The following is a 141,677-nucleotide window of genomic DNA, read 5'->3' as shown; positions in this document are numbered from 1 at the left end:
CCTCCCTGCACCCTGAGCTACCCTCTGCCCACCACAGCCCCTAGCTACCCCCTCCTGCACCCTGAGCTACCCTCTGCCCACACAGCCCCTAGCTACCCCTCCCTGCACCCTGAGCTACCCTCTGCCCACACAGCCCCTAGCTACCCCTCCCTGCACCCTGAGCTACCCTCTGCCCAGACCCAGCCCCTAGCTACCCCTCCCTGCACCCTGAGCTACCCTGCCCACACACAGCCCCTAGCTACCCCCCTCCTGCACCCTGAGCTACCCTCTGCCCACACACGCCCTAGCTACCCCCTCCCTGCACCCTGAGCTACCCTCTGCCCACACACAGCCCCTAGCTACCCCCTCCCTGCACCCTGAGCTACCCTCTGCCCACACACAGCCCCTAGCTACCCCCTCCCTGCACCCTGAGCTACCCTCTGCCCACACACAGCCCCTAGCTACCCCTCTCACCTGAGCTACCCTCTGCCCACACACAGCCCCTAGCTACCCCCTCTCCCCCCTGAGCTACCCTCCCCACACACCCCCTACCCCCTCCCTGCACCCTGAGCTACCCTCTGCCCACACACAGCCCCTAGCTACCCCCTCCCTGCACCCTGAGCTACCCTCTGCCCAGACACAGCCCCTAGCTACCCCCCTCCCTGCACCCTGAGCTACCCTCTGCCCACACAGCCCCTAGCTACCCCCCTCCCTGCACCCTGAGCTACCCTCTGCCCAGACACAGCCCCTAGCTACCCCCTCCCTGCACCCTGAGCTACCCTCTGCCCACACACAGCCCCTAGCTACCCCCTCCCTGCACCTGAGCTACCCTCTCTGCCCAGACACAGCCCCTAGCTACCCCCCTCCCTGCACCCTGAGCTACCCTCTGCCCACACACAGCCCCTAGCTACCCCCCTCCCTGCACCTGAGCTACCCTCTGCCCCACACAGCCCCTAGCTACCCCCTCCCTGCACCCTGAGCTACCCTCTGCCCACACACAGCCCCTAGCTACCCCCCTCCCTGCACCCTGAGCTACCCTCTGCCCACACACAGCCCTAGCTAGCTACCCCCTCCCTGCACCCTGAGCTACCCTCTGCCCACACACAGCCCCTAGCTACCCCCCTCCCTGCACCCTGAGCTACCCTCTGCCCACACAGCCCTAGCTACCCCCCTCCCTGCACCCTGAGCTACCCTCTGCCCACACACAGCCCCTAGCTACCCCCCTTGCACCCTGAGCTACCCTCTGCCCACACACAGCCCCTAGCTACCCCCCTCCCTGCACCCTGAGCTACCCTCTGCCCACACACAGCCCCTAGCTACCCCCTCCCAGCCCTGAGCTACCCTCTGCCCACACACAGCCCCTAGCTACCCCCCTCCCTGCACCCTGAGCTACCCTCTGCCCACACACAGCCCCTAGCTACCCCCCACCCTGCCCCTGAGCTACCCTCTGCCCACACACCCCTAGCTACCCCCTCCCTGCACCCTGAGCTACCCTCTGCCCACACAGCCCCTAGCTACCCCCCTCCCTGCACCCTGAGCTACCCTCTGCCCGACACAGCCCCTAGCTACCCCCTCCCTGCACCCTGAGCTACCCTCTGCCCAGACACAGCCCCTAGCTACCCCTCCCTGCACCCTGAGCTACCCTCTGCCCAGACACAGCCCCTAGCTACCCCCCTCCCTGCACCCTGAGCTACCCTCTGCCCACACACAGCCCCTAGCTACCTCCTCCCTGCACCCTGAGCTACCCTCTGCCCACACAGCCCCTAGCTACCCCCTCCCTGCACCCTGAGCTACCCTCTGCCCACACAGCCCCTAGCTACCCCCTCCCTGCACCCTGAGCTACCCTCTGCCCACACACAGCCCCTAGCTACCCCCTCCCTGCACCCTGAGCTACCCTCTGCCCAGACACAGCCCCTAGCTACCCCTCCCTGCACCCTGAGCTACCCTCTGCCCAGACACAGCCCCTAGCTACCCCCCTCCCTGCACCCTGAGCTACCCTCTGCCCAGACACAGCCCCTAGCTACCCCCTCCCTGCACCCTGAGCTACCCTCTGCCCAGACACAGCCCCTAGCTACCCCCCTCCCTGCACCCTGAGCTACCCTCTGCCCAGACACAGCCCTAGCTACCTCCCTGCACCCTGAGCTACCCTCTGCCCACACACAGCCCCTAGCTACCTCCTCCCTGCACCCTGAGCTACCCCCCTGCCACACCCCCATGCACAGCCCCTAGGAGTCTCCCTGCACCCTGAGCTACCCTCTAGCCCACGCACCAGCCCCTAGCTGTCCCTCTCCCTGCACCTCAAACTTTTTGAGCTGAGCCCCCCCACCTTGAGTTATAATTTTTGGTGGTAGGGCCCCCAAGTCCAGACAGGCGCGTGGCCTGCTGAGGTGAGTCAGGGGGTGGATGTAGCATACCCTCCCCAGACCCCGACGTCGGAGCTGGCTTGAGCCTCACTGGCCCTGCCCACCCAAAAGAGAAGTCAAACTATACCTATGCCCTTGTTTTCCCCCCTTTCCCCGGCCCAGAGCCTCCCCCTCCCGCACTGGGCCCTGGAGATTTTAATGGCATGTTGTGGGTGGCCTCAGAAAGAAAAGGTTGAGAACCCCTGTTCTAGACCTTTAATCATTTTTGTTACTCTCCTCTGGACCTTCTCCAATTTGTCCACGTCCTTCCCGAAATGTGGCGCCCCGACTTAGACACAATACTTTAGCTGAGGCCATATCAGCATGGAGTAAAGCAGAAGAATTACGTCTTGTATCTGCTTACAACACTCCTGCTAATCCTGCCCAGAATGATGTTCGCTTTTTTTGCAAGTGTTACACTGTTGACTCATATTTAGCTTGTGGTCCACTATGACCCCCAGATCCCCTTCCGCAGTGCTCCTCCCTAGGCTGTCATGTCCTGCTCTGTATGTGTGCAGCTGATTGTTCTGTCCTAAGGGGAGTACTTTACATTTGTCCTTCTTGAATTTCAGCCTGTTAACTTCAGACCATTTCTCCAGTTTGTCCAGATCATTTTGAATTTTAATCCTATCCTCCAGAGCACTTGCAACCCCTCCCATCTTGGTATCATCAGCAAACTTTATCAGTAAAAAGAAAGGAGTACTTGTGGCACCTTAGAGACTAACCAATTTATTTGAGCAGAGCTTTCGTGAGCTACAGCTCACTTCATCGGATGCATACTGTGGAAAGTACACAAGATCTTTTTATACACACAAAGCATGAAAACATGGGTGTTTACCACTACAAAAGGTTTTCTCTCCCCCCACCCCACTCTCCTGCTGGTAATAGCTTATCTAAAGTGATCACTCTCCTTACAATGTGTATGATAATCAAGGTGGACCATTTCCAGCACAAATCCAGGGTTTAACAAGAACGTCTGAGGGGGGGGTAGGAAAAAACAAGGGGAAATAGCTTACCTTGCATAATGACTTAGCCACTCCCAGTCTCTATTCAAGCCTAAGTTAATTGTATCCAATTTGCAAATGAATTCCAATTCAACAGTCTCTCGCTGGAGTCTGGTTTTGAAGTTTTTTTGTTGTAATATCGCAACTTTCATGTCTGTAATCGCGTGACCAGAGAGATTGAAGGTGTTCTCCGACTGGTTTATGAATGTTATAATTCTTGACATCTGATTTGTGTCCATTTATTCTTTTACGTAGAGGACTGTCCAGTTTGACCAATGTACATGGCAGAGGGGCATTGCTGGCACATGATGGCATATATCACATTGGTGGATGTGCAGGTGAACGAGCCTCTGATAGTGTGGCTGATGTGATTAGGCCCTGTGATGGTGTCCCCTGAATAGATATGTGGGCACAGTTGGCAAACGGCTTTGTTGCAAGGATAGGTTCCTGGGTTAGTGTTCTGTTGTGTGTATGTGGTTGCTGGTGAGTATTCGCTTCAGGTTGGGGGGCTGTCTGTAGGCAAGGACTGGCCTGTCTCCCAAGATTTGTGAGAGTGTTGGGTCATCCTTCAGGATAGGTTGTAGATCCTTAATATGCGTTGGAGGGGTTTTAGTTGGGGGCTGAAGGTGACGGCTAGTGGCGTTCTGTTATTTTCTTTGTTAGGCCTATCCGTAGTAGGTGACTTCTGGGAACTCTTCTGGCTCTATCATCTGTTTCTTCACTTCCGCAGGTGGGTATTGTAGTTGTAAGAATGCTTGATAGAGATCTTGTAGGTGTTTGTCTCTGTCTGAGGGGTTGGAGCAAATGCGGTTGTATCGCAGAGCTTGGCTGTAGACGATGGATCGTGTGGTGTGGTCAGGGTGAAAGCTGGAGGCATGTAGGTAGGAATAGCGGTCAGTAGGTTTCCGGTATAGGGTGGTGTTTATGTGACCATCGTTTATTAGCACTGTAGTGTCCAGGAAGTGGATCTTAATCGCTTCTCTGCTAAGGCTGCATCTACACTCCCCTTGTGTCGGTAGAACGTATGTGGCTCGGGGTGTGAATAAGCCACCCCCCGAGTGACACAAGTTACACTGACCTAAGCACCGGTGTGGACAGTGCTATGTTGCTGGGAGAGCTTCTCCTGCCAACATGGCTACGGCTGCTTGTTGAGGGTGGAGAGCTCCCTCCCGTCGGCTTCCAGCGGCTCCACTAGAGACTACCACGGTAAACTCCCCAGTGCAGCCACAGCCTTAGGGCAGGGACGATGCCCCGGGACTCCGGGGACACAGTCCGGGGCTGTCACCTCCAGGGCACTGGGGTTCTCTTCTGCCCAGGGCAGGAGTGAGCAAACGTCTGTAGGACGTGATGACCATTCAGAAACCGGTGAGGAATGAGCTGGTTTGAGGGGAGCTGATCTCGGTCCCGTTGCAGGTCAGTGAACCTCTCCCTGTCTCCATGTCCCTATCTTTAAACAATTACAGGCCCCACAGGAGGGGGTTGGTTTGATGTTTAACCACATGGCTAAGCAACGAGAACCCCAAATCCCCCTGTGCTTTGGGAGCCAGGTTTCCTGTTTGAATTCTGTGTTTCTGATGACTTCAGGCCTGGGCACTGTGATTATTTACCAGTTTCTCGGGCCTTAGGGGGTCACGTCACTCACAGCTGTGATGGCCGAGCGGTTAAGGCGTTGGACTCGAAATCCAATCGGGTTTCCCTGCGCAGGTTCAAATCCTGCTCACAGCGAGGCCTGTGTTTTAGCCACACTTGCTCACCAGGGCAATACATCTCCACCGACCCTGGGACGCTCTCCATATGCTCCCCACCCCAAGGAAACCCTGTTCTGCTCCTTTCATGGGGATGCCTGGGATGGTGCCTCACGCTGTGTCCCTGCGGTCTCAGCTCCCGAGGCCTCTGCCCCTCACCCAGCGCCCCCGGCTCAGCCCCACCCCTGGGTGCTGCTCCTCTCCAGCGCGTGGAAGGAGCTGAGCACGGGCAGCCCGTAGAAGAGGCCAGGGGAGGCTGAGCCTCCCCCAAAAGGCCGTCCATGCGGGGGGGAAACGCTGGGGATGTGGGGCGGGTCTCCCCTCCGGAGGCCTATGGGCCCGTGGTCATCTTTCGAGCGCTGGAAGCGAAGCTCCAGAGAAGTGGGGGCCCCGCCTGCACCCCGCTCCCCTCTGCCTCTTAGCCCGATGCCCTGCTCTTGCTCTGCCTCTTCCCATCCCCCGCCCGCCTCTTCCCCCAAAACCTGCGCCCCACCCCCCATCGGCCGCTTCCCCCGCGGCCCCGTCTTCTCTGCCTCTTCCTGTCCTGCTCCACCTCCTTCCCCAAGGACCCCACTGCACCCCGCTCACCAGAGACAGAGAAAAGGGACGGGTGCCTGGCCCCATGGCCCCCCGGTAGCCCCGCTTAGGGGAAAGGGGCAGAGAGGAGCAAGCAGGGGGTGAGTGGAGTCTTGGGGGAAGAGGCGGAGAGGAGCGAGGGGCAGGTGGGGGGACCTCGGGGGCCAGAGGAGTGAATAGTGGGTGGGGGGGCCTCGGGGGAAGAGGATGACCGGGGGCGGGGCCTCTGTGGCGGGGCCATGCTCTAGGCGCCGGTGGCCCCCCAACTTCTCGGGGTCATCGGAAACCCAGGATGAAGGTGACTCAGGGCCTGGTTCCTGTTTGGGCGAAGAGTCCATAACACCTCTCCCTTCCTGGCAGTGTGAGGGGCTGGACAGGGCATAAAGCCCTTCAGACACGGCCGGAGACAGGGAAAGGGCCGTCAATGCGGAAGAGAATCGGGCCCAGAGTTAGACAAGGGGTGCAGAGAATATTCTGGATTCTGGTCATTGCACTTCGCCCTTGCTAGAAAAGCTTCCTGTATTTTCTCCATTTCACTCCCTGACTCTCGATCTCTGCCCCTTTCCCCGTTTCGTCCTCAGAATTAGCACGTTCAGCGAGTTAATCGCAGCAATCCCGCCATAACACGGCAGCCTGAAATCTCAGCTCTCCCCGCCCCTCGCACGAGACCTGCTGCCAGCTGAACTGGAGAAAGAATGGGGAACGTCTCTGGCAGAGGGTGTGAAACAGACCCCCGGAAAAGGTGAGTTTTCACAGGGATTTCCTCCAATTAGGAGAAACTTGGGGTCCCAGTTAGTGCCCAGAAAACCCTTCAGGGATCAAACAAACCAGAGGCCCAGCCCACCCCGATCTGGGCTCCAGGTGGGAGCGAGCAGGGGGCTGCTGAGACACACACAGACTGCTGGGCACGCACGGACTGTGGCTGGGGAGGGGGCTGCCAGACCTCCCTCGGGTGACCAGACAGCAAGTGTGAAAAATCGGGACGGGGTGGGAGGTAATCGGAGCCTATATAAGAAAAAGACCCAAAAATCGGGACTGTCCCTATAAAATCGAGACCTCTGGCCACCCTAGACCTCCCCACAGACTGCCACTGAGGGAGGAGGGCAGTTGCACAGACCTGCAGTGACCACACAGATTATGAGGTTTGCTCCCCTCCTGTCTCCAGTGGGGCTGAGGTTTCTCCCTGAGCCTGCTGAGCCCTGTGGCCCTTCCCAGCCACGTCCGTGGGAGCAGAAAACACCGAGAGACCAGGCCGGGGAGGTCATATGGTTTATTGGACCCGCTTCTGTTGGGGAGAGAGCCCAGGGCCTGAGGACGAGCTCTGCGGAGCTCGAAGGCTGGTCTCTCCCCAGCAGAAGTTGGAGAATGAAAGAGATCCCCTCCCCGCCTTGTCTCTCTAATCTCCTGGCACCGACCTTGCAAACAGAGAACTCTGAGGCAGTTCAGTGCTTCCGACCGAGCACCATGAGCCCGTATGTGACACGGACGTTGCATTCATTCAAACAGTGCCTAGCGCAGCTGGGGGACGGGCTTCAAGCTGCTGCCAGCCACAGCCCCTTCTGTGCCCCAAACCGGGGGCGACTGCGCCTCCAGGCCAGACCCCTCTGTTCCAGAACGGAGGTGCCCTTTGGTCTCTCAGCCCGGCGCTCTCACACAACCACAGCAGCTCCAGTCACCAGGTCCCCTCTTGGCGCAGTGGGAGGGGGCAGCAGGACAGAGCAGGCAGGCCACCGAGGGGGAACTGTGCTCCGGGAAGCCGTGACTCTGTCCAGGATTTAGGTGTCATACCGGGCGAGCCGCTCAACATCCGCTCCCGGTGCGATGCTGTGGGGAACAGGGCCAAAGCCATCGGTGATGACGGGGGGATTTTCTTGGTTTTTCAATGGTTTGCATGCCGCGTGTGGGACTCAGTTTCCCTGGGTGCTGTTGGTTTAACGAGGTGGCACTGGTGGGAGAGGTAGTTTGTTGTTACAGAGGACCAGCGGTGATCTCGCCTGACAGCTGGGCCCTCAGGCAAAGGCCTGGAGAATGGATACCCCAGCGACTGGTGAGCGGGAGGCCCAGCTGGAAGTCACAGCCAGGTCGGGCCAGTAGTAGGACGATGGGCTGAGGAGAGAAGACCCGGTGACTGCTTCCAGCCAGGGGGAAGAAAAGAGGGAGGAGAGGAGAGGCTGAGATAGAGGAGACCCAGGCAGCCTGTTTACCTGGGACAGGACAAGGACACAGGCTTGTGGGAAGCTGATATCGGACGCTTAGCTGGAAGGAGGGGGCTTCTGGACTGGGGAGAGAAAACAGCCAGAGCCCACACGGGTGCAGGAGAGACCTAGATGGACTGTGCAGAGGGAGGTTAGGCCTGAGGCCCTGAGAGTTTCCTGAGCTGTGTTCAGATGCTCAATGAACCCCTCTCTTTTACGCTGGCTGAGAGTCACGGCAGTCTCGGGATCGGGGTTGCGTTCTTCCCTCTGGGAGTAGAGGCCCCAGGGGTCCAGAGTGAGGGGACTCCCTGAGGGGGCCCACGGCAGACAGGCATGCTCAAGGCTCAGAGAACAGGGGTTCCAGGAGGCGGAAGGGCCTACGGCTTAACCCTCGAGAGAGTGGATCTCCGAGAAGGGCTGTCACACTGAAGGGGGTTCCTCCCAAGGACTGTACGAGCCTGAGAGAGAGCACAAGTCCTGTGAGTCCGTGACGCCATCCATGGATAAATAAAGAGAGGATGGAAAGGGAGGTGATTCAGCAGTGGGGAGACTGACACTGGAATACTGCATCCCGTTCTGGTGTCCACATTTCAAAAATAACGTTAAAAAAAACTGGAGAGGGTGCAGAAAAGAGCCATATTTGAGGGATGGAGAAGACTTATAAGGAGGATTGAAAAACTCAGTCTGTTTAGTTTTTAAAAAGATGGAGAGGTGAGCTGATGGCAGCCTGCAAGTGCCTTCGCTGAGAGAAAACACCAAGTATTTAAAGGGCTCTTTAGTCTTACAAAGAAAGGCAGAACAAGAACCAATGGCTGGAAGCAGAAATCAGAAAAATTCTCCTTAGAACAAGGCAGAGATTTGTAAGAGGGAGGGCGACTCATCACTGGAACAAACGGCCAAGAGAAGTGATGGATTCTCCATCTCTTGATGTCTTCCAGTGAAGAGTAGATGCCTTTCGGGAAGGTGCTTTCGTCAAAAAGCAGCTCTTGTGATACACAGGAGGGCTGGGAGATGCAGGGCGTCATATTAGATGCTCCAATGGTCCCTTCTGGCCTTAAGTCGACTAATTTATGAAAAACTGGTGTTTTATTGTATAGCCGGCTCCACCCCCCCGACTCACCAGTCATTGAGTGCGGAGATCCGGGGGCAACAACTCCAAGCTCCAAGAGGCTGGGCAGGGGCAGGACATCAGCTGGGAGGGGAGGGGTGGGGGGGCAGTGACATCACAAAGGCCTTTTGCAGGACCTCAGCCCATTGGGCAAAGGTGGTGGGGAGGGGGTGACCTCACAGAGAGACCCCGACATCAGCGGGGCAGGGCCGAGGTGCAGGGCCAGGGCAGTCGCTGAGACCCCCCCGGCTTTGCAGCCGCACGTCTCCTTCTCCAGGTCTCCCCTCGAGGACGGGGAGAGAATTAGGATTCATGTCGTAGCATGAGGAGGAGCCTCTGTGGAGTTTTCTCGTTTCCGACCAGTGTGCCGGAAAACGAACTTCCCTTGACAAGGTCAGAGGCTGCGAGAGGTTTGGAACCTGTTGGGTCTGATGCACCTGCTGCAGGCAGAATTCTCGGCACAGAAAACACTGGCTTAAGGGGGCAGAATGTGATTTCCTACCGAGCACTTTGACGCTTGGAAACACTGGGGACCTTGGGGTTTATCCTTTTTGGTTTCCCTTTTCCTCTTTCCTCCCTCCTTTCTCCTCTTCTCTTGCTTCTTTTTTCCCTGTTTCCCTCCCTCTCCCAAGGAGGGGTGTGTATGGAGGGTGGGCGGGGGGGGGTTGCTCTCATCGCGGGAGGTCCTCACAAAGAGGTGGGTCTGGATCTGAGAGCGATCCGCTCTGATGGTGACCTGGGCCGTCCTCTGGGACATCGGTGAGACCTCTCAGCCGCCCGCCCCTCAGCGTCTCAGTGCTGGTTGGCCAAGCGGGGGGCTATCGACAGCGAGGAGACTCAGGTCCTTTTGGTCTCGTTTCAAATCAGGCAAATAAGTCACAATCAATGCAATGTATGGGATTAATCTTGCTGCTTCAGGGGCGGAAGGAGGCAGGGTCTTGGGGGAAGGAGTGGAGTGGGGCGGGGTCTGGGGCGGAGGGGGGGTTGCCCTGGGCCCGCACCCCCCTCGGGACGGCCTTGGCAGCGGTATTGGTCCCAACCCGCGGCAGGGCCGGGCTGGAACCAGGTACGGCCGGGGCAGGGCAGGGCAGGGGGTGGGGGAAAGCTGGGCGGGCGGGAGCCAGGGGAGGTACCTCTCTCCAAGCAAGACCTCGTAACCTGAGATCCAGAGAGGGGTGGGGCTCAGGACACACCCCACCCATCGGCCTTTCCCGTTGGTTAGTGTCGGTGTGGAGATGCCTCGCACGCTGGGTTTTGTGGGTCCTACTTTCAGGCACCTCCTTCTTCCTTCTTGTGGGGAACTTTATTGGCTTCTGCACGACCTCGGTGAAGTGGGCTAGCGAAAGGATCCGAGTCCTCGCTCCCACTGCCTTTACCCAGTGGCCTCCCTGCCCTAGAGGACTCCCCTTCCACTCTCCTGTCTGGCAGAGTCCTCGTAACCCCAACAAGGCTGGGCCCAGGATTCCTGGGGGGCTCGACCCCCAATCCTGCGGCGGTCACCTAGGACAGAGGCTAGGGTGTCCCCACTCCGGGGTACTCTCTCTGCACTGGGCACTTCTCTGACCCACTGATCATTACATACGATTTAAAGCAAATGCAAGTTATTTCATCAACAATTAATTTTAAAAAGAATAAGGGAAAATGGGAAAGGTTAAAGGAAACACATCACCCCGCTCTGTGGCAGGGAACATCACAAACAGGGTCTCTGGAACGTCAGGGCAGTTCACAGTCTGCTCCTTGTAAGTCCCAGGCCCCTTCTCCGGCCCTGGCCGTGCTGCGGGGATGCTGTGGGTTGGACACTCGCTCTGGTGGTGGCCACACGCTCTCAGGCTCGAAGTGGCAGGACCCTTCTGCCCAGTGTCGCCCCCGCCCTGTCGGGTTACGATCCAAGCCTGGCCTGCAGAGCCTCTGGGCTGAGACGTCTCCCTGTGCGGGGCCCGCTGCCCAGGGTCCCCCTCGCTCTCCCCAGCTGCTCACCGCACCCAGCTCCGGACGGCTCCAGCCCCAGCCCCACCACTCGGTCTCTGCACGGCTGCTGCTCTGCCTCCAGCTCCCTGGGCTGCTTCTCTGGCCCCTCTGGCTCTGGTTGCTCCCGGGACAGGTCTGCTCTCTCTGGGCTGCTTTACTGGTCCCTCTGGATCTGGCACAGCTCTTCCCCCCAGCTCAGAGTGGGGCCCCTGCTTTCTCCTTAGCTCGGCCCCACTCTGTCTGTCTGACCCAGGCAAATCCAGCTCACACGGAGGACGGGACCCCCCGGCCTCCTGACTCCCTCATTAGCCTTCTCGCCCTGTCATTCAGGCTGACCTGGAGCGTTGGCCTCTCCCCATTGTTCCTGGGGACTATCAGTCTCAGGGTCCTGGTTTCCCATCGACCCTTCCCCCTTTTAGGACTGGGAGCTAGCCAGCCAAAACACCCCCACTGACTGTTAGTAAGGGGGCAACAGTCCCCTTGCATTTAGGCCGTAGCTGGGGGGGGTTGAGGATCGGCGGCGTCTCAGTTTCAGATTTAGGGAGCTAAAGTGAAAGCAGCAGCCAAGCCCACCCCAATATTTTTGTGGAGCTAGCCCCTGGTGCCTAACCTGTTTTGAACAGCCCACTAGGCCCCCATCTGCGTTGTCAGGTGCCCGATCCCAGACCTACATTATTTTAAACAGATGCTTTTGAAAAATGTACCAAAAGTCTAACAGAGTGGAATAACTGCATTCAAAAATAAAACAATGAAAAACTTGAAAGGCCACAAGCCCACTCAGTCCTACTACTTGTTCAGCCAATCGCTCAGACAAACAGGTTTGTTGACATTTGCAGGAGCTAATGTTGCCCACTTCTCCTTTACAGTGTCACCTAAAAGGGAGACCAGGCATTCACAGGGCACTGTTGTAGCTGGCATCGCAGGATATTGACAGCCCAGATGTGCTGAAAATCATACGTCCCTTCGCGTTTCAACCACCATTCCAGAGGTCATGCGTCCGTGTTGATGACAGATTGAGATGTCACCAGCGGAAGGTTGATGTTCGGTGGTTTGGATCTTGTCGTTTCCACATTGGTGTTTTGCTCTTTTCAGACTTCTGAAAGCATGCGCCACACCTCATCCCGCTCAAATTTTGGAGTCCAATTTCAGACTCTTAACTCTTGGGTCAAGTCCTGTGGCTATCTTTAGAAATCTCACATTGGTCCTTCTTCGCCTTTTGTCAGATCTGCAGTGAAAGTGTTCTTAAAACGAACATCATGTGTTGGGTCATCATCCGAGATGGCTAGGAGATGAAATCTGTGGCAGAGTGCAGGTAAAACAGAGCAGGAGACAGACAATTCTCCCCCAAGGAGCTGAGTCACCGATTACATTCACACATTACTTTTTTTTAACGAGTATCATCAGCATGGAAGCATGTCCTCTGGAATGGTGGCAAAAGCATGCAGGGGCATACGAATGTTTAGCATCCCTGGCACATAACTACCATGCAATGCTGGCTGCAAAAGTGCCATGCGAACGCCTCTTCTCAACGTCCGGTGGCCTTGTAGGCTCTAAACGTTTACACTGTTTTCCTTTTGAGTGCAGTTCTGGAACAAAACAAAAAATCTACATTTGTAAGTTGCCAGGAGCTCCTGCTCCCTCCATGGCCCCACCCCTGCCCCCCCCTCTTTCCCTCAAGGCCGCACCCCCCAGCCAAGCTGGAAGCCGGAGCAGGGCTGGGGAGCCACAGACCCCCCGTGTGCCCAGGCTGGGCGGGCCTGAGAACAGCCCCCAGCCCATATCCCCATCCTCCATCCCCCGGCCCAGGGCAGGTGGAGGGTCTGCAGCTCCCCACAGCTGTCTGCACGGCTCTTCCCCCGACCTGGTTCCAGACGGGGTCGGGGCCTCAGAGCCACAGCTGGGTTATGGTAAGAGCCCCCCCCGGGCAGCTGGTGACTCAGGAGGGTGCTCGAACCATGGGGCTTTGCTGATGTGAGGCGTTCTCTGTCTCTCCAGTTAAAGCTGCACTGGAGACACAGGCCTGGACGCTGGTCAGTGCTGTAACCCCCCGGCAAGCGGGTCCTACTTATGTTTACGTTCCCTCTCTCAGGCTCTGGCCCAGATCACTCTCTGAAGGAGAGGGAGAGAGCACAAGAGAACACACGCATGAGACTGACGCTATCGGAGGGTGGTTAGCGTACCCACCCACAAGGTGGGAGACCAGAGTCCAGTCCCCCTGCTCCAATTCGGCTTTAATTCTTTATCCAGAGGGCAACAGCTTCACTAGGACAGACTGACGGGGCCTCACAGCACAGTGTCCCATAGCTTCGTGCTCAGAGCACGCTCCTGAAAAGAGCGGATCCCTGTCCAAATCCCTCTCACCCTCAGGCAGAGGGGGCTGTCACCTGGGTCGCTCACAGCCCAGGTGAGTGCTCTGACCAGGGGGCTACAAAGGTGCGAGGGACGTGTCGTTTCCCCTGGCTTCTTGCAAACCCAGCAGAGGCGGGTATCTCCAGAGAGGGTTCCTGGCTGTGGCTGGCACCTCCCATTGTCAGCGTAGGCAGGTCCATGCGTAGCGTGCTGGCTTTTGTGAGTCACATTCCAGGGTTGTGTTTACGCTTCACTTTTATCAGTACAACTTTTGTGTCGGTCAAGAGTTTGAAAAAAACACACCCTGGGCCAACGAAAGTTTTACTGACGAAAAGCGCCTAAATCTTTCTGAACCTAGCCCTAAGTCTAGGAGCAAAGAGGACCAGGGAATTGTAGACTCACGTTTTAATGGGTTTCTCTCACCAACTGAACGTCAGATTGTGATGGGGGGGCTGTTTGTCAAAGGGGGCCACGCTCATAGATCCAGTGTGGAGGTCGCACACTTCCTCACACAGAGGCAGTGGGTATCGAAGGCCGGGAAAGGCTGAGCCTCCCCAAACAGCCTTGCATGGCCCCACTGACGCTCCACCCCCAGGCCTCTTCCTGCTTCCTGGTGCTGTGCTGTGGGGGGCTCTTCCCCCATGGCCAGGGCCCCAGGCTGGGGCTAGTGGGGCCGGCCTGTGCTCTGGTGCTGGTGGGGGGCATGCTGCCTGCCCTCCCACCCGGCGCTCCGGGGCTGAGGGGGTGCTCTGGGGCTAAGGGGAGGTGCCCATCTGGTGCTCCAGGGCTGGAGGAGGGGGACCATGTTGCCTGCCCAACTGCCCGTGCTCTGGGGCTGGGGTAGGGGGGCCACGCCACCCACCCCACTGCCTGGTGCTCCGGGGCTGCGGGAGCAGGGCTGTGCCACCCTCCTGGCTCTCTGGGGCTGGGGGCACTCAGGCAGCCCGGGGATGGGGGGAGGTGGTGGTGGCCGTGCGGGTGGGGCTCTGGGCTCTGGTGGGAGGGGAAGAGCCTGAGGCAGAAGGGATGGGCCAGGCCAGGGGCTAGCGTCCCCAAGCCCAGGTTTCACCCGCCACCCATGCCGTCACACACGTGTCTGGCCTCCCTGTGGGATCAAATAATTGCAGCCATGGGGTCTCAGGATCCCTGGCAGGGCTGAGCAAATATCAACCCGCAGGCAGGGTAGAACAAGCAGTCTGTAGCCTCCGAGCCTCCTGCCCGTGGCCGACAGTAACAGTTCGGGTTCCTGACCTTCCGGGCTGGGCAGAACAAACAGTCAGTTCATCGCCCCCGGGGGGGCAAAACAAACAAACAAACACAGTCTGTGGCCCCTGAGCATCCTGGCTGGAGGAGGCAACCACCGTTGGGGTTCTGGCCCTCTGGGCCGGGCAGGACAAACAGTAGCCAAACCTAGCGGGAAGTGGGGGAGTGGCAGGGTCACCCGGGCCCATCCAGCTCCACCGGGTGCCGACCAGGGCCCGATGAAGCCGGGGAATTCCACGTTAAGGGATGAACCATCAGCTCCTACTACGTTCCCTGGGTCACTTCCTACCCCAGGGCGCGTCTCACACACCTCTCGGCTCGCCGCAGCTCAGCATCCCGGTCAGCCTCTGCGCTTGCCTGGCCGCTCGCAGTGTAGTCCGGGTCTCAGGTTCCCACTGCTTGGGGAGCCTCCGGCCTCTCTGCAGGAGCTTGCAACACACGTCCTTCCTCCTCCTCAGCCGGCCCAGGCTGGGCTGGGCCGCCTCCTTTTCTCTGTCGCTTCCACTGGGAGCGGGTGCAGCAAGGCTGAGGGGACGTGGCCTTCTGAGGCCTGCAGCCACTGGTCTGTCCCTGGTGGCCTCACGAGGGGTCGTACACCCCTTCACACCGATCCTGAAAAATACCAGGAACTCAAATCGAAACTTCTCCTTATGGAGGAAGCCATCCAAGAGGCGGTTGACCTGGTCCCAAGTCTCCTTGGCCATGCGTGCCAGCGCCCCGGCCTTCTCCCTCCAGAGGGTGAACGTAGGAAAAAGACTCCAAAAAGAGACCCACGAGCCCTCCCGTGAGCCCCAGGCCAGCCAGAGGTGATGCCCAGCGTATGCAGTCCCTTGGGCATGGCTACGCCCGGTGCCCGCAGATTGCAGACACACCTAGGAAGCCTAAGGACCCCACAGGCATAGGCACCGAAGCCGTGTTACCGGCTCTCAGAGACAGGAGCACAGACCAGACCGCCTCTGGGAATCTCACTTTAGAATTGTTTAAACGTTGCGGAGCTGAGGGGCCACAGAGATGTGGTGACCTTGATCCTAATTCAACCCTGACATTGCACCAGCAGTGGAGATGTTGGGTGGGTCACTGACGTGTAAAATCACTGGGGCCGGGGGCTGATTTGCTCTTAGGGAGATCCTCAGAGAGCCCTCACCTATGGGCAGCACGTGACCTGCCCGTTGCAGGACTCTAGCCCTGGTCCTCTCCCATTCTGCCCAAGTCCCCACCCCCCTCCCTGCCGGTGCACCCCCACCATAGCCACTGGCCCCCCAGTCCCAGGACACCCCAGCCACCCCCAGCCCCGGAGCACCACCCTGAGTCCTGGCCATAGGCCGGTGCTTGTACCGGCCCCAGCTGCCCCAAGTCCCAGCCACATGCTGGCTGCCCCTGCCCAAGTCCCAGCGGAAAAGAGGGAACTGGAAGCAGGCAGGTGGGGGCTGGGGGCAGAGCATGGGCTGGGCTGGGCAGGCTGGGCTGTTTGGGGAGGCTGAGCCTCCCCTGGCCTGTGATACCTGCTGCCCATGCCCTCACCCAAGACAGGTGTGGCTGGGAGATGGCGCTGCTTTCTCCTACAGCAATAAGGGGCCATTCCTACCACGCTCAGAGGCATTGCTTGCACTCACTTGCTCTCCTTAATACCTCCTTTCTTATTTATTTATTTATATTACAGTAACACCTAAATGGCCCAACCAAGATGTGGGCCCCATTGTGCTGTGCCCTGGAGGCACCAATAGTGAGGAACCATCCTTGCCCTGGAGAGTTTACAGATTTAAAATTTTTATTAAGATGATGTTTTTTAAAAAAGTGAACGGTAGAGAATTTAAGCACAGAAGTTTCAGGTTATCAGGGAATAACGTACAGATTATCAAGGGGTGCGAAGTTCGGTTTAAGATCGGGTGGCTAAGGAATACATAATCTGCAATATCCCCGATTGGGGGTAAAAGGTTAACGGGTCAAAGGACAGACATTGAGATAGGAGGGTATGTTGTTCATATAATGGCTATGTTCAGGTGTGGAGTATAGTGAGTGAATACGATGATGAGGATGGATTGACCCTCATTTGGTGAGATTTAACGTTCAGTGAGTTTATGGCTCCAGTTCATATGGTCCAACGGACAAAGTCTCTCGGTCCCTCTCTCATCGTTGATGCACCATGTCGCTCCAGCTCATGCCTCCTGGCACTGTCGGTGGCCGGTGATGTGTTCAGTGTAGATGTCCTATTGCAATCTAAATTACACCAGACATCTCCACAGGTGCAGCCATGGTGTGAGTGTGGTATGGACCGGCTCCTGGCCCAGTGACATCTGACCCTGCTCGGAGCCAGGCAGGCGAGACCTGTGGGGGAAATCCCTTCCCTTCTGGTGCTTGTTACCTCCTCCCCACTGCCCTGTGTCGCTGTCACCGCGTCCCACTCACTCACCATCTGGTTTGTTATTTCTCCTGTTCCCCAGACCCAGCGACGATGATGGGGAAGGTTCCCTCGTTCTCTCCCGGCTCCACAGTGAGCTCCGCTCTGCCCGGCTCCATCGCTCTCTGCCTCGCTCTACAGGTTCACAGTCTGGTGTCAGGTAGGAGCTCTGGGCTCCTCGCTGGGTTTGCTGATGTTCTGTTGCTGGTCATCACCATCCACCTCGCTTCCCTGCCTTGTCTCGTAAACCACGTCTGCTTTTTGCAGGGCCAGCCCTAGACCAAATGGCGCCCTTGGCAAGGAGCGTTTCTTTGTTGCCCCGCCCCTTCCATTTGTTAAATTTTTGAATACTTTTCTTTTATTGTATTTGTAGCCCATTTCATGACTTTGATGCACGATTTGCACGCATGATTTATCCCTGTCATATAAGACAATAAATGTGCATGCTAGGATCTGTACATCTGTATCTATTCATGCCTATAGAAGCAAAAAAAAAAAGTTTCCTCAAAGAAAATTTTTAATTGTAGGAATAACTGGAATGTACTAACATCTATACTTGAAGCATTTCACTTCAAACATTCTGTTTTCCCTTTTGTCACTAAGAGACACAGGACCCCAAGCCTGGCACCCCCCGAGCCTGGCGCCCACCAATCCTGGCACTCCAGGTGGTTGGCTGGGTCGCCTGCCCCTAAATCCAGCCCTGGCCTTTTGCTCTTTACACAACGACCATAAACCGCAGAGCACAGCTGCGTCCTAGTGATGGTGTTTATCTATACACAATCTAGTCAGGCCTAGTTATACACACGCTGCTGCCATGCAATGCTGGCTGCAAAAGTGCCATGCGAACGCCTCTTCTCAACGTCCGGTGGCCTTGTAGGCTCTAAACGTTTACACTGTTTTCCTTTTGAGTGCAGTTCTGGAACAAAACAAAAAATCTACATTTGTAAGTTGCACTTTCACGGTCAAGAGCTTGCACTGCAGCACTTTTATGAGGGGAACTGAAAAAGGCTCTTTCTTTTATTACTTTGACAGTGTAAATATTTGTAAAGAATCATCCTAGAAAGTGAGCCCTGTATTCTGTGTTGTAATGGACATCAATATATTTGAAAAAAGTAGAAAAACACCCCAAAATCTTTAATAAATTTCAATTGGTATTCAATGTTTAACAGTGTGATCAATCATAACTAAAAAAATCACAATTAAAAAATTAATCATGATTAATTGCAGTTTTAATTTTTTTAATTGTGATTAATTTTTTGAGTTAATTGCATGAGTTAATTGCGGTTCTCCCTGCCCCAGCCCAGAGCCTGCACCCAGCACCCAAACTCCATCCCACAGCCTGCACCCCCACCCCCTTCCCACACCCCCCGTCCTGCACCCGAACTCCCTCCTACACCCCCACCCCTTACCCCAGCCCAGAGCCTACAACCAAACTCCGTTCCAGAGCCTGCATCCCCTCCCTCTGCAGCCCCTCCCATCCCCAAACTCCTCCCAGACCCTGCACCCCTCCACCCATCCTGCACCCCCACCCTGTGCCCAGCCCGGAGCCTGCACCCAGCACCCAAACTCCATCCCAGAGCTTGCACCCCAGACTCCATCCTAGAGTGGTGAAGAGGACAGATTACTAACTCATCACAGTGGGTTTCAGCCCCATAGGATCACCTGTCAGGATTTTTCCTTCCTTTAAAGAGGGCAGAACCCAAACCCCATTCAGAAGACGCGGGGAATCTTACAGTAAATTCTTCCCACATAGTCCCCTCTGTAAACTCATCTAGCATAGCTTGCCTTTGACTGCATTTGACCAATCAGGGGACGTTGCGGGGCAGGGTGACCCATGCAGAAGGGGGTTGTATCTCCCCTCTGAGAACTCCTCCTCTCTGTCCTCTACCAATTGAAGTGGGCGTCAGCTCTGTAGGACCACCCGAGAGGGGATTTGACCAAATACGGGAAGTGCCGCAGTGGAGTGAGCTGCCCGCAACAGGATCCCGTGGTCCCTAAAAAGTCCCCACACCGCCCTTTACCAACTGGAGAGGGTTTCACTCCCACCTTAGGCCATCTCAGAAGGGAAACGTGTACCAATCCAGAAGAGGTTTAGCCCGAAGGCCTAGGCCACGATTTCTGCAAAAGACATCCTTGGAACGAGACGGGCTCTTCCACGCAGTGTTGAGTTGCGACTTCCAGGAGGATGCTGCCAGCCACGCAAACATGGAGCTCCAGAGATCGGCGGCTTCTGGCCTAGACCTTCGGGCACTGCCTATTCTGATCGGTACATTTCCCTTCTGGGATGGCCTAAGGGGTGTGTGAAACCCTGACCGATTAGTAGAGGACGGTGGGGGGATTTCATGGAGCGGTGATGGGCCCCTCTTGCGGGCAGGTCACCCCACACAGCACTTACCCTTTTGGTGAAATCCCCTCTCTGGCTGGTCCTAAGGGGATGAGGCTCACCCCAACTGGGAGGAGTTCTCGGAGGGGTCACGTGACCCACTTCCGGATGGGTCACTCTGCCCCAGAACTTTCCCCCATTGCTCAAATCCATTCCTGAGGCAGATGGATGGAGATAAAACACCCCCAGATTGGTAGAGGAGTGGCAGGAGCTCTTAGAGGGGTCACACGTGCCACTCCTTGCTTCTACTCATATTTGCTTCCTGTCCCCAAAAATCTTATATCATGGTGTGGGTCTTATGGTGACAGATGAGCGATGCCTTAGGGTGAGGGGGTGAGGTCCCATGGGTGAAACTAAATAACTGTCCTTAGCCTCAGGGTGCTTTGGCCTTATGGCCAGAGCAAAATGGCTGCCCTCCCACTCAGGGTGTGTGGCCCAACGACCAGAGTCCGTGCGGCCGTCCTCTCCATCCAGGGCTGTGTGGCCCAACGACCAGAGTCCGTGCGGCCGCCCTCTCCGTCGGGCTGTGTGGCCCAGCGACCAGAGTCCGTGCGGCCGCCCTCTCCGTCGGGCTGTGTGGCCCAACGACCAGAGTCCGTGCGGCTGCCCTCTCCGTCCGGGCTGTGTGGCCCAACGACCAGAGTCCGTGCGGCCGCCCTCTCCGTCGGGGCTGTGTGGCCCAACGACCAGAGTCCGTGCGGCCGCCCTCTCCGTCCGGGGCTTTGTGGCCCAACGGCCAGAGTCCGTGCGGCCGCCCTCTCCGTCCGGGCTGTGTGGCCCAACGGCCAGAGTCCGTGCGGCCGCCCTCTCCGTCCGGGGCTGTGTGGCCCAACAAACAGAGTCCGTGCGGCTGTCCTCTCCATCCGGGGCTGTGTGGCCCAACGAACAGAGTCCGTGCGGCCGTCCTCTCCGTCCGGGGCTGTGTGGCCCAGAGACCAGAGTCTGTGCGGCTGCCCTCTCCGTCGGGGCTGCGTGGCCCAACGACCAGAGTCCGTGTGGCCGCCCTCTCCGTCCGGGGCTGTGTGGCCCAACGAACAGAGTCCGTGTGGCTGTCCTCTCCGTCCGGGGCTGTGTGGCCCAACGACCAGAGTCCGTGCGGCCGCCCTCTCCGTCGGGGGCTGTGTGGCCCAGAGACCAGAGTCTGTGCGGCTGCCCTCTCCGTCGGGGCTGCTGTGGCCCAACGACCAGAGTCCGTGTTGGCCGCCCTCATCCCGTCCCGGGGCTGTGTGCCCAACGAACAGAGTCCCGTGTGGCCGCCTCTCCGTCCGGGGCTGGTGTGGCCCAACGACCAGAGTCCGTGCGGCCGTCCTCTCCGTCGGGGCTGTGTGGCCCAACGACCAGAGTCCGTGCGGCCGTCCTCTCCATCCAGGGCTGTGTGGCCCAACGACCAGAGTCCGTGCGGCTGCCCTTCGGCGCAGGGCTGTGTGGCTGAGACTTCAGAGACAAGATGGTTGCCCCTCCTCTTGGGCCGTGCAGTCCAGTTGCGCAATGGGGACGTGGGCAGCCACCCGAGGATGGATGGCAGCCAGGGCAGGGGGACCCAGACTCTCCTTACTCCCCCTTGCCCTAGCCCAGGGCCTTGTCCGTGGCCAATGTGTTTGCCGTTGAGTCAGTGGGGATCCAGCCAGAACATGCTGACGTCACTCAGCATGACAATGGCTCGTTCACCCAGGTTACTTCAGAGGAGAAGTCTCTAGGCCACGGGCTGGGGGTCTCTGGGCTCCCGGCGTGGGAAACTCCCAGACACTCCGATCTCTCTTGCACGTCTGCAGGCCCCCGGGGGTGGCGGCTGGGTCTCGGCGCCTCGGGGCTCTGCAGTCAGGGGCTTCAGCTGCTTCTGGACTGGAGCCTACAATGTGCATCCTCCATTGTCGGCGCTCTGCCGAGCGTGAGCTGAGCTGCTCCCTTTCACACTGGTGCTCCAGTTGTAGTGTGTCCAGCAGGGCTGAGGAGGGGCTTGGCTTCCTCCGCCTAGACTGTGGGGTTATGTGGGGCTGGTACACCCGGCACACGCTGCTCGGCCTCTTCTGTCTCCTCCTTCCCATGCAACAGCTGCTTTGCCATCTCACAAGAGATGGGATCAGTGGTGGGCTCAGTTGGCTCCTGTTGGCCTCTAGATGTCTGGAAGAGGGAGAAAGGGCAGGAGCACAAATTAGAAAAACAAAACCTTCAAGCAGGGTAGTTTTCCACAGCACAAAACACCCCACTTTGCTAATCTTCATTTGCAACTTCCCTGAGAGCTGGCATTTCTTAAAGAGAGCGCCCAAACCCCCCGCAACCTCCACTACCCTGGGGGCTGGCAATGGTTAAAGGGAGGTCTGGGAGAATCTCTCCTCTCTCCGCCTGGCTCTGATGAGTGAGGGAATCACATGCGAGAAGCTGTGTGAATGTCGGGCTCTGTGCGGTGGGGTGAGATGTCCTACATGGTGCCCAAAGGTGGGGTTGTCCTGACTCTGCAGTGACTTCATTCTAGTGAGAGAGATGTCAGAGATCAGCTCCAGGGTGCTGCCCTGTAACAGTGTGTGGGAATGGGGCAGAAGTGGGGCAATGGTGCACTCAGGAAAGGAGCAGGGCTTAGGGGGGCCCGAGCTGCAGCCACTAAAGCCCCTGTGTGCTGCGTTCCAGCCGGGCCGGCTCTGCCTGGCTGGGGGTGCGGGCGAGGCGGCTCCGCGTACTGCCCTTCTTGTCTGCCCCCCCAGCCACGTCGCCGCGACCAGCACCGCACCGGGAACCTCTGTCCCGGGGGCTGCTCTTGCCTGTCGGCTCTGCCCCCCCGCCCCGCGTACCTCCCCCAGCAGCTCCCATTGGCCGGGAATTGTTAATCCGGCCCTGGCCCTACTCCCCAGCCTGTTCCAATCCTGCTCTTGACTCCTGACTCCGGCTCCAACCCTTGGCTCCCCTCGGCTTGACCTCCACCACTCTGAGCACGCGGCCCCAGCGACCCTGCTCCAACCACTGGGCCCAGCCAGCCGTGCTTTGGCTTCCGACCCCAGCGATATGGAGGAGTCGTTCACCTCACTGCTTTCCATGTGTATGGCCCTGCCTTGGTCAGCGCTGGTTTTCATCTGCCATGGTGCTGCCCAGTCACATGGCTTGATTAGATCCCTTTGAACTTCTTCAAAGTCTTCTCTAGGCTGATTAATCTGCATAATTTTGTGTCATCTGCCAATATCCACCTTGTTGTTCAGCCCCGGTTCCAAACATAAGAAAGGCCAGACTGGGTCAGAGGAAACGTCCATCTAGCCCAGTATCCTGTCTTCTGACAGTGGCCACTGCCAGGTGCCCCAGAGGGAATGAACAGACAAGACTCATCCAGTGATCTATGCCCTGTTGCCTAATTCCTAGTTTCTGGCAATCAGAGGCTAGGGACACCAAAAAGTTGATAAGCGTCTGGTGTACGTACCATAGCAGGACAAAGAGCTCTTCTGTGTCGGTCCCGGTTCCCTAGTCAAACTGCAGAACCCGACACGAGATTTACAAGCTTCTGCAACCATTTATAATGTCTGTTGAGGATGTCCCACGTGGTCCTGTCAGATTTCAAAGGCACTTCCTGAAAAGCTGAAACCAAGAGGAAACGGGTTGAAAAGCCCCTGGTGCTGATGTGCCTGGTGCCTAGGAAACCTCCACTCCCGATGGCCATTGCCCCCTGCTATTAGCTCCCCCAGAGTCTAAGGGCACAAGAACAACAACTCCGCTCCTCCCAAAATAGCCCTGGACAGAGAGGAGACCCCATTCTTGTCACTTCCCCCTCCGCCGGTCTACACCCGTACACACACCCCTACACACAGACGGTTGGGGGCACTTGTTCTTTCGATGGAACAGGAAAGTGACAGCCGCAGCGACATTAAACCATCCAACATTTAGGCCGAGATCCACAAAGGGATTTAGGCTCCTAATGTCTGCTGAAATCCTTTGTGGCCCTGTGCCTTCATTCCTGAAGCGATCACAGGGAAAGTGTTCCCATATGCCCTCATGGGATTTCCTATGAGCTGATAACCAATCTCGGAGTGAATCTCCGTGGCCTGCAATCACTCCATTCCAGGGAGGGCAGGTGATGAGGGTAATTGTCATCATCATCATCATCATCATCATCCTTAATAACAACGGCTCTTTTCAATTCTGTCAGGCCTTCCATTACAGACTTTCAGACCTTTATGAAGACACTTTCCCCACACAGCTTTAAGGCTACGTCTACACTAGGAGCTAGAGATGGAATTCCCCTGCTCCCATACACATATTGCGGTACCTCGATGAAGCTCGCATGACCATCCTTCTTCCTTAAACGCTGTCCTTAGACAGAGAGGGACCTGTGTCCACATTCAAACCTGTGTTCGGGCCCTCTGCTGCACCCCTGTACTTCCCACAGAGGCACAAACACACAGAGGTATTTCCTTACCTTCATACAGGCGGGAGATGCCATCTTCATTCACTGTTTCAGACAACAAATTGTAGTAATGGCGGATAGTATTTCCTAGACATACAATGAATACAGTGCATCTCATTACTTTTCAAATCCTTCACTGAAAACTGCTAAGGATGCAGCCATTCCCCCAAGACAGCCCTTCGGAAATTAAATACATTCCTCACATCTGTTCACAAAGCACATTAGATAAAGCATCAGATGCCCAGCAGTTACTGAGAAGCTGATTTCCAAAGGAGATTGAATTCACATCAAACCAGCATGATGTGAATTCAATCTCCCCTAGGCGCAGCCAAAGAGCTGTTGTGGGCAGGGGAAGTTGGTGCAGTTGATACAGCTAAGTTGCTCCCTTCATCTTGGAATACATGTTAATTCTCTCTCTCTCTCTCTCTCTCACACACACACACACACAGACACCCCGTTTTAGGATTCTGGTGCTGTCGGAGGAAACAGAGCAGCCGTCTAGAAAAGGGCTTTGAAGGAAACATTTAAGAAAGCTCAAGTGAATTTCCTCTGCTTACCAATGAACAAGGCTGCAGAGTGTCGTATTGTTGTCTGGGAGCTTTCCAGGTACTCTAGGGCCTGGAACAGGAATTTGGGGATGTGGCTCTTGTTGTTCTGCATCTGGAAAGAAAGAAGGAAGAAATGCACAATATACAAATGACATGTTCTCCCCACAGCGAATAGTCCAGGAACCCCAAAGCATAGAGCCAGGCCATGGCAGCCGCCAATACGAACCCATACACCAGAGCAGCACCTCTCTGAAGTCACTGTTGTGTTCTCCAGAACCTCCGCTTTCATTTGAAAAGACAAAAGTTTGGAGGTCTGACAGTTGTGGAGAAAACTGTCAACAATGTGAACGGATTGTAACTCCTGCAGAAATGAACCAGCAGAGAGCCTGGAATAGCGTCTTGCAACCCGACCGAAGCGGATGGGTCCTCAGGCTGTGGGGTTCGAAAGGTCTCCCTCAAGTCCCCATTCACCCCTCTCAAGGCACAAGGAATTCACCTACCAAGCACTTCCCGACACACTTCAAGAGCTGTGAGGAGCCATCCCAGGCCATGCTGCGGAACAGCCTCTTCAAATGAGCCCAGCCGAGAAAACACTGCACAGCGGAAGAGCGTCAGTTTACATCGCTGCAAGAGAAGGGAGACCAAGAGGGTTCTCACTGAGAGAGGGATAGTGTGGGGGGCATTGGACCTTCTCCACCCCTTGTGCTGTGTGCTGTGAGGATGGATGAGGCACGAGGCTCCAGCATGGAGTGAAGCCGGGAGGAGAAGGCTCTGCTTGGGCAAGGGGCTCTGGCGATGAATGAGTGGGGGCCCCAGGGGATTCTGGCTCTTTGCTCTGAAGGAAACTAATGACCGTGGCACTTACCAGTGTCACACTCTCCTCCTGGTCTGCAAGATGCAGCAGCAGCGGGAGCAAGCAGTGGATGATTTCCTGCTGCACGAGGGGTTTGTCCGGGTCCTGCACCCTGCTCACCACGTTGCCAAGCAGTGAAATGGCAGCTGAGCGCACACTGCCCCTCTCCTGACAATGACACACAGGGGGTGGGGAGGCCCGGTTAAAGCCAGGCAGTATCAGAGCAGAACGCGACAGAGTCCTAATCCGCCCGCTGCTCCGGTTCCCCCTGTGTGAACTGACTTGGCTGGCGGGAGCAGGGCGGACACCAGGCCAGCACCATAGACATCTTGTGCAAGGCCTGAGACCCTGTGCAGGACAGCGCAGCCCCAGGGTGTCCCAGAGGCAGTTTCTGTCTGGAGAGCCCAGAATCCCAGAACCCGAGAAGATTTGGGGAGAGGGAGGGAAGTCTGGTGGAGACTGGTCTGGGGAAGGGGAGAAGCCGCTGCTGGAGCCTTGCAGGGATGTGCTGCTACAAAACACAGCATTTCTTTTGCTCTTCGGTGCCTCCGAGAGCTGGGCCATTCCCGACCCACCTCTTTCCTGCTGAGAATCTCCGCTTCTTTGGGGGCCTGTGTTCTCCAGACAGCTGGTCATCTGCCCAGGGCCAGGCCCCCTCTCCCCCAGGCCAGGCTGCAGCAGGGGCTGGGAGCATGGCGCTGAGGCTGAGCTTTGGCGAGAAGAGCTCTGACAGGGAGGTGGCTCAGCAGAAGATTCCCCACCCATGGCTGGGGCACTCCTTGGAGGCTCCATGGCAGGCCTGAGGGGCGGGAGCCAAGGAGATGGGGAGAGAGAGACAAGGGCATCAGAGACAGGTGGAGGGGGGCATGGGCTTCTCCTGGGGTTCCAAGCCTTACATCATCAATGAAGGGGCGAAGGCTGACTGCAATGTCCTGGGAGATGGAGCCAAGCCCCTCCCTCTTGAGGAGGTAGATGATGTCTCCAGCTTTGTGCATGGCCTCCTTGACACACCCTCCATCCCGGTCACAAAACCTGGCCACGGTTCCTGGCAGCTGGGCCTGTAACCATCTCACCTGCAGGAATGAAGAAGGCAACTCATTACTTTCCAGGGTGACAGCCTGGAGTACATGCTGGACCACTCCCACCTAGGAGAAACCACGGATGCAACAGCCCCCAACGGGGCAGAAATTCGTTCTCCTGTCACTCTGTGCCAGCTGCTCACTGTAACCTTTGTCTTTGCTCACCCCACCTCCCCCATTGCATCCCATCTGCAATCAGGGCTCAGCTCACGGGAGCAGGGAGCACGTCATGCCTTGATTTGCTCAGGAAAGCACCTCCACCATTTGAGGGCTGTGTGTTAAACAACAAGGCTTGTGTGGGGATCTGGCTCTCATTTCCGAGCTATCTGAGAGACATCGGCTTCCTCGGTCCCGTGGGCAATCCACGCCTCTTACCTTTTCTGGCTGGAACACAATACTGCCAAGGCCTCGCAGACTGAGCTTACGTATGACGGGATTTGTGTCTTTGCTCCATTCCATGAGCTGCGCCCGGAGCTCTGATTTTGTCAGCACTGTCTCAATGGAAGGACTCTGGAGAAACTGGAAAGAGCCAAATCAACATCAGGTTGAGGAACAGAGGTCTTCCTGTGGGGTCTCTTCCCTAGACAGTCGTCTTTACCAAAGGGCCACTTACTCCACCCAAAGTCTCTGGTGCGTAGGGAGCCAGTTGCTGCTGTTTCAGTTGGTTCATTCCCAAAAGTTGGACTCATGCACAAATCACAAATCAACCCCCAGGGAAAGGGGCGTCTCCAGGCCTCATTGAGTGCCATGCAGAGACCCCTGGGACAGAAGAAAAGCACAACCCCAGGAAAAGGTGAGGAGAGAAGCAAGGCCTTGGGGCACTGGAGAAACATCCCCTCTTGCCCCATAATCCCACCGAGGCACATCCAGCCAGGAGCAATCTCACCCTGTCTCTCCCTCCCTCTCTTTGCCATGCCCCACAACCATCTTTGTGCGGAGAGGAGCTAGCTGGCGGTAAGGCTGCTGAGCTGCTGACAATGTGCCCCAGAGCTTACTGGCCTGAGCTGCTCTCCAGAAAGCCCCCTTGTGCCTGTCAACTAATGAATCTCACTTCAATACAGAAAGCCATGGCGATCGTTCTCTGCTCCTCCTCCTTCTCACTCTGGACGATGGTGAGTGCCTCTCTGAAAACTGCAGGGAGCTGAGGGTTCTCACACTCGATCATGGCTCTGGAACATGGAACAGAAAGTCCCTTAAAGAAAAGGAGTACTTGTGGCACCTTAGAGACTAACCAATTTATCTGAGCATAAGCTTTCGTGAGCTACAGCTCACTTCATCGGATGCATAGTGTGGAAAGTGTAGAAGATCTTTTTATATACACACAAAGCATGAAAAAATACCTCCTCCCACCCCACTCTCCTGCTGGTAATAGCTTATCTAAAGTGATCACTCTCCTTACAGTGTATATCTTCTGACCCAGGGGTCTCTTCATGGCGCTCAATGAGGCCTGGAGACGCCCCTTTCCCTGGGGGTTGATTTGTGATTTGTGGGGGGGGGGGGGGCTGGGGGGGTGAGAAAACCTGGATTTGTGCTGGAAATGGCCCAACTTGATTATCATACACATTGTAAGGAGAGTGGAACAGGAATATTTCACACGGAAATCCCATTCCCAAGAGAGACCCAATGAGGAGGAAACTTTGGGCTCCTACCTTGCAATCAGGCCAACACCCTGTGAGTAGTAATATCGGGAGGCTATCGTGTCCCAACCCTGCTGAAACTGGATGATGGCAAATTCCTTCCAGTAGCCGGGCATGGAGAAAAGAGTCTTCACAGCCTCCACTGACGTGCTAAAGAGAAAAAAATACCAGTGTCAGGCAATGAGATCAGCCCCAGGCATGGCAAATCTGCAGAAGTCCTGGGACACACAGCGTGGTCAGCAGTAGCTAGCCTCCCCGAGGATAGATCCAGTGTGATATCACGGTGCTTCCCTGCCCAATGGGCCCTGTCTACACTGCCGTTTCATTGAGTTTCTAACCAATTAGTGACAATGTCGCTTCTTAAGATGATTGGTGTCATCACTCACTGTGGCTGAATACTTGATTCTTTACTGTGACAGGTAACAGGACTCAAGCGGGCATGTGGGGTCGGGTCCTTAGTTGGTGTAAGCGAGCAAAGCGATGTCAGTTTACACCACCTGAGGTGTCTTCCGGCGCTCTGGTTTTCCCGTGTAGATGGAAGCCCCTCACTGTGCCCACAGAGCCAGTCGAACGGGTCCCTCTTCCTCCTGCCTGCCTGTGGGGCTGAGATCCTGCAGGGCCTGGCCCCAGGTGCTGCCGGTGTGGCTCTGTCTGCGTTCGGGGAGGGAGGCCCACAGATTTGCTCAGCAGACAGTGATAAAAGCATTGACCCTCTGGCGGGTGGCACGGGTGGATGGATGCACAGACATGACTGCTGCCTGAGTGTGTGGGGAAAGCAGCTGGCCTGTGGACGGCGTCAGATGAGCGAGTGTGACTCACAAGAACACACGGCTCTCAACCCTTTTCCCTCAAGAGAGACCTGCACCCAACTGAGCCTGGGCCAACGACAGCACCCGAACCACTGATGGCCATGAACAGACCCCAGGTGTTTAGCAGAACAAATCTGTTCTTCCTTTTCCTTTCAGTCATTACCTTAGGGGGCTGAGGCAGCTGGATCCCTCCTCGGGGCTGGATGTGTCGCTGGCCATGTAGGTCTCTGGCAAGTGCAGATCCATCACATACTGCACTTGCCTGACGCAGAGGATGAGCAGCTGGGGATACATTTCCAGGATGGCTTCTCGGTATCCCCAAAGGAAAAGGACCTCGTAAATGGTCTTCATGGCCTGGAGGGGGGAAAGCATTTCACTCAACTATCCCAGTCTGTCCCCTGCCCCCATTGCCATTCGCGATTGTCCTTTTGTCATGTCTCCTTTCCTCTCCAGCGTGTCACAAAAGAGGATTGGCTCCTGAGAGGGGAGGAGACATTTGGAAGCTCCTGAACCTTCCCCCATTCCTGGAACGGAAGCAGGATGGAACCCTATGGAACGATCAGAAGAGTCTGGGTGACGTTATTCCCCGTTATTTCTCTTAATGGTGCAGACCCTGCGCTTTGGCTTTCCAGCCGTGACTGGACGGGCTGAAACCATCCTGAGGCAGATGCGTTCTCATAGGCCCAGTGTTTCTGGCCCAGTCAAAAGTACTGGACATCTCAAGATCCCATGCTGGGAAGATTTCTAGCCACAGTTTACAAAGCCAGAAACCTGGATACTTCCAAGAGACGCCCGAACTGCACCTGCTCACTAAAGGGCCATCTAAAGCAGAAGACGACTGAGCCAGGGTACCAGCAGATAAACCACTTAAGATCTGTAACTTTTACCTGGGGGAAACTTTATTTACACCTCTTTGGTTTGATTGGAGGTGGCCAGGACACACGAAGGCCTGGTCTACACGACGGAGTTAGGTCAACACAAGGCCACTCACCCAGCATCACCCTAACTATGGAATTTCCTTCCCATTGGCAGAACTGCCCCTGGGTGCCAAATTCCTAACTCCACCTCCACAAGGGGCAGAGAGTCCAAGTCAATGCAGTTCGGTCGATGCAGTGTCAGTGTAGACACCGCGTCGTTTACGTCAACTGACTCTCAGGAGCCTTCCCGCAATGCCCCACCCTGACCTGAGGAATCGCGACAAGCGCTTCTGGTGAGGACGTGCGCCTGCTGGCACCAGGGCTGGCTCCAGCTTTTTGGCTGCCCCAAGCGGAGAAGGAAAAAAAAAAGAAAAACCCGACTGAGCTGCCCCCAAAGTGGCGCTGAAGAGGAAGAGAGGGAATGAAGGACCCCCTGCCGAATTACCGCCGAAGACCCGGACGTGCCGCCCCAACTCTCTATTGGCTGCCCCAAGCCCCTGCTTCCTTTGCTGGCACCCGGAGCCGGCCCTGGCTGACACACGCAGCAAAGTGCAGCCCCACCCAAGGGTGGGCTTTGCTGTGGCGGCTGTGAGCCGAGGGAGGTTAGGTCAGCTGAACTGTGTAGTGGAGCTGTGGCCTGAAGCTCAGAAGGGGTGAAGCTCACACACACACACACACACACACACACACACAAAGATGCACCATCCTCCCTGAAGTGGCGGGTTCGCAAAGTGACATCTCAAATCTCACTTACAGCCAGAGACACATGGCCGCTCTTCTCCTCCCGGCGTCTCTGCTGGAGCTTGTCCAGCAGCTGCCGCAGCACCTCCCTGGTGAGCTGGGGTTCTTCACCCAAGGCCTTCCACAGCTCAAGGGCACATCTGCAGAGTCAGAAACAGAAGTCAGAGCCTTCCCTGCCTGCCCACCTCTCGCCCTCCCCAGGGAGAGGCTTGCAATGTAGGCAGGAAAGGCGTCTCTCAGAGGAGACACCGATCGGGGCGGGGAGGCTGAGGCTGGGCAAGTCCCTTCAGAGAACATTGTATTTATTCCTTTCCCCCAATGGGTTATTGTTCCTGAAGCCAGCACCACTGCTTCCAAACAGTGACCATGAACTGACCACAGAGTGACCAACACACTGCAGACTGCAAAATTCTGCTCTGTTACGCTAGGGTCGGTCCGGAGGAACTTGCCTGACCTCATTGGAGTTACTCTGGCTATTTGGGGGTGGAACTGAGACCCAGCGTTTGGCCAAGTGTCTCAAAGCACCTCACTCCTACTGCAGTGTGGTGGATGGGTTCAGACACTGAATCAGAACATGCCCTGATAGGAGAGGATTCAGGAGCTTGGAAGGGGAGATTGTACTGCCCAGCGTGACAGAGATGGAAGGAAACTACGATTGAAATCCCTCTCCTCTCTTCTCTCCATTCTTGCTGATCTAAGTCCTGCTGGTCCCCGCAGGCATCTGCAGAGGAAGACTGCAGACGGATCCAAAAGACTTCCAGTCATTTCACTTCCAAGTTCGGTGAGGAAGGTCGGACATGGTGGTCAAGCCCTGGAGACACTGAGAGCTAGGTTGGACAAATCAAGAGCAGATGGCCTGGAAGCAAGGTCTTCAGGAAGCTGGACATGAAATTCTGTGCCAAGGCTGCTGAGTTTCTACAGCTTGTGAGCACAGCCCCTGGAAAGCACTGTGGCTGTTCCAAGGAATTGAAACCTGAAAGGTTTACAAATCAAACACTCAAAGAAATATGAAAACCAACACTATATTCCTCTGGTAACTGAATTGGGCAAGAAATTCCATTTCTTTCATGCTGCTCTTCAATTTGCTCTCCTCATGTGACACAGATTTGTCTCTGGGCAGTGCAAAACTGCATGGCAGAAGATGCCGAGGAAAGCCGGAGTTTTGACCTCTGGCTAGGGTCCAAGTTGAGTTTCACGGCCCCTAGGAACATGGGGATTGTGTTATAAACACCTCAGATGGATGACTCTGCAAAGTGACCGGCAATAACAAGCAGGACTCAGAGTTTACAACACATTGAGATGAAAAGAGGCACTCACCCCTCTCAGAGCTATTATTGCCGGCTGTCTGCAGACTCAGGCAGGCTGCACTGCATTTACGCTCTGGTCATGTGTGGATGATTTTTTGTCTTTTTTGCAACAATAAGGGCTGGAAATTTCTGTCTTCAGAGATTTACCTCTGCTGCACAGCTCCAGAAGAATGAGTGTATTTTTTCACCAATTCCTCAGCCATGAAATAACTAGGGATCTGACGACAGGTAACAATCCTGCCCTGGTCTGCAGGGGATAGACAGATGGGCCTCATGGGCCTTTTCCATCTCTGCCTTCTCTCATGCACTAAGGAGCAGCCAGACCTCAGGAGCCAGGGATGTTGAGTGAGCCCCACAGTCATTTATTGGCCCTGTACTGGATCTGAGAGGAAGTGGGTGACCCATAGAAATCAGGACAATGCAGGAATTCTCCAGAAAACTGGCACGTCTCCATCCCGGGGTGTGCATGAGGAGGGGTTGGCTCCTCAGCGGCTGGGCCTGGGCATCTCCTCTTAGGAAGCATGGACAGCTCTCTGCACAGCAGGAAACTCCCTCCAACTGTGTGAGCCCCACGGACCCTCCCCGGCCTGTGGCCTGTCAGTGGGAGCAGGAAGAGAAATAACAGGACTGAGGTGATAACAGAGCAGCTCCCTACCTGTGCGATGACAGCGTGTGAGCCACACAGGTTAGAACCACGTCCTGGGGGTGGGAGCGAGCCAGCAAGGCCGTGGCCCTCAGCGCTGCTTTTCTGGCTCTGGGATCGCAGACGTTGTCGAGCCAGATTAAGATCCCTCCCACGACGTCTCCAACCTGGAAGAATGCCAGGAAGTTGAGGGATGGATTAATCAAAGAGTGGCCTCCTCCCAGGGAAGCCCTCCTGGCAGCCCCGCAAGTCGCCTCTTACCTCAGTTTCCCATCTTGGCTCCTCCCTAATCTGAAGAAAGAGGCTTTGACAAGTCCAGGAACCCCAGTCTTCCCGAGGTCTGGTTTAGCACCTTATAGCTCAGAAAGACGCACAAAAGCCTTCCCCAAAACCTTACAGTGGGCACAGCCCAAACTCCCCTGATGTCCCAGGGCCTTCCCCTGCCATAGCAAACTGCTCTCAGCCCTGCTCTCAAAGGCTTCCCTGCAGGAGCCTTTCCTCAGTCTCTGCAACTTCCTGTTGCTCTTTCTAGCACAATCAGTTCCTCCAGACCAGGGGTCTCAACCTAGTTTCCATTGTGGGCCACATCCAATCCTACTGTTTGGCCCTGAGGATGTCCCATGGGGCGCAGCTCTGTGCTGACTGGGCCGCAGGTTGAGAACCACTGCTCCAGACCCCAGAGCCCACCCTAGAGATGGCAGGCCGGGCTAGTTGGATGGGGCGAGCCAGCTCCAGGCCCAGCCCTAAGGAGAACCTCTGTGCTGCGGGATTGTAAAACCTGCCGTAACAAATCTTAAAGCCGGCTCTCTACCCTCGGGCTCAGGCTATGGCACTAAGAACAGCAGTGTAGACATGGTGACTTGGGCTGGAGCCCAGGCTCTGAAGCTCCCCTCCTCCCTGGGCTTCAGAGATCAAGGTCCAGCCCAAGCCCAGAAGAGTCTGCATTCCTGTTTTGGCCCCACAGTGCCAGCCCTGGGAGCCCAAGTCCATAGGGCCAGGAGGCTTTGCAAGACAGGGTAGACAGACCCTAAAGGGACAAGCCACCCCCTCGGGCTCTTCCATGAGGAACTGGTCATTGCTCTTGCCTCTCTCGAACAAGGAGCAGGAGCTACAACCCTGGGTGAGGATTCTGTTGACCTGTTCTGCTCGCGGGGTGGGCAACAGGATGAAAGCTTGGGAGAGACAGAGAGAGACGTGCAAGGCCAAATTCTTTGGAGAAGGGCACGAATGTCACCTATTCCAGGCCAAGCGATTAAAGGCAACTTTGAAAGGACTCTAGGGAACGTGGACCCTGATTCCTTTCTAGAGAAGCTGCGCCGGCTTGGGCAATTCAAGGAGCTCTCTGGGCTTCAGATTCCCCAGGTGTCAAATGGGTAGAATTCCTACCTCCCAGGGGGGCGGTGGAGCATCATTAATCAGGGGGAGTAAATGACGCTGAGAGCCTCCTACCCAGGGGATGTAGAAATGACGTCAGCCAGAAACCTCCCTAGGCCAGTCTAATTCATGGGGCAGGCACTCAGATTCTGTGGGGATGGGCAACAGGATGAAGGCTTGGGAGAGACAGAGAGAGACGTGCAAAGCCAAATTCTTCCTGTTACTTCAGCTGGAAAACAAGGCCCTGCAGCATGTCTTAGGAAACCATGTCTGCTCCTGGAGCTGAATGTGGAGGCTCGTCAGCAGACTAGGTGAGTGCTGCCTTGCCAGGGCTGGGGCTGTCTCACACCTTCAGTGTGGCTGGGCGTCCTCAGGGAAGTGTCAGGGCTCCAGCGGGCAGAGAACACTTTCAAAACCTGACGCCGTGGATCCCCGCGGCCAAGCGCTGAATGGCAAGGGGCTGAGCCAACCTTCAAAGCACCATGCTAGGGTGTCCCAGGAACGGTTTCCTAGGAGAGGCGATTCTCCCGTCCCCCTCTCTGCACAGCATCCCCTGCCCCACTGCGGGCGTCTCTTACTCTCTCCATCTTGTCTCCGTGGAGAGATACGATGGCCCTCAGCTCTTCCTCTGCGGCTCTAAATCTCTGCAGGGTGGGTGTTGTCAGACCCTGCACGGCTGTCATCAGCAGGGCGTGGAGCGGGGCTGAGGAAGGGTGCTCCCCGAGGGTCTGCAATGAACAGGGACAAAGCCTGTGGGGACTGAGTATTTCCCTCGGGCAGCTGCCCTGGAACAGTCTGTCCCCGGGGGAGGCTGGCAGCGCCGAGGGAGCCTGGAGACTCCGGCTGAGCCCGTTTCTTCAAGAAGCCTCAACAGGTGCCAAGGTTTCCTCAGCCTTTCGTCCGCTCTCTGGCCCCCTCTCCTGAGAAGAGACGGGAGCCTCTCGGGCAGTGCGGGGACCCCAAGGGCCACCCCATTTCCTCCCTCTCTAGCCCCTCCTCCCAGGACGCCCAGCTTTTGCTGAGAAAGCCTCAATGTCCTGCAAAGCCCATTCGAGTTGCTCCTTGAGTGTTGCCGAGGGGTCACTGGAGAACCTGCCCCCCTGTCCCATCCCACCCCGAGCGCCTGAGCAGATTGGCTCAGCAACTCTGGCAGCCCACAGTGTCTGCGAGGAAAGGAGTGAGAATAGGGCCCAAAGGGAAACGCCCTCTTCCTTCCCCACCCCGCAGCGTGTGGCGCTGCCAGGAAACAGGCAGGAATCGCCGGCAGGAGAGAAAGTAGCTGAGACTGAAGGAGCGAGTCTGCCTGGCTGAGGAGAACCCCAAACCGTGGGCCTCTGGGGCCAGAGCCCTGTGGGTCAGAACTCACTGGGCACAATGTTACTCCAGGGGGCCGGTTCCAGGGTCACCGAAACCCAGGGCCTGGGGTGCTGGAGGCCTTTGCCCTGGTGTCTCAGGGCAGCCCCTGGGGATTGCTGCAGCTGGGCTGCGTGGCGCTGGATTAGCACCGTCTGTCCTGGATGCCCGCAGCTGAGGACGCCGTAGAGCACACCGGAGTGGCCGACTCGCATACAGACTCCAGCCCCCCGGCACCTCAGGAGCTCCCAGAATTGCAGACTTTTGTCTGCGCTGCAGGGCGCTCTGTCACTGACAGCAAGAGTCACAACGGCGTCGAGGTGCCTTTGTAACTGGGACGGAGCCCAGATGTTGGCAGGCGGGATCGAACCTGGGATCTCAGTGCAGGAGCCGCTACCACATGAGCTAAAAGCCACGCGGCTGTCAGCTCAGGCTGGAGAGCAGACTCATCGGTTCTGTCTCGAAGTGGTCCTGGTGCCACGAGATGGGCCAGAACCCCACAGCCAGGAGATACGCGGGTCACCCCGACAAGGGCAGGGATGGGCCTGGTCTGACTTTCAGCCGTGCCTGTGGGCCATGGGAAGTGCCTCAGAATCAGGCACCTGAGCCAGGCACGTCTGCCAATCCCACGAAGCACCTCTGGACTTCTTTAGGTGCCTAAACCCCCTTGTCAAACTGGGCCTCCTTCCACAACCCAGAGAAACTCATAAAGACTGGCTGGAGTTGATCACACTTCAAGAGTGTTCCTTTTCAGCCCCCTGAGCAAGGGGCAGGTCGTTCTCCTGTCAGAGATCCCAGCTCCGGGAGATATTAACACACACAGCAAGGGGTGCTTTCCATGAGCACAGTCACACAGCGTCATTACCATCGTCATAGGGGAGATGCTCGTTAATGAGGAGACGGGAGCGCGCTCTTCTTCCTGCTCTTCTGGGCTCCCTTTTTCCCACTTCTCCTTCGTCTCTGACGGCTCCTTCTTCGTCCCTGCAGCAGAAAGAAACATTCTTAACATTTTGCTTTTCCATGTCTTCTCCCTGGTTTCCAGAGGGTGGAAGCTGGGCACAGAGCCCTAAAGTGAATTGCCCCGGGTCAGACTGAAGGTTGTTGGCAGAGCTGAGCAGAGAACTCCAATCTCATGACTCTTAGCTGTGGGCTTTTACCAAACAAGGCGTCCTCTTACTTAGGGGCCCGTTTCTTTTCTATTCTACTCTTCCCCTCCCCTTGCCCACCTTTCCCGTCAGTGACGGGCCACAGGCCTCATTTTGCATTTAACCCCCCAAGAAGCAATGACTCAGCTCTGGTACGGTTCCCAGCTGTGACCTGCTGAGACCTCGGGAGCATTTTCCTGATGAAAGGGACCCGATCCAGGAGAAAAGAGATGATTTCCTATAACGTCCAGCCTCTCTGTTCCCCTTACAGCCTGGAGCAATGTTAGTACTCCCGACCCCACAGGGCCAGAACCCAAGAGGGGGTGACCTGACATTGTCAGCTCTCCTCACCTCAGCGATGGACCTCTGCCACCCTCTCCAAGAGGATCCGGCACTAAATGGATTCCAGAGTCTGAGGTACCCATCACTGTCCCATGAGACGGCCCTGATGTCAAAGTGTAAGGGGACTGTTGGCCCCTTACTCAAACTCAGTGGGGTTTTGGGTTGGCTAGGTCCCAGTCCCAAAAGGAAGGGGAAGGGTGGATGGGAAACCAGGACTCTGATACTGACAGTCCTCAGGGGCCATGGGGAGAGGCCAACACTCCAGGTCAGCCTGATTGACAGGGCGGGCAGGCTAATGACGGAGTCAGGGGGTCAGAAAGGTCCCCGTCCTCCACGTGAGCTGGAATTGCCTGGCTCAGGCAGCGTGGAGCCGAGCTAAGGAGAGAGCAGGGGCCCGAGCTGAGCTGGGGAGCAGAGGCGGGCAGGCCAGCGGGGCAGAGACACAGCCCAGGGAGAGCAGACCCTGGGCTGGGAGCAGGGCTGCAGCCACAGAGCCAGCGGGGCCGGAGAAGCAGCCCCGGGGCTGGAGGCAGAGCAGCAGCATCAGTGCTGAGGCAGGGTGGAGCCGGAGCTCGAACAGTGGGGCTGGGGCTGGAGCCGGAGCAGTCTGGAGCTGGGTGCGGAGAGCAACTGGGGCCAGCCAAGGGGGGACCCTGGCAAAGGGCCCAGCGCAGAGAGACACCCCCAGCCGAGGGTCCTTGCAGGCCAGACTGCGAGGGGGATCTGAACCCGGCGGGAAGGAGGGTCCCACCCCCCAAAGCCCGGAGGGGTGTGGTCACCAACAAAGCAAGTGACCGACCCGCAGCATCCCTGCAGCACAGCCAGGGCCAGAGAAGGGGCCTGGGACCTACAAGGAACCAACTGTGAACGGCCCTGACGTTCCAGAGACATGGTTTGTGATGTTCCCTGCCACAGAGCGGGGTGATGTGTTTTCCTTTCATCTTTCCCATTTTTCCTTATTATTTTTAAATTAATTGCTGATTAAATAAACTGTATTTGCTTTAAATCGTATGTAATGATCAGTGGGTCAGGGAAGCGCCCAGTGCAGAGAGAGTACCCCGGAGTGGGGACACCCTAGCCCCTGTCCTAGGTGGCCACAGCAAGGTTGGGGGTCGAGCCCCCCAGGATTCCTGGGCCCAGCCTTGTTGGGGTTACGAGGACTCTGCCAGACAGGAGAGTGGAAGGGGAGTCCTCCAGGGCATGGAGGCCTCTGGGGAAAAGATGTGGGAGTGAGGACTCAGATCCTTCCTCTAGCCCACTTCACTGGAGTAGTGCAGAAGCCAGGAAAGTTCCCCACAATAGTGGGACCGTTCCCCTGCTTCCATAAGGCTTGTAGAGTGACTGGTGTGAGTATTCCTCACATGCTCCTTGCTAACCATGTGGTTTGTATCCTCACCTGTAAGATCCAGTTCAACTTTGTCTTGCTTCTCCTGCAGCTTCTCCTCCTCTGACTCCACCTGGTTCTTGGCTGCTTTCTTCTTCTTCTTCTTCTTCTTCTTCTTCTTCTTCTTCAGGGAAAAGCACGTCCACCTTCTTCGAGAGGAAACTGTTCTCTCCTCATTGCTATCTGCCATCGAGCTGTCAGACTGGCTACAGACACAGAGTCTTTTCATGCCTGATAGGATCTTCCACGAGCATTTGCTTCTCGTGGGCTTCTCTGGCAAGGCCTGTTCTTGCTGGCTGATGGCAGAGCATGCCTCCATGGCTGCAGGTTGGACGAACACTGCGTGCACATGGCTCTCTCTGTGCTCCCGAGAGATGAGTCTTTGAAAAAAGGAACGAAGCCTGGAATAGAAAAAAGGAGGAAATGGGTTTTTCTGTCCTACTCTAAAGGAAGGGAATTAGTCTGCCCAGGATTCCCAGATCCAAGAGAGTGGTCTTTTGAAATCAACAAAAGAACATAAGCAACAAAAGACTGGCCACACTGGGTCAAACGAAAGGTCCATCTAGCCCTGTAGCCTGTCTTCCGACAGTGGCCAGTGCCAGGTGCCCCAGAGGGAATGAACAGAGAATCATCAAGTGATCCATTCCTGTTGCTCACTCCTGGCTTCTGGCAAACAGAGGCTAGGGACACCATCCCTTCCCATCTTGGCTAACAACAATTGATGGACGTATCCTCCATGAATTTATCTAGTTCATTTTTGAATCCTTTGTTTGTTTGAAATTTGCTGCTTATTAACAAAGGCTTCAATGGGGGCACTTCGATTTGAACCAAGGACCACTTAATGTGCAGTCAAACACTCTATCGCTGAGCTCTACCCCCATGACTAGACCCAGCCCCAGGTGAAGACACTTGGGACCATGGTGAAAGAGGAATTCTTCTGGGGAAGTCCAAGGGCCCGTGTTATGCAGGTCAGACTAGATGATCAGGGCTGGCCTTAGAGCCTTTGAAACTGTGAATTTATGAACCTAAAGTTGCCTTTACCGGCTAGTATGAAAATTGCCGCTCCTGTCCCAGAGGAGATGCGTTGAGGTTTCCTTGGGGAGAGGCACCAGGATCCCCGTTCCACCTTTGTCACAGCCTTTCTTGGACACAGCACATCACAGCTTCTCCCCTTTTGCTCTATAACAAGAAACCTCCACGCACCAGATCCGTAATCCCGTCCTAGCCCAGTCACTGGCTCCAGTTCCTAGCCTGACTCTCACCCCATGGAGCTCACGCCTCCTCTGCCAATGGACAGACATGGAAACAGCCAAGGTCAACTTCTGTTTTCTTTGCTCATTGCCTGGGCCTAGTTGCAAAAATGCTTCATTATTAACCCCACTCCTTTGTGCACAGAATGCTGGGACTCTGGGAACAGACAGGGCCAAGCTGCAAACCAAGACACCTCTGTTCCCAGAGAAGCCAGGAAAAGGAACAAAGGATTGTCATCTAGAAGGCTTGAGGGTCTGGATGGATGGATTAGTAGCTGCAAATATGTTGACTTATTCTCAACTATTCCAAAATCTGGACTGTATTAGCAGGGGGAAAATAACCAGTAAACTTTAACTGAAGAATTTCCCACACTATAACGTCCAATCAGAACAATAGGCCACCCAAACAATGACAAAGAAATCACAGCGAGACCCATGACAAATTTAGGCTGCAGTTTATTTAAACCCCTTTCCTGGAAAGGAATTGCAGGAGGGATTTGACACGTCTATTTTATGTAGCCCAATGGGGGTATAGTAGAATTTGTAGAGAGTTTTGAAGTCTCTCTCCATGAGATTATTTCTGAGAGAACTACCAAGATGGCAGCCAGGGGTTGGGAGTGGAGCTGGATCACTTTCAATAGCTTCAGATTTATTTCTTCTGCATATTTGAGCTCATTTATGTGTCTTTCAATCATGTAAATTCTGAGACCGATCTTGTCTCAATACACATACATTAGACAATCATGACATGAGACAAAGGGTTTATATTCACTACTTGAAGGCAAGGAGTGCATTAGGGGCAACTCCAAGGGAAATACTATTGATGGAGCTATCAATCTAAATGCTAGACCACTTTTTTATCTTCCCTTTAGGTTATACCCATGGAAATTCACCCATACTAGTCTGCTGAAAGATAAAAGCATCGAAATCTGCCTCCAAAGACCGGGAAAGGCTGAAGCAGACGGAGCAGGGAGAGACGCCCACATTCAAATCAAAACGGAACGCTGAGACCTGACTGTTGCAACGCTGGCCCCACCTGTCCCTGCCCCGGGGGGGCCAAGCTGATCCTGAGAAGAGCCAGAATTGACCAATGAACATTGCCAAAGAGCCCCAGTAACACGCCAGCAGCCCCCATCCACCACCCCCTCCAGCCCCCAGCACCTCCCGCCCAGCGGCAGCCCCGCCCGTCAGCGGCTCCCCCTCCCTCCCCACTCCTCCCGCCCGCCGCAATCGGCTGTTCTGCCATGCGCAGGGGGCTCTGGTGGGGAAGGGGCAGGAGTGAGGGCATGGCAGGCTCGGGGGAAGGGGCAGGGGCCTTGGGGGAAGGGGTGGAGTGGTGGCAGGACCTGGGGCAGAGCAGGGGTTTGAGCAGTGAGCACCCCACAGCGTATGGGAAAGTTGGCATCTGTAGCTCCAGCCTCGGAGTCAGCGCTGTGCAAGGAGCCGCGTATTAACCTCTGACGAGCCGCATGCGGCCCCGGAGCCCCAGGTCGGCCACCCCTGCCCGAGGGGAAGGAGGCACCAACCTGTCATGTGCGATCGAAGGAGCAGGAAAAGAATCTGGGAATTACCTTCTGTAAAAACTCATCTTTTGTCGAAAACCTGTGGAAAAAGCTGATGCAAGAAGTTGTTGACAGAGGGATAGTCCGCGTCTCTCAGCAGCTCCTTGGGTCACCAGCCGTTGTCAACCAAGCCAGTTGGCAGACTGAAGGCAGGGCAAGAATGCTGAGGCCGAACAGTCTTTGCTGTTGGCATCCGTGACCTCACAATCAGCTTAAGCATCAACACACACAGACCCCCCCCACCCAGAGAGACACACACACACAGAAGCTGGAAACATTTACAACATGGAGAGATGCACCCAAAATCTCGAGGACTTTTGATTTGGGGGAGGGCATCATCGGCGCTGACTGCATGGGTGCCCCGGGGCTGGAGCACCCATGGGGAAAAATTAGTGGGTGCTTAGCACCCACCAGCAGCCAAGCTCTGCCCTCCCCCAGAGCATCTCCTGTTGACCAACTCCTCCCCACCCTCCCAGGGCCTTCTGCCCACCACAAAACAGCTGTTTGGCTGCACTCAGGAGGCTCCCATTCGGTGGGGGAGGAGCAAAGCCATAACTCACCCAGAGATGTGATTTTATTAAATGGTTCGGAGGCTCAGAAACACGTAGAAAATGTCCTAAGGCTCTGAGCTAGTGAAAGTGCCAGTCACCCAGAGAGCAGGGGGAGCAGGTCCAAGATGTAGAAAGAGGGTTTCCTGCAGGGAGAAGGGAAGCAGGGAGATTGCAGCTCTTTGGGACAGAGACTGTCTGTTTGTTCTGTATGTATGCAGCACCTGGCACAATGGGGCCTGATACCTGAGTAGGGCCTGGACACAGTGCTAACAAAGCAAGGGCATTTGTTGAATTACTGAAGTGCCCTGAGTCCCCTGCGTGGAAAGGTGGCAGGTGAAGCAGGGGCAAACCCTAGACAGATGGGCTCTGCCCAGCCTGGGGCAGCATGTGCGGGAAGGGGAAGGGGAAAGGCCATTGGGAGTGTTTCCACAGAAGCCAAGAAATCAGGGCACCAGCCCTAGCATGGCTGAGCGAGGCTGTTTCCTGGGATAGATCTCCACAGACAGCATTCGTGGGCAGGCTGGGAGGGATGGCCTGGATTCACTTTGGAGTGGATCCAGTGTAAATGAGACTAGAATTGTCCCAGAAGGGCCCAGATACAACAGTGACAGACGCTGTAGGTGGAGCCTGTGAATAAATAAATTAGGTGCATTATAAAACAGTAGTAAAATAATCCCCCTGCTCTGTGACCCCAAGTCTGACCTTGTACCTGTCAATGGGCATCATCACTGAATGGGGGAGCTGTTAACGAGGCGCCGCAGGGATTGGCTGTAGCCCCCGCACTTGTCAACTTTTTAATTAACGATCTGGAAGGAAGCATAAAATCACTGCTGATAAAGTCTGTGGCTAACACAGCTTGGAGGAGTGGTAAATAATGCTAATGATGGGGCCGTTGTATGGAGCAGCCTGGATAGTTTGGTAAACTGGGACTAGTAAAACAAATGCAGCCAGAAGCAAGGCCCTATAGCTGGGAATGGAGACGGGTGGCCGCACCTAGAGCCTGGGAACGGTAGCCTGGAAAGCAGTGACTAGGAGAAGGATTTACGTGTCACAGAGGACAAAGAGCTGAACACCGACTCCCATTGCTAATGTGATCCTCGGATGTAGAAACAGGGGAGCAGCCTTGGCTTCTTTGTGTGTGTAATTAAATCACCTCTTCATTTCTTTAAGTAGCTCATTGCTTGTTTGGGGGCTTTTCTGGGGGCGCGGCTTCTGCTTTGGTTTTGGTTTTGTTTAAATTTCCCGCCGGTGAGGGTGATTGGCTCCTGGTTGTGCAATCGACTGAAAAAAAAGATTTAAAGGGCTGCTGGCTACTTCCTCTGCTCAGGAAAGTGTGGCGGGGCCATGGCTGCCGGGGACCTGGCTGGGAGCTTCCAGGACGAAGTGACTTGCTCCATCTGCCTGGAGCATTTCACAGACCCGGTGACCATTGCGTGTGGGCACAACTGCTGCCGGCCCTGCCTCAGCCAGTGCTGGGGGGAGCGGGAGCCAAACTTCTCCTGCCCCCAGTGCAGAGAAACCGCCCTGCAGAGAGACCTGCGTCCCTACGGGCAGCTGGGGAACCTGGCGGACGCCTGAGGCTGCAGGCGGGGCCCGAGCCCGAGGGGCAGAGAGTGGGTGACAGGCACCAGGAGGCTCTGAAACTCTCCTGCGAGGAGGATCAACCCCCCCTTTGCTTGGTGTGTGACCGATCCTGGGCGCACCGCACTCGCACGGTGGTTCCCATGGAGGAGGCTGCCCAGGAGCACAGGGTAGGGAACAGTTATCTGCATGGCTGGGAGTTACAGGGGCAGCTTCTCTGCAGCTACAGAGCCCCCCCGTGTGTCTGACCAGCCCTGGGTTAGAGCCAGGGAGCTGCCTAATAACGGGATTGCTGGCAGTGGGAATTTTTCATAATATTTTGGATGAATATTGTGTGTGCCTCAGTGTCCCCTATGTGGTGCATGTTTAACACCCACAGACCCCCGTTGTCGTCAGCTGGGATCAAAGAGGGGGACCTGTGGAGCTGAATGGACGAGCCTCCACTGCGTGAGCTAAAAGACCTGTTCTCTTCTCCAAGACTGTAGGAGGTTCACACATCTTTAGTTGGTCTAGGTGCTGCTGAAGGGGGACAGAGCCCCACACCAAGCAGGCATGGGTTACACATGGTTAAGGCTATGAGTTTTTCACAGAGGTTGCAGAAGTCACAGAATCCGTGACTTCCAGAGACCTCTGTGACTTCAGCTCGTAGCTCCAAGCGAGCCCCCACAGCTGCCCAGCCACTGTGAGCGGTGTGGGGACCCCGCAGCTGAACTCCCCATGGACAGGTCACGGGCTTCTGTGAATTTTTCTTTATTGCCCTTGACCTGCCGTGACTGTTACTAAAAATATCCCTGACAAAATCTTAGCCTTACCCATGGTTAAGTAGGTGAGGGGAGGGGGGAAAGGTGTTACTTGTAGAGACCCAGAGATACAGGCATGAGGGACAGCTGGCTGCCTGGGGCCCCACGCCCATGAAGTGTCCCAGAAGACAATGGCCATTCCAATTGCCTGGACATTGGGCACCAAACAACAAATGACCATGGACGGCCCACCCTCCGTGGGAAGCCAGCCAAGTGTGCCCAGCTGGAGGACCAAGGACTGGGGTGGGGTTCTAAGTGTGGGCTGCTGGAGGCAGGAGAGCAGCTTGTGGGCTCGGACGACAGAGGGGACAGAGGGCTCTGGGACTGACCCAGATGGACCTTTCTGTTCTCTATGTTAACTAAGCACTGTCTGAAGTGGAGCGGCCGCTGGTGGTGTCCAAGTGCGAGGGGCTGCGCCAGTTTCTGGCTGAACAGGAGCGCCTCCTCCTGGCCCGGCTGGGAGAGCTGGACGAGGAGATTGGGAGGAGGAAGGAGGAAAATGCCACCCACCTGGGTGAGGAGATTTCCCGGCTCAGCGCCCTGATCACGGAGCTGGAGGGGAAGCGTCAGCAGCCGGTGCTGGAATTGCTGCAGGTGAGACAGTGTCAGATGCGCCCAGAGCCCAGTGCAGGGAGGAGACGGCCCCGAGTCACTCGGGCTGACAGGGTAACTCAGTGCAGGGAGCACGGCCCGGGGCGTCTGCAGGGCCAGGGGCCCAGGGCTGCAGAGAGACAGGAGTTTGGGCTGTCGGGGAGGTGGGGGGAGGCTGGTGAAAGGCTGTTCCAGCCCCGGCCCTGGGGCTCAGTGCAGGGGGCCCAGCCGTCTCTGCAGGGCAGCTGGTGTGAACGGGGCTCTGCTCCCACTAGCACAGCCCTTCAGAGTCTCCACCCCACTGGGGGAGCAGCCTGTGGGGCCGGGGCTGGGGGAGCAGAGTGACCCGTCTGGGGCAGGGGGCCGGCTGGGCCATGGGCACTGACTCTCTGCTCTGTCTCTCCTTCCCCTCTAGGGTGTCAGAAGTGCTGTGAGCAGATACATCCGGGCTCCGTCTGCCCCGACGCCTCGTTGTGCTGGGAAAAGACTCAGGGTATGTCTACACTTCGAAATCAGGTCGAATTTATAGAAGTTGGTTTTTTAGAAATCGGTTTTATATAGTCGAGTGCGTGTGTCCCCACAGAAAATGCTCTAAGTGCATTAAGTGCATTCACTCGGCGGAGCGCTTCCACAGAACCGAGGCTAGCGTCGACTTCCGGAGCGTTGCACTGTGGGTGGCTATCCCAGTTCCCGCAGTCTCCGCTGCCCATTGGAATTCTGGGTTGAGATCCCAATGCCTGATGGGGCTAAAACATTGTCGCGGGTGGTTCTGGGTACATGTCGTCCGTTCCCTCCCTCCGCGAAAGCAACGGCAGACGATCGTTTCGCGCCTTTTTTCCTGAGTTACCTGTGCAGACCCCAGACCATGGCAAGCATGGAGCCCGCTCAGGTAACCGTCACCGTATGTCTCCTGGGTGCTGGCAGACGTGGTACTGCATTGCCACACAGCAGCAGCAACCCATTGCCTCGTGGCAGCAGACGGTGCGATAGGCCTGGTAGCCATCGTCGTCATGTCCAAGGTGCTCCTGGCCACGTTGGCCGGGAGCGCCTGGCCAGACATGGGCGCAGGGACTAAATTTGGAGTGACTTGATCCGGTCATTCTCTTTAGTCCTGCAGTCAGTCCTATTGAACCATCTTATGGTGAGCAGGCAGGCGATACGGATTGCTAGCTGTCCTATTGCATCATCTTCTGCCGAGCAGCCATGAGATGTGGATGGCATGCAGTCCTTCTGCACCGTCTGCTGCCAGCCAAAGATGTAAAAGATAGATGGAGTGGATCAAAACAAGAAACAGACCAGATTTGTTTTGTACTCATTTGCAAACCAACCCCCCCCGTCTAGGGGACTCATTCCTCTAGGTCACACTGCGGTCACTCACAGAGAAGGTGCAGCGAGGTAAATCTAGCCATGTATCAATCAGAGGCCAGACTAACCTCCTTGTTCCAATAAGAACAGTTACTTAGGTGCACCATTTCTTATTGGAACCCTCCGTGAAGTCCTGCCTGAAATACTCCTTGATGTAAAGCCACCCCCGTTGTTGATTTTAGCTCCCTGTAAGCCAACCCTGTAAGCCGTGTCGTCAGTCACCCCTCCCTGCGTCACAGCAACGGCAAACACTCGTGCATCTGAGTTGAGAGCGCTGTCCAGAGCAGTCACAATGGATCACTCTGGGACAGCTCCCGGAGGCCAATACCGTCGAATTGTGTCCACAGTACCCCAAATTCGACCCGACAAGGCCGATTTAAGTGCTAATCCACTTGTCAGGGGTGGAGTAAGGAAATCGGTTTTAAGAGCCCTTTAAGTCGAAATAAAGGGCTTCATCATGTGGACAGGTGCAGGTTTACATCGATTTAACGCTGCTAAATTCGACCTAAAGTCCTAGTGTAGACCAGGGCTCAGAGCCCAGGCAGCAGACCCAGCATCCCAACCGTGGGACGGTCTCACCCTCTGGATCCAGCCCCCCTCCATCCCCATAGCCCTGGGGCTGCTGCTGCTGTGTCTGTGTGACCCACCCTGGGAAGGGGAGTGCCCCACAGCTCTGGGCTGGAGAACCCTCCCTGGCTGGCTTGGGAGATCATTAATGGGGCTGAGAGCCTGTCACCCCGAGGGCTCAGCTGGGACCTGGCCCCAGCTCTGTCATGGCCCAAAGCCTGTCCCGTGTGAGGGGGGCCCAAGGGCCTGTGGGGAAAGAGCTGAGTGTCCCAGCCCAGGCCCTCATGGGGCAGTGTCTCGGTCCCAGAACCCCCACCCCATGGGGAGCAACCAGGCCCCTTGGAGGCTGAGAGGAGAAGCTGAGAAGAAGCTGGGCCTGGAGAAGGGGCCCCTCTCTCATCCCTGGGAGAAGCCCCTCCAGGCCCTTGTAGGGAACGTGGGGCTGGGCCAGGTGTGAGGGGAGCTGGCCCTGCCTGGGCTGGGTTTTCTCTCTGGATGGAGAGAGGCCCCCAGTCTCCAGGCCGGCCCCTGCAGATTGTGCAGGTAGTAAATTCCCTGGGCAGCAGACGTCACGGCCCCGTTAGCCCTGCCTGTGGCCCAGCTCCCTCCCACTCCCCGTCTAGCTCTGGGGGGGGCGGGAATTTAGGGCCGAGGAATGGGAGGAATAAACACGCTCGTCCCTCTGCAGGGATGAGAAGGCCACGTCTCCGCATCCGGTGCCCGAGTCCCCTGAGCTGGAAAAGAGAATCCGGGATTTCCCTCGAGAGAACAATCTCCAGGAGGCTGTGACGGGATTCCTGGGTAAGGGGCGCTGCCGGGGGTTTCTCTCACTGTATTGGAGCAGGGCAGGGGGAGGGATTTGGCCCAGCAGGTTGGGTTATTATCAGTTCCTGTGTGCCCGTATTACTCGTGGGTCAGAGCTTCATTCAGAGCACTGTGACTGCCCAGCCCAGAGGGGCCCAGATCCTGGGAGAGCCCTTGGGGTCCCAGCTTCCCTGGCTGCTCAGAGCAGAGCCCCAAGGGGAAGATTTCAGGAGAGCAGATAATGCATAATCATGACTCTGTGCGCCCAGTGCTGTCTCCTGCTCTCTCCCTGGCTATCTGAGCGCAGGGGCTGATGCTCTTGGTTAACAGGAGACGTCATCACGGATTCTCAGCCTCCCTGACTGACACCAGCTGAGCATCAGGGCCCCAGCGTTTAAGCACCTTGGGCCACACTTTCAATGGTATTTAGGTGTCTGGTGGGAACCTCCAAAGCACCAAACTCCTATGGACTTGCCGAACCTGCTTCAGCCCTTTGGAAAATCCCATTCTCCAGGCGGTTTCCCGGCCATAGGTCTGGTGCCCTTGATCAGTCCCTGGGAGGAGCTCTTTAGTGTGGCACCCCCTTAAGGTCACACTTTTTCCAGTGAGGAAAGTCACCTGGCTTCACCGCCTCCTGACTCTGAGTCTCAGAGCCTTCAGCACCCCGCTTCACGTCAGCAAGGCCACCTGAGTGGGACACCCAAGGGAGACTTGTAGGCCCCAGGGAGCCATGTACCCCCACTTCCTTCCCCGAGTGACTCTCAGCCAGCATTGTGAGAGCAGGGGGGTTATTAAGGGCAGCCAACAGGCAGACCGCGGGCCAAATCTGGGCCACCAGCTGCTTTCCCGCAGATCCTGAAATCTTTTTATTGTTTTATTACGATCCCGATTGTCATTAGTGTTTATTGTTTTCTCTGAAGTCTGGACCTTGACGATGCCGCGACCGAGAAACCGGGACCGGGATGAGAAGTAACCGGCTCCCCCCGGTCCCGGCCCGTCTGGAGCAGGGCGCGGCCGGGCCCAGTGACCCCGGGGACGGGCAGGTCCGGCTGGGCCAGCCCCGGAGCCCGCTGCCCCCGAGCCGGGGCGGCTCCCCGCCGCCAGCAGCCCGCCCTCCCGACCCGCCCGGCTCTGCCCGCGGCTGGCCCGGCCGGCTCCCTGGGCGGGCCGCCCTGCCCCGTCTCGGCGGGCGCCAGCGGCCCGGGCGGGGGGCGGCATCGCCTCCGGGCGGCCACGGGCCCGGCCGCCTCAGGCCGCCCGCGGGGCGCGCAGGGTCCCGGCCGGGAGCCGGGAGGGGGCAGCGCGGCTCCGCCGGGACGGGCCCGGCCGGCGTCAGGGCGGCCCGACGGCCCGGGGCTTTTCCCGGCCCGGCCCGGCGGAGCGGGAGACCCGCGGCCCCGACCGGACGGGCCCGCCCCGCCCCGGCAGCCGCCCGCCCCGGGCCCCGCGAGACCTGCCGCCCCCCCGCCCGCGGGCGCCGCGAGGCCTCCGGCGGTCCCGGGTCCGGGGTCAGGCGGGGCCGCGGCCGGTCCCGCGTTCGCAGCCCCGGGGGGGGCGGGACTCAGTCACGGGGCCTCGACAGGGCCCCCGGGGGCAGGGACCGGAGCCCCCCGGCACCCCGGGGCCTGCGGCCGTCCAGGCGAGTCCGCTCCGCGGCCGGCAGGGGGCGCCCGGGAAACGCGGGGGGGGCTGCTGGGGGGCGCGGAGCCCGGGGCCCAGCGCCGAGCGGCCTCGCCCGGGGAGCGGGAAGCCGGGTCGGGCCGCAGCCGCGGCTGGGCCCCGCAAGGCCTGACGGGACATGGCGGGTCACCCGCAGGGCCCGGCTCCGCCCCCGCCGCGGGGCTGCTCGCGAGGGCGCGCGCGGCCCTTTCCGAAGGTGGGGGGAGCGTCGCGCTGTGACATCATCTCGGTGCGACAGCGACGGGGCGGAAGCGGAGCCTGCGGGGTGACGTACTGTACACGCTGCGTCTCCCAGCGTGCCGGGGGCCGCGCGGTGGCTGACGGGAGTAGTCCCCAGACAGCGACTTCCCGCGGGGGCCGATGGGAAAAGCGGCCGCGAGACGCGGGCACGCACGGCGCCTGACGCCGGCGGGACTCGACCCCGCTGCCCGCTACGGCGGCCCGTGAGGCCGGATCCGGGCGGTTCAGCCGGCGTGCGCGGGAGCCGGGGGGAGGAGCCCGGCCGGGCCGCCAGCGCCGCCCTCCGCGCAGGTAACCGCGAGCGGGGCCGGGGCCGCCTGAGCCGGGGGCGGGAGCGGGGGGGGGCCGGAGGGGCCGCAGCATAAAACCAGCGGGTTTGAATTCCCGCCCCCCCCGCCCGCACCCAGAGACCCACAGAGACCCTGAGACAGAGACCCCCCCACACAGACCCAGAGACAGAGACCCCCCCACACACAGAGAGACCCCCCCACACGCGTCCTGTGAACCGGGAGTTCGCGGCTGTTTCTTGAACCGCGGGCAACTAGCGCAAGATTTGAGGATTCCCTGAACTAGTTAATAGCCAAGAATAACAATTCCTGCAACCCAGTCAAGTAATTTTCATAGTGTGTGTACACACACACACACACACACACACACACTGCGGCTGTCCAGCGATTAATCGCGCGGTTGTACAACACTAGAATACCGTTTACTTTAAATATTTGGCACTCTTACATTTTCAAATATATTAATTTCAATTACAACACGATACAAAGTGCACAGTCCTCACTTTATATTTATTTTTATTACAAATATTTGCGCTGTAAAAACAAAAAAATTGTGTTTTTCAGCTCACCGCATACCCGTACTGTAGTGCAATCTCTTTCCCATAAAAGTTGAACTTACAAATGTAGAATTATGTAAAAAACAGCAACCCTACATTCAAAAATAAAACAGTGTAAAATTTTAGAGCCCACAGGTCCACTCAGTCCTACTTCTTGGTCAGCCAATCGCTCAGACAAGCAAGGGTGGTTACAATTTGCAGGAGATAATGCTGCCGCTTCTTGTTTACAATATCACCTGAAAGTGAGAGCAGGAGTTCGCATGGCACTGCTGTAGCTAGTGTTGCAAGTTATTTACATGCCAGATGCGCTAAAGATTCGTATGTCCCTTCATGCTTCAACCACCATTCCAGAGGACATGCCTCCGTGCTGATGACGCGTTCTGCTCGATAAAGATCCAAAGCAGGGCGGACCGATGACACGTGTTCATTTTCATCATCTGAGTCGGATGCCACCAGCAGAAGGCTGATTTTCTCTTTTGGTGGTTTGGGTTCTGTAGTTTCCGCATCGGAGTGTTGCTCTTTTAAAGACTTCTAAAAGCATGCTCTACACCTCGTGCCTCTCAGACTTTGGATGGCACTTCAGATTCTTAAACCTTGGGCCGAGCGCTGTTGCTCTTTTTAGAAATCTCACATTGGTACCTTCTTTGCGTTTTGTCAAATCTGCTGTGAAAGTGTTTTTAAAACGAATATGTGCTGGGTCATCATCCAAGACTGCAATAACATGAAACATATGCAGAATGCAGGTAAAATAGAGCAGGAGACCTACAATTCTCCCCCCCAAGGAGTACAGTCACAAATTTAATTGATGTATTATTTTTTTAATGAGCATCATCAGCATGGAAGCATGTCCTCTGGAATGGTGGCCGAAGCATGAAGGGGCATACGAATGTTTAGCATATCTGGCATATCTTGCAACGCCGACTACAAAAGTGCCATGCGAACGCCTGTTCTCACTTTCAGGTGACATTGTAAATAAGAAGCAGGCAACAGTATCTCCCGTCAGTTGTAAACAAACTTTTGTCTTAGCGATTGGCAGAATAAGAAGTAGGACTGAGTGGACTTGTAGGCGCTAAGGTTTTAAACTGTTTTGCTTTTGAGTGCAGTTATGCAACCAAAAAAAAACCAACTGCATTTGTTACACTTTCACAATAAAGGGTTTGCACTTCAGTACTTGTATGAGGTGAATTGAAAAATACTATTTCTTTTGTTTTATCATTTTTACAGAGCATATATTTGTAATAAAAAATAATAATATAAAGTGAGCACTCTGCACTTTGCATTCTGTGTTGTAATTGAAATCAGTATTGAAAATGTATCAAAAAATATATAATAAATTGCAATTGGTCTTCTATTGTTATAAGTGTGATTACTCGCGATTGATTTTTTTGAGTTAATCGTGTGAGATAACTGTGATTGACAGCCCTAACGTTCAGATATAAAATAATACCAAATCCTCAGAGCACCAATGTAATGGGGAAACTAATTCTTACCTTAAAATGACAAGTGATTTTATGTTCTCATGTGGCACTTGTTGGCATTGCCCTAGCAACAAAGCTGTTGAAACAGAAAAGCAAGCAGGGTGCGGCAGTGACGCTGATGCCTAGCAGGGCTGCCAGGGGGAAAAAAATTCTTTTAGTTTTGCCTGTGCTTCTAAGAGGTTGAAAGTTACCTAAACCCCAAAGCATAAAAGTGGGAGTGGGGGCAGGTGCTTTGAAACTTCCATTCCCAGGATCGCCATGGCGAATGGGTCATGAGAGACAGAATCTACAGGGGCCGTGGCAGGGCTTGCAACTAAACTCCCATGTTTCCCTCAGGATTTTCAAACTACACTGGACCCTCACTAGAATGTGGGATTTGGGATCCATGCCAAATCCCGCATTCTAGCGGGTACTGCGTTACAGCGGGGACCGCGTTACAATGAAAGTTAATGACCGTTACTAAATTTGGGATCCGCAACCACGTTCTATCAGAATTTGTGTTATATAGACGCGTGTTCTAGCGAGGGTCTGGTGTATAACTTTCAGGGTCTCATCTCTGTCAACTACGGCTATGTCTACCCTATAGCATTTACAGCGGCACAGCTGCAGTGGGCTAGCCCCTTGTTCTGTGCTTGGGAGTGGCAGGGGATTCATTCATGGTCTTTTTCCTCTTTCAGGTGCTTTCAAGGGTCATCATGGTGCACCTTGGTAAGTGCAGACAGGGCTTGTTAAGGGTTGCGTGCACACCAGGTTGTACTGGCAGACCCCAGTTTCTGCATCCCTCTAAATCAATCACAGTTAGTGGAGAATGTGCAGCCTTCACCGCTGAACTCTCTTAAGGGTTGGTAGAGCAAATCTGTCATCTTTATTGTAAATAAATTGCTTTAAGACCTCAGTCTCCTGGCAAGGTACAGACTTCAATTCCATCATGAAGAATAATCTATTGTTGCTGTGTAAGGGAAGGTTACAGCAGTTTTATTGATTTTTAAATGAAACCAAGCTTTTCTCTAAGGCCTTTGGAATTTTTTGGCTCGACGTCTATACACATCTGTTTATAATCAAATCTATTGTGACACCTGTTGATCTTCCCTTCAGCTCATCTCCTTATGAAAAATTATCATGGAGGACACGTAGCTATCCGATTGGCTCTTGGTGGTTGTGCCAACAGACCCTTCTTCCGTATAGTGGCCGCATATAACAAGCGAGCACGGGACAGCAAGTATTTGGAGCAAGTGGGCTGCTATGACCCACTCCCAAATAGCCACAATGAAAAGCTTGTTGGCTTGAACATCGAGAGAATCAAACACTGGATTGGTTGTGGAGCACATGTCACAAAACCGGTTGAAAAACTTCTAGGTAACTCAATGTGTTTTTCAATCTGAACTATTTGCTTATTTCTCTTAAAAGACAATAGGTTTTCCTTGGTGATCCTCCGCATACTTGGAGTACCAAAGACTCTTTCTTAATTTCTTTGCATGAATTCTTGAGAATATGTATATATGCAATCACCCTTCTTTTGGCCACAAGAAATGGGATGTTTCAGAGTAGCAGCCTTGTTAGTCTGTGTCCGGAAAAAGAACGGGAGGACTTGTGGCACCTTAGAGACTAACAAATTCATTTGAGCATAAGCTTTCGTGGCCTACAGCTCACTTCATCAGATGAATAGAATGGAACATATAGTAAGAAGATATATATACACATACAGAGAATCATGAAAAGGTGGGAGTTGCCATACAAACTGTAAGAGGCTAATTAAGATGAGCTATCATTTGTTAGTCTCTAAGGTGTCACAAGTACTCCTGTTCTTTTTGAGGAAATGGGAACGGGTCTCATTTATGGAGACACTGAGCTGGCCGAGACAGCAGTAAAAGGCACTTCAAGCCACTAGAGGGTTGGTGAGACAGACAATTACTCTCACTTCTTAAAAGTCTCATTAACTATTGGAACCGTTGACCCAGGGTTGTCGTGAATTCTCCATCACTGACAATTTAACTTGAGATTGGATGTTTTTCTGAAATATATATGCTAAGAATTATTTTGGGGAAGATCTATAGCATGTGTTATATAGGATGTCAGACGAGATAATCACAGCGCTCCCTTCTAGCCTTTGAATCTGTGAGTCTAGAACAGTCATATTGCAACTCCAGCTATAAACATAAATAATCTTTCTTTCAGGTCTTTCTGGATTTTTCCCATTGCATCCTATGACAATCACAAATGCAGAAAGATTAAGGAAGAGAAGAGCCTTGAAAGCCATAACAGCTTCTGAGGAAGAAACTCCAGGTGACTGATAACATCTAACTGAACTGAATTACTCAAAAGTTTACTGTACAGACAACGATCAGAACAGTGGGCCAACTAAAAAGGACAATATCTTTACTACAGGCAAAGGAACGATAGTGGATGTGAATTATTTCATAAGAACATTAAAGTATTTTGAGGCTTTAGGAGTCCTCAGACAAGGATTCTGATTGTCCTCATTTGTTAATTACTTCTTATTTTGCACAAATTATTAATCTTTCATGTTTGTCAAACTGCAGTTACTTAGGCCCAGATCCACAAAGGTAAAATTTAGGCTCCTAAATTCCACTGAAATCCAATGGAAGTCAAGAACCAAAATACCTTTGTGGATCTGGGCCTTCCAGATTGCAGCATTCATACAAACTGAATACAAACTCCCGTTTTCTAAATAGCTCTATTGTGGAGGTAGAGAGAGGCTTACTGACTGTCCTAAGAGTCTAATGTATAGGAAGTTGTGCTGGATCAACGAACAGGTGAGGATGCACCTGTAGGCTTCCTTCTAAACATCACCTTACCATTACTTAAGACAAGCCACAGTTGGTTTTTAATTTTACAGTGAACTATTTCAAGATTTTTGTTAGAGGAGGGGCACTCAGACCTGGCCACTGTTGCTTCTTTATTTTCACCCAATGAAGCTGCAAATAGCGTAAGCAGCAGAAAATCCTTTTTTCGGTGCAGGGGTGCAGCACAGAATGTGACACGAATTACTTAACCACACTACTGTTCTTCCAGAAGGTATCCCTCAGAACATGACCACTCTAAACATAGCAAATACTTGGATGTTTTTATACCTTTCTCCCTGAACAGTATTTGATCAAACATTATACATGCGTCCAGCTAAAACAATAATTTAAAAATCCAGGAATTACTACATGGTGTTCATAGATTATCAGCCACCCATAGCAGCCATTCATATTCCAGCGTGATAAGCACAATAAGCATTGAGCTACGTTCAGAGGCAGACGGCTATCCCTGTTACTTGGAGGAACTCGCACATCATTCATTCTATCGTCTTCCATCCACATTCTGACTCGCTTAAATGTCTTAGGTAAGGCTTGTACCATCCCGAAGATCACCAACCTCAGACTCTGGTAGACCAAACAAAGCCCCTGAGTTTGAGTCATAGAACCATCACCCCAAAAGCCTTAATGCCAATCTGCAAATCTCAGAATTGATGATGGGGAGCCCGTGAGATCTTTCTCAGCCCACACAGTGCAGCACAACCCCCCTTTTAAAGCACTTGACGTAACAAAGCTGAGACACGCTCACTGGACGATCACAGTATCTTGCTTATTTAAGAAGAGCACAATACAATAGACCACTCTAGTGCTGACAGAAAAGTCGCCTTCCTCAGCTGTTGCTCCAAGATGGCAATCTGTTGCTGTTCCTGCATGTGAGGAAGTTGGTGGGGCTCAAAAGGAGGGCAGCTCACAGCAAGAGAAATGGCTGAGAAGAGCTAGGCAAGTTAGAGGCACTTGAGATTCATTGCAGGCCTATGTGTTGCTCCCTTGGCACCACACCCATAAGGGTGCAGGGAGAACCATGGAAACTGAGCCGGCTCTCACTTGACAGGCAGCTGGGAATTGGTTCCATTTTTAATGGAGAAGTAAAATCTGAGCAAATGTATACATGGAACCAAAGAAAAATAAGATCTTTTGCGTGATACCTGAAGTCCTGCCTGAAAAGGTTCAGGCAGACATGGCTGGTTTGGATTTTGCCTATTAGTACATTTAAACCAGGGGTTCTCAGAACACATTTTTTGGTGGCCTCGAACTGTGATCACCAATTCTTGCTGGTGGCCGCACTGACACTTTTCCCTAAAATACTTAACTGTAGGAAAAACAAATAAATATGCACATACACGTGTCCAAATCATTGCAATTTATTTATGTGGGGTTTTTTCAGACTCAAAAATAATATGAAAAATTATATTTGTATGTTGAATATTGCTTCTCGCAGCACACTTAGGAGCTAGCTGGGAGTTTGTGAAAAGTGATATTAACAAACGTACAAGTATCACTTTTCACAGCCTCCCAGGTAGCTAGTAAGTGTGCTGTGAAAAGTGATACTTGCATGTTTCTTTGTTTCGCTTTTCTCAGCAAGCCCCGGGTTTGGAGAGGGAGGCAGCAGGGGTCTGGGGCAATGGGGGGGATAGAAGTGGAACCAGGGAACGCAGTGGGGGCTGGGGGCGATAAATGGGGGTCAGGGGAGGCGTCAGGGAGAATGGTGAGCCCTGCTGCCATATGGCTGGAGCTGGGAGGCAGCACCCCCAGGGTCCAGAGTGAGCGGCTGGAGCCCAGGGTTGGTGGCTGCTGCTGCGCAGCTGGAGCTGTGGATCAACACCCACCACCCTGGGGCTGGGGTTAGGGAGCGGGGTTAGGGCTGGGGGTCGGTGCCAGAGCCCGGAGCCAGCACTTGTTGCTGCACAGCCAGGGGTTAGCGCCCAGGGCCAAGGACACGTGGCCGGAGCCTGGGTCAGAGCCCGGGGCTCGAGCCGTGCAGCTGAAGCCCTGCGGCCAGGTTCTCACCCAGGGCTGAAGCCCAAGGCCCAAGGTGCCCTGCCCACCCCACAGGTGAGTCAAGAACTCACCTGGCTCCTGCAGCATTGTGCCCCACCTGTCTCCAGAGGCGGGGCATGGTGGCTCATGCAGGAGCAACAGGGAGGGAAGGGGAGAGGCTGATGCTTTGGCCTCTCCACCACTGCCCAGGAGGCTGTTAGGCCTGCACAAAAAGCCCCTGGTGGCTGCATGCGAGAAATGCTGATTTAAACTCACTTCCATGCTGTCAAAACCTTTGCCATTGTACCTCCTAACTGCTGGTTTCTCAGGTCAGAGTGCACTTAAGGGTTAAGTGAAGTGCTTCTGTAAGAATAAGCTTCGTGTCCTTTAAAGGAAACCAAGACAGAAAAAAATACTGATGATTTTTAATATTTTTTCTTTATCTAAAAAAATTAATGAAACAATATAGAAAATTCTATTAAACACACCTTTTGCATTTTACAGATTTGTAGTATGCAAAATTTGATTTTATGTAATGCCCATCCCCATATATATTCCAGATTAGTATAAACAAGACATGATTTCCCTGGTAACTGGGACCAGTTTTTATTCTGTCTCCTCAAATTTAAAAGTTCATTTGTATGTAGGCTTCGGGAAGAGTTCCTTTGCCATTTCTAAACACACAACACGGTTTTCTTTTCTGGATTTCTCGGCCTCAAATACAAGGAGGTGGGTCTGCAGGGTTGCTTCTGGACCAGTCTGAATGAGGGATGGTTTATTCTCCTGTTTAAAAAACAAAATTATTTCTAGTGTTACAGGAATAAAAGACAGGGAAGTCTGGTTTATTAAGCTGGATCTCTGCATCCCTCTCCCAAAAGGACTGCGTGATCAGGCTCAAGGGAGTATTCAGAAATAAATTGTTTATCATCCCTTTAATCGAGTTATACCAAAGCAAGAGTTAGACAGTGGTTGGGCAATCACCATACAGTTAAATGGAGTAAATATTAATTAGAATGTTACTGCCAACAGGGCAGGTGAGTGGCAGGGCTCGGGGTGGGGAGGGGGGATGAGGCGCGAGTCAGCCCTGTGAGGGGGAAGATGGGGGGTTTCGTTGAGTGGTTTGGGCCAGCCCTGCAAGGGGGAGGGGAGAGGGCCAGCTCTGTACAGGGGGAGAGGAGCTCGGGGGAGCTCAGTGCTGCATGGGGGAGGGGGGCTCGGGGGAGCTCAATGCCGCATGGGGGAGGGGGGAAGGGATGGAAGAGGGGCTCAGAGCACCTCCATGCCGGGGAGAGGAGCGGGAAAGGCAGAGGGTCTCAGGTGCGCGCCGTGCCGCACAGTGGTGGGGGAGGGAGAGGGGCTTGCTCCAGTCCCACACAGGGAGCCCCTCGCTCCAGCACCAGGTGGGGGGCTAGGGCCAGCTCAGCATGGGGCTAGGGCGAGCAGCACTCAGCCAGCTCTGTCTGAGGCGGGGGGATTGCTCACCACCTCCAGGCTTCTCTGGCTGGCCTGAGGTGGGGCCTCCGGGGGAAGAGGAGCCGGAGGGGGAGAGAGAAGGAGCAGGGGCCGCAGCTCGAGTTCCAGCTGCACCTGTGGGGCCCCCCAATTGGTCGGGGCCTCTGGGCACGCCCCTGTTGGCCCATACCGGCTGTGTACTGAGCCCTATTACTTTAAAGAGACAGGATCAGCTACACAGTACTCAATACCAAACATAACCCAGGGTGACAAAGTGTACTTCTCTGTCCCCCCTCTATTGACTGGGCCGCATAGATGTTTATTTGTCTGCTACAGCCTTTTAGCTCGGGCAATAAATAGAGGCTTGTAGTTTTAGATCCAGAGGTCCCAGTTCAATCCCGGCTGCTGACCCTCATGTACACAAACCCTACTGGAACGTACAGTCATATCACTGCATGTCTGTGTTCACAATGGTATACAACACAACGAATTGACAGGTGATAATTCACATTGTGCGCTGCTGTTTCAGTCAGCGTGTTGGTGTGGCTTCACAGAGTCCAAGGCTAGAAGAGACAACTGTGATCATTTAGTCTGACCTCCTGCATAACACAGGCCATAGAGTTTACCCAGAAATTCCTGCAGCCGGTCCAACAATTTGTCTTTGAACTAAATCGTATAGGTTAGAAAAGCATCAAAGCCTTGTTCTAAAGACAAAGTGTGGTAATTTAACCACTGGAACAGATTATCAAGAACGGTGGTAATTACCTTCCCTGATAGACCTGGTGGCATCTTACTGCAAGTTTCAACTTCGCTGACTTCAACTTCAAGCCAGTGGATCTTCTAACACCTCTGTCTGCTAGATTAAAAAGAGTCCCCTAGTATCAGATATCTGCTCCCTATGTAGATCACTATAGGACCATCATCAACTCACCTCTTAACCTTCTCTGAGGTAAACTAAATGGATTGAGCCAAAGTTTCTCTTTGCGGGGTATGCTGTCAGACCACACATCATTCTTGTAGTTTTAACTCTCTCCAGTTTCTCAGCATTCTTTTGGAAGTGGTTGAGTAGCATTATGGCAGTAACCGAATGCTTGAGAATGAATGTTCCTTTAACGTACGTGTTTCGCGCTTTCTAATGTTTGTGTTTTTGTGAAGACATGCATTTGCGCAACCCTAATTCACAGGGGGGTTTTACATAGGATTGTCATTGTTTTAAAAAATAAAAACAGAAGTAAATGTGAGGGCTGAGGCCCGAAGGCTGTATTAGATCTCTTTTACTTAAAACTTTGCATCTTCAGAAGACAAACCTGAGCTGATGTTCCAGCTTCCTCTGACGCTCAAAGTTTTAACATTTGAAGGAAGAGCCATTTTATAAACCACATTTTATTCACAATTAGGAGATAAGGGACAGCCAACAATACAAAAATATTGTCATTTTAAGTTGTAAACGCATTCCAAATCCACACTTAAGATGTAATTATGCCCTCATCACCCAGAAATCTGACTATAGGCGAGAGAAGTTTCTCACAAGGGGCTTGTAGAATGAGGGAGGAGATGTCTAAATCATGGGACTTCTGCTACCACTGCTGCTTTTATCAAATGTCTGTTATTGTGGAAATCCCTACCCTTGTGGCAGGGTTGACAAAGAGAACTTACAGTTAAAGCTGAAATAAAGCTGTCCATCAGATAGAAGTCAGCTCCATCGTGACCCATTAAATGGCTTGGAATGAACGTGGATTTGTTTGTTGGATAAGCAGTTTTCTCTCTTGTGCAAAAGTCAAAAACTTGCACTGGTCCCCCACCATCACAGAATAGTTCTCCCTAGAAGTCCAAAGTGAAGCACAAAACACACCTTACTAAAAACGTCACTCCGAATTTTTGACAGTGTTTCTAGTGTGTCTAAAGCATGTCTACATTGCCCACGGCGTGGCCTCGCTGCAACATGGGCAGTGTAGACACACCCTGAATGTAATGTCCACAACGAGTTTGTATCACAATAAAAATGTATATAAAAATCTCTAAATAAGATATTAAGACCACTCCTAGAAAAGTTACGTTGTATGTTTTTAATATCTTCGCTATGGACAGCATCTACATGGTATTAAAATAATGGCTAGCTTAATCAGCAGGAGGATCAAAAATGCATGACAGAGCTATTGCACTTGTTTATTTGCTGGCCACTGACCTCCAGTTTGACAAAGGCCTCATATGGTCACAGGCCTTTAAAATGGTCTCAAAAGTCAACAGAAAACAGCAGGAAATATTATATGGTAAAATAGTCTTGGAGGGGCAGTTAGCATACATAGCACTGAATTACTAGACCATCGTGGTTTGCGTAACAGAGGTGTTCAATAGACCAGTGCAGCAACAGAGATGAAAAACAGTTGCGCTCAGCAAGACGTTTCCCCATGACGACACTTTGTTAGCAGTTACACACGTAGTATGCTGAAGTGTTAGTGTTTATAGCAAGATATTAATTCAAAAATCGCTAAGGCCCATAATCCGGGCATCATCTTTGATTTGGCCCTCTTTTGACTCCAAGCCTTGCTGCTTCTACTCACATAATGCCGACTGTTCTACATTCCTACCTTTCCAAACTACCATCGCTTTTGCTTAGAATCTCTCATACTTTGAATCCAGGCCCTCAGTGTCTCTGTCTCTCTGACCTTTAATGGGAATGAGGTAATGTCCCCCTAAGTAAGGCCCTCAGAAAATAACAGACTTTTTTTTTCTTTTCTTTTTTAAATTCACGGTAGCGTCCCAGGTAAAAGTTTGCATTTCATGGGACAGGCATGGCTGCTGATCACCCCTGAACTGCTGTGATTTTTCCAACAGTGCCAAGGCAGAAGCAGGGTTAGCGGGTCAGTCCCATCCCAGAGTGTGGTAGGAGGTGGAGGGCTGGTCCTATCGCAGGGAGTGTTGGTGTCTTACCACACGGTGCTGGCCAGTCCAACCCAGCCTGACCCAGGTCAGGGATTGGGGCCCAGCTAGCTCCATGCTCAGCTCCAGCAACTGCTGCTGTTTCCTGTCTGTCCAGTGGGGAGAAGGGGGCAGCCCTGACAACACCACGATTCGATGCCCCGGCCTGGCCCGCCCCATTGTGACCCCCGGCAGCCTGGTAGGAGACAACACAACACCAGCTGGCGGGGAGCTGAGGCCAGGATCCCTCCCCCCAGCCTGATCCTCACACTCCGATGGCCCTGCAGGGAAGAGGGCTACCTCAAGCCCCGATCTCTCCATCAGGCTAGGGCCTCCTCACACAGCTGCTCATATTCCAAGTGGCTGCAGTGCCGGCTGCTGTCGTCGTGCTGGCTACGGTGGGGGATGGATCCTGGTCTCCGCTCCTGTGCTGTCTCCCCCAAGGCTGCCAGGGGCTGCTCTGGGATGGGCCACTCCTAATCGCTGCATTATCAGCGCTGCCTCTCTCTGCCTGCTGGCCAGACAGGAATCAGCAGTGGCAGCCTAGGCTGGATCTCAGTGCGGAGTGAGCTAGGCCCTGATTCCTGCCCCAGACCATCCAGTGCCATGCGGTCAGACGCTCCCCTCACCACGCCCTGGGTTAGGACCAGCTCACCATCCTCCTGCCCCCCTCCTGAATGGGACCAGCCTGCTAACCCCCGCAATGAGCAACCTCCGTGGGGACGCGGGAGCAGTGATGCCCACTTCCACCTCCCTGCTGTTGGAAAGGGCTAATGCCATGATTTCCATGCAGTCCATGAACGTGTGATTTACAAAGGGCCTTACCCATAAGATCCTTATAATAGGCCTTATCCACAACTCTCATTAATTTCAGTGGGAACAAGATTGTGCTCAGTAAATAGAAATGGTGAGGTACTGAACAGTGGGGCAATCTCCCGTTCATTTACCTTGGTCCCATAGACGGTGGTTTTCCTTCTACCCAGCTGCTCCGTAAAGGCCATCATGGTAAAAGCAGCTGTTGCTCCTCCTTCAAACTCCATGTTAACAACCTGCAGAGAGTAAAGAAGTTAAGAAACATACGGCCCCTCTAAAAGTGCTGAGGGGAATCTGGCAGGAGCGGGTGAAGGTGTATTTCCTGTCATCTATCAGATAACTAGGAGTTACAAAGTAGACAGCACAAACAGCTGAAATTAACAGAAGTTACATCTCTAGCACAAGAGGCAAGCTGTAAAATCCATGAGTTGTGTGTTGTGAACATTTCTACCAGAGCAGCACAGAATTCAAGTGTTGTACAGGCTTTATTTGTCACAGAGTTTTACTTGGTTTTATCTTGTGCTGCGCACAGTCTGCTTTTCAATAGGCGACTTTTTTCAGCGGGTTCACACTGTATCGGAGTGGTGCTACTAGACCTATGCTTGTGGAAGCACGTCCAAAAGACTAGAGCTTACACACCAATGTTTTCTCAAGGGCCAATCTTTCCTTACAGAATCTCAAACAGGGAAAACTTTAACCCAATAAAACAGCTTAACTGATTTATTTGAAGACGCACCTATTGAAGTGTACTGGTTTCATACTCAGGACTAATCTCTACAATTTTTTAATGTAAGTAAATAAATAAAATTTTACATACACTATTTAGATGAACAAAAAATATCATACCTGGTTACTGACAACATCATTGTCACATTCATAAACACATCTTCCGTATGGACCGCTGCGTAGGCCCTCTGTCACAGATTCTATGTCACAAACTCCACTGTTGCACACAACAGATACTGGCCAATTAAAATAACCCTACAAAAATAACGACAATGTTACTTATGCAAGACATACTGTATTCTTATCTCATCTAAAAAGGCAAGAAACTTGCCTCTTCTTATCTTGGACCAAATTCTCATGTATATGTACAGAAATCAGAACCATTTGCTACAGCTGGGGCACAAACCTGTTCCTGTAGGTAAACAACATGAACTCACAGCATGATGCTGTGGCAAGAGAGTTAGCATGATCCACTGAGGTATAAACAGGGGAGCATCAAGTAGGAGTCCAGAGGTGGTATTATCTCTGTGTACACCGGGTCCACTTCTGGTGTCCACACTTTAAAAATTATGTTAACAAATTGGAAAGAGCTCAGAAGAGAGCTACAGGAGTGACTCTAGGTTAATAGGCAACTTGATTAGTCTAATTTCCTACATGAAGAGAAGATTTCTGATAGTTGGGGGGTTTCTAGGCAACAAAGGAATAAAAAGATCCAATATCTGGGTGCAGAAGCTAGACAAATTAAGATGGGAAATAAAATTAATTTTTTTTTTTTAACTAAAAGGGTAATTAGCTATTGGAACAACTTACCTAGGTAGCTGGTGGATTCACCTTGAAATCTTTAAATCAAAATTGGAATTCTTTCTAAAAGATATGCTATAGCTAAGGCTCCGTGTCTGTCTGTCCGTGTCTGACTTCTACAGCTGCCAATATGGCTGAGCCTAGGGCTCCCTCCCTGCAGCTGGTGCTGTGGGCTCCCCAGGGCTCCCTCCTTGCAGCTGGTGCTGTGGGCCTCTGGGGCACCCCCTGCCCCCTCAAGATTCAATCAGGGTTATTTGTGGTATAAGTCATGGACAGATCACAGGCCATGATTTTTTGTTTCTTGCCTGTGACCTGGTTCATGACGTCTACTAAAAATACCCATGATTAAATCGTAGCCTTAGCTACAGCTCAGCTGAGCAGGTATGAGCTTGAGGAAGGTGAAATTCCATGGGCTGTGTTATGAAAAAGATCATAATGGTCCTTTCCAGCCTTGAAAAGTCTTATGAATACTTGCTATCCCTGGGATTCTCCACTCACCTCCTCAGATCACCCCTGAATCACAACAAGAAAAGATGAGAAGACCCTGAATGATGCAATGCACACTTTGGAAACTGGTATTTTGTGTGAGGGTTGGAATGATATACTTCAGCCATTCAGCAAGTGCAGTCTAAGCTTGCAAAGTGCTCAAATTGACCTTTCCAGTGCTGTAAACCTAATGAGGAGCCTTGGAACTGTTCTTCAACAAATGTGGGATAGTTTTGATGCCTATGAAATTCAGGGGGCTGCAAGGCCTTCTAACCATGAGTATAAGTCAGCCAAATGCTGCAAAAGACAGAAGACATGCAACGATGCAGCTGCCCACTCATTCAGTGACAAGGAGGCCTTCACAGTTAATACCTTCATCACAATCATCAACAAACTGAAGAGTGCATTAGAACATCGGATAGAGGCTTATGAAAATATTGACAAAACCTTTAGAGTACTGACAAATTTTTTGCCTAACATTTCAAGTTCCAAAGTCAGTGAAGGTATCAAATGTCTGTGTCAGAAGTACCCAAACGATCTCCCAGTAGATTTTACTAAAGAATTTCTTCAATTTGTTGAATTCACATCACACTCTCAGATATAGAGAGAAAAGATGACAAAAGCAAATCTATTTGGATGTACCGAGTTATCACTGAATCCAGTGACAGAAAGTTTCCCAAATGTTGAAACTGCATTATGGCTGTATTTGTCACTAATGATCACTAACTGTAGTGGAGAATGTTCCTTCTCTCTTCTAACAAGGGTCTAAAAGGTCCTCTGATCCACCATGACTCAAGAGCATCTCAGTGCTTTGTTCCTCTTGAGCACTGAGAATGAAATCATCAGGGTTTTGAATTACGATGACATCATTCATGACTTTGCCAAAGCTAAAGCTAGGAAAAAAATGTGTTTGAAGAACTGAGTGTCATGAGAGCAGAATAACCTTGTTAATTTTACATAAATAAATAATATGTAAATATGTAAGTAGAAAAATGTTTAATGACTTCATAATTTTTTTTGCAATATGTAATTCATACTTAGACCCTTCCCTCCCATTAGCCTTAGGCTCCTCATAATCTTAATCCGACCCTAGGTGGCACCCCGAGAGGGGGGACAACCCACCACACCAATTCCTCACTTTCATACTTATGTCCTTGTAAAGAGATGTGCCTCTTAGATAAACTCAGCCATTCCCCTACATTAGTACAGGAATGTATTGAGATATTCAGCATCTGCAACTCCCACTCAGTTCAATGGAAATTGGGTTTGCACAGCACTTCTGAAAAAAAAATTAGGCCATTTCTATTCATATGCTTCTAAATTTACATTTAGCATCTTAAAAGGGTTCTGGTGGATTCTCCATCACTAGAAAATTTTAATAAAGATTGGATGTTTTGATAAAGGATATACTCTAGTTCAACAACAGCTACTGGACTTGAAGCAGAAATTAATTCAGGCAAGTCCTATGCCCCATGTTATGAGTCAGACGAGATGATCACAGTGGTCCATCTGGCCTTCAAATCTATTACTGAAGCTCCCTCCTAACATTTCTTTGATCCCATTTATTTATAAAACCTTTTAAAATTCACTTTTATATGAAGTTGGAGTCAGAAAGAAATCATCCCCTTCCCATGGTGAACACTGAGCAAACAGCTTGGATACATTTTGGCCTTCTTGTTTCTTCCAAAACATCAAGCGTTGGCCATCGGAAGCAAAATATTTCCTTGATGACACAATGGTCTGATGTTATACAGTAATTCTTATGTTCCAAGATCTTAGGAAAACCAAAAGATGAGTTCCTTTTGCTTAGAAACTGAACACATTTTGAGATCAATGTAGTCAATATTTGGAAGATATGTTGCTTGAAAACAGTACTATACTCACCTTCTCTGCACGCTGTAGATAAATCTTCTTGGCTGAATATGGACAGGTTTGTTCAACTGAACAGTCTAAGCACCGACTGGCAGCTCCTTTGGGCTAAAGCAAATTTACAGTGGTTCATTATTTATTAATTTTACTCATGTACTTTCATCCACAGAAAGACACTTATTGCAATATTAGGAAGATTTAGCTCCTGGGCCAGCACCAGCCACTGCAGAAGTCACGGAGGACATGGAAAGTCACGGAATCCATGACTTCCGTGACCTCCATGACAGACTCGCAGCCTTATTCATCATCTCCCAAGAAAAAGTGGTTTACAACCATCCAGTTGAGCCTTCAGTCCAAGGTGCTGCAGCTAGCCCTCTGTCACCAGGGAGCTAGATAAGTATATGCTAACAGTACTAAATAACATGCTCATGCAGCAAGTACTGTAATTGGTAGTTAAAGTTGGAAAACTATTTTCATTTTACCCCATTTTCACGTGTTCACAATCTTCCAAGAATTCACCTTTGGGGCTGAAACCTTTGATCTCTGCCCAAAAATGATTTTTTTTTGAAAAGTCTGAGCAAATCTTCTCCCTAGTTTTAAGGTATGGGACAGCAGAAAAAATTATGCAAAATATTCATTGTAAAAAATTAAATCTACACATTCCTCAAGATACAGAAGCGGCCAGGGACTAAAACTTTGAAGTTAAAACGGACATACACAAACACTGTGTTTGGTTTGAGGGCAAAAAGGAAGTTAAAATTATTTCTGAATTAGCTTCATTGGCATTTGGTGCCTAAAGCACTTAGGCGCTTTTGAAAATCCCAGCATAAGGCTACGTAAAACTATTTCCCCATGTTTATTTCCCCCCCTACTGTTCCTCACACATTCTTGTCAACTGCTGGAAATGGCCCATCTTGATTATCACTACAAAAGGTTTTTGGGTTTTTTGTTCTGTTTTTTCTCTCTCTCTCTCCTGCTGATAATAGCTCACCTTAACTGATCATTCTCATTATAGTGTGTATGATAACACCCATTGCTTCATGTTCTCTGTGTATATAGATGTAAGCAGAGTCAGGATGAGCTCTACCCTGACATCTGGTGGCGAGTCATGGTGGGTTGTGGAAAAGAACTTTAGGGCTGATCTCATTTGCATAGGCACACCCACCCTGCCTAGATGGTCACTTTGGCTGCTGTAGGAGCCCCAGTTTCTCTGTTATTGGGGCAGGAATAAACTGTTATTATCCTGATTATGTGAATCAAGGACAGTGGAACTGTACTCGACCTTTTGTTATGATGGAGGGACTCACCATCAACTAAGCAGCACTTGCTAGGCAAGGGTCATGGGTTCCAAAACCCAGTGAAGGGAGAGAGGCTGGGGATAGGTATTAATACTTGGTGGTATGGGCCCCCTGGTGAGGGCCTTACATGCTAATTGCACTTCCTCCTCTCTCCACTGTGGAATATCAGCGCTAATTTTGATTCCAGTAGGAGACTGGTTACAGGCTGCTGAGCTGAATTCACTTTGGGCTAATGGTGCACCAGCACTGAGGCTCCCCTACTACAAGATGAAATCACAAAAGAGCTAAACTTACTAACAGCTGAAATCACTGAGTGTTGTTTTGAGTAGTGGGGGAGCCTGAAGATATATGGCAGAGCAGTTTGTGGGGCGCAGAGCAGCTGGTGGAGCAGAGCAGTTTGTGGGACGGCTGGCAGAGCAGAGCATTGCAGTTTGCGGGACGGCGAGCAGAGCAGCTGGTGGATGCCTGGAGCAGCTTATGGGGCAGCTGGCAGAGCGGAGCCCCATGGAGAGGTGGGGCAATCCGCTTTGGACTATGTAAGGTGCCCCTTAACCACCCCCGCCCCCATCTCCACCCTGGTTGGGAGGTAAAGCTCTGCAGATAAAACTTTTGAACTCTGGGGCTGCCCTGACCGGGGACAGAGACTTTTGGGTCGTTGGACTTTTGGGACTTTGGGTGATTTTGGGTTGCTGGACTCAAGAACCAAAGGGAAAGGACACGCCCCAATTTGCTTGGGGTGGGTTTTTTGCTCATGGGTTGTGTTATGAATCCTGTTGGTGGTGTTTCCCCAACATAATGCCGACATTATTTCTCTCTGTTATTAAAAGGCTTTTTGCTACACTCAGACTATGTGCTTGCGAGAGGGGAAGTATTGCCTATTGGAGGCGCCCAGCGGGGGTGGTATATAGTTGTCCCAGGTCACTGGGTGGGGGCTCGAGCCGGTTTTGCATTGTGTTATTGGGATGGAACCCCTAGATACTGAACCCGGCCATTGTTGCTGCCAACGCTGACAGGCAGAAGGGTTACATATATACATATATCTTCCTACTGTATTTTCCACTGCATGCATTGGATGAAGTGGGTTTTAGCCCACGAAAGCTTATGCTCAAATAAATTTGTTAGTTTCTAAGGGGCCACAAGTCCTCCTACTATAAATACAGGCATTTTCCCCATCCTGCTCTCGGAGAAGAAAGCAAGTGCCAGTGGCTAAGTTAATGAAATGTTGAGGTTGCACAATTACAATTACAAAAAGTCAAGATCTGGAAAATGCGAAGGGCTCCACCAGCCACAATAATTCAGCGTCATTGCTCATGTACTAATATCTATTCCTACTCATCTGGTTAAATGTGTAACTCAACAATGGTGTTTAGATACCCACAACTATAGGTACCTTAGAAACGCCCAATGTTGATATTACCCACACCTGAGATTCACATTACAGTTTAAGTAACAATATGTATACTACAAGACACAGAATTTATAAGATGGCTAAATTAATGTTGATGATGGATCCTTAAATTACTTTACTGCTTATTATTTGTATTGTGGTAGTGCCCAAAATCTGCTAAGACACATTTCAAGCCCCAAAGAGCTTATACTTTGCAAACAAACCGAACCTATGCAGGATAGGGGAAAGGGATACACTACACAAGAAAAGTGATCTGGATGATGGCAGGCACATCTTGTTAGCTTCATATTGGGTTTAGGGTGGTTTTCTTTCGTTGGTTGATTTTTATGTAAGTGTATTCATATTTTGTAGGCAAAGCTGCAACAGTGGTTTTTATGTTCTGCATTTCCTTTTTGGTGAATCCAAACAGACAACCAGACAGTTACATTTACATGGCCTTTGCATTTTTATAAACTGATCATGACATGAAACATGATTGTGAGGAATGAACACCTAAGCAGACAAACTCTCTTGTCCTGACTTTTTTTAAAAACAAATTCAGATTATTTAGCTGAATATTTATTCTCCTAAAAGTTATCTTACAATTAATAGATGTTTTAAATCAACATTAGAAAGTCAATAGTTTTTCCACTAAAAAAAATCAAAGGTCCGAAACTGTGAATCCGAATATTCTACAAACTGTGGTAGTAAAATTTATGCACATGAGTAATTTTCGGGGGGAGGGATAGCTCAGTGGTTTGAGCATTGGCCTGCTAAACCCAGAGTTGTGAGTTCAATCCTTGAGGGGGCCGTTTAGGGATCTGGGACAAAAATTGGGGATTGGTCCTGCTTTGAGCAGGGGGTTGGACTAGATGATCTCCTGAGGTCTCTTCCAACCCCGATATTCTATGAGTAGTCCTATTGACACAAATTAAAATCCAAATCTAAAGTAGAGTTAGATACTGAAAGTGGTGTGGAACAATTTTATAGCATGGAAGGTGCTAAAGAGAATGGAAGGCATAATGGGAAAGCCAGGATGAACTAGCTTGGTGAGTCTTTAGACATAATGCATACTATACTGAGATTAAATATATATTTTTTTAAACGGCATAAGCAGTTTCTGCTTGGGCTATGTCATTTTAGGCTCTCTACACTCCTGAGTTATTTCACTAGGGCTTCAGGAGCTTGGCTACTGTAAGATTAGGCTTCTGTTAACACAAAAGAAGGAATTTCCTGCAATGTTTATGTCATTTTCACTATATTTCAAAATGCACATTTTTAGCAGAAAAAACACTGATAACTACAGGTATGTTTAAAATGGTCACATACTTCCTGGAAATAAAATAAAATGGAGAATAAATGATAATTTAGACCCCAATGTAGCAAAGAAGTATGAACTTAATTTACAGCACGTGCTTAAGTGGTTTGTTGAATCGAGATGGACTTAAGCACATGCTTAAATGCTTTGCTGAAATAAGGCTAGAGACTTTAAGTATTCCTTTATATAGTAGTATTTATACAAACCTTATGCTCATTAGTAAAATGAGAAAGACTGCCAAAAGATGACACCTTTAAGCACCTGAAATAAAACAGATATTTTCATAAATAAACAAATCTGTCAGTATAAAAAAGTGTAGAAATTGTCATTTTCTTAACTGTTCATTTTGGGCCTGATCCAACACACACCGAAGTCAACAGAAAGGCTTTCACTAATTTCCATCTAACCTAGATCAGGCTTTTAGATATTCAAAGTCCTTCAACACCAATTAATTGTTGGTTTTCTGTTACACTAGTGGGGCAACTGTTTTCACTAAGATTTTTTTCTGATGACATGTCTTAGTATTGGAAATAATTTTATTACTCAGTGTGACGGGGCAAGGCCAGATGGCTATGGAAAAGTAGTGGGAGATAGATATATTAGCTCCAGGCTAAACAAATCCCTGGTACCAGGTTAAGTGAAATGGAAGCTGCTCCAGGTCAATTAAGACACCTGGGGCCAATTAAGAACTTTCCAGAAGGAAGGGAGAAGGCTAGGTTGATTGGGACACCTGAAGCCAATCAGGGGCTGGCTGAAACTAGTTAAAAGCCTCCCAGTCAGCCAGGTGGGTGCGCATGTCAGGAGCTGTGGGAGGAAGTTGTGCTGTTGGAGAGGCTGAGCAGTACACACCATATCAGGCACAAGGAAGGAGGCCCTGAGGTAAGGGTGAAGTGGAGCTTAAGGAAGTGAGGGCTACTGTGGGGGAAGTAGCCCAGGGAATTGTACATGTCATGTTTCTAAAAGGTCAGCTACCATAGGTGATACTATTAGGGTCCCTGGGCTGGAGCCCGGAGTAGAGGGTGGGCCCAGGCTCCCCCCCCACCCCCCCACCTTTGCCCCTTGATTAATCACTGAGGCTGGGAGACAACAGAGACTGTGCAAGGAAGGATAACTTCTCCTCACCTCCCTCACTGGCTTATGATGAAAATGGCTCAGTAGACTGTGACCCTTGTCTCTAGAGAAAGAAGGGTTACGTGGAGGATCACAGTGAGCCTCTGAGGCTAGCGAAATCCGCCAGGAAACGTGGGACCCACGGAGGCAAGGGCAGAGCTTTGTCACATCAGGAAATCTCTAACTGAGCAGGGTCCTAGTCAACGGAATGATGTCAGAAGAACTCAGATTTTTTTCTCTTGTCTCCAGTTTGTTATAAGAATTTACAAACAATAACTGTCTGGGCTGCCTTCAAGGAACTGGAAAAAAATATGTCTTTAGTTCTATACTAAAAAAATTCTGGGACTAAAATGGGTCTGAAAATACAAAATACAACATCTCTATGTTTATACTTTTAAGTCAAGGATCACAATTTCTTTATGACCTCTAGTCCAGGATAAGTGCTGCATAATATTTACTGGCCCTGAAGGTGTTTGCATTGGTCCCACTGGATGTTCTGAGAGGTGAGGAGCTATCAAACAGTAAAAATCACATCATTCTGATTCTCATCTTCTTTTCCTCCCTCACCCACTTCAACTCTGGCACGATTTTTAGAAACTGATATTTCACAGACTGTTCAAAATTATGGACCAGTGAAGACAAATGACTTCAACAGGAGCTGCACAACAGTAACTGAGACTATCTGAAGAGTTAGATGATGTAATCCAACCTGACTAATTCTAGTGGTTTTAGAGATAATGTTACAGAAATTAAGTATTTGACAAAAATAAAAGGGGGATAATAAAAATAAGATATTATGGTCTGATAGCTCAATCTCTCAGGATAGAAAAATAATGTATGTCATTGAGAAATGGAAATGCTTGGCTTTCCACAAGCTGACCTTCCAAGGAATATTTCTAGCCTTGAAAATCAGTAAAATTATCACACCTTGAAAATGTCTCTGTGGCATTCAACAAAGCACTTAAGCAGGTCCTTAAGTCCCATTTAAGCATATGTTTGTGTTCTTTGCTGAACTGGGGCCCTTATGCACTGGTTCACAAGTAGACACAGCGAGTCCCAGACTCAGGGCCATTGTCATTCCAATTCCTCCATTTTTGAGGATTCCATCCTTTTCTGATAAATACAAGTTTTACATCCAACTTGCAACTAAATTTTCCAGTGAAGCTATAATAGTTTAGTTAGCTAATTTGGCTAGGTTGGTGATTTTGGACAGACTGGAGATGCAATTTAAAAAAGAAATTAGACCGTGTTTGGAATACTAAGTTTCAGGAGAGAAAGAACGACCTGTGGCTAAGGTACTAGTGTTGGACTCCGGAGGTTTGGGCTGAGCTCCCAGCTCTGTCACAGACTCACTGTGTGGCCCTGGAAAAGTCACAGACTTTGCCTCAGTTTTCAGTCTATAAAATGGATATAAAACCCCCTACCTCACAAGGGAGTTGTACGGATCAATTCATTAATATTTGCAGTGCATTCAGATACTACAGTGATGGAGACATGCATGTCCCTAGATAGATACTTTCTCCCACAGTCTGATTACTGCCTTTGGTTTATTCTTCCTGCCAGGACGTAATAACAAGTACGAGCATTTTCCTTTAACTAATGTGAACGCCAATATTTAAATCAATGTAATTTAATTGATCATTTTTTGTATCACTGCAGGAGATCTACATTTAGAAGAAGGTTCAGGCTTCTTGTTCTCTAGGAGGGTGACGGTCAATTACACTCAGCCGGGAAAAGAGCTAGCTGGGGCTAGGCTTACACGACAAAGTTTTGCCGGCACAGCTATGTCGGCAAACCTCCAGTGTAGATGCAGTGATACTGACAGCGGAGTTCTTCTGACGACATAAGTAATGTTGTCTGGAGGAGTGGTGCTACTGTGCCGACAGGAAAAACTCCTTCTCTCATCATAAGCTGCATCTACACTGTAACTATACTGGCAAAACATCTGTAGCATAGACACGGCCTTAGTCTCTCGGAAGGGGAAAGTTACATAAAACGTGTGTAACTATAACACACCGTATTTGTGTTTGCACATGTTTATTCTTAGAACAAATATGATAAAAAAAGATGCTGTAAACCTTTTATCACCCATCCAAAAATGAATGAGGTCGATGTCATGGCAGGATTTGGCTAACAAAGAAAATGTACTTTCTGCTTCATTCCTCCAATTTCCTCTCACAAATGAGTGGGCAAAATGCCAGAATCCAACCTATGCTTACAAGAAATAAACAGTAATTAATGAAGTGAATAGATACAAGTAATTTATAGTTTAAAATAATTAATAATCCCAAATCTTAAAGGAGGGGGGGCTTGACAGCTAAGAAGTTGCTAGATTGACAGGCTCACTGAGGTCTTATAATAAGGATCAGGTACAGCAAGAGAAGCAGCAGTGCATGCTTACCTCATCCTATGCCCTACAAGTGTTTCTGACTCTTGACCTGAAAGGACAAACTTTAGGGACTCAAGTGTCCATGGCTTTCAATCCCTGGATTCCTTATGAGACTATCAAAGTTACCAATTAGTGCTAACCATGGTTGTCTTCTATATTGTGGACCCCTGTCTACTAGAAACTTGAATGAAGACACCAAATTCATTTCAGCTAGAAAAACATCACCTTGGTGCATACTCCAAAAACATGTTTGAAATTTGTATATTGCATATTCTTAACATACAGAAAACACAATTAAAGACCACTGATCCTGTAAATGATGCAGATTTCAACCACTTTTTTAAATATATATATATATATATATATATATATATATATATATATATATATATATATATATATATGTATATATATCAGATAAAATTGAAAATAATATTATTTTCAATTTTTTCTTAGTGAAAAGGTTGTGGTAAAATGGAACATTTAGCAAAATACATTACATTGTGTCAACAGTATTTCCATCTGAAATGTCGCACACATTTCACGAATTTCTTCATTATACTTCTGTGACAAAAGTGGGCTGTGTTTATCAAATGAACTCCATTTTGTACTATGCACTGAAGATATATCTAAACTTTCCCAAGGCAAGTAGGTAAGTATAGCGGTCAGTACGTTTCCTGTATAGGGTGGTGTTTATGTGGCCATCGCTTATTAGCACTGTAATGTCTAGGAAGTGGATCTCTTGTGTGGACTGGTCCAGGCTGAGGTTGATGGTGGGATGGAAATTGTTGAAATCATGGTAGAATTCCTCAAGGGCCAGGATGGTGTTTTCTGGAAGATCACCATCCTGGCCACTATGGATGTAGAAGCCATTTACACACAAAGATGGATGACAAGCCGTCAGGAACAGTATCCCCGATAATGTCACGGCAAACCTGGTGGCTGAACTTTGTGACTTTGTTCTCAGCCATAACTACTTCACATTTGGGGACAATATATACCTTCAAATCAGCGGCACTGCTATGGGTACCCTCATGGCCCCACAGTATGCCAACATTTTTATGGCTGACTTAGAACCACGCTTCCTCAGCTCTCATCCCCTAACGCCTGTACTCTACTTACCCTAGGTTGATGACATCTTCATCATCTGGACCCATGGAAAAGAAGCCCCTGAGGAATTCCACCATGATTTCAACAATTTCCATCCCACCATCAACCTCAGCCTGGACCAGTCCACACAAGAGATCCACTTCCTGGACACTACAGTGCTAATAAGCAATGGTCACAAAACTACCACCCTATACCGGAAACCTAATGACCGTTATACTTACCTACATGCCTCCAGCTTTCATCCAGACCACATCACAAGATTCATTGTCTACAGCCAAGCTCTAAGATACAACCGCGTTTGCTCCAACCCCTCAGACAGAGACAAACACCTACAAGATCTCTATCAAGCATTCTTAAAACTATAATATCCACCTGTGGAAGTGAAGAAATAGACTGACAGAGCCAGAAGAGTACCCAGAAGTCACCTACTACAGGACAGGTCTAACAAAGAAAGTAACAGAACGCCACTAGCCATCACCTTCAGCCCCCAACTAAAACCTCTCCAACGCATCATCAAGGATCTACAACCTATCCTGAAGGACGATCCCTCACTCTCACAGACCTTGGGAGACAGGCCAGTCCTCACTTACAGACAGCCTCCCATCCTGAAGCAAATACTCACCAGCAACCACACAACAAAAACACTAACCCAGGAACCTATCCTTGCAACAAAGCCCGTTGCCAACTCTGTCCACATATCTATTCAAGGGACACCATCATAGGACCTAATCACATCAGCCACACGATCAGTGACTCGTTCACCTGCACATCTACCAATGTGATATATGCCATCATGTGCCAACAATGCCCTTCTGCCATGTACATTGGCTAAACTGGACAATCTCTACGCAAAAGAATAAATGGACACAAACCAGACATCAAGAATTATAACATTCAAAAACCAGTCAGAGAACACTTCAACCTCCCTGGTCCCTCAATTTCAGACCTAAAAGTTGCAATTCTCCAACAAAAAAACTTCAAAAAAAGACTCCAACGAGAAACTGCAGAATTGGAATTAATTTGCAAACTGAACAGCATTAAATTAGGCTTGAATAAAGACAGGGAGTGGATGGGTCATTACACAAAGTAAAAACTATTTCCCCATGCTAATTCCCCCCCCACACACACACTGTTACTCACACCTTCTTGTCAACTGTTTGAAATGGGCCATCCTGATTATTACTACAGAAGGTTTTTTTTCTCCTGCTGATAAAAGCCCACCTTAATTAATTGGTCTCATTGCAATTGGTATGGCAACACCCATTGTTTCATGTTCTCTGGTATGGCAACACCCATTGTTTCATATATATCTTCCTACTGTATTTTCCACTGCATGCATCTGATGAAGTGGGTTTTAGCCCATGAAAGCTTATGCCCAAATAAATTTGTTAGTCTCTGGGTGCCACAAGTACTCCTTGATTTTTTTGCTGATACAGACTAACACAGCTACCCCTCTGAAACCTTTGCTAAAACCTGTGTTCCTTGCTTTCCTTTGTCCCCACAGGGCTTAAACTAGAAGCCCAGAGCATCCACAGCCTTAGTGGAGCTCCGCGGGAGCATGAGTAAGCAACTGTGAGGCTCAGGAGGTCTCAGACACAGATTTCAAGGTCTAGGGCAGGAATGTCCTATGTCCCAAGGAAAGGCACAAAGAGGTCTAAGTCTTGGAGAGTGTCCTAAGGACCCAGACCCAGAAATGGTGATGAGATGCTAGCCAGACCCAACTGGCTTGGAAGCACATGAGAGCCAGTATACATATTCACTCAGACTGGTGTCCATATAAAGGGGTATTGGGCCAGATGGTAACAACTTATACTTCCTATAAACTCCAAAAACGGAGTTCCAGGAAGCAAAACAAAAATCACAGTCCCTCCCAATCTACTTAAGTATAAACAAATAATTTGGCATCTTCCTTGTGAATGATCCAATCCAGATTTGTTTGGCTAAGTGTCACAGCAGAATTTGCTGAATATCTAAAATCCTTTTCACTAAAAAAAGGAAGCTAATTTCCTGAGTGTTAGTAACGTAAAAAGGTCATAGGAAAATTCTGCTTTTCTAAACACCTGATTCCTGCCAGTTTATTAAAAATGCTTACGCTGGGGACACAATTGATGTGACTTTAATTTTGCTCGAGGTAAAGCGTGCAAAAGTAGATAGTGTCATTTAACCACTGTACTTGGAAACTGAAGTATTCCTCCTAAAATGGAATAGTGAACAAAGACAATGTTTGTCTGCTTGGAATTTGTAAGCTACATTAGTTTCTGACATACTAAACCACAACTGAAATGATAGGGGAAAAACATTATTGACATTTAAATAAAATTTAATTTCAGTGCTTGAATTTTTAAATTTTCACTAACTTTAAACAATGATGATCTAACAGTAACTTTCTTCTGACTGATATCAACTTTAGAAATAAAAATCCAACATTTTACTGAGAAATTTAAAAAATTCATTGGTAAGGCCCACACAAAATAATGCTCTCAGCACCTTTTCGTAGCTCTGATTAGAAGTTACCACAAACTATTTCCAGATATCACACATTCCTGCTGATTCAATAGACGCTGTTGGTATACAAACAAGGATATACATGAGAAGGAGCTAGATTCATATGGGGGTAGAGTGTGGGAGAAGAGAATCAAATCTGCCAAATAAGATGGGACAAAATATGAGAGATTCTCCCTCGCCCACACACACATACTTTTAAAAATGGGTTACACAGTCAGCAGAAAGTTCAAAACAAAAAATTTGTTTAGGGATGCTTCTCGTTACAAGGGTCATGGAAGTGAAGTCAGCAGTTCTCCAGTGATTTACCCCCGAGTTTTGGCAACAAGAGGATTAAGCAATTTGTTTTCTAAAGCATTTAAAAAGGAATATTTCTAGTTGTTTTATGTTCACAATAGATGATTAATAAAGAATATAAAAAATACACAAGACTTAAAAATAGTAAAATAAAAAAGTCTGTTGTCTCAAATCCTATTTAACTAATTAAATTTTGTAACTAAGAAGGAAAAGGAACAATAGTATTCAGCACTTAATTAGTTGCTTCTAGCACACTTGAGAAGATGCTGAATAGCATATATGCTAAGTGTTATTTAGGCTAAGTACCATTGTGTTCTGCATGGGCTGAAATTGTGGAAAAGCAGCATCACTTGCCCCATAACCTCAGCTGTGCAGAACACAACATCATCCACGGCCTCAGGAACAACTCTGACATCATAATCAAAAAGGCTGACAAAGGAGGTGCTGTCGTCATCATGAATAGGTCGGAATATGAACAAGAGGCTGCTCGGCAGCTCTCCAACACCACATTCTACAAGCCATTACCCTCTGATCCCACTGAGAGTTACCAAAAGAAACTACACCATCTGCTCAAGAAACTCCCTGAAAAAGCACAAGAACAAGTCCGCACAGACACACTCCCCTGGAACCCCGACCATGGGGTATTCTGTCTGCTACCCAAGATCCATAAACCTGGAAATCCTGAGCACCCCATCATCTCAGGCATTGGCACCCTGACAGCAGGACTGTCTGGCTATGTAGACTCCCTCCTCAGGCCCTACGCTACCAGCACTCCCAGCTATCTTCGAGACACCGCTGACTTCCTGAGGAAACAATCCATCGGTGATCTTCCTGATAACACCATCCTGGCCACTATGGATGTAGAAGCCCTCTACACCAACATTCCACACAAAGATGGACTACAAGCCATCAGGAACAGTATCCCCGATAATGTCACGGCTAACCTGGTGGCTGAACTTTGTGACTTTGTCCTCATCCATAACTATTTCACATTTGGGGACAATGTATACCTTCAAATCAGCGGCACTGCTATGGGTACCCGCATGGCCCCACAGTATGCCAACATTTTTGTGGCTGATTTAGAACAATGCTTCCTCAGCTCTTGTCCTCTAAAGCCCCTGCTCTACTTGCGCTATATTGATGACACCTTTATCATCTGGACCCATGGAAAAGAAGCCCTTGAGGAATTCCACCATGATTTCAACAATTTCCATCCCACCATCAACCTCAGCCTGGTCCAGTCCACACAAGAGATCCACTTCCTGGACACTACGGTGCTAATAAGCGATGGTCACATAAACACCACCCTATACCGGAAACCTAGTGACTGCTATGCCTACCTACATGCCTCCAGCTTTCATCCAGACCACAGCACACGATCCATTGTCTACAGCCAAGCTCTACGATACAACCGCATTTGCTCCAACCCCTCAGACAGAGACAAACACCTACAAGAGCTCTATCAAGCATTCTTAAAACTATAATATCCACCTGTGGAAGTGAAGAAACAGATTGACAGAGCCAGAAGAGTACCCAGAAGTTACCTACTACAGGACAGGCCCAACAAAGAAAACAACAGAACGCCACTAGCCGTCACCTTCAGCCCCCAACTAAAACCTCTCCAACGAATCGTCAAGGATCTACAACCTATCCTGAAGGACGACCCATCACTCTCACAGATCTTGGGAGACAGGCCAGTCCTTGCTTACAGACAGCTCCCCATCCTGAAGCAAATACTCACCAGCAACCACACACCACATAACAAAAACACTAACCCAGGAACCTATCCTTGCAACAAAGCCCATTGCCAACTCTGTCCACATATCTATTCAGGGGACACCATCACAGGGCCTAATCACATCAGCCACACTATCAGAGGCTCGTTCACCTGCACATCTACCAATGTGATATATGCCATCATGTGCCAGCAATGCCCCTCTGCCATGTACACTGGCCAAACTGGACAGTCTCTATGTAAAAGAATAAATGGACACAAATCAGACGTCAAGAATTATAACATTCAAAAACCAGTCGGAGAACACTTCAATCTCTCTGGTCACGCAATTACAGACCTAAAAGTGGCAATTCTTCAGCAAAAAAACTTCAAAAACAGACTCCAACGAGAAACTGCTGAATTGGAATTAATTTGCAAACTGGATACAACTAACTTAGGCTTGAATAAAGGCTGGGAGTGGATGTATCATTACACAAAGTAAAACTATTTCCCCATGTTTATTTCCCCCCCCCGCCCCCTGTTCCTCATATGTTCTTGTCAACTACTGGAAATGGCCCACCTTGATTATCACTACAAAAGGTTCCCTCTCCCCCCCCACTTCCCCCCCCCCGCTCCCCCCCAACCCCCGCTCTCCTGCTGGTAATAGCTCACCTTACCTGATCACTCTTGTTACAGTGTGTATAGTAACACCCATTGTTTCATGGTCTCTGTGTGTATAAAATCTCCCCACTGTATTTTCCACTGCATGCATCCGATGAAGTGAGCTGTAGCTCACGAAAGCTTATGCTCAAATAAATTGGTTAGTCTCTAAGGTGCCACAAGTCCTCCTTTTCTTTCTGTGGATACAGACTAACACGGCTGCTACTCTGAAACCAACCATTTACTACCAAGGCACTGATTAATAGGAATAACTAAGCTCAGATAATACCATGACACACACACTTACGGGCTCCAGATGCTGTATGTGGCAGATGTCTCCAATGGCTCCAGCATCTAGTAGCTCCTATAGAAACAGACAGCGAGGAAACATAACTCCGTTTGCTCTGCCTACTCAGGGACACAAAGCCTCTTTCTGATACCACAAATAGACCTGGCAACTCTTGCGAATTTATCACGAGTCACAATTTCTGAGTCAAATTAAGTCTCATTCACGATCTAGCGATAGAACTCTCAAATGTCAGGGGTTTTTTTTGAGCTGCAGCACATTCTGAAAATGGGTTTCTGGTCAAACAGGAGTTACCTCCCACAAACAAAGGAATGTGGTTTCTCCAGTAGACAGTTATTTCCAAAGTACTTTGAAAGACATTGAGAATTTCATTTACATATCAGATAAACCAAGCTATCAAGCTGGGGGGAAGGGAGGAAGAGGGAGAGACACCATGGCTACACCCCAGCAGGGAAGAGAAACTTCATCTGATGTATAAAGAAGGGGGAGAGCCAAACCTGAAATAAGCAATTGAATCAACTGGGAAAAAAAGAACGTACTCACCTTGTGCGGTAAAGATGGTTCTTCGAAATGTGTGTCCCTGCAGGTGTTCTACTGTAGGAGTACGTGTGCCCCCCCTGCGCTGCTGATCGGAGAACTTCAGTAGCCGTGTCTGTTGGGCTCGCAGAGTCATAGCGAGAACTCCGAAGCAGAGGGGAGGAGGGTGGGTAGTGGAGCACCCGCAGGGACACACATCTCGAAGAATCATCGTTACTGCACAAGGTAACTTCTTCGAGTAGTGTCCCTATGGGTGTTCCACTGTAGGTGACTCCCAAGCAGTACCCCCCTTGGAGGGCTGGGACTTCGGAGTTGGGTTAGTCACAGATGGAAATACCGTGGAGCCAAAGATGGCATCAGAGGCAGAGTCCCCGATGATTGCATAATGTTCTGCGAAGGTGTCGACTGATGCATCCATCAACCCTTAACCAGGGGGCAGGTCTACTCAAGGAGACCAGGGGTTTAAAAAGCCTGCTCCTAAGTGACCAGAGTAGATAGCTACTTTTTTTTTGCTAACAGGGGAGTTTTGCAAAGGAGTTCTCCAGGTGAAGGAGGAGCAATTACGTGAGCCTTAGGGTGAGTTTGTTGTCTGTAGTGTGTGTGTTTGTGGTGTGCTTGCTGCTTGACTGAAGTATATAGTGTGGTTGGTTTGTCTGGAGGACCATGAGCTGAGTTTAGCAAGGCTGAGAGCTTCTTAACCAGGCTTTCATCCCTAAGCCCCCTAGCACCCATCAACCCTTAACCAGGGGATGGGGCTACTCGCGGAGACCAGGGGTTTAAAAAGCCAGCTCCTAAGCGACCAGAGGAGCTAGCAAACACGAGCAGCCACCAGGGGAGTTTTGTGAGGGAGTTTAGAGGGGGACTGTGTGGTGGAGGCTAGATACACTTAACATTCTTTAAGGCAATAAAAAACCCCTGATAAAAACAAAACAACAACAACAGAGGAAAGAGCTGCAGGAGTAAAAAGAGAATGCAGGCAGAAGACCAGCAACAGAGTGGGGCTACCCAGTTTATTGCACTCAATGCAGCATGTATGATTATCCTCCCTATGGTATGCATACATTCAGTGCAAGGAGCTCGTGACCCTAGGAGACGGTGTATGAGCCTTGGAGACCAGGGTGGCTGAACTGCAGGAGCTAAAGGAGACAGAGCGGTACACAAATGAGGCTTTCCAGGATACAGCAGAACGATCCTCCCCCCAGTCTGACAGCCTCTGTGCTGTTGAGGAGGATGAAAGTCTCAAGGGAAGGAGAATACCAAACTGGAGCAGAGGGGAAAGATCCCATAGTTGGGACCCTCCTTCCAGATGATGTCATGGTATCCTCTTGCACTGAGGATACTTCTCCAGGGGAGAAAACTCCAGTTATTAGGAAGAGACAGGTAATAGTAATAGGGAATTTGATCATTAGAAACATAGATAGCTGGGTTTGAAATGACTGGGAGAACTGCATGGTGACTTGCCTTCCAAGTGGGAAGGTTGCAGATCTCTCAAGACATGGGGAGGAGCCTGTGGTCCTGGTACATGGAGGTATCAATAACAAAGGGAAGGATAGGAGAAAGGTCCTGGAGGCCAAATTTAGGCTCATGGTATAACTCATTTGCCTCTCTCCAGTGTCACTATTCTGTAGTATCAAATGTATTTATAGCTAAATATCAATTTAAGTCAAAATTAACAGCATCTCTTTTAACCTGTCAAGATCGTTGTGACCGCGGAAGCCTCTCACTGCCAGCCAGCAGAGGATGCCACGTATCGTAACTCATACGAGGCCTGACAAACTCATTGCCCCACCTCACTATAGTCATAATCTGTATCTAAAAGGTGTCTTGTAAGGTATCCTATATAAACTGGTGACATGCTGGTCATTCATATTATTGTGGGGTGTATGAAGAATTATAAATATGTGCCGGAAATACATTCTCAAAATGTGTTTGGCAGGCAGTGTTTAAGTCATCGTGTTCTGGACAAAGAAACGTGGTTCCTCTTGCTTGTATGTTTCTCCAGTGTAAACTGAACAAGAGAGACAATTAAATTACTTTTACATGCAAGACAGACAAAGCCATTAGGCAAACCAGTGTGGGGGGTGGCCACTTAATTCTCTCAGTGCGGGATGGACGCTGTAGCTCCAGGAAACCTTCCCGCATCCTGAAGCAATATCATTGAACTTTGGAAAATATAAGCAAGGACAAAGAGCCATCTTGGGTATCCATTACTGAGCAGATGCAAAATGTCAGAGCTCCTGTACATCTCAGAAAAGTGGAACCTTTTAACAAAGAGGGTTGGAAATCTCTGAAAACTGAACATAAGTGAGAAACTTGATTAGACCAAGACTGTAGCTTGCTGAAGTTAAATTTAATCACTAGAAAGCATATTTTGGTTGTAACTTTTCATCTCTTTCCCTCTTACTAGACTTCACTTAAATCCTATGGTCTTTGTTAACCAACTTATGTTTAGTCTTACTACAAACCAGCTCAATGCTCTACATTTCAGAGTGTGGGCTTTCAACTAAACTAGCAGGTTGGTGTTTGTTCTGTGTCTTTGGAGGCAGTGAACTTACTATCTTCTGTGAGGGTCTACTGAGAAGGACTGGATACTGCAGGGGAGCCAGTCTGGGAGGAATTCGGGGCTGGAGGGGCTGTTGGGGTCACCCTTCCAGGCTGGTGGAAGCCAGGGTCAGACCATTGTGCTGTGAGCACGATACTAGTATCAGGGCTCTGAGCCAAGGCCACACCACGGAACCAAGGCTGCAAGGCAGGTGGTGCCAGAACTCCTTACTGGCCCGGGTTGAAACCCAAAGCATCACACTGAGATCTTACACAAAAGTGTACCATTATGGATTTTTTTTTTAAATAAAGACTTGGTATCTTTCCTCAAAGTGGGAATTAACTGTTCCAACTCCATACCCCCTTTACCCTTCCAGATAATATGATACTTTTGTAATCCTATATTTTAACTGCCATGCATTTCTAGACAACGTGTGCCCATTTGATAATCTTTCATAATACACATTTCCACACCTCAAATCTGTCATTAAATCTGATTGTCAACTAAAGCGTTACAAATACAGGTTTCATCTAATTACAACCACTGACAACGCCCCCACATACTCAATTAAGTACAAAATCAAGCATCCACAAGACTCAAATAGTTGGCAAGGAAGGCAGGGACTCCAGAGTCACACAGGCAGTCATCTCAAAGGAACCACTCTTCATGCACTGGTTGAGACCAGGTCTCCATCCGCCATTCTTTTTCTGGGTTAAGAAATAGTGAGAATAAACGCCCTTCCCTATGTGTTATGATGGTACTGGTCCCATGGCGCCCAAATGTAGGAGGTGGTTTACTTCTTCTCGTAGAGGATGTTTATGAGAGGGGTCACTGAAGAGAGACAGGAAGGGAGAGTGGGTAGGGGGGATGGAGGTGAATGGTATTGAATAATCTGTGCTGAGTATTTCTAGAACCCATTTGTCCATGGTGATGGCCTTCCATGCTGAGTAGAAAGGGGTCAAATGGTGTCCAAAATGGGGGTCAATAATGGTTTCAGCACTGAGGACTGGGGGAGGTGTCTCAGGCCCTCGAACAAACCCTCAAAATTATTGTTTTGCAGAGGGTTGCTGGGACACTGATGATTGAGCAGGGAGTGGTCGACACCTTGGAGATCTGTCTGTGTTTTTGTGTATCATATTGTCTCTGTTCCTGGGCGTAGGGGGCAGCTCTTGCAAGCTGGGTTGAATAGTATTTCCCCTGTTTTTTCCTCTGCAGATGTGTATATCCTGAGGGAATGAAGAGTTGCCCTAGACGCCTTCAAGGTGTGAAGGGACTCGTCGGTCATCATGGCAAACAACTTCAGACCATTAAAAGGGGGATCCTCCACAGTCGATGTACTTCCCTTGAGAAGCCGGATAAGTGAAGCAATGAAGCCTGACGCATGACTATGGCAGTAGCTTTGGAACGTGCCCCCGTATCTGCCACATCTAGAGACATCTGTAAAGCAGTTCTGACTAGGCAATGGCCCTCTGCGATCACCACTTTGAATTGTTCTTTTTTGTCCTCTGGTATATATTCAATAAAGTCTGACATTTTGGAGTACAATGATTCCTTGCTTAACGTTGTAGTTATGTTCCTGAAAAATGCTACTTTAAGCAAAAAGATGTTAAGTTAATCCAATTTCGCCATAAGAATTAAAGTAAATAGGGTTAGTAAAGGGTTTAGGTTCCAGGGAAAAAAATTTCACCAGACAAAAGACATTGTATACATATACAGTATAAGTTTTAAATGATTTTAAACAAACAATGTAATACTGTACTCACCAATGATGATTGTGAAGCTTGGCTGAGGCAGGGGCATAGCGGGGTCGGAGTGTGCGGGCTTGCCTGTTCTGGAATGCCAGGAGGGCAAAATGGGGTAAGGTGGAATGCCAGGAGGGCAAAATGGGGTAAGCCCCTGCACCCTGACCCCACCCCCTGGTAGGAGCGTTGGGCGGGCGGAGCGGGGCAAGCCCCCGAGCCCTGACCCCGCTCCCCGACTGGAATGACAGGCAGGCGGGTGGACCAGGGATAGCCAAACAACCTTATAACGGAACATTGCACGACTTTAAACGAGCATGTTCTCGAATAGATCAGCAACTTAATAACAAAACAATGTTAACTGGGACAAATTTAAGTGAGGAGTTACTGTAATTTGTATGGTCATATTTTTCCATCAGTGCAGCATAAGTTAGCGGTTGAAATTGGAAAGTGGCCGATGAACAGGCCTTGCGGTCAAAGCAGTCTAACCGTTTCCACTGTTTGTCACAGGGAGTGGATCTGCAGTGGTGTGGGGTGAGAGAACAAAAAGTCCATCCCCTTTGAGTGGACGTAATATTTTTTTATCTGCTCTTTTGTAAGTGGGCGGGATAGTTGCCAGGGTCTGCCATATATTTCTTGCTAGTTCCATAAGTGCTTCATTTACAGGAAGTGCAATCTTTGATGATGTTTGCAGAATGTCTGGTAATTTATGTTGGGACACTGGAACCTCCTCTAGAGACTCTCTAGGGAATTGGTAGTTCTTCTGAACAGCTCTTGAAAGTATTTGAAATCATTGGCTGTTGTGGGTGATGGAGGCATCATGGCCTCGTCTAAGGAAAAAGAGAATGTTGGTTGTTGGGGTAGTTTCTTGTTCCAGGGTTTCTTCCTGTTATTCAAAAATTTCACTGAGAATGGTGGAGGAGATCTAGTCCTCTCTATAGAGTTCGGGAGTCTAGGGTATTGTCTCCTGTATGTCCCCCGGGGTCCCCGTAGGGCCATTATGTAGGGAATGGCATAGGTGATGGCATCCATGGGTGCCCATATTGTATCTAGGTGTCAGCCCAGTGGTGATATTTGGGCTGTACAGGTGGACCTAATGCCATACTAGTTTGAATGGGAGAGGAATGGCGTGATGAGTAAGTGCCCTCTTCTTCATCCTCACTGGAAAATGGAGGGGCCAGAGGTGAGGTGGGTTGGCGTGGGTACCATGTGCGCCAGAGTAATATCTGTGCTGAGGAGTGGTGAGTCTGGTGTTGACCAGACGAGGAAGTCCTTGTGGTGAAGGAATTAGTGCGGTACTGATGGTTTCGGTACCGAGACGGTCCAGATGCACTGTGCCGTTGTAGCTGTAGACATCTGTGCGGACGTCAGAGCACTCTGCGCTATGGGAGCTGAAGGTGGCGCCGTAGGCTATGGAGAACGTGTCAGTGCCACATGTTTGGACAGCTCTGTCGGTACTGTGGTGGAGGAGGTAGGCATCTCTTTGCCTCCTGACTGAGCCTGCCCGCTTGTGGTCACTGGCTTTTTTAGTACACTACTGGAGCATAGGCACCAACTCCATGGGTGCTCTGGGGCTGGAGCACCCACAGGGAAAAATTGGTGGGTGCTCTGCACCCAACGGCAGCTCCCTGCCCCGCCCCCCCGCCTTAGCTCACCTCTGCCTCCGCCCTGAGCGCGCCGCCAAGTCCTGCTTCTCCCCCCTCACTCCCAGCGCTTGCACCGCGAAACAGCTGTTTTGCACAGCAAGCCTGGGGGGGAGGGGGAGGAGGGGGAACATGGCGTGCTTGGGGGAGGATGCGGGGCCAGGGCAGGGATTTGGGGAGGGGTCCAATAGGGGCAGGGAGGGGCGGAGTTGGGGGGGGACTTTGGGGCAGGGGTGGAGTAGGGATGGGGCCGGGGATGCAAGCACCCACTGGCGCAGAAAAAGGTTGGCGTCTGTGTACTGGAGGATCCTGGTGCTTTGTACGTACTCAGCCATGGTGCGACTGGTACCGAGGACTGAGAACAAGCCGGAGACCGTTTCTTTTTCAGTGGCTCTTTAAGAGGGGAAGTTGGTGCCTGTTTTCTTGCCATCTTTTTAGAAGAGTGATCTTTCCTCTGTGACACAGGTGAAGTCTGTGTGTCAGAAGTGGTTGTTGGACAACGACGTCCAGAGGGAATCTGCTGACCGGGGTCGGATGCCGAGCGTAGTGACTTCTCCATTAGAATAAGTTTAAGTTTTAAATCTATTGTTTTCCTGGGACGAGCTTTTAAGTTGTGGCAATGAGAGCATTCTTGTGGGATGTGTGTCTCAACAAGGCACCAGATGCACTGAGTGTCCATCGGAGATTGGGAATCCCCTCCCCACAGGAAAGGCACCTCTTGAAACCCAGTGAACCAGGCATGGCTCCAACCGTAGCGAGTCTGCCATAAGGGTGAAAATGCACTACTCTAGGGGGTAATCAAACTTAAATAACGAGGAAAAAAACTGAGGGAGAAAAATAGAAGAAATGGGGATAACGGGGTTAGTGAAATCTAACTAGAGTACTAAATAGGCCATTCTGATGCTAAAGCTAAGTATCAAGTGTTACGCTTCCGAGAGCTGTGTCAGGCCGAGGGCAAATGAGAAGGAACCGGGGGGGTCTGGTTGCACAGCACTAGATAGGCATCAACAACGGCGCAAATTGGTGAGGGCACACGTGCGACCCAGACAGGCAATGCTGCTGAAATTCTCCAATCAAAGGTGCAGGGATGCTCATTCACCTGAAGTGGAGCATCGACAGGGACGCTCCTCGAAGGAGAATCCTAAATTTCAGCTGACATGCATTTCTAGACAATACATGTGCCTATTTGATAATCTTCCATAATACACATTTCCACAGCTCAAATCTGTCATTAAATCTAGTTGTCAATTAAAATTTTAGCTCTAAAACTTTACGAATACATTTTTCATCTATTTACAACCACGGACAAGGCCCCCATATACTCAATTCAGTACAAAATCAAACATCCACAAGACTCTGAAATAGCGGGCAAGGAAAGCAGGGAGTCTGGAGCCACCCAGGTAATCATCTCAAAGTAACCCCTCTTTATGCACTCAAGTCTTAGTCCCCAGAACCAAAGAAGTTACATAGAGGAGTCTCAGTTCCCTCCAGGTAGCAGTGTTGCATTTCTCACTGATACAGCACACTCTAACAGCTCCAAAGTAGCCTTATAGAAAGATTTCTAAAAGACGTTTAACGCTTGCTGGTCCTGGAATGCCAGCTAATTTATAGCCTAATCCATTTGGGCAATCTCCTAATGGAATTTCATTTACAACCTTATTTTCTCAGTTAACTGAACACCTAAAGTCCTGGCCTAAACTTTCACAGCTGCTTCTTGTAATTCTAAATGATTATTTTTCATGTGCTGACAACCAATCACAGTAGTACTAGGAGTGTGACACATAGCAGTACAGGAATTTATTGACCCTACTCCCACGACCAATGTCAAGGTCACAAAAGTTAATACCCATATCACATAGCAGGAATGAACATTTACTGACTCCACTGGTTACTGTTCAAGCAATAAGTATACCTTTATCTTCAGTGAGGCCGGATAGTACCGCAGGACATGGCACACGGCAAGCATGACATTGTTAGCTTTACATACAGACACAATTTCTTTGCAGTCCTCAGGTGTTACCTTATAAACCAGAGAAAACAACCCAGTCAGTTATTTCTATTCTGCCTGCATTATGTACCACAGTTACTGCATGAATCTGCTAATTGTCACAACACTAGCAATTTGAAAAATACCTTTTATTAAATATCTTTGTAGGCACTTACGTGCTAAATTGAAATTTCATCTGCAGCTGTATGAAAATGGCACTCACCAATAATTCTCTAGTTATGTATACGTTTGCACTATCATTAGAAACTACATTTAACTAGACCAAAGCACTCTCCTGCAGGGTGAAACTTGTCATCCAAGATTTCAGCACAGCAGCAAATAGTTTTTATTGATGTAAAATGTGCGTCATTACTTCTTAAAATAGAGATTTAAGCCCATATTTTGATGTTTGGAAGGACCTACCATACTAGATATCAAAGTATCTGACATTAGAGGAAGGGTGATTTTAAGGCACTACCCTTGGGACTCCTCCATTTTACGACATTCGACTTTTGACGAATGGCACTTATGGCGTTTCTGAATTGACCCCCGATTTGACTGATGACAATTGTTTTTGACTTTACGACGCTTGTTCCTGCAATGGAGTGCATTGAGGTTCCAAGTTATGACGTTTTGACTTACGATGCAATTTTTCAGGAACCAACTGTGTCATAAGTCCGAGGACTGCCTGTATTGGGATCAACTCCTAGGCTCTGCCAGACTCTGTTACCATGAGTATGTTGCTTCTCTGTGCCTCAATTTCCATCTATAAAATGAAGATAATATTCCTTCTTTTTCCCACACTGTGTCTATCTTGTCTATACTCTTTGAGGGGAAAGATTGTCTCTTCCTACATTTATGTATAACACTGAAAGCACACTAATACAAATATAAACAATAATAAAAGATATGGAGTACTTGTGGCACCTTAGAGACTAACCAATTTATTTGAGCATGAGCTTTCGTGAGCTACAGCCGATGAAGTGAGCTGTAGCTCACGAAAGCTCATGCTCAAATAAATTGGTTAGTCTCTAAGGTGCCACAAGTACTCCTTTTCTTTTTGCGAATACAGACTAACACGGCTGTTACTCTGAAATAAAAGATATGTTATTTATATAGCACCCCAAAACTGGTGAAGATTTAATCCGTCTGTAAAGCAACTTCAATAGTACAAACTTGGAAGTGCAAAAACATTTATGTAGAAAGACAGGTAGATTGCAGGAACTGGTGTTCCTCCGACTCTCAGAATTAGCTCCTGTGCCCACTGAAGTCAATGGCAAGGCTCCCGCTGACATCAGAGGTGCAGGTTCAGGGCACCTTATTGCAGATAGCAGGACAGTATTAAACCAAACATTTCATTTCTTGTTCGTCTAGATTCTGCAATGAAGTCAAAATCCGGTGCCTAACGTTATGTTCTATTGCCAGAGAAATTACATGATATCATAAATTTAACATGACCACCTTACTGCAAGATCCCAAAGCCAGAGATGTCCTGTAAGGAAGCAAACCTTACACTATATTTACAGACAGGCAGAATATTATTTATTACGTTAACACCGACATGTGCTAGGGCTATACAAACACACACACACACTTTAAGGGAGTTTCTACCCTAAGGAGTTTATATTCTAAGTGAAATGAAAATAGGAAGGATCAGGGCAAGAAAGACTATGTACAATTTTTTTTCCATTTTTTGTTTATTAAATATAAAAGAATATGGATCAGGGCTTTCATAATTAGCAAATGTAGCAGAAAAGATACTAAGACAAATTGATTGAAGATTTTACCCTGATATCTGAAAATTATCCCCACTGTTTAAACTTTAACATTATGATCTTGCTTAACTTACTGCCATGGGCTTTTCCAACAAAATGTGGTAGCCTTTGTTAGCAAAAGCTATCGCTGGATCCTAGGAAAAGAGAGAAACCAAAGAGACAAGTTACAAGAAACTAAATGTTTCTCCCTATCATTGTTTACTCACAATTAGAAATAAACAACATTTTTCAGACAAACAGTTTATTCAACAAAATATGCAGTTTCGGGCCACCAAAACTACGTGAGAATTTCACACAACTTCGCCAGATAGTTTTGGCCCATAACCTTTTTTGGGCTAGATTTGCAAGGGGCGTTAGATGTCATTCACAAAACCAAAGGAAGTGGAAATGCCTCCCCCACTCCATAGACCCACGGTACAGCACTTACCTAGGGCCCCGTGTACCCTGGCAAGTTGGCATGCAGTAAAGCAGCTGTGAGCGCTGTAGCTCCTGAGGTGCACCCACGGCCAAGCCACCGAGTGCGCAGAAACTGTGCAGATGCAGCGCTCTAAGATAACCACCCCGAGGAGGGGCGCAGAGCTTTCTGTGCTGGGGCTACAGCACTCTGGTGCCAGGGTAGTCGCCGGGGTGATGACACTGCTGCGATTGGCCTCCAGGAGGTGTCCCACAATATCTGTTCTTACCTCTCTGCCCGTCGGTTTGAACTCGACTGCCCTGCCCTCAGGTGACCCACTGTCAGCCCCACCCCGGACATTCCTTTGCAAAATTGAAAGTCCCCTTCCTGTTTGCTCGGTGATATGTGCAGTGGTCTCAGCGCATCTTTCCAGGTGGCCATGCCTGCTCCACGCACCAGGCGGTCCCCTGCTTGGAGCAATGCCAAGCTGCTGGACCTCATCGGGATTTGGGGAGAGGAGGCAGTGCAGTCACAGCTGGAATGATGATACCTACAGACAGATTTCTAGATGCATGATAGAAAAAGGCCATGAGCGGGACACACGGCAGTGCGGGGTCAAAGGGAAGGAGCTGCGGAATGCCTACCGCAAGGCATGGGAGGCAAACTGCCACTCCGGTGCTGCACCCACCAGCTGCCGGTTCTACGAAGACCTGGAAGCGATACTCGGTGGTGACCCCACCTCCACTGCGAAGTCCCCTGTGGATACTTCATTGGCTTGCGTGCCAGTTGAGAGTGCACTGAGCCAGGAGGAGGCAATCTTGGACGAAGAGGGGGAGGGGAACCCAGAGGCAGAGGATGACTTGGAGGCCAGAGATGCATGCAGTCAGGAGCTCTTTTCTATCCTGGAGGAGCCTAGCCAGTCACAGCGGTTGGATCTTGCCGAAGCACAAACTGGTAAGTGGATCTGAGTTTGGGAATTGCTGACGTGAGATGCTGGGGGCAGGAGGGTTGCAGGAAGCAGGCTTGTCTCCCACTGCATGCCTAGTTTGAGCAGCGGAACAGGCTGTTGATACACTCCCTCACTTCATGGGAATCTCCCTCAGAGATCTCCAGGAAACTCTCGTGGAGACACTGGGCAATCCACTGCCGCAGGTTCCTTGACAGAGCTGCTTTGTTTCTTGCCCCATTAACCATAAATTTCCTGCCCCACTGTGCCGTTATGGGTGGGGTGGGGGGACACCATTGCTGCACAGAGGCTAGCTGCATAGGAGCCAGGGTGGAAGCCGCAGGCTTGGCGAAGACCCTCCCTTGATTCCCTGCTCACCTCAGCAGCGTTTATCTTCCATAATGACCACCTCCTGTGGAAAGTGTGAGGAGAGGAATGATTATCCGCCCCCCCCCCCTACAGTGCTCGCTCTCCCCAAGTGCCCAAGAGCCATGTGCCCAGTGTACAACAGGGTCCGGGAACAGTGACTTACCCTGCCCCTGCAGCTACTCACCATTTTGGGAGTCTTGTGGCTTATGTGTGCTTGCCTGGGGTCATCCAGTTAGTGACAGGTGTGAGGGTACTGGCTGTGTTTTAAAGCACCGAAACAGTGTTGTCTATGTTGCAAACAATACTGTTTCTGTAAAATGTTGCATTTAAACTTCACAGAAATGACCTTGGGAGGCCAGCCTCCCTTATCGGCGGCAGAACAGTTGTGAAGAATTAGGAAGCATCCAAGAAGAACTAAGGAGGACTTTATGCGTGAGGTTATGATGCACTCCGCCGCTGAGAAAAAGGAATTGAAGGAGTGGCAGGACAGCGAGAAGAGGGAACGAAAGGATTATGCGGCACACCAGAAAGAACCACCGAGCACCTCTTAATAGTTATGGAGCGCCAAGCAGACACACTCCAGGTGATACTAGCTCTTCAAACCGAGCAGCTCTGCGCCCGCCCTCCCCTGCAGCCGCTGTCGCAAAGCTCTTTCCCATGCGCCCCCCAGACACACACACACACACCGCCAACACACTCCTATCTACCTCCTGGCTCCACTCTCTACCCGCAGCATTCCACTCCTCCCTCCTCACGGTCCAGCAGTGTGGACTCCCACTATGCACTGCACTCAACACCCATCCCTCTGCAGTTTGGCCCTGCTGACGTACAGCACCCGCTGCATTGTACTCCAAAGGAGAAGGTTGGGTATGATCCCTGGGCATATACAAATCTGTAGCCATCCCGGGACCCCTCCTCCACTTCAGACCTTCCCTTCCCCCATCCCCCTCCCTGCTGATGAACTTTTTCGTTTGACTCTCTCCTCTGGTTGCTGTCTTTCAATAAAAGAATTGTTTGTTTGAAAGCAATCTTTTTTCTATTACGTGAAAGCAAAAAGAGCACTGCAAAGCAACATACAATTATGTTAAGGCCCCTTCTTGCATCATGTGCACCATCCACCTCTTAGCATTACAAGCACCGCAATCCCGAGCATAGCAACAAATATTAGTGGCTTTCAGCTTCAGATGACTGCCTCAAAGCATCCCTGATCCTTGTGGCCCTGTGCTGTGCCCCTCTAATAGCCGTGGTCTCCGGCTGTTCAAACTCAGCCTCCAGGCGCTGAGCCTCTGCGGTCCAGCCCTGAGTGAAGCTTTCACTTTTCCCTTCACAAATACTATGGAGCGTACAGCACGCGGCTATAAGCATAGGAATATTGTCATCGGCCATGTCTAGCTTCCCATACAGGCATCACCAGCGGGCTTTTAAATGGCCGAATGCACACTCCACAGTCATTCTGCACTTGCTCAGTCTGTTGTTGAACCGCTCCTTGCTGCTGTCAAGTTGCCCCGTGTAGGGTTTCATGAGCCACAGCATTAAGGGGTAGGTGGGGTCTCTCAGGATCACAATGGGCATTTCGACTTCCCCTACGGTGGTCTTCTGATCCGGTAAGAAAGTCCTTGCTTGCAGCTTCTTGAACAGGCTAGTGTTCCAAAAGATGCATACGTCCGGCACCTTTCTGGACCAGCCTGCATTAATGTCTGTGAAACGCCCACGGTGATCCACAAGCACCTGGAGAACCACTGAGAAATACCCCTTCCAATTAATGTACTCGGTGGCTAGGTGGTCTGGTAGCAGAATCGGAATGTGTGTGCCATCTATCACCCCTCCGCAGTTGGGAAGCCCATTTGTGCAAAGCCATCCATAATCTCACGCACGTTGCCCAGAGTTACGGTCTTTCGGAGCAGGATGCGATTAATGGCCCTGCACACTTCCATCAACACGACTCCAACGGTCGACTTTCCCACTCCAAACTCGTTAGCAACCGATCGGTAGCAGTCTGGAGTAGCCAGCTTCCACAGCGCAATTGCCACGCACCTCTCCAGCGACAGGACAGCTCTCATTCTCGTGTCCTTGCTCCGTAGGGCTGGGGTGAGCTCATCACACAGTCCCATGAATGTGGCTTTCCTCATGCAAAAGTTCTGTACCCACTGCTCATCATCCCAGACATGCATCACAATGTGATCCCCTCACTCAGTGCTTGTTTCCCGAGCCCAAAAGCAGCGTTCCACTGTGGTCAGCACCTGCATGAATGCCACAAGCATTCTCATGTCATAGCTACTACGTGTGGCGAGATTGATGTCGCACTCCTCTTGCCTTTGTAGTTTAAGGAATAACTCCATTGCCACTCGTGACATGTTGGTCAGTGTGAACAACGTTCTGGTCAACAGCTTGGGATCCATTCTTGCACCAAGAGGCAGGGCAGGGCGCGCAGTACACAAACTGTTGAAAGATGGCCCCAAATGCGGACGGAAGCACAGGGATCGCTGGGATGCGAAGCAATGCATCATGGGGCATTGGGACAGGACCCAGGATGTCCCGCGACCCCTTCCACCTTCCCACAAGTCTTAGTGGCAAAAGAGAAAGAGGTGCCCTGTGGGATAGCTGCCCAGAATGCACAGCTCTGAATAGCGCCACAAGTGTGAACACGCTATTGCGCAGGCAGCTGTCAGTGTGAACACACAACAGCAGTTTTCCTTCGGCACTCTCTGAGCGGCACTGTAACTGCCGGCGCTGTAACTTTGCCAGTGTAGACGTGCCGTAGGATGTCTGAGGCCCAGGTTCAAGTCCCCATTCCATCTCATTCAGAGGAGGGATTTGAACTAGGGACTCCCACTTCCAACAGAATAGTCCAGTGGTTATGGCACTGAGTATTCTGGGATAGCATCAACTCAGTCACTCCTATGGAAGCTGTTACACTTGGTATAAAATACTTAAATAGTCACTGGGGTAGAGACAGAGAATGACACTACAGCCTGCTGGTTAGGAGACTCTCTGGAAGGAGACACCTGCATTCCATTCCCTCCTCCAATAAATTATTAAGCTGTGAGAGACTAAAGTTCAAATCCCTGCTGTAAACCAGGCAGAGTTGAGACATAAGCCCAGGTGTCCCCCACCTCAGGGAAGTGCTCTAACCAAAAGGCTGTAGGATATACGGGGGACGGGGTGGGGAGGGTTGGTTGTCTGAATGGTGTTTTTGTATTTCCTTTGCTCTTCATAAAAAGCTGGCTAAAATCAAAACGAAGTGTTGAATTCAACCCAAATATTTTTCCTTCAGATATTTGTTTCTCTAAGAAAAGTGAAAAAGAAATTCATTTTGGGTTGATCCAAAACAATTTTTATTTTTCAGTATTGACAGAGTTAATGTCATGCCTTTTGCATGCAGCCACTTAAGGTTTGTCTTCTGATTTACATTCTTCATTTGCCTTCCTCTTCCTGCTTCATATAACAATTTCCTGAAGACCTTCTGGGTCTGTAGAACATTCAGACTACTAAGCAGTCTTCCCTTCGTTTGTTTAATTGGATACTGCAGTGTATTGTACTGTTTTATTGCCTTTTCGGCTTGGTATCAGTGGGCTTTGAATGAGATCCTTCAGCTGTAAGCTCTTTGGCACAGTCACTCTTTATATAACCCGTTCTATAAATACATAATCTCAAAAAGTGATTTTCTAGATTTTTTTCTGTTAAAAGGTGATATTCATATCTTCTCTAAGGGGTTATAAATGCTAAGTATGATTATTATTACTAATAGAATATTCCATGTTTTAGTTCACTGACAATACTGCCAAAGTCCTTATGATGTTATATCTTCAATAATACCAGAGTTGATTTTCTAAGGGCAATTTACAGATTGATTTTTTTAGGGAAGGGGGTATTCCTTCTTTCAGCAAGTTACTGTGGACAGGGGCGAGAAGCTGTAGATATGATATGTCTTGATTTTAGTCAGGCGTTGGTCATAGTCCCACATGACATTCTTATAAGAAAACTAGGGAAATGTGGTCTACGTGAAATTACTATACGGTGGTTGCACAACTGGTTGAGAGACTGTCCTTAAAGAGTAGTTATCATGGTTTGCTGTCAAATTGGGATCGCATGTCAACTGGGATCCCACAGGGTTAGTTCTGGATCCAATGCTATTCAATAATTTTCATTAATGATTTGGATAATGGAGTTGTGAGCAATGTTCCTTCTAATTTTTTCCATCCATCTGCGGAATAAATTTTGTTATGTGCACCGAAGTAATGTGCGGATGTGCACCACCAGTAGAAACAAAAAACCTAGATATAATATATATTTTTAAAAAGTTACCACAGGGATAATTACTTCAGCCAGGACAGGTTAGGTATTTTAGAACTCACTACTCAAAGAATTAAATTAAAGTGTAAGAGAGAAATAAAAATTATGAAATGCGTAGACCAGACAAAAAACTAAAATAACAGCACTTTGAAAGAATAAAATTACAGAGAATATATGTGCATTGCAGGAAGTACCAAGAAGTAACAATAACAATACAAGTATGTGTTGGGGGTGAGTGTGACAGAGAGAGAGAGGGAGAAAGAGACACACACACACACCCAAAGTGTTTGCTGGCTGCTGGGGAAGTTTCTGAGAGATACCGTGCGCTGTCTCTTCAAGGCACTCTCACTGAAAGCTCTCCTGCTCCTGAGCCCTGTCCCCCACTCCCCTGCTCTGTGGAGATGGGGTACATAGGCAGGGGGGCGGGGGACAGAGTGTGTGTGAGAGACAGAAAGAGAGATTGTGTGTGCTGGCTGCTGGGGAAGTCTCTGAGAGACCGTGCGCTGTCTCTTTAAGGCACTTACTCACTTCCCAGAAGGTTCGTTGGGACCTCAGAAGCTCTCCTGCTCAGAGTCCTGAGCCCTGTCCCCCCTCCCCTGCTCTGCAGAGATGGGGTACAGGGGCAGGGGACTCCCTCACATCAGCACCCCCTCCACTCCCTGGCTCTGCACAGCCAGCAGGAGGGTCCCTGGAGCAGCTGGCCAGGGGCTCCAAGGCAGAGGGCAGGAGCAACATGGCTGCAAAGCAGGGGGGGCAGGGGCACCTGAACACACGCTGCTGGATGTGCTAATCAAGCGTGCAGCACTTGAATCACTCCTGGGCGGCTGCCCGACCACGCAGCTTAGAGGGATCACAGGTTGCAAGTATACTTATAAAATTTGTGGATGACACCAAGCTGAAAGGGGTTGCAAGCACTGTGGAAGACAGGATTAGAATTCAGAATAACACTGACAAACTGGAGAATTGGTCTGAAATCAACAAGATGAAATTCAACGACGACAATTGCGAAGTACTACACATGGGAAAGACAAATCAAATGCACAACTATAAAGCAGGGACTAATTGGTTAGGCAGCAGAATGGCAGAAGAGGATCTGGGGATTATAGCAAGTCACAGATTGCATTTGGGCTAACAATGCAGGGCAGCTGCAAAGAAAGGCTGGAGCACACTGACAGGAGTTTTCCGAGCCCAGTTCAGAAGCCAGGCTTCAGGCTTGCTCCTGCATCAAGAGCTGGAACATTATTTCCTTGTTCTTACGAGATCTGCTCTTGAGCAAGGAGCAGACAATACACGTAGCTTGTATAGAGGTGTCTCCCAGATAGACACGAGAGTGTCCACCACTTACTGGGACAGCCTGCCAGCAGAAAAGACAACGTTTAAACTAAAATCCAAAACCAACCCTTCAAATGGGGAACTGGCAAAGGGGGAACAGCAAACTCCAGACTCAACACGCTGCACTAAGTAAAAGTAAAGCAGGCATGCTTGTGGCTCCATCTCAGGCCAAAGGTGGCTGAGAAGGAACGTAGGGCAGTTTTCCCGCACAGCCCTATGTATCCCATATGGGTCATGAGGATGTGGAGGGCACATGTGTGGGTAAAATGGGCACTGCTACCAAAATTTTCCAATCAAAGGCATGGGGGCAGATACTCACAAGAAGACCAGTTGTCCTACCTTCACTGGACATGGAGAACAAGGGACAGGCTTAAACTGCAGTAAGGGAGATTTAGGTTAGGTATTAGGAAAAACTTTCTAGCTATAAGAGTAGTTAAGCACTGGAATAGTTTCTCAAGAGAGATTGTAGAAGAGGGGTGGGCAAACATTTTGGCCCGAGGGCCACATCTGGGTATGGAAATTGTATGGCGGGCCATAAATGTTCACAAAAGTGGAGTTGGGGTGCGGGAGGGGGTGAGGGCTCTGCCTGGGGGTGCGGGCTCCTGGGTGGGGCCAGAAATGAGGAGTTCAGGGTACAAGAGGGGGCTCTGGGCTGGGGCGGAGGGATGGAGTGCGGGGGGGATGGGGTGCATGGTGAGGGCTCCAGCTGAGGGTGCAGGCTCTGGAGTGGGGCTGTGGATGAGGGGTTTGGGGTGTAGGAGGGTGCTCCGGGCTGGGATCGAGGGGTTCAGAGGGTGGGACGGGGATCAGGGCTGGGGCAGGAGGTTGGGGCGCAGGGGGTTCCTCAGGAATGCAGGCTCGGGGCGGCGCTTACCTCAAGCGGCTCCCAGAAGCAGCGGCATGTCCCTCCTCTGGCTCCTACCCAGAGGCGTGGCCAAGTGGCTCTGCTTCGCGCTGCCCCACCTGCAGGCGCTGCCCTGCAGCTCCCATTGGCCGTCGTTCCTGGGAAATGGTAGCTGCGGGGGCGGCCCTTGCGGCTGAGGCAGAGTGGACACCCTGGCTGCCCCTACGCATAGGAGCTGAAGTGGGGACATGCCACTGCTTCCAGGAGCCACACGGAGCGGCCCCCGACCCTGCTCCCTGGCTGGAGCACGTGAGCGGGACAAGCCCCATACCTCGCTCCCAGCAGGAGCTCGAGGGCTGTATTAAAATGGCTGGGGGGCGAGATGCGGCCCATGGGCCATAGTTTGCCCACCCCTGTTGTAGAATCCCCATCACTGGAGATTTTTTAAGAACAGGCTGGACAAACAGCTGTCAGGGACAGTCTGTGTTTACTTGATCCTGACGCACCGCTGTGGGTGGGCCTTGGTTACGTCTCAAGGTCCCTTGCAGCCCTACGCTTCTACAATTCTATGTTTAAAATTTTAAACCTCTCATTTAAATTCCTGTCCTTTTGATTCTGCTTTGTTTCTACACTTACCAACATGAAAACCAGATTGTGCCAGTGATAGCTTCTCCTCAATGTGATGACTTCGGGGAGTCTGTACAACTTATACGTTCTGCTTGATATTATGAAACTGCTGTATCATGTAAGGCCTCTGTCTCTGGCCATGTCTACACTACAGAGCCTATGGCAGCGTAGGAATGCCAGCACAGCCCCCTAGTATAGACACACTCTACAATGACATATTTTATTCTGGCATATGATCACCACCTCCCTGAATGACATTCGCTACATCAACAGAAGCACTCTTCTGTTGACACAGTTGCATCTATATTGTCAGCATAGCTATGTTGGTGAGGGGTGTATTTTTTTTCACACCCCCTGACATAGATATGCCAATGTAACTTCTAAGTGAGAACAAAATCTGTGTATCCACCATAGCCAACAAGTATTTTCCTCATCTGGGAGGTAAAATGGTGAAACTCAGTGACTATCTATTCGGGATGAAGCACCTCGGGACAATGGGCTTGCTCAAGCTGCTCGTGTCTGAAGTGATGGGGGAAGTGGGGTGAGGTGGGGGTGGGGGGGAAGAAATGGTAGAAGAGAGAGAAGTGACCAAGCAAGAGGTTGCAAAAGCATTAACTGGAGGAAGGCTCCAGGAAATGCACAGGAAGTTTTGGGCAAGAAAGGGGAAGGAGAAAACCAGTCAAGGGGAGGTAGTAAGCTGGGCAAGACACTCCAGCTTTCAGAACCCAAGCCGTGCAACTGCCCCGGATACCATGACCCCAGCCCAGAGAACATTCCAGTGTGGTGAGGAAACTGAAAAGGTAAATGCATGAAGGGTTTATTATTTTAATATAGATTATTAGCATGAGAAATACATGCAAAAAGAGCAAAAGCATCGGAGAACCCTGCGCAAAGTGTCTATGAGTTTATAAATTACACCCACCACACGGTCCCCTTCAGGTGGAGATCTGAAAGATGGTGTGTTCAAGCTATGGGAGGAGGAGTCTGAGGGCTGGTTCTAGGGGCTGGGCCAGGGAACGAGTGACAGAAGATTGGCAGCTTGAGAATGAGACCAGAGGCCCTAAGACAGCAGCTCTGGCAGAACTCTGTTAAGACTCTGGGGGTTTAAAACACCTAAGGATTCAGCAGCTGGATCCCATCACAGCAATCTGGTGAGCCGGGGGGCTCAACTGGACATTGGACAAGGTTGTCATCATTGAATGGGTTAGGTGTTAAGTTCCGGATTTTAATTTTTCTAACTAAGAGGCTATTGGTAGAGAATGACTTAAGTCCTGGCACTGAATGTTCATGCATGTGCATATTTTCCAAGTGCATAACAAACCTGCAGTGAGAAAGAATGGATCAAAATAGTGAACAAACTAAGATTGGAAAGACAGAGCTAGGTGAATGATGTACACTTTACAATCTGGGGCTCTCCTTTGTTATTCCAGTTATGATTTTTGTGTAATGCTCAAGAAGTCCATAGTACCTTATGCAGTCTATCGGGTGTTGCTATTATAACAGCATCCGCAAACCTCTCTCTCTCCGTGGCTACTTTCCAGTCTGAAGAAAAAGAGATTTAAAATAGCGAATCAACTAATGTCAGTAGCTGAGATAGCCTTTATGTTACAAAAGTGAGCAAGTATAAAAAAAGGAAAAATATTATTTCACATTAAAAAGAATAGAACAAACTATTTGTTACTACAGTGCAAGTTTTATATTCACCTCTTGAATTAATTCTAGGCTCAATTCCAAGTAGTCTGTTACACTAAAACTGATTCTGTAATTAAGGCTGAGATAGTATTTTAGTGCCCCCTCTGCATTCACTGAAGTCAATTAAAATAGAATGAGCCTAAGATCCTGTTTCAGATACTTAACTTTCTGAAACAATTAACATGACACATTAAGGGACAAAAGGTTACAGCCCAAAGGAAATTTTTAGAAGGTCTGAATAAATCCTCTGAGCTCTTTTTAAAAATGTTTCACCACATCTCTAAAATGTTTCATTGTGACTTTCTAAAAGTCACAAAATAAAGGACAATTATATTAACGTGGGAAAACAATTATTTTATCAATCAAAACAAAAATTAATATATTTAAATAAACACAAAGCCGCTACATGCATGGCTTACTTAATTGCACAGTATCATGTCATACAGGATTACTCTGACATTGCTCTTTAAAGCAAGTGTATTAGACTGAAAAGCCAGTGATAGAATTAGTAACTGTAGGTAGTGGAAATATTCTTTTGCCTATCACTTTTGGAGGCAGATATTCCATTGATGGTATTTTTGTAACACAAATCCACCTGGCTTCAGTATTAGTTTTAGAGGGTTGTGATGATCTACAGTGACTCTTTTCATCTTTTGCACAAACTACTCCTTGCAGTTGATCTATGGAGTACTTGCCTCAGAACGAAATCTGTCCAGCAGTATTCCCGTTATTAGATCATCACAGGAAGTTCAAAAAATAATACCGATACTACCTAAATTCATAGATGGCAACTCTTAATAGGGATGCAGAAAATAAAAGATGCATATTAGCTAGTTTCTCCCTTATTTTTGCCAACTGTAGCTTTAATACCTTTATATTGTTTTATGTATTGACCCACTGGGCACCCCCAAAAATAGTATAGTTTTGATAAGCAATTCAAAGTGTTCACTGTAGGCCTGTACTTAAATAAAATGGATTTTTAAGACGTGTTTAGATGCTTCTTTTCTACTTAACTTAAAACAACTTCACTTTAGAACTTAAAATTTGGCTTGTATGCAGCTCTTACTGAGAAATACCTATACGTAATTTGCTATATTTGAAGACACTGCTAAACAGAATCAGATGCAGTGAACGTCACATAATGTGGATTCACACAGACTGCATGCACTTTTCCAGATGCACACTGAAATAGGCACAGTTGTGTTATTTCAAAGATCCAACCATCAAAAAAGCTTTTCCCCCTTATACTCCTAACTTCTGTCAGACATACTGAAATGCAGAAAGCCACAATAATCATTACTATGAAGTTCCCACCACTGCAGGTTTGCTTGAATCAAATTCCATCATTTTATCAAGATCTAAAGATTCCCTCACTAAGCAGATCCCAGCCTAAACTCACATACTTTCCTTCAAAACAATAGTTCACTATTTTTATTCAGTACAGTGGAACCCCAATTATCCAATCTTATCCAGATCAGATAACCAAAAATCCAGGTCAACCAGATAATGGCCACTAGGTGCTGACAGCCAGAGCCCCAGCCCCCCGGGGGCTGACAGTGGTTGAGTTAATAAGGAGAGCCAGAAAATGGAGTACTCCTGGGGGAATTCTGTGCCACTGCACACACGCAGAATTAATGTCCCCTGCAGATTTCTTTGCTTCCCTGCAGAAAAATTATTTCTGACAGGGAAGTAAATGGAAGCCACAAGAGAGGTCATGCACCCCTCCCTGGCAGCATAGGCACGTCGTTCAGGCACCCGGAGCAGCTTGCGGAGACGGAAATCACCACTGGGTTTGTGTGTACAGGGCTTGGCAGGCGTGCATGAAGGGGAGGGTTAGGGGGGCTGGGCGTGTCAGTGAACGAGACTCTGTCCCTCTCGCTCGCTATTGCGGCACACCCGGCATGGGAGGCAGGGCTTCGGGCATATTTCTGAGGAGGTAAGCATGAGGCAGGCACTGTCAGTGCAAAATATAGCAGCCTGCCTGCTTAGTGAATTGTTCCCATTGTTCTTAGTGAATTCCCCCAGGAATACAAAACAGGTGTAAAAGATTTAAAGGTCCTTAACATTGCCTGCGTGGTGTAAAGGAGCTTTTATTGTAAACGACAGTATAGCCTTATAAATGCTTTAGTCAATATAAATGTTCTAAATTTTTGAACTGAAAAAAGTTCTTATCAAAATGTGCTCCATGAACTGTTTACTACTGACCTTTTTGGCAATGGTGAGTAGCCAATATAAATTTTGATTCTAAAGCCCTCACTTGCACTTCAGTTGCCTATGACGTAATTCTGAGCATATGGCTGCATATTGACTAATAACTAGCAACAAAACTAGCTACATTACTATTAGACAAAGGCAATTTGGAGATTTCCTCCAGTGCTCTCCACTCCTATTCTCCATCCATCGTATTGTAGTTTAAAAAAATTACCAAAATAATTGAAACTGGCGTGATTATATTGCATTATTTTGACAAATGAAATATGCAGAATTTTAAAATGTGTGCAGAATTTTTAATTTTTTGGTGCAGAATTTTCCCAGGAGTAAATGGAGACTCAGTGAAGCAGGGGTCTACTGTATTTAAAAGTGTTTAGATGTCAGTGATAGACATCACGTTATGGGTTTTATTATTGTTCTCACAACAAAAACATTTAGCTATTACTGTAGAATAAAATGTCACAAAAGGAAGACATGAGCAGATTACCTAAATATGGCAATAGTGGTTGTTTCTATGATCCACTATAAGTAATTCTGCTCTAACATGTACAGTCACTAAGGGAACGTCATCCTTCTGAAGATGAGAAGTTATAGTTTTTTTAAACTATGTCAAGACTGCTCAAAGCCCTGAATGGGCATTTTTTGATTTTTTTTTTTTAAAAATACAAAATAAAATTATATTCCATAAATACAAACCCCAGATGTATGTCCTAAAAGGCTCCCCATATAAACTAATATTAGTGTTTGGATATATAGAAATATATTTCATTAATTTAGTCTTTCATAATATGGCTTATAGAACAAGACAGTGAGGCAAATATTACCATTAAATACATTTTTCTTGTCAATGCAGTGAATCTTCTGAAGGTCATTTCTAGCAAAAGCATGAGGATCTGCAACTCCAACTACCTAAAATAAGAAGAACATTGTTATGTTCTGCAAACAGCTGTGGGAGTGTCAATACCAGAAAAATGTCAACAAAAGAATTCAGAGAACAGCAACAAAGTGATTAGGCAGATGAAGACATTGACTAAGGTGAAAATATTCCAGGAATTAAGTACAACCTGGTTTAACAGCTATATGGGAAGAGGATAATCATTTACAAGTAAAATAGGGTTTACACATAAAGGAGGAAGAGGAATTATTTAGGACAGCATAATTAAGATTACATACAAAAAGCCAAGTTCGTGGTTATAAAGTTAAACACCCAAAAGTTAGTAAATGCCAGATTTACAGTCACCCATGAAACCTTAATTTGGCTCCCCTATGCATCTATCTTGTGCAATGGTTACTCCTGGGGGAATTCTGTGCCAAAAATTTAAAAATTCTGCACACAATATTTGAAAATTCTGCAAAAGTCTGCATATCTTATTTGTGAAAATAACACAATATAATCATGCCAGTTTCAATTATTTTGGTAATTTATTTCAAAATATCTGTCAGCAAGTATGTCTGTAACAATACAGACCCCCCCCCCCCCCCCAAAAAAAAGATTCTGGTAATTTTTTTTTTTTAACAAATAGATTCCTTTCTAGACATATTAATACAGAACTTTGTGCAATTCATTTAAATTACAATACAGAACTGTATTTCCTGCACCTGTCAGAAGCAGTGAAAAGGCTTGGGGGAGTCAGAGGGGGAGGAGGAGCAGAGAGAGAGGGAAGGAGCCTAGGAGTGAACCTGGCGGGTGTTGGGTGTGATGGGTTTTTCGGGGGATGGGGGCTGGGATTGTTGGGGAGTTGGGAAGCCTCCCCCATGCAAATCCTGGCTGACCTGAAGCCTCTCCCATTCAGTCAGCCACGTCTGCCCTTGTCCCTGCACCCCCATCGGTCTCAGCAGCCCTCCCCACCCCGTCCCCAGGCTCAACGCTGTCAGCCCACCAGCTCCTGAGCCCATTCCCCAGTCTGTTCCCCCCCCCCAGCTATTCCGAACCCCACTCTGTGACCCCCCAGCAGTCCTGTGTTCCCCACTCTGCCCTAACCTGGTTCCGCAGGCAGGGTGCTGTGATCAACTTCTACTCCTGAAGGAATTCTGCACCACTGAGTGTAGAATTTTGTATTTTCCTGCATAAAATACATTTTGCTGAAAAAGTGCTGCAGTCCTGCCTTTTGCCCACCAGAAGCTGCTCTGGCACCAGACCAGCCGGCATGAATGCAGCCGGCTGTTCGGCTCCACAACGGCTGCTGGTGGACAAAAGGCAAAACTGCAGCACTTCTGAGGTAAAATGTACTTTATGCAGGAAAATACACAATTATGTGAGACAGAGGAATTCTGCATGTCCGCTGATGCGCAGAATTCCCTCAGGAGTAAGTGATGGAGACAGGTATCCTATGATAATAGTGTGCAATCATCGTAGTTAAAGATCAGAATGCATACACACAAGGGGGACAAATGAAGGTTGCCGAGGCAGCCATAGGCCTGGGATTTTTTTTAACATCTGAGCGCATAACTTGGCAACCTAAAGAGTTCCCTCCTTCCCTGTATGTATATACATAAGGTATTTTTAAAAGGTAAAAACAAATTCTGTTATGTACAACTGCATAATCATCAATAGGATTTGAACCCTGAACCTTAGCCAGTCCTGTAGCACAAGCTTTGCCTAGGTTAGCTGGCAGCAAGAGAAGACTGCTAGCTTCAGGGTTATGGGCCACTGGGGACATGTGCTGAACTGGGAGGGGTGTGGTCAGGGGAACCCACCCGAGGCCCACCCTTTCCCCACTTCCAGCCACTACAGCTGCTCCCAGCAACTCCCAGGCATTCCCAGGCAAGTATGTGCGAGGGCTTCTGTTGTGATGGTGTGGGCCAGGCTCGTTAGAGTTCTCATTGACTGGTAAGTATTAAAACATGTTGATTTACAACTAAGCATCACCTTTGCATTAAGTCTGGTATTTCTTTTTGCTAACCAGGAGGATACATCATATCAATTAATTTAAGCAATTATATAATTTAACTTACATTTATTCAGATTCATAATTTGTACTTTTTTACTATGTCAGAAAATGGTGAATGATGCATTTCTTATTTACTAGGTGATTAGTTGTTGTAGCCATGTTAGTCCCAGGATAGTAGAGAGGCAAGGTGGGGTATAACTCTGTAAGTGTCTACACTAAAATGTTACTCCCACCGAAGTACCTCACCCACTACACCAGGAGTGGGCAAACTTTTTGGCCCGAGGGCCACATCAGAGTTGCAAAACGGTATGGACGGCTGGGTAGGGAAGGCTGTGCCTCCCCAAACAGCCTGACCCTTGCCCGCTATCCGACCCCTCCCACTTCCCGCCCCCTGCCTCCCTGAGAACCCCCAACCCGTCCAACCCCCTCTGCTCCTTGTCCCCTAACCGCCCCCTCCCAGGACCCCCTGCCCCTAACCACCCTCCAGGACCCCACCCCTTATCCAACCCCCCTGCTCCCAGTCCCCCGACCCTTATCCACACCCCCGCCCCCTGACAGGCCCCCAACCCATCCAACCCCCCCCCCCACTCCTTGTCCCCTGACTGCCCCCTCCCAGGACCGCAGTCCCTAACTGCCTCCCCAGGACCCCACCCCCATCCAACCCACCCTGCTCCCTTGTCCCCCACCCAGGGACCCCACCCCCTATCCAACCCCCCGCTCCCTGTCTCCTGACCGCTCCTCCCAAACCTCCGCCCCATCCAACCGCCCCCTGTCCTCTGACTGCCCCCCAGACCTCCTGCCCCTTATCCAACCCCCTTCCCACCCCGCCCCCTTACCAGGCCGCTCAGAGCGGCAGGACAGGCTTATTGGAAAGCCTGGGAGATGGGGGGGGGGCAAGCCGTGTTGCCCGTGCAGTGGCATAACTACAGGGGAGGGGGGACAGTGGGGGAGGGGCTGGGGGCTAGCCTCCCCGGCCGGGAGCTCAGGGGCTCAGCAGGACGGTCCCGCGGGCCGGATGTGGCCTGCAGGCTGTAGTTTGTCCACCTCTGCACTACACCAACTTAATAATTCCACCTCCCTGAGAGGCATAGCGCTTAGGCTGACGTAGTCAAGTTGATGCAGTGTCAGTATAGACTCTGCATTACTTAGTCAACTTTACTGGCCTCCAGGAGGTGTCCCACAGTGCCCTACCATGACCGCTCTGGTCACCGTTTTGAACCACACTGTCCTCTGGCCAGATACATACGAGCCTGCCCTTCCTCTTTGAAAGGCCTGTGAATTTTTGACATTCTCTTTCCTGTTTGCTCAGTCTGGAGAGCTCAGGCTGCCCAGCTGATCATGCCGGTTCCACACTGCAGACGTACTCGTGCCTGGAGTACACAGGAAGCGGTGGAGCTCCTGGGTCTGTGGGGAGAAGAGGCTCTGCAGGCACACCTCTGATCCAGCCGTAGAAATGTTGGTATCGATGAGCAGATAGATTGCTCAGGGCATGGGCAAGAAGGGCTGGTGACGCTCTGTACCTCAAGGGAACACCCAGCACCCCCATGTTCATCCTTGTAAAATGATTGTGTGGTATGCAATGCAAAGTTTGTCATGTCGGGTGTCTTCGGAAGGCTCATGATGCACTGAGCATTGCAGTTACAGTGATGTTGTAGTAACTGTTACAGTAATGTTATAGGCTTTAATTTTATGTATATCGTTATGAGGCTGAAAATGTATCTGCATGGCTTAAAATAAGCCCAGGCAAAAACTCTCCAAGAGCAGAGAGGCAGTTCACACCTCATCAGGGCAGGGATGGGACAAACCCAGCCCAGCCTCACAGGAACAACGGACGCTGGCCTGGGCAGCAACAAAGGATCTGTGGGACCGGGGGGGCAAGCTGTGGCTCAAGAGCCACATGGGGCTCTTCAGAAGTTAACGTGCGGCTCCTTGTCTAGGCACCGACTCTGGGGCTGGAGCTACAGGCACCAACTTTCCAGTGTGCCGGGGGGAGGGGCTCACTGCTCAACCCCTGGCTCTGCCACAGGCCCTGCCCCCACCCCACTCCTTCCCGCCCCCTCCCCTGGGCCTGCCGTGCCCTCGCTCCTCCCCCAGAGCCTCCTGCACACCACGAAACAGCTACATCTACAGACCCCACCACCAAGCGACTGAAGCGCTGACCAAAGGGGAGAGCCTGCCTGAAGAGCAACCAGCCAGCCTGTGGTGAGAAGCATCTACGTTTGCAAGGGCACTGAAAGGGTTAAGATCAGCTTAGAATGCGTTCTGTTTTTATTTCAATTGACCAAATCTGACTTGATATGCTTTGACTTATAATCGCTTAAAATCTATCTTTATAGTTAATAAATCTGTTTGCTTATTCTACCTGAAGCAGTGCGTTTGGTTTGAAGCATGTCAGAAACTCCCCTTGGGATAACAAGCCTGGTACAATTTCTTTCTTAAATTAACAAACTCATATAAGCTTACAGGGTCCAGTGGGCATAACTGGAGACTGCAAGACGAAGGTTCCTAGGGTTGTGTCTGGGACCAGAGATATTGGCTAGTGTGATTTGGTTGCACAATCCAAGGAGTGGCTGACATGCCAGAGGCTGTGCGTGAACAGCCCAGGAGTGGGGGTTCTCACAGCAGAGCAGGGTAAGACTGGCTCCCAGGGTCAAGGATTGGAGTGACCTAGCGGATCACTGGTCCAGACAACACAGGGAACATCACAGGGCTACATGAGGGACCCGCAGCAGTGCCACGTGAAAGTCAAGGAGCTGCAGCAGGCATCTCAGAATGCAAGGGAGGCTAACAGTCACTCTGGTGCAGAGCTGCAAACATGCTGCCGTTACAACGAGCTGCATGCCATCCTCTACAGCAACCCTCCCCCCACCCCCCCACAAGGATCCTGTGGATACTTTGGAGGAGTCAGAATCATATGAAGCAAGTCTAAGGGGAAAAACAATTGAAGACAGTTGGCAATTTTTCAAAGAGACATTAGTAAGGGCAGAAGAGCAAACTATGCCATGGCATAGGAAAGACAGAAAGTCTGGCAAGAGACCATCCTGGCTTAACCAGGAGATCTTCAATGATCTAAAAATCAAAGAAGAGTCCTACAAAAAGTGGAAACTAGGTCAAATTACAAAGGAAGAATATAAACAAATAACACAAGTATGTAGGGACAAAATTAGAAAGGCCACGGCACAAAACAAGATCAAACTAGCTAGAGACATAACGGGTAACAAGAAAACATTCTACAAGTACATTAGAAGCAAGAGGAAGACCCAGAACAGGGTAGGTCCATTTCTCAATGAGGGGGGGAAATAATAACAGAAAATGTGGAACTGGCAGAGGTGCTTAATGACTTCTTTGTTCTGGTTTTCACCAAGAAGGCTGTTGGTGATTGGACGTCTAACATAGGGAATGCCAGTGAAAATGAGGTAGGATCAGAAGAGGCTAAAATAGGGAAAGAACAAGTTAACAATTACTTGGACAAATTAGGTGTCTTCAAGTCACCAGGGCCTGATGAAATGCATCCTAGAATACTCAAGGAGCTGACTGAGGAGATATCTAAGCCATTAGCGATTATCATTGAAAAGTCATGGAAGATGGGAGAGATTCCGGAAGACTGGAAAAGGGCAAATCTAGTGCCCAGCTATAAAAAGGGAAATAAGGACAACTCAGGGAATTACAGACCAGTCAGCTTAACTTCTGTACCCAGAAAGATAATGGAGCAAGTAATTAAGCAATCAGTTTGCAAATATCTAGAAGATAATAAGGTGATAAGTAACAGTCAGCATGGATTTGTCAAAAACAAATTGTGTCAAACCAAACCGATACCTTTCTTTGACAGGGTACCAAGCCTTGTGGATGGGGGGAAGCGATAGATGTGGTATATCTTGACTTTAGTAAAGCTTTTGATACTGTCTTGCATGACCTTCTCATAAACAAACTAAGGAAATGCAACCTAGATGGAGCTACTATACGGTGGATGTAAACTGGTTGGAAAACCATTCCCAAAGAGTAGTTATCAGTGGTTCAGAGTCATGCTGCAAGGGCATGAGTGGGGTCCTGCAGGGATCAGTTCTGGGTCCAGTTCTGTTCAATATCTTCATCAATGATTTAGATAATGGTGTACAGAGTACACTTATAAACTTTGCAGATGATACCAAGCTGGGGGGGGGGTTGCAAGTGCTTTGGAGGATAGGATTAAAATTCAAAATGATCTGGACAAACTGGAGAAATGGTCTGAAGTAAACAGGATGAAATTCAATGAGGATAAATGCAAAGCACTCCATTTCAGAGGGAACAATCAGTTGCACAGATACAAAATGGGAAATGACTGCCTAGGAAGGAGTCCTGCGGAAAGGGATCTGGGGGTCATAGTGGATCACAAGCTAAATATGAGTCAACAATGTGACACTGTTACAAAAAAAGCGAACATCATTCTGGCATGTAGTAGCAGGAGTGTTGTAAGCAAGACACGAGAAGGAATTCTTCTGCTCTACTCCATGCTGATTAGGCCTCAACTGGAGTATTGTGTCCACTTCTAGGCACCACATTTCAGGAAGGATGTGGACAAATCGGAGAGAGCCCAGAGAAGTAGAACAAAAATGATGAAAGGTCTATCAAACATGACCTATGAGGGAAGATTGAAAAAATTGGATTTGTTTATTCTGGAAAAGACAAGACTGAGAGGGGACATGGTAACAGTCTTCAAGTATGTAAAAGCTTGTTACAAGGAGGAGGAAGAAAATTTGTTTTTCTTAACCTCTGATGATAGGACAAGAAACAATGGGCTTAAATTGCAGCAAGGGAGGTTAGGTTGGACATTAGGAAACACTTCCTAACTGTCAGGGTGGTTAAGCACTGGAATAAATTGTCTAGGGAGATTGCTGAATCTCCATCATTGGAGATTTTTAAGAGCAGGTGTCAAGGTTCCTTCCCCACTCTGAACTCTAGGGTACAGATGTGGGGACCTGCATGAAAACCTCCTAAGCTTACTTTTACCAGCTTAGGTTAAAACTTCCCCAAGGTACAAACTATTTTACCTTTTGCCCTTGGACTTTCGCTGCCACCACGAAACGTCTAACCGGTTTTATTTTATTAGGAAAGAGCCCATTTCGAAAGGTCTTTCCCCCCAAAATCCTCACCAAAACCTTGCACCCCTCTTCCTGGGGAAGGTTTGATAAAAATCCTCACCAATTTGCATAGGTGACCACAGACCCAAACCCTTGGATCTTAAGAACAATGAAAAAAGCATTCAGTTTCTTAAAAAAAAGAATTTTAATCGAAGAAAAAGTAAAAAGAATCACCTCTGTAAAATCAGGATGGTAAATACCTTACATGAGGTATGAGGGGATGAGGGGAAAGCGGTGGACGTGTTGTTCCTTGATTTTAGCAAAGCTTTTGACATGTCTCCCACAATATTCTTGCCAGCAAGCTAAAGAAGTATGGGCTGGATAAATGGACTATAAGGTGGATAGAAAGTTGGCTAGATTGTCGGGCTCAACGGGTAGTGATCAATGGCTCCATGTCTAGTTGGCAGCCGGTATCAAGTGGAGTGCCCCAAGGGTCGGTCCTCTGGCCGGTTTTGTTCAACATCTTCATTAATGATCTGGAGGATGGTGTGGATTGCACCCTCAGCAAGTTTGCAGATGACACTAAACTGGGAGGAGAGGTAGATATGCTGGAGGATAGGGACAGGATACAGAGGGCCCTAGACAAATTAGAGGATTGGGCCAAAAGAAATCTGATGAGGTTTAACAAGGACCAGTGCAGAGTCCTGCACTTAGGATGGAAGGATCACATGCACCTCTACAGACTAGGGACCGAATGGCTTGGCAGCAGTTCTGCAGAAAAGGACCTAGGGGTTACAGTGGACGAGAAGCTGGATAGGAGTCAACAGTGTGCCCTTGTTGCCAAGAAGGCCAATGGCATTTTGGGATGTACAAGTAGGGTCATTGCTAGCAGATCGAGGGACGAGATCATTCCCCTCTATTCGGCATTGGTGAGGCCGCCTCTGGAGTACTGTGTCCAGTTTTGGGTCCCACACTACAAGAAGGATGTGGAAAAATTGGAAAGAGTCCAGCAGAGGGCAACAAAAATGATTAGGGGACTGGAACACATGATTTATGAGGAGAGGCTGAGGGAACTGGGGATGTTTAGTCTGCGGAAGAGAAGAATGAGGGGGGATTTGATAGCTGCTTTCAACTACCTGAAAGGGAGTTTAAAGAGGATGGATCTAGACTGTTCTTAGTGGTAGCTGATGACAGAACAAGGAGTAATGGTTTCAAGTTGCAGTGGGGGAGGTTTAGTTTGGATATTAGGAAAAACTTTTTCACTAGGAGGGTCGTGAAACACTGGAATGCGTTACCTAGGGAGGTGGTGGAATCTCCTTCCTTAGATATTTTTAAGGTCAGGCTTGACAAACCCCTGGCTGGGATGATTTAGTTGGGGATTGGTCCTGCTTTGAGCAGGGGGTTGGACTAGATGACCTCCTGAGGTCCCTTCCAACCCTGATATTCTACGATTCTACAGGGTAATTAGATTCAAAACATCGAGAATCCCTATAGGCAAAACCTTAAGTTACAAAAAGACACAAAAACAGGGCTATACATTCCATTCAGCACAGCTTATTTTCTCAGCCATTTAAAGAAATCAGAATCTAACGCATATCTAGCTAGATTACTTACTAAGTTCTAAGACTCCATTCCTGTTCTGTCCCCAGCAAAAGCATCACACAGACAGACCCAGACCCTTTGTTTCTTCCCCCCTCCAGCTTTGAAAGTATCTTGTCTCTTCATTGGTCTTTTTGGTCAGGTGCCAGCGAGGTTATCCTAGCTTCTTAACCCTTTACAGGTGAAAGGGCTCTTCCTCTGGCCAGGAGGGATTTTAAAGGTGTTTACCCTTCCCTTTATATTTATGACAGCAGGTTGGACAAACACCTGTCAGGAATGGTCTAGATAATACTTAGTCCTGCCATGAGTGCAGGGAACTAGATGACCTCTTAAGGTCCCTTCCAGTTCTATGATTCGATGGGCCACCGGAGTGAACCCTGAGAACGAGGTGTTGGAGGAGGAAGTAGGAGGAGGAGAATGGAATACAGGCAACCGGGGGATCCAGTGTCGCAGTGAGCCAGGACCTCTTTTTGACTCCAGAGCATTTGAGCCAGTCCATACAGTCCAGCACAAGTAAGCCTGAGGCAGGGAAAGGAACAGCTGGTAAGTGTGCAGGGACACGCATATTGCAGGGACACATCTGTTCATTTACTCTTTTTTATCGTGTTAAAAGAGGTAGTGAAATAACCAATTGAGGTAGAGTCTTGATCTGCTTCTCATTTCCCTGTATAGCTAGGCACAAGGTGTGATGCTGTATTGGATCTGGGGGACACTTTAGGATATTATTCATACCAATATTATAAAATTGCAATGAGTTATGCCAGATATGCCATGTAAAATATCTGCAAAAATGTTATAATTTGCCAGATATGAGAATCTCATTTATGTGTTTGTATCACCTTTGTATTTTGGGTTACAGATACGTATGTATGTCTGTATTACAAAACTTGTGCTATGCTTCTGGGTGATACCCCCAGGCAGTTTGGCAGCAGCACTGCCTAGCCTGCTTGATAGCCCATTAAGGACCATCAGTTTATACAACTGACCCATTGAGAGAAGGCAGATACCCTTATGACTCAGCAAGGCATGCAGGGACCTGCTGATGGACAGAACTCTAAGGCTTTCAAGCCATGTGCTAGGCAGCTTGTGTTTAAAACAAAGGAAGCACAGGCCGCATGGCAAAAGACTATAAAAGGCAGCTGCATCTTCTCCATTTTGTCTTTGTTCCTGCTTCTTACCTCTGGAGTAACTCTTCTACAAACTGAAGCTCTGAACAAAGAACTGAATGACCCATCCAAGTTGTGGATGTGTTCCAGAGGGACTGTCAAGCCAGCAAACTCACCAATACTGCTAGGAACCTGATACATGTACTTTGAAGGCTTTGTATGTATGTGACTGTTTTACCATTTAACAACTCTCTTCTTGTTCTTTTTTCTTTATAATAAACCTTTAGTTTTAGACACTAAAGGATTGGTTGGCAGCGTGGTATTTTGAGTAAGCTCCAAACCTATACTGATCTGGTAACGTGGCTGACCCTTTGGGGTCAGAAGAACATTTTGTATATGTGTACAGAGTTTAAAATAACTTCTCGCTGTACTGGACCTAGGTGCTGACTCGGAGCCAGAAAACTGGAATGCAATAAAGGGATGTCAAGGTTCCTTCCCCACTCTGAACTCTAGGGTACAGATGTGGGGACCTGCATGAAAACCCCCTAAGCTTATTTTTACCAGCTTAGGTTAAAACTTCCCCAAGGTACAAACTATTTTACCTTTTGCCCTTGGACTTTATTGCTGCCACCACCAAGCATCTAACAAATATATAACAGGGAAAGAGCCCGCTGGGAAACGTCTTTCCCTCCAAAATCCTCCCCAAACCCTACACCCCCTTTCTTGGGGAAGGCTTCATAAAAATCCTCACCAATTTGCATAAGTGAACACAGACCCAAAACCCTTAGATCTTAAGAACAATGAAAAAGCAATCAGGTTCTTAAAAGAAGAATTTTAATAGAAGAAAAAGTAAAAAGAATCACCCCTGTAAAATCAGGATGGTAAATACCTTACAGGGTAATTAGATTCAACACATAGAGAATCCCTCTAGGCAAAACCTTAAGTTACAAAAAGACACAAAAACAGGAATATCCATTCCATTCAGCACAGCTTATTTTCTCAGCCATTTAAAGAAATCAGAATCTAACACATACCTAGCTAGATTACTTACTAAGGTCTAAGACTCCATTCCTTTTCTGTTCCCGGCAAAAGCATCACACAGAGAGAACCTTTGTTTCTCCCCGCCTCCAGCTTTGAAAGTATCTTGTCTCTTCATTGGTCATTTTGGTCAGGTGCCAGCGAGGTTATCCTAACTTCTTAACCCTTTACAGGTGAAAGGGTTTTTCCTCTGGCCAGGAGGGATTTTAAAGGTGTTTACCCTTCCCTTTATATTTATGACAAGGGCGCTGTGTCGTTTCTTTTTTGCTTCTTGATAACCAGCGTGAGGGATCGGAAGCACAGTTTGTGTGACTGGTTGGGAAGTTTAACTTCAGTGTTACCCACCAGTCTTGGGAGTATCTGCTCTCCCTTTTGCAGCCTGCCCTAACCTTAGCATTTCCAGTGAGGGCTACCCCAGGCCACAGAGAGATCCCTGTGGAACAGTTTGTATGTGCACTGGGATGTCCCATGAATCCTCCATAGAGATCTCGAGGAAACTTTCCCAGAGGTAGTCTGCAATCCTCTGCCAAAGGTTCCTGGGGAGAGCGGCCTTATTTCTTCCGCAGTGGTAGGACACTTTCCCAAGCAACTCAGCAATTAATTCAGCAGGGATCATTGCAGCACACAGACTAGCAGCATATGGACCTGGTCTGCAGCCACAAGGTGCAGGAGCTGTTCCGTTTCAGCTTCCGTGCCCTTAAGAGTGAGATATCAGATAAAGTCACCACTACCTGTGGAAAACGGTGCCAGTATTCAATGCAATTGCCCTATCCACATATACTCATGCCCGTGATTTCCCCCCTTATTGTGCCATCTTGCCCCCTACCCTCTGGGCCGTACTCACTGGGGCTGGGACTGCCGCTGTGCTCTATGAATCCTAAGCAGAAGAGAATGTAGTGCTTGTAAATCTTGCGGCTCAAGGGGAGTGAATACACTCACAACAGTACTTCTGTATGTTGTAGCTAGGGCTGTCAATTAAGCACAGTTAACTCACGCAATTAACTCAAAAAAATTAATCGCAATTAATCGCATTTATAGCAATAGAATACCAATTGACATTCATTTTTGGCTGTTTTTCTACATTTTCAATACTGCTTTCAATTACAACACCGGATAGAAAGTGCAGAGTGCTCACTTTATACTATTATTTTTTATTACAAATATTTGCACTGTAAAAATGATAAACAAAAGAATTGTATTTTTCAATTCACCGCAGACAAGTACTGAACTGCAATCTCTTTGTCATGAAAGTGTAACTTAAAAATGCAGATTTTTTTGGTTACATAACTGCACACAAAAACAAAACAGTGTAAAACTTTAGAGCCTACGAGTGCATTCAGTCCTACTTCTTATTCTGCCAATCGCTAAGATAAACAAGTTTGTTTACACTGACAGGAGATACTGCTGCCTGTTTATTTACAATGTCACCTGAAAGTGAGAGCAGGTGTTCGCATGGCATGTTTGTAGCCGGTGTTACAAGGTATTTACATGCCAGATATGCTAAACATTCGTATGTCCCTTCCATGCTTCAGCCACCATTGCAGAGGATGTGCTTCCATGCTCATGATGCTCATTAAAAAAATGCATCAATTAAATTTGTGACTGTACTCCTTGGGGGGAGAATTGTAGGTCTCCTGCTCTGTTTTACCTGTATTCTGCCATATGTTTCATGTTATGGCAGTCTCGGATGATGACCCAGCACATGTGCGTTTTAAGAACTCTTTCACAGCAGATTTCTAAAAATAGCTACAGCACTCAACCCAAGGTTTAAGAATCTGAAGTGCTGTCCAAAGTCTGAGAGGGACGAGGTGTGGAGCATGCTTTTAGAAGTCTTAAAAGACCAACACTCTGATGTGGAAACTTCAGAACCCAAACCACCAAAAAATAAAATCAACCTCCTGCTGGATGCACCTGACTCAGATGATGAAAATGAACACGTGTCAGTCTGCACTGCTTTGGATCATTATCAAGCAGAACCCATCATCAGCATGGAAGCATGTCCTGTGGAATGGTGGTTGAAGCATGAAGGGACATATGAATCTTTAGCGCATCTGGCATGTAAATAACTTGCAACACTAGCTACATCAGTGCCATGCGAACTCCTGCTCTCACTTTCAGGTGACATTGTAAACAAGAAGAGGCAGCATTATCTCCTGCAAATTGTAACTAACCTTGCTTGTCTGAGTGATTGGCTGACCAAGAAGTTGGACTGAGAGGACTTGTAGGCTCTAAAGTTTTACATTGTTTTATTTTTTAATACAGTTTTTTTAACATAATTCTACATTTGTAAGTTCAACTTTCATGATAAAGAGATTGCACTACAGTACTTGTATGAGGTGAATTGAAAAATACAATTTTTTTTGTTTTTACAGTGCAAATATTTGTAATAAAAATATAAAGTGAGCACGGTACACATTGCATTCTGTGTTGTAATTCAAATCAGTATATTTGAAAAAGTAGTAAACATCCAAAAATATTTAAAATAAATGGTATTCTATTGTAGTTTAGTGCGATTAATCGTGATTAATTTTTTTAATCACTTGACAGCCCTAATTGTAGCTTTTACAGCTGGAAACATTGCTTTAAGGGTCTCTCCATGCACACCCACAGAAAAGCTCAGCCAGATAAGGAGAAGGAAGACGACATGGGATGACATGTTCTAAGAGATCCTGAAAGCCTCTGGTGCTGTGGATACCAAGCAGAGGGCTTGGAGGATCATGCTCGCAAACAGAATGGACAGGGATAGTGCATACTAGAGAAAAGTGCAGGAAATGGAGAGTGACATGCAGCAGGAGATGACAGCGTTTCTCAAGCAGCAAACAGACATCCTGGAGACTCTCATTGACCTTCAAGCTCAACAGATCCACGCTCGCCTCCCTTTGCGGCCAACAGAGAACTGCATTCTGGGACCTCCCTACATCCACACTGTGACGTTATTGACATAATCTGGGACCGAACAGATCATTGTTGCAACCAAGGTCCTGAAGGGGCACCAAATCTTGTATAAAGGGGGTCAAATAAGGTGTCTAAGACAAGGTTATGGTTTGCTGGTTATGATTATGCTGTCTGTGTGTATCATTTTTGTAGTTAAAGTTATGAATATTGGCTCTATACTGTCTGTATTTCAAACTTATGCTATGCTTCTAGGTGACGCCCCAGGCAAGTTAGTGTCAGCTCTGCCTAGCCTGCTTCATGGCCCATTAAGGACCAGCAGCTATACAACTGACTCACAGAGACACGGCAGATATGCCTTGTGACTTAGCAAAGACTTGCCCATGTGACTCCAAACTCCATTTTGCTGTAATATTCCACAGTAAGAACAAAGAGGAGTTCTTACACCTGGAAAAGACTATAAAAGGCTGATGCCTCATCTCCATCTTGTCTTCAACCCTGCTTCATACCTCTGGAGGGACTTTGCTATACTGAAGCTTTGAACCAAGGACTGAAAGACCCATCCCAGCTTGTGAATGTCCTCCAGAGACTTGACTTGAACCTGCAATTTACTCCATCACTGCTGCAAGCCTGAACCAAGAACTTTGCCATTAATGTATGTAATTGATTCCATTTAACCAATTCTAGCTCTCATCTATATCATTTTCCTTTTATAAAAAACCTTCAGCAGAGGATTGCAGATTACCTCTAGGAAACTTTCCTAGAGATCTCTATGGAGGATTCATGGGACATCACATTGTGCATAAACAAATGCTTCCGCAGGGCCCCCTCTGCCCAGCTGTACAGGGGAGTGAGAAGCAGATAGCACCTGTTTCCGCGCTGGTTATTTCACTACCGCTTGTAGCCCAGCTGAAAAAGCAGTACTTGAGCAGATGTATCCCTGCAGTATTGAAGAAGAGTGCTTACTAGAGCTTCCCTCCCCTGCATCCGGCTTGACAGGGTTGGACTGCTCGGATTAGCTAGACTGCTCAGGACTCAAAAGGAGATCCTGGCTCTCCATGCCACTGGATCTCCCTGTTGCCTGTCCCCCATTCTCCTCCGCCTCCACTTCCTCATCCAACACGTCATCCTCTGTGTTTACTCCGGTGACCAGCAACTCCAGCCCTGAAGTACCCACAGGGCTCTTGGGGATGGAGGTAGGCTCGCTGCCAAGGACGGCATGCAGCTCCCTGTAGAAGCAGTATGTTTGTAGCTCCGCACCAGAGCGTCTATTTGCCTGCCTCACCTTCTGGTATGCCTGCCACAGCTCCTTGATTTGTACACTGCACTGCAGCGTGTCCCTGCCATAGCCCTTCTCCACCACGCCCCAAGCAATCTTGCCATAGATATCAAAGTTCTGCGGCTGGACCAGAGCTGTGATTGCACAGCCTCCTCTCCTCACAGACCCAGGAGATCCACTATCTCCCGTGTACTCCAGGCAGGAGCACATTCGCTGCATGGAGCCAGCAGTCAGCTGGGCAGTTGCTAGGTGAGCGCTCCAGGCCCAGCAAACAGGAAGAATAATTTCAAAGCTTCCTGGAGCTTTACAGAGGATGGGACATTCTACCTGGCTGCAGGGAAGCGGAGTTGAAAATGGTGACCAGAGCGGTCACAGTGAGCATTGCAGGACATCTCCTGGAGCCACTTAAGGCAACATAAGCAACATCTAGACAGATACTGCCTCACTCTAACTAGGTTGCAGAAAGCTCTGCCTCTCATCCAGGTCGGCATAGCCGGTGAGTTAAAGCAGCAGGAAGAGCATTGCAGTGGGTATGCTTCCATAGTTCGGTCACTATAAGCTGCCTTATGTTAACTTAACTTTGTAGTGTAGACATGCCCTAATTATTTTACTTGTGATTTTTATCAAGCTGAAATTCAAATTCAATTAAAACATACAAAAAACCTCAGCAATTTAGTCTTATTTAACTAATAAAAAAAGTCTCTTATGTATCTGGCACATTTAAGAAGAATGTTTATCAAAACATGTTTTGCATTTAAGACTACATGATTAATTAAACAAAGTATCATCTGTAGTTAACGAATTGAACTGATTGTGATGACCAGAAACATCCTTCAAGATTTTAGAACTATTAGATGTCCTCTCAAAACTAGTTTTTACTCCTAGATTGGAAGAGGAAACAAGCTTTTCAGCTTTTTCAACTCCCACTGGCCTCTTTGAATGACTTATAGTCACCAACTGAAAATATTCTCTCCACACTTGCAGAAAAGACAACTGCTGTTAAAAGCTGGTGTAGCACTTCAGCTAATTCTAGTCCAAGTGTTTAGCCAGTGACTTGCCCAGTTCACCAGTTCAGTGATTTGACTTTCTTTAAAATTTAACAAACACATATTGCTTAATTTTTTTAAGTTTACAATACATTATTATAGTAAGTTAAAGGTTTACCCTCGTTCATCACAATTTCCAATTTAATTTTAAATATTCAAATTTAAAAATCTGATTTAAATACACCCCCCCCTTTTTTTTTTTTTTTTTTTTAAATAAATCAGGAATTTTTATCCACCCTGGACAAACGAAAGGCACATCTCTAGCCTAGGGTTTTGCCCATGCCAATTTCCAAAGACCTGTTGTTCACAATGGAGGGCTTAGTGTTTCCTCAAAAAGAGGCCACAAAAATCTTTCATAATGAGTAAGTTTAGGAAGCCTAAATCAAGGGGTCACTATTAGCAACAATAAAATAAAAAACAACACAGCATTTTACATATTCAAAACACTGCAAACACTTAAACCTAGGAGTCAGGAAATGAAACTTAGCAAAGAAAATTTTAGGCTGAATTTCAGGAAAAACTTCCTGACAATCATATTTAATAGGTTGTAGAAGTATCCCCCCACTGAAGCCACATCATTTGGGGTATTTAAAACTTGACTGAATAAAACACCACACCATTTACTGTTGGAAACTCCCTTTAAATTGCAACAAAAATAATGAAAATAAAAACCAAGCTAGCAAACAAAACCAACCAAACATCAAATCAGATAATTAAGTCTGATGTTGAACCATCAAGTGGAGCAAATTCAAAAGGTGGAGACCCTCTACCAAGGATACCCTCCCATAGGCTCCAGAGAACAACTGTATCCCAAATGATTTCCATTGCTGTGATGGAGTATAGGACAAGAGGTCTCTCAGACAACTTGATCCCAGATCATTCAAGGTTTAAAAAAAACCTGACCAACTTGATTTGGACCTGGAAGCACGTCAAAGACATTGTGGCACAGAGGTGCCTGGGGCAGCCCTCATTGGAAATGCCAAGGTCAGGGAAAGCTGCAAAGGGAGAGCAAATACCCACCAGTCTTGGGAGTAACACTGAAGTTAAACTCCCCAGTCATAAACTGTGCTTCTTGTAGCTGGATGCGCGCCCCCACCCCCACTTGCTCTTTCAGGTGCAGTCTGCACAGTTTGCTGTTATGCCGTTACAAAGTCATGAGCAGCGGACAGTCCCCAATGATGTTAGATGCTTGCTTTAAGCTGCATAGCTCTATACAGTCAATTGTATTCATGCTTCTGAATATGTAATCGATTAATATAAGGAATGAGTGAGATAGTGTGAGTGAGTAACAGCCAATGGCAAAACAAAGAGGCAAATATCGCCTTTTATGGAACCAGGGTATTATCTTGATGAAGGTATAAATCTCGAGACGGGCGGCCAGGTCAGGGGTACCAACAAGGAAATGTAACAGCATGCTAAATTCAGGACCGGACCAGAAGCAGTAGAGCCCTCCCGCGGATCCAAGGGGACTTTGGGGACTCTTGTTGCCTCACGGCCGATCTCCAAGCAGCTGTCGCCTAGCCAGCCTCAGCCACCTGCGAAACTGAAACCAATCTACACCTGTGCCTGCAGCCTGCCAGCATGAATGTGATGGATGTGTGAGTATAGCCATAACACACAAGTTTCGCGCAACGCCAATCAATAAACCTTGGTGCTGTTCTAGTTCGACCTTTGTCTAGCCTCATTCCTTGGCTGGTCCCAAGGCCAGGTAACACTTCTGATCCTCACACTGGTTATCCAGAAGCAAAAAGAGAAACCAAACAGCCCCCTTAATGCATTCCAGTTCTCTGGCTCCCAATCAGCACCTAGGTGCAGTAAGGTGAGGAGTTATTTAAAAAACTCTTCTCACTATACAAAATGTTCTTCTGAATCCCAAAGTGTCAGCCACATTGCCAGGTCAATATTAGGTTGGATCTTACCCAAAATACCAAGCTGCCAGCCAGTCCGTTAGCATCTAAAACTAAAGGTTTATTATACAGACAAAAGCAAGAACAAGAAGAGAGAGCGGTTAAATGGTAAAGCAGTTACATACATACAAAGACTTCAAAGTCCATATATCAGGTTCTTCACAGTATTGGTGAGTTTGCTGGCTTGAAAGTCCCTCTGGAACACATCTACAGCTTGGATGGGTCATTCAGTTCTTTGTTCAGAGCTTCAGTTTGCAGAAGAGTTACTCCAGAGGTAAGAAGCAGGATTGAAGACAAAATGGAGATGATCCAGTTGCCTTTTATATTCTTTTGCCATGAAGCTTGTGCTTCCTTTGTTCCAAACACAAGCATCACAGCACATGGCAAAGCCTTAGAGTTCTTTGTCCATAGGCATACCCCCTACGTGGCTTGCTGACTTATCAGGTGTAGTCCCTGGTCTTTCAATGAGTTCACTGTACAGCTGATGATCCCTGATGGGCCATTGAACAGGCTAGGCAGTGCTGATGCCAATCTGTCTGGGGGGTCACCCAGAAACAGAGCATAAGTTTTGAAACACATACATACCCCACATATCTATAACTTACAATACAAAGGTGATAGAAACATATAAACAAGATTAACATGGCAAATGGTAACATTTTCGCAGATAACTCACATGGCATATCTGGTCAGATTCCTTGCAACTTTATAATATTGGTATCAACAGTATCATAATGTGTCTCCCATATTCCATACAGCGTCACAGACGTGCAACTATCACCAAGTCCACATGAGGGGAGCAATCACAACCATCTGGTCAGGCATAGTGATCAAAAGCACTAAGAATTCAGTAACAGCGATGGGCCAAACAGGCCTGCCAGAGACCTGCAAAGCATATTGGCAAGAGGGAGGCAAAACCCACTCAATTAGCATGGACATTGACCAGACTCTCTCCTCTAGTTACTATCACCAACATCATAGTGATGACATTTCAGCCCATAATGTTACACTATTTCCCCAGGTGGCTTCACATACACATTGAACAGGAGGGGCATCAAGAATGCTCTGTGCAGGAGCCCTTGGGAAGGAGCAGCAGTTGCCCAACACTATCCTCTGTATCTTGTACAGAGGGAGGAAGGAACCACTAAAGGGTCATTTTGTCTATCCCTACAAGAATCTACAGGAGGGTAAAAGCCTCAGTAGTGAATGGCATCAAAAGGCAAAAATAATTAGTAGAATCAGCTTGGCATCTTACTAGAGATCAACTGTCAATACAATACTGTCACTTCCATTTCCAGATGTAAAGCCAGATTGATAGGGACCCTGGAAATTGAACGAGATTAGTGCAGCTGTAAACAAAACAAAACCCACCACCACCTTCTCAATCTTCCATTTAAAAAAAATTCAAGACTGATATAGTTGGTGAATTTCTAGAGCAAATCAAATAGCTATTTGTAAGACCTCAGACAGCCTGTTGCCCTCAACAAGAAAATCATTAACAGTTTCTTGTAATAATGGGTCTGAAATCTTGTTACTGACTTTAACCAACCATGGAAGACATTCTTCTAGTACACAAAGAGTTGTCATTGCTGTCTGAGTGTATGTCTACGTTGCAATTAAACACCCATAGCTGGCCCATGTCATCTGACTCACGCTCACAGGGCTCAGGCTGCAGGGCTTTTTAACTGCGGTGTAGATGTTCAATCTCAGTCTGGAGTCCGGGCTCTGAGACCTCGCAAGGTGCGGAGGCAAAAGCCATAGTCACAAACTCTTGCTGATCCTCCTGAGGCTTACATTTGCACTGGTTATTCCACTGGAGCAAACCAAGTCATCACAGGACTAACAGGATCCTCCAGTTTATTTTAGTAATACACAAAAGGCCAAGCATCTTATCCATTACCAGAATACAGGTGGCAATTGTCTTATTAGCAACTGACTGTACGTTAAACAGCATGTGTCGAAGGTTAGGGTCTCTGCATGCCATTGCCCCCTCCCAAACAAGTGATTAGCAAGATCAGTGGGACACTCTAAGTAAGATTAGCAAGCGCCACACCTTGAAAATAGCCACAGTCCTGGCAGGAAGAGCGAACAACTGCAGGCATCTTGCTGCACAGGAGAATCCTATCCTGTGCCATGGTCACTCCACCGCCACTCACTGCTGTCAGCACTGATCAGAAGTGGACAGCAGAGCAAAAACTAAGTGCAGGAAATCTCATTCTCATAGTACCATGACAGAGGGGGGCAGTTTGGCATTTGTATAACAAAGTTTGGTTTACTGACACAGTTAAACTGAAGGGGGTACGATGGCAGAGTAAGCTCCTGGTGTGTCTAACAAGGAGCTGGGATTAGACCTCTGCTCCTCAATGTCCTTGATTATCACAACCTCTATTGCTACTTTAAAGGGATATGAGGATAATTACACCACTGCTAGCTGTTGGAAAGGGTGCTCTCAGATCCACCAGCCAAAACCCGCATGTCCTATAACACGGACTAAGGCGGTGCTGTGGGCACGGCCCAGACTTTGGCCTTTAAGTCTTAAATTTACTGTTGACTTAGTCAAGAGCTTCTTTAGACTGTGCTCAATGTAATTTAATGGTTGGAGAATATGATGTCAAGCATTTTTCTAGTAGTGCAATTGAACACCAGCTCTGTGTCCCTTGTTCTTTTTCTCCTTCACCAATTGCTCACTTGCAGTCGGACCTATAACTGCTGCAGGTAAGTACAAATGCCCAAAGGGGACTTGTTTTTTTTAGCAAGTGTGATCTAAATCAAACCACCTCTCTCATGTAGGATAGTGAAAGAGGAGGGAAGAGAGTCCAACTTCAAAAGAGTGTTTTGTCAGATTGCTCGTAAATGCTCCAGCTTAACCTTCTCTAAAAACAGGCTATGGTTCCCCAGCAGCGCATGCATGCACAGGGGCTCTACCTGCAATTCTGAACTTTAAACTTAAGGAAAAAACAAAAAAGTGCTCACACTCAATACAGCACTTTAAGAAGCTAAATACAGTAGTCGAAAACCATCACTTTTCTAACACAATGCATTGCGAATGCTCTGTTTGAAATTTAAAATTCCTGCTGTTATGAGTTATGAACCAATAAAACAATAAGATATCAGGAAAAGATCTGTTTTCTCATTAACAACTTTCAAACACTTAAAGTAATTTACCTCACGTTTTATATGGTGATTGCTGCAATTCAAGAACTCTGCTCAAATTAACAACCATAAAACACATGACCCTTGAAAAATGTTGACAGCATATGACATCTTTACCTTCATTCGATTGGGAAAATGCACAGCAAAATAAGAGTAGTGTTTTCCCCGGCATCCAGCTCCAATGATCAGAACAGTTACACAAGGAGGCATCTCTGCTCAGTCATCTACCTGGAACTAGAAATAAGACAATGTTTTAGAATCATCTAGGTTAAAAATCCCACCGATATTAGGTGTATTTATTTTTATTATGATTAAGTAAGGCTGATGTCAGTACTATCAGATATAAACCTATAGAGCATGAATTCTCAGAAATGCCCTCCCCACTGCCCCACAGATGCTTCCTTTTCCCTCCCTCCCTCCCTCACCGCATATTTTGTTTCCTTCTTCCTCAGGCAAGCTGAAGTTTAAGGTCACAAAGTTATACACTAAAAAGTTAGGAAGTACCAGAATTGAAGTTATGCATGGAACCTACATTCCATTGCTTCATATGCATGCATTAGGATATCTCTAATGTTATCATCAATGCCTAGCTGATTTAGAAACTTACGTCTCTCATTTTGACAGTCAATAGGATTTGACAGGTTTCAGAGTAACAGCCGTGTTAGTCTGTATTCGCAAAAATAAAAGGAGGACTTGTGGCACCTTAGAGACTAACGAATTTATTTGAGCATAAGCTTTCGTGAGCTACAGCTCACTTCATCGGATGCATAGTGTGGAAAGTGTAGAAGATCTTTTTATACACACAAAGCATGAAAAAATACCTCCCCCCACCCCACTCTCCTGCTGGGATTAGACAATGAGACTTAAGTACCTAAATTAACTAGGAATTGCAATGCTGAGCACACCCACTCCTAAATACCATGACATTTCTGAGCCGAAATGCCTCAACCAAGTCACATTGGACTCTGTGTGAGAGCAGAGAACAGAACCCGGATCTCCTAAGCCCGAGGCCAACACCTACCCGTGGGGGGAGGGGGGGGGAAGGGGGGGGTCAGAGACCCGCCCCCCGGGCCGGCAGCCCCGTGACCGGGAGGGGGGGGGGCTCGGAGACCCGCCCCCCGGGCCGGCAGCCCCGTGACCGGGAGGGGGCTCGGAGACCCGCCCCCCGGGCCGGCAGCCCCGTGACCGGGAGGGGGGGGGGGGCTCGGAGACCCGCCCCCCGGGCCGGCAGCCCCGTGAGGGGGGGGAACGGGGGGGCGGGGGGTGTCAGAGACCCGCCCCCCGGGCCGCAGTCCAGCCGAGCCGGGCCCCGCTCTCCGGGCTCACGGGACTCACCCGCCGACGGCAGCGCGCGCAGCCGGAGGCGCCGGCCGACAGGAAGCCCCGGCGCCCGAGAGACCAGCCGGCCAGCAGCTCGCGCAGCGCCGGCAGCCAATCAGGGCGGCCGCCACAGCATGCACGGGAGCCCATTGGTTGCCGATGAGCCAACGTAGCGGGCGGCCCGCTGGAGGGGGCGTGGCCGCCGGCTGGGCGGGGCTGCGGCTGTCCAATGGCCGTCAGGAGCCGGAAGCCGTATTGACTGTTGTCGTGACCCGCCGCCCGCGGCCCTGTCGCCTCTCGGGGCCGCGCTGCGGTGGCCGGCTCGCGGCATTACGGGCGGCCAAGGCCCGGACGGTGCCTGCTGGGCCGAGGGGGGCGGGGCGGGGCGGTGCTGCGGCAGGGGCGGAGCCGAGGGGGCGGGGCTGTGGCGGGGGGGAGGGGCTGTGGCGGGGGGGGGAGCCGAGGGGGCGGGGCTGTGGCGGGGGGGAGCCGAGGGGGCGGGGCTGTGGCGGGGGGAGGGGCGGGGCTGTGGCGGGGGCGGGGCCGAGGGGGCGGGGCTGTGGCGGGGGGGGGAGCCGAGGGGGCGGGGCTGTGGCGGGGGGCGGAGGGGGGCTGTGGCGGGGGCGGAGCCGAGGGGGCGGGGCTGTGGCGGGGGGGGGGAGCCGAGGGGGCGGGGCTGTGGCGGGGGGCGGAGCCGAGGGGGCCGGGCTGTGGCGGGGGGAGGGGGGGGGCTGTGGCGGGGGCGGAGCCGAGGGGGCGGGGCTGTGGCGGGGGGGGGGAGCCGAGGGGGCAGGGCTGTGGCAGGGGGAGGGGCGGGGCTGTGGCGGGGGGGGGGAGCCGAGGGGGCGGGGCTGTGGCGGGGGGCGGGGCGGGGCTGTGGCGGGGGTGGAGCCGAGGGGGCGGGGCTGTGGCGGGGGGAGGGGCTGTGGCGGCGGCGGGGGGGGGAGCCGAGGGGGCGGGGGAATTATGCTGCGGGCCGTCAGTGCCGCATACGAGGGGAGGCGAAACTCTCGCGTTTTGCGCAAGGCAGGGATCTGTGGTGCTCGTTGAGACGCGCTAGCCCCGCCTGTCGCCAGACTTTGGCTCTGTGCCTGCTGGGAAAGAGAAGGGGCGTGTCCCTCAGATGTGTCCGATCACGTGGACCATTAGCAGACGCTGCACCTCCACGTCTTCACACTCCGGCAGGCTGGGACACGCCTGGAAGGTCGTGCTGGCAGGCGTTTGATTCAGCTGCCGGAGACTCTCCTCCCTCACTCTGCCGGCGGTGGAACAGTTCAGACCCTCACTGTTGAGGTCGTAAACACACTGGAGATAGTCCTACGCCAAGTTTACCACTGGAAGGCCAACACTACAAGGCTTTCAGAATTCCTTTCGGGGATGTTTCCAAGCAGGCAGAGAAAAACTGCCACCAGCAAGGGGTGCATTTATACCAGCTATCAAGAGGGCAAATGAAGACCCCCATCATTTTGTTGGGATTCTGTTTTCCAATGTGCATTGCTTTGCATTTATTAACACGGAATGTCCTCTGCCATTTTGGTGCCCAGTCACCCAGTTTTGTGAGATCCCTTTGTAGCTCTTTGCAGTCTGCTTTGGACTTAACTACCTGGAGCAATTTTGTATAGTCTGTACATTTTGCCACCTCACTGTTTACCCCTTTTTCCAGATCATTTATGACTATATTGAACAGGACTGGTCCAAGTACAGACTCCTGGTTATCCTGCTCTCTGACGTGATCTGATGGTCTGTAGTAGATGCCAACTGGTACCCCATCTTGTGCTTTATCGGTTAGGACATTGATGCATCAGCATTCTAGATCATTTTCTTCTCAGTTATCAGTGACATGGGAAAAGGTTAAGTCATTTTTGACAGTGTGCCACTCCCCCTCCCCTTTTGCCCCCTCAATCTTTCCTAAATAGGTTATACCCATTGATTTTAACATTCCAGTCATGGGAATCATCCCACCGAGTCTCAGTAACACCAACTAGATCAAATTTATGCTCATAAATGGGCAATTCTAATTCAAATTCCTCTTGTTACCCAGGCTCCTCACATTGGTGTATAAGCAAATAAGTAATTTTTCCTCTTCATGTCCTTCAGTTTCTTGATTTTGGGTTGAGTGCTCAAACCTTCCCCCTCTTTACTCTGCACTCATTACTCATGTCCCTTCAGTTTATCCTCTCCCGCTGAGTACGGTGCTTCTCAGGGCTGAGGGGCTCAGTGTGCTCCAACCAGAGCTGGAGAGAATGGGGGATAGTTTCTAGGCTGGGTGTTCTTGCACCTGTCCTCCTTGCACACAGCCCCTCCTTCCACAGCCGCATCAGCCTCCTTTAATGACTGTGCACCCAGACTGCACGTGCCATTGGGAAACATTCACTGCAGTGATTTCCAACTATCAGCAGGATCTAAGAGGTCTGTCACTCTGGCACATAAGCATTGCTTGACCAGTTCCCATAGCCAGAGGTGCTGGCATTGTACCAGTATATGATGAACAAGTACAACCAGCGCATATGCAAACTTGTTCCAAGTAGATACATTCACAATGATGATGGCAACACCCAGGAAGGCTTTATACATGGACTCAGTCTCACAAGAACTGCAGATCTGGCAGAGTGCATGGGGAGCCATGTTTGTCTCCCAGAGCATTCCATACAAAGTGACACTGTTTCAAAACTAAGGTTTTCATAACTGCCAGCTAGCCATGACTTGGGTTCTGGGAGTCAAGTTGGGCTCGCTTCTTCCCCTTTGTTGTCATCGGTAAGCAAGGTAATGGAGGACAAATCAGGCTCGGAGATGAAACCCCGCTGTCTCCAAATTACCAGTGATGTTCATGGTTTACACAGACACAACTGATTTGAGCTTAGTGAGCAACTGTGCATCAGCACACGCAGCAGAAGAGAATCCAGCTCACTCTTTCTGAACTGGAAGAGGGAGCTGACCATTCACACTCCCCTGAACTCGGGGGAGGATTTGGAACCCTGAAAACATCACCAGTTGAGACAGAAACTTAACTGACAGTATTTGGGAAACAATTCAGGCTAAGCCAGGAGCTCTGTCATGTCAGTGGAATCCAGCTGACATAGGACGGGGGTGGGGGGAGGGCTTTCTGACAAGTCCTAGGATATTTTTTATTTAAATATCAATTATCAAAATTGATAGAGCTGGTCCAGCTTTCTCTTTTTCTTCCCAACACAGCAACACAAACATTTGCAGCATATATTTTAAGATACTTATTTGCTTTATCATCTCTCAGCAATTAGGCATAGTCAACGCACGTAAAACTCCGGGGTATCTTTTTCAAAGGTCTAGTCTATACTGCAAAGTTAGGTCAGCTTCGCAACATTACTCAGGGCTGTGAAAAATTCCACACCCAGTGAAACGTAGTAAAGCCAACCTAAGCCTTGGTGTAGATACTGCTAGGTCGTTTTCCGTCGATCTAGCTACTGCCTCTCAGAGAGATGGATTCGTAACAGTGAAGGAAGAACCCTTTCTGTTGCTGTAGGAAGTGTTTACACGACAACGGCACAGCTGCAGCACTGCAATTGTGTCACTGTAGCATTTCTAGTGTAGACATGGCAAGTCTTCAATGCAAAGTAAATGCATTAGATATAGAGTAAGAAGCATTTTTGTGTAGTGATAAATGTTGACAATACAATTTAAGCCACTCAAAATTTATTATATACATAGAAAGGTTACATTGGTACGTAGTTGAAAGCATGATCTCAAAAACAGTGCCAAGGTTTCTTGATTCCATTTTACAGTCTTACAACACTAACTGCAAATGCAGAGCAGATCAACCACAGCATTACGAGCGAGCCATTGCTGAGAGCACAAGGCATGTGGACTGGTTAATTTCATTTTAGTCTGTTTCAAAAATAATCCCAAAGGAGCTCCATGGTCTGCAGGAAGAGTTTACCAGCAAGAACAGCCTTCGAGCACACCCTCCCTTTCCTTTTTTTAAAACCCTCATATTCCAGTTTTTATCAGCAGATCTTTAACTTCAAAGATAAACCCAAATTTACTACTGGCATTTTAAGGAGAAATGAAAAGCTTTACTTTAAAAAGAGAGACTGGGAAATATGTGGGGATTTGGGAGCAGGGGGGTGAATGCTTGGGGAGCAGGGAGAATTTTAAATACAAACGTTTAAATAGGCAACTCCTTTCTGATGGGTGGGCAAGAAGGAGAAGCTGCTCGTTGCTAAACCTGTCGGTAACCCTGTTTCAGAATATCTGATCAATCTAAGACTGAAACAATCTGGCTTTCTTACATGAACAAACCCTTCCATTAGAATACTCTCATAAAGCACACTCTCCCATGAGTTCACTGCAGATAATACTTTTATGTTGAAATAAAAACGATGCAACTTTCCAAACAAGAACCTCATGAGAAGCTGAGAAACAGCAGCTGCTAAAGAATTCCTCAATGCCCCTGTGCTACTGAAAAACAAAATCGCATGTGCTCGGTTCTCAGCAGTACACTATTGCACACAAGAGGGAAACAGCTCTTTCAGTACATAGCTGCCAGAAACAACGAAACTTAAGTCACAAAGTCCAGAATCCCCTTGCATGGAGCATTATTCAGAGACAACAGTCCAGGAATCTTATGGATTCTTGAGAACAAGAACAATGCTTCAAATGTTTCTTAAACAGGGAGGAGATATTCGTGGGCAGCTAGGAGGCTCAAAAGGCAACGGAACCGTGAATAAAAAACAAGCACACTAGAACAGAACAATTTCCATAAACGACAAACTGCTCAGCCTGTGACTTCTAGCTATATTCTGTGTTTAGATTAGAGTCGCATTGTTCCCTTCTACCTCAGGATCCTCACTGACTTAGGACTAACCAACCTTACGACATTCTTTTAGTGAAACCAAATTGAGCTGCATGATTCCAGCAGAATGGCTCTTCTTCCTGTACACCCACTGGCAGGATTTTATTGTTCTCGTTTCAGCAAAGACCAAAATCCAATCCCAGGCTAAAGTGTTAACTCTGCCAGCCTGGTGGCCTACAGTTTACTCAGCAGCCTTAGTCTATTACCAAGAGGGAGCCCACCCAAGAGGCTGGCAGGGCAGGGAGGCTGGCAGTCAAAGAAGGGGGCGGGCTGCTTGGTTTCCCTCACAGCTGTGAAGATGAGCAGACACTGAGTGTCTGGATGGCGGTCAGTCTACCCCTCTCTGCTGGGGCAGTCATGGGACGCAAGCGAGGGGAGTTCATAGAAAGGGAACATTAATGTACAGATTGAGCCTGAAGCACTGCTTGTCATGAGGCAACCAGTTCCCCACCTCTGGCACAGGGCAGCTGGTGTGAAGGAATCATGGCGCTGGGGGACCCCAGACAAAACCCAGACGTGGGCTCACAAGAAATGCAGGGCTGGGCAGACGAGGGGCTATGAGCAGACACCCCCTCTGCTGGGCAAGGGACTGGTGCACAAGATCCATCCCTGTCCAGTGTATGTTGCCACGATTCCTCCCCGGAGGAGAGGCATAGTTTCTAGCATAGGCCCCTGCTGTGGGAACATTTATTGTCTGACCCCACATCCTGGACAATCTTTCATCGTGAGGTCTCTTGCTCCACATGCTGGCTTAGTTAAACATGGTTAAACATCCACCATGTCCTGCAGGGCAGAGAGATGAAGCTCACAGGCGATCTCCTCTTCCTTATTAGCTCTAATCAGCCGTTTTAAGCGTTTCAGTCTGTCTGACAGAGAGGTTCCTGTCTCCTTCACCAGATGCCCATGTTCCACGTGACTTCCAGCCTGTCCAGAGGGAAAGATGCACGACTGTCAAAGAATCACTTGTCCGACAGGAACAAGGGAAAGTTAGCCCTGGAGGAATGTGCCTGTTAAATCCCTCTGCTACCTCTGGAGACAGCCTGGCCTCTGAACCAGCAATCTCCTAGTGGTGCAGGCCAAGCACTTCCCTTCCCAGGAGGGTGGGGCATAGCCAGCACTTTCACAACCCATCTCCCACCTTTAACTCGGTGGAGCGGAGTGTTGGCTGGCTGATTCTCTTGCGCCACATCTCAGCTCACGGTTACTATGCACAAGAGTAAAGGGGACAGCAACAATGCGATGGGCTGATCAGAAGGACTCATGTTTAAAATCACATATAAACACAAGGCTAACCCTGTGTTTCTGGGAAATACGCTCACAGCAGCCCACTTATCCAGGACAGCTGGAGCCCATCTCCCAGGCAGGCAGAAATTCTCTCTCTCGAGAAATTCACAGACTTGGAATTCTACCATGAAAACCATCTGTTATTCCCATGGCAAGTTCAGGACATCAATCTGTTTAGCGTTTGCTCAGTGCTCTGCAGAGGTAAAGCTCTAATTTCCTGCCAATACAACCCTCTCTTTTTACCTGTGCATGTGGGGACGTGGGCGTTCCACTCAGTGGATGGATAACCTGAGGCGTACAGACCAGGCTCTGAGGGAGGTAGAGGGGAAGAGACACAGAGCATGGGAGCTGCTCAGAGTCTTCTGCTAACCACTGGTGTAGCTGCTCCTCAAACCTAGAAAGAAACAAGGTCATAGGCACAAGTCAAACGGCAGCTCGGCTTTATACACCTTGTGCTTTTCTGCCCGAAGCATGCACATTCTCTGGGCTGATGTAACCACAGAGGGAAATCAGGTCTGACCGGCAGCCTGAGCACCCCAGGGACAGTGCACAAGTCAGAAGTCCTGGGAGGCCAGCATGGCTCAGGAAAGGGGTAACCGCACCACTTCTCTCTCTACATTGCCAGGGCAGGGACGAGCTGCTCAGTCGCAACGAGCCGAGGCAGTTTCTTCAAGGGAGGTTTAAATCGAACAGATCGCTCCTGAAAATGGCACTATGCAGAAGGAAAATCAATAGCTTGTTGGATTCCAAACGAAATGACCATTTCCCCGAATTAACCAGTGAGACTCGTCCAGGCCTGAGTGCAGTGAGCGAGTTCATTTTTAGCAATCCATACGGTGTTTGATTTGGGATTCTCCGCACGTCTCCATTCGAAGGTTTGCAGTCTAAGTTACAGAGACCCCATTCAATGCAGTCCTGTTGATGAAGTTCAGAGAGAAGTCGCTGACCCCTTAGTTTACAGACAGTGATGGAAATACTGATGGAGAAAAAGGAGAGAACTTCCCCTTAAAATGATCCAGGAGGCAGAGATGAAAGCAGAGCTAACAGCACAAGGAGGGTGGTGTAGCAGGGCAGTTGCCCCGCTCCTGTGAAAGGCTAGGCTGACTGGGGAAGCAGCCACAGCTGGGGCCACACCCCAATCAGGCCACAGCTGGCCCTATAAAAGGGCTGTGAGTAGGGTGACCAGATGTCTCGATTTTATAGGGACAGTCCCGTTTTTTGGGTCTTTTTCTTAAATAGGCTCCTATTACTCCCTACCCCCATCCCGATTTTTCACATTTGCTGTCTGGTCAACCTAGCTGTGAGCCAGGAGCTGAGTCAGTCTCTCTCGAGCTCTGGAGAGAGAAGAACCTAGCTGCCTGCGAGAGAAGGGTACCTGAGGCAGAGCAGTGCTGGGGAAAGGCAAGGGGAGCTGGGGAGCTCCAGCCTGGTAACTCCCAGGCTGCAGGCCTTGTGCAAGGCCTAAAGAAGGTACTGGGGCTGCCGAGGTACAGCCCGGGATTAGGAAGAGGCAGCTGGTCCAAACCCCCCTTGCCAGTGATGAGAGGCCATTACAGACTGCAGTCTGCCCCAGTGAGCAGGGGCTAGATGATGACTGGCAGTAGCCACTGAGGCAAGATGGAGTTTAGAGGGTTGGGGATTCCCCTGGGAGGGGAGACCCAGACTGTGGGTTACTGCTGGGGCAGAACCCCGAAGTAAGAGGCACCGGGGTCCGGGAGGGACTCGGGGGCCAGCGGCAGGTGAGCCACCGGCAGGCAGAGGGCACTCCGGGCTGGAATCGAGCTGATTCCCAGGATAACCAGCAGGAGGTGCCACGCCGGTGAGTCATCGCATCGCTACAGGTGGGTTCTGCTTGTAATCAATCATTCCATCCATCATGTTCTGAACTCACAGTGTGGCTCAATTCAAGCAAAGCGCACTGCAGAGAAAGCTGCAAGGAAAAAATCCCCTGTAAAACGGCTAATCTGAAAATCACCCCCCTTCTTCCCACTCACCCTGAGAAAAGGCATCAATCCAATCAGTACTCCAACAGCCGAGCAGGGGTAGACAGCACACCCCAGAGACACTGACTGTCCACGCCAGCATAGGTAGATAAGAGGGGAAGGGTGCTAGATCTGATGCTAGAACAGATGCTCATACACCAGCTTTGATACCAATAGATCCTAAACTGCATACAGTAACACCTCACTTGGCAAACCTTAGCAAATGACACACGGCAACCATCAGTTTAGCTGGGTAGAGTCACTCCGGAAGAACAAAAAAGCAGTGCTCAGAATCAGGATTAGCAATGCCCCTGGAGGAATCCACATTCTTGGGGTTTTACTTAGCCATCAGATCAGAGTTCAAGTTATTGGCTTCCTCAAAGCAATGAAAGATGCCAAACCCTGGGAACTTTTAGAGAAATGGATCCCTTCAGTTAAGCAAGGGAAACAGCCCAATGTACTATCTAACCTGTTCCAGGATCCTGCACAGAAAAGGTCAGTGAGAGAGAACAGGGACATACATTCACCTTCTCCTGATCTCACAGACAAGGAACTGCACATGGCAAGGTGAAGTGACAGGGGCAATGTACAGAGCACTCTGCCTTTACCCTAGAAATCCCTTCCAACTGACTGACGTGCAGCATGGAGCGCTCCCACCGGTCAAACAACCCTTCCCTGTGTCTGGCACCGCGGCGCTAGTGCTTCACCCACTAAGACAAGACACGTCCTTGTGGAGGGCCTTGCTTTGGGATCCAGCCTCAGATGTCAAACTGTTCCCATAGCTACAGAGGAGGGCTGGAAGAACAGCTGAAGGCCTGGCCTGATGACTGGCAGAACGGCATGCAATAGCATGAGGGCTCGTGCTGAGATCTGGTTGGTAGGATCACACCTTTCAAAGAATCCTGGGTTAAGCTTTGTGATTTCGCTCCTGGTACCCTGCGGGCTCATGGAAATTCCGGCTCTTCCGTTGCACTCAGCCTCGCTATAGTACTGATGGTCTGACTGTTGGCGGCAGCCATTGGCTGGATCTCAAACCCCACAGTGCCCACGTTATGATGTTTCTGAACCCCAGGAACGGCCCTAGCTGTTTTGCTGGCCAGGGCAGAAAACATTTTTGGCACCCACCTCCCAGGCAGCTGAAGGGAAAAAACAGCTGAGCACCCGCAAGGAATGGGTGCCCATGGTCTGCTTGCCTGCCCCCTAGAACCAGCCCTGTTTCTGATAGCCGAGGAGAGGAGTGGGAGAGGGAAGGAGGACACAGCAACTTTATGCAAAGGAGAGATTGTCAGCAATAATCTGGGTTCCTCCATGAAACCACTAAACCTCAGCTCCATACAACAGAGAAGCCAGAACTCTGTTCATGAACCCCAGCACCCTGCAAAGCCATCAATGAGTCTGCTAGGAAAAGGGTCTGTGCAGCTGTTCCTGTCACTTACCTCCTGTGCTCTCTCTTCTCCAGCTCCAGATTAGCAGCCAGGCGCTCTGGGAGGCGCTCCTGGGCCGAAGCCACGTGTGTTAGATCTGCTGCACTGGGAATCCTCGTTTCTTGATCCCCCAGCCCGACGACATGCTCAGTTCGAGGCGGCAAAATGGGATAATGTTTTGCAAATGACTGAGGAGAGCATATCCTTGACCTGGAAAAGGAAAGTATTTTAGAGGGAGGGAGGAAAGCCAAAGCCAGTATGCTCCTGGCTGCCTGGAATTCAGAAATAGCAGAACTAAGGAAATAATCACATTCGCTGGGGATGAAATCCCCCTGTAAGGAGGGTTCAGCACGAGGCCTCTGCATCACCTACATGCCACTTAGGCCCTGAAAATAAAGTGTACCTGGGAATTGAGTGGGGCACGGAGTTTCTGGGCCCCAACACAGGAGTGGGTTTCATTTAAGGAAAGATACCCCTGAGGCAGCACATGCTACTTGGACGCTAAGGCCATGTCTACACTACAAACGTATGTTAGAATCATAGAATATCAGGGTTGGAAGGGACCTCAGGAGGTCATCTAGTCCCACCCCCTGCTCAAAGCAGGACCAATCCCCAACTAAATCATCCCAGCCAGGGCTTTGTCAAGCCTGACCTTAAAAATATCTAAGGAAGGAGACTGTTGACTCAAGTTACGTCGGCATACAGCCACCATGGTTAATACAGCGCTAGTGTGGGTGCAAACTTGGCGCCATCTGTCAACGGCGCACGTACTTGTCAGGAGTGCTTGTGTTGATGCAGACTGCAGGGCACCATGGGTAGGTACCTCAGTGTGCAACTCACCACCGTTCAGTGCACTGTCTTTGGGGAAGTTTTGGCAATGCATGGTGGGGCCACGCAGGGGTCTGCTTCCCAGTTTGCAACGGTCTCTGTTCCGTAATATTATCCATTTCCCATAATTTTTACACCTTTTTTCAAAATGCCACAAACCCGTGTGGCCTCTCTCACTGTCTGTCATCTCTGACAGACGCATGGAGCCCACACAGCTCTGCACTACTGTCATGAGCATCGCGAGCACAGGACGCACGATCCCGGAGCATTTGCAGAGCCGCAAGAACCATCGAACCAGTGGAGAACATGACAGTTCCTTGGAGGACAGATGGCTGTGGGACATAGCGCAAACCAATTCAAGGCTGTTGGTGGCGTTCATGGAGCCACTTCACCTGCATCAGGCTCACCCATGCTCGACTGGCTGGACTCAGTGGAGTCAAAAACAGATCCTGGCTCACTGCACGGCTGGATCCTCTGGTCGCCTGTCCTGTACACTCCTCCTCTTCCTTACCAACCACCACCTCCTCCTCGCTGTTCACTGCAGGGGCCTATGACTTGGGCTCCTCGGAAGTATCCACGATGCTGTGAGGTGACGGTGGCTGGGTCTCTGCCAAGTATGACGTGCAGCTCTTTGTAAAAGTGGCAGGTCTGCAGCTCCACACCGGATCGAATGTTGACCTCCTTGGCCTTCAGGTAGGCCTGCTGCAGCTTCTTGGCTTTCTCACGGCACTCCTGCTGGTCCCTGTCATACCCCTTCTCCTGCATCCCCAAAGCAATCTGCTTGTAGATGTCAACGTTTCTTCACCTGGTTCAGAGCTGGGTCAGCACAGCCTCTTCTCCTGACAGGCGCAGGAGAGCCAATATCTCCTGACTACTCCAGGCAGGAGCGAGTCTGGAGCATGTAGCCAGCATGGTCAGCTGGTCAGTTGAACTCAACAATGGAGGGCTATTCATTGTGCTCGCTAAGCCAGACAATCAGCAAAAGGAATTTCAAAAATCGGCGGGGCTTTAAATGGTGTCGGGGAAGGGGAGGTTCCAGTCTCCGTGACCCCTGGTCAGTGGAGTTCACAATGGTGACCAGAGCAGTCAGTGTGGCGCATTGTGGGATAGCTGCTGGAGGACAGTTAAGATTGATGTAAGTAACAGCGTCTGCACTCACCCTGTGTTGACTAAAGTACATTGACCGTGCCTCTATGCCGCTCAGGGAGGTGGTGTGACTCTGTCAGCGTAATGGGGTGCTTACATTGGTGGGAGACAAATTTAAGCATAGACACACGCACAACTGCCATACATTGATCTAACTTTGTAGTGTAGACCACACACCTGAGGGCAGCCAGCGCTCTGACGAGAAACACTAGCCACTGGCCTTCATCCTATGCCTTCTGGAGACAGCAAGACAGTGGTGAGTAGGTTGCTAGGGGCTCGCTCCTCTAGAGGGATACTACCCGCCCCAGACACCAGCTCTGTGCCCCTGACACACTTGCTCCTACAGGCAGCTCCTCTGGCTCTTTGCTTACCAAAGGGCCCTTTCCCACTCCATCCTGCAAGCCAGGGACAGAGCCTCCTCTGGAGCGCAACTGCTGGGAAATACAGTTACAATAAGGGATGTGAATAAAAAGCAGCTTTTGATCCAGGCTGACAAACAGCACAATGGGACCCTGCCTTCCAACATTTCATTAAAGGCATTCACTCTTCTGAATAGGCCAAAGAGCCCTGGTGCTGCAAGACACAACTTGTAATTAATTTTGATGGAGAAGGCAGCACGGACGGTTCCTTTAAGCCCAGCACAGCCTGTAACAGACATGTAACAGACACTGACACTGGACAGAATGGTGACATACCATTAGCACGCGATCAAGGCTTTTACCATCGTGGTATAGGAGGTCACCAGACCCCCAATTAACATTCTCTTCCTCCATATTTTGTGCAGCCAGAAGCAAATCATTTCATGTTTAGTAAGAGTTAAAATGCTTTCATCTATTTCATCGTAAGACATGAGAGAAGCTTTGGAAAACCCTAACAAGTCTGCACTGTGATCTCTGGATAGGGCTGTAATATAGTGTGTCTCTCCAAAGAAAGTATCCCTTTTTCATTATAGAAATATGAAGAGCATTGGGAAAATAAAAAACCCACCCTATGCAATCATGAAGACGCTGTGCAATTTCCCAGTGTGCACAGTGCCTACTCAACTAGTGACGTCAGTGCAATTTATGAAGATATAGTCATGCTATTTATCATGACAAATTTAAAAAATCATCTTGCCTTGTGTCCCCCTTCTGGATCTCCTTCTGCGTTTGCAGTCTGGCCCGCTCCCATGAAAAAGGAAGAGTGAAGGTTTTTAAATGTTCCTCAAAGAAATAGACATATATCTGGCCATCTTCACTCACTGCTTCTACACACAAACAAACATGAAAAATCTAGTCAGGATCAATACAGGCTTTCAGCTTCAAGAGAAATACAACATTAAAACATAGCTCATGGAAATTGTGCCTTACGTTTTGAAGATTTCAAGGAATTAGATCTGTTGAATAGACAGAACTTGCAGTAGTGTGCCTTTTGGGCCTGATTCAATATCCAGGAAATTCCAGATCGGATTGTTGGGGATTACTGTAAAATATTGCTTTATCTTCACTTTTAACACCCCAGTGCACCCAACCCCACAATGTGCCAGGCATGAACGCTCAGTTCAGCCACAGATATTTTTACACTGAAATGAAGACTGGTGTTTCTCATGCAGAAAACATCTTTTACATTGAATCCATCTGCAATTTCTCTGGAAGGAGTTCGGCCCAAGGAGATTTGGGCCTCAATTCCTCTCACCAGTAATGCTTATTCACAGCAGCAGGTTTTACTGGTTTATCTAAAACTAACAAGTCGACAGAGTTTACCCACCTGCTTTAAACCTTCAGCTGAGATGTGTCGGTCGAGTACTCTCAGACACCCTGAAAAGTAATCATCAGCCCTCTCAAGCCTGCTCTATTTGCAACAGTCTGCACATCTTTCAGGGAGGATATTTACATCTAGGCACCACAGTACACCCATGAGTTCAGTCTTTCTGCATTTAGCTTAACACTACTGAACAACCATCCACATTTTGTCCTTATTTCTGTTTGCTGGAATATGGCAAAACGGTGATACTACTAATTCTAAGGGTGGGCTAATATTATTAATTCTCAGAGCACATCCTCAATGCCTGAACCCAGGAGTCAGAATTCAGGGACGCATGATAGATGAATGGTCACTGGCAACATGTCTGAGCAAGAGCTGAACAATGTCACTGGGCAAAACAATGCCTGGCAATTTCAACGTTGGGGCCAAATTCTGCCCCCAGATAGGTGCATGAAGCCTCTAGTAATTTGAATGGATCTAAGTGTATGAGGCCAACACTGGCTTATAAATTAATCGGATTTGCACTAGACTGGAGAGGTTCTGAACATATTCTTCCATGCAAGCATGAGGAGCAATGCTGGGCAGAGTTCTAGCTTGCCATGGGCTCAGGAAGAGAAAGTCCCATGGCTGGCCAACGGATGTGCAGCAAATGCAAATGCACCCACAGTCATCCCACTGCTAAGAGCAGCGGGAATGATGGGGAGTCAGCCCTCCCAGAGAACATGCCATGCTAATGCTATACACTGCCTCTGGAGACCATGGGGATGGGCCCGCAAGCTATGCTGTGTTAAATGTAACAGAACAAGAGAGCAGTATGTAACGAAGCACAGACCAGCCCACCCCAGAACACTGAATACCTGGTATGACAGGCAGCCGGGGGGGTTTCCAGTCTCTCAGTTTATGATCAATGCACAGCACAAAGATCTCGTCCCAGGGGATTTCGTCAACAGCAGGTCCATCATCTCCTGAGCTGGCAAACAGCCTGCCCCGCCATTTGCAATAGGTTCTGCTCAGCAGGTTCTCCACTTGAGACTGGAGTATCGGCAGGGTCTGGGGAGAGCTGGCGATCTGGGACACGTACTGGAAAATCATGGAGCAGACAGGACGCCAGGGAGCTGGACAAAAACAGCATATGCAACTGGTTAGCATAATCTCCACTGAGTAACTGTTTGCACTGGGTACTACAGTCAGGGAGGAGCAGCAATGGCCAGTCCACCGCGCTGCGGGGAAGGCTTCCCCAAACTCAGCTCTGCTGATACACCTCAGTCTGAACCCGCTGCAATCTCCTCCCTCCAGGGCTGGGCCTACTCTGAGCAAAGATCAGGATCATGCTAATGTGCATAATGCAGGAGACACATGCACTCAGGCTACAGAACAATCATGAGATTTATGGCTAGATTTTGATACAAAAAGACTGAAACACACTTTAAATGTAAGGGGAGAGACATTTGCTGGCAAAGGGACAGACTTTGTACCCTGACACTAAAACATCTTGAGATGCAGCTTTCTGCCCAGTGCAAACTACATACCCCCTTGAGGAGGAAGGTCCATGTGCGGGATCTGGAAGGACAGCACGGCCTTCCTCAGCCAGCCCAGGTGATCCAGTGTGTTCCAATGGAGGTGAGGAAGCAGCTGACTGCCGCCAGGCTCCACGAACTCAGTGACAGGCCAGGACTGGTCACAGAGCTGTTCTGAGGAAACCACCCCAGACAGGAACTGCAGGACGCTGTTGTACAGCTCAATGATAGCGCTGGGCTCTTGGGAGGGCAGGCCGGCCAAGCGCCTCTGCCTCTGGTCATGGTAGAAGCGCCCGCTGAACTCACGGCTAAGCCCATCCTCGATGAATTGCTGGAGGGTCTGGCAGCCAAGCTCTGGGGAGCTGGGGCACTGGGAAAGCAGCCATCGCACTGCCTCGGAGAGCTATGGCACAGACATTGACAGAACAAACCAGTCAGCCAGGCCGCTTTAGAAGCTCTGCTCAATATTAACTAGTGACACTACGGACTCAATCCTGCAGCCCCATTGGCTTCATAGTCCATGGTACAATGCAAACAAATCCCACAGCAACAACTGTGACATTCACAGCAGCAATTGCTAAATTTTGCGGCACCATTAATTTACTCTACCTCCATGAAACAACCTTAATTCCCACCCCACACAAGCACATCATGGTCAGAGCTGAAAACAGATGCTGGCACAGAATCCATTGATAACTGTTCCCAACTGATGATTTCCAGATTGGGGTTTGGCATTCTGCTTTCCAGGCACCATGGCTCCACTCCCTGAGCCTCGGCCCTGGTGACCGGATTAGTCTGCAGTTCCCCACACAGGAAGAAGCTCTCTGATAGCAAAGGGCTCTGGAAGACAAAAGCATTATGAGACCCAGTGGCTGAAAGTTGAACTCAGCCAAGGTGACAATGGAAATAAAGGTGCAGATGTAAAGAAAAGATAATTTAGCCACTGGGACAGATCAGCACTTGGCAGCACGTCAGTCTCATAATCTGAAGGTCCTGAGTTCAAGCCTCAGAGAGGGCAATTGTTTTAGGGGGGAGGGATAGCTCAGTGGTTTGAGCACTGGCCTGCTAAACCCAGGGTTCAATCCTTGAGGGGGCCCTTTAGGGATCTGGGGCAAAAACTGGGGATTGAGCAGGGGCTTGGACTAGATGATCTCCTGAGGTCCCTTCCAACCCTGATATTCTATGATTCTATGATCAAAGTTTGTGGCAGATTCTCTGTCACTTGGAGTCTTTAAATCCAGAAGGAGTGTCTTTCCTAAAGACAGACTCTATCTTAACCTAAGCTCCTGGGCTTCATACAGGAACCACTGGGTGGCTTCCTCTGGCTTGTGTTACAGAGAAGGATAGACTAGATGTCCTAACGGTCCTTCTAGACTCAGAGTGTATTATTCTGTGTAAAATGCAGACTGGAAGAACAGGAAATGTACTGGGTACATTCTGACCCCTTTAGGCTCTGTTATGGAAGTGGCCAGACAAGGACCTAACACCACACTAGTTCCCCTTCCTCTGTGTGGGGGCAAGGACCAAAGCACCCCTCCCATTTAATGTAG

At 49.7% G+C, this 141,677-nt stretch overlaps 3 protein-coding genes and 1 non-coding gene across 18 annotated transcripts in view; 2 read left to right on the top strand and 2 right to left on the bottom strand.

Annotated features, from left to right (window-relative positions):
• Window positions 1-5,028: 5,028 nt before the first annotated feature.
• TRNAS-CGA lies at window positions 5,029-5,110 on the top strand. The gene has a single exon. It is a non-coding gene; the product is annotated as a tRNA-Ser (tRNA).
• A 39,531-nt stretch (window positions 5,111-44,641) lies between these two features.
• Window positions 44,642-53,664, top strand: MRPS16 (mitochondrial ribosomal protein S16). 5 transcript variants are annotated; one of them, XM_043525019.1, is made up of 5 exons: window positions 44,642-44,714; window positions 46,842-46,954; window positions 51,877-51,907; window positions 52,295-52,555; window positions 53,375-53,664. In XM_043525019.1, exons 3-5 carry the CDS (start codon window positions 51,895-51,897, stop codon window positions 53,488-53,490), a joined length of 390 nt encoding a protein of 129 aa, XP_043380954.1. In that variant the 5' UTR covers window positions 44,642-44,714; window positions 46,842-46,954; window positions 51,877-51,894; the 3' UTR covers window positions 53,491-53,664. The 5 variants fall into 5 exon arrangements, with proteins under 5 accessions (XP_043380954.1, XP_037768545.1, XP_037768544.1 ...); XM_037912617.2 differs by lacking the exon at window positions 44,642-44,714 and having other exon boundaries at window positions 46,824-46,954; XM_037912616.2 differs by lacking the exons at window positions 44,642-44,714; window positions 46,842-46,954 and adding an exon at window positions 49,014-49,168.
• Window positions 53,665-56,407: 2,743 nt separating this feature from the next.
• On the bottom strand, window positions 56,408-125,537 carry LOC102946203 (uncharacterized oxidoreductase YjhC). 7 transcript variants are annotated; one of them, XR_005227284.2, is made up of 15 exons: window positions 125,391-125,537; window positions 124,173-124,289; window positions 102,912-102,996; window positions 99,653-99,726; window positions 89,454-89,513; window positions 87,530-87,637; window positions 79,157-79,213; window positions 72,256-72,386; window positions 69,274-69,328; window positions 65,080-65,172; window positions 62,029-62,163; window positions 61,317-61,418; window positions 59,107-59,271; window positions 58,216-58,306; window positions 56,580-56,781 (listed from the first exon to the last, which is right to left on the bottom strand). XR_005227284.2 is itself a non-coding variant. In XM_037912077.1 (14 exons), the coding sequence occupies exons 2-14, from the start codon at window positions 124,263-124,265 to the stop codon at window positions 56,632-56,634; spliced, it is 1,308 nt and encodes a 435-aa protein (XP_037768005.1). In that variant the 5' UTR covers window positions 124,266-124,289; window positions 125,391-125,537; the 3' UTR covers window positions 56,408-56,631. The 7 variants fall into 7 exon arrangements, 6 of the variants coding, with proteins under 6 accessions (XP_037768005.1, XP_043380952.1, XP_043380951.1 ...); XM_037912077.1 differs by lacking the exon at window positions 58,216-58,306 and having other exon boundaries at window positions 56,408-56,781; XM_043525017.1 differs by lacking the exons at window positions 58,216-58,306; window positions 125,391-125,537 and adding an exon at window positions 124,927-125,021 and having other exon boundaries at window positions 56,408-56,781.
• A 3,490-nt stretch (window positions 125,538-129,027) lies between these two features.
• LOC102946434 (minichromosome maintenance complex component 3 associated protein) overlaps window positions 129,028-141,677 on the bottom strand; it is a 78,257-nt gene continuing 65,607 nt past the window's right edge. For 3 of the 5 annotated variants that reach the window (XM_043525009.1, XM_037913116.2, XM_037913117.2), the window contains exons 24-29: window positions 140,140-140,530; window positions 139,468-139,725; window positions 137,984-138,113; window positions 134,906-135,103; window positions 131,731-131,881; window positions 129,028-131,127 (exon numbers count right to left, since the gene is read on the bottom strand). In XM_043525009.1, coding sequence (XP_043380944.1) covers window positions 130,969-131,127; window positions 131,731-131,881; window positions 134,906-135,103; window positions 137,984-138,113; window positions 139,468-139,725; window positions 140,140-140,530 — 1,287 coding nt within the window. In that variant the 3' untranslated portion in view covers window positions 129,028-130,968. The other 2 variants (XM_043525010.1, XM_037913118.2) reach the window with 2 other exon arrangements.

This window comes from Chelonia mydas, chromosome 11 (assembly GCF_015237465.2).
Source record: "Chelonia mydas isolate rCheMyd1 chromosome 11, rCheMyd1.pri.v2, whole genome shotgun sequence".
NCBI lineage: Eukaryota > Metazoa > Chordata > Testudines > Cheloniidae > Chelonia > Chelonia mydas.
Note: the sequence above shows the minus strand (reverse complement) of the source record. Positions and strands in the feature narration are given on the sequence as shown.

Bases quoted from the DNA above. Each gene is read 5' to 3' on its own strand.
- LOC102946203 (XM_037912077.1), bottom strand. From the start codon at position 124,265: ATGCCTCCTTGTGTAACTGTTCTGATCATTGGAGCTGGATGCCGGGGA. The intron at 72,387-79,156 runs GTAAGTGTGTGT...TTGTAAGCATAG, and splicing joins ACATACAGCATCTGGAGCCC to GTTGGATTCTGGCATTTTGC. The intron at 69,329-72,255 runs GTTTACAGCATC...GTTTTATTTCAG, and splicing joins TTTTGGATGGGTGATAAAAG to GTGCTTAAAGGTGTCATCTT.
- MRPS16 (XM_037912615.2), top strand. From the start codon at position 51,856: ATGGTCTTTTTCCTCTTTCAGGTGCTTTCAAGGGTCATCATGGTGCAC. The intron at 51,908-52,294 runs GTAAGTGCAGAC...TCTTCCCTTCAG, and splicing joins GGTCATCATGGTGCACCTTG to CTCATCTCCTTATGAAAAAT. The intron at 52,556-53,374 runs GTAACTCAATGT...TCTTTCTTTCAG, and splicing joins ACCGGTTGAAAAACTTCTAG to GTCTTTCTGGATTTTTCCCA.